At 39.3% G+C, this 128,454-nt stretch overlaps 1 protein-coding gene and 1 pseudogene across 3 annotated transcripts; both read left to right on the top strand.

Moving 5' to 3' along the window:
• Positions 1 to 9,204: 9,204 nt before the first annotated feature.
• Positions 9,205 to 101,072, top strand: EPSTI1 (epithelial stromal interaction 1). Of its 2 annotated transcripts, XM_081129738.1 has the most exons (12): positions 9,205 to 9,566; positions 25,514 to 25,572; positions 27,903 to 27,986; positions 35,665 to 35,738; positions 36,394 to 36,477; positions 46,238 to 46,311; positions 64,535 to 64,628; positions 73,023 to 73,055; positions 75,370 to 75,453; positions 88,571 to 88,644; positions 93,767 to 93,866; positions 100,500 to 101,072. In XM_081129738.1, exons 1-12 carry the CDS (start codon positions 9,391 to 9,393, stop codon positions 100,506 to 100,508), a joined length of 945 nt encoding a protein of 314 aa, XP_080985864.1. In that variant the 5' UTR covers positions 9,205 to 9,390; the 3' UTR covers positions 100,509 to 101,072. The 2 variants fall into 2 exon arrangements, with proteins under 2 accessions (XP_080985864.1, XP_080985865.1); XM_081129739.1 differs by lacking the exon at positions 73,023 to 73,055 and having other exon boundaries at positions 100,500 to 101,071.
• On the top strand, positions 20,088 to 20,340 carry LOC308553668 (COX assembly mitochondrial protein homolog pseudogene; annotated as a pseudogene). Its single transcript has one exon. The product of its transcript is annotated as a COX assembly mitochondrial protein homolog pseudogene (transcript).
• Positions 101,073 to 128,454: the final 27,382 nt, after the last annotated feature.

Here is a 128,454-nt window from a genome sequence, read left to right as displayed (position 1 = left end):
AAAAGACCATGAACTCTATGGAGCGGTCCCCAGCTGCTCCAAGTTCTCACCTGTCCCCATACCCAATTTTCTTGACATTATTGACTATATTCTCCATGCTACAGTCCAAATCTCTGTGGCTATTCTGCAACTACCAATTTGTACTGCTTAATCCCTTCACTTTTTTTAGCCGGTCCCCAACTCCCTCTCCCCTCTGACTGCTATCAGTCTGTTCTCTGTATCTATGAGTCTGTTACTATTTTGTTTATTTTGCTCATTAGATTCCACATATAAGTAAAATCATAGGGTATTTGTTTTTCTCTGACTGGACTGGCTGCTTGTTTGAGAGATTTTAGGAAAGTCCAAAGCATGAGCCAAGCAAGACAGGCCATTTGTATGGAAAAGCTTGGGTGGGCTCGCAATTTGGGTGGGGCAAGTCTCAAGGAATCACCATGGTGGGGCAAACAGTGTGCCATTTGAGCTGCTGTTCCAGCACTGGAGCTGAGAGCAAGTGAGTCCCAGTAATCCATGCATGCGACCTTTAAGAGGAATGCCTGAGTGAGCTGTGCTTCATCTCACTCAGCCACAGTCCCCGCTGGTTTTTACAGCCAGAAGTTATGGCAACTTCTCTTTCTGGCACTGGAACCCCGTGCTGGGGTGCCTGGTGTGGGGCTGGGACCCTTTGTTCCTCAGGGGGAACCTCTGCAGTTGAGATATCTCTCCTGATTTTTAATCGCTGCCTGTGGGTGTGGGACCTGCCCCTTCCAAGTCTCTGCCCCTCCTACCAGTCTTGATATGGCTTCTTCGTATACATTCATTATAGGACTTCTGTTCAGCTACATTTCAGGTAGCTCTGAATGATGGCTGTTCTGTAGTTTAGTGGTGATTTTGATGTGGTTGTGGGAGGATTCGAGTACCACATTTACCTACACTGTCATCTTGACCAGAACTTTCCTCAGTCTATTCTAAAGAGTCATTGGAGGCTACCTTGGAAGCTAGCTAACATAGTATGACTCCTGGTCCTCAAAGATTCTTATCTCTCCCACGTGCAGATATACTAACCTCCTCCCAAGGCTGCACGACTCTCATCCTATTAGAGCATCATTGAGGCTCCTCACATGTAGTTCCCCAATTTATACAACATAAAATGTGAGACATGCATAGGATAACCAGTATAGATATTGTATTCAAAGGGGAAAAATGGGAGGCACATAGGTGTCACTGGGATATAGGAATTCTGAAATCCAGCAAGGTACAGATTGGCACTCCCTTGATTACTACTCAAGACATGGGAATAATGATTTGTGGCATTTGGTTACCTGCTCTGGTCTTTAAGTTCTGCCCTTTGAGTTATCTTTCCTCTTTCATTAAAGGTAGAGTCGTACAGTTTTCCCAGTCTGATTCCTGTCAGTGCAAGACTTCTATTCATTTAGTAATGAACCTGTCTCTTTTATTACAAACTGGTGGTGTTTCTGCAAATAGAATTCTCTTTAAAAAGTCTGAGGCAGTTTGTGTGTGTCTGTGTGTGTTTTATTAACCTCAACTGAGTTTTTCTATTGAACAAAAACACACCTGGACTTTTGCCTACTTTGGGCTTCTGCTGATACTGTTAAAGGATAACACTCCTTTTTTTTAAAAAAATATCTTTATTGTTTTTAGAGAGAGGAAGGGAGAGAAAGAGAGACAGAGATAGAAACATCAATGATGAGAGAGTCATCGATCGGCTGCCTCCTGCACGCCCCCTACTGGGGATCGAGCCCACAACCCGGGCATGTGCCCTGACTGGGAATCAAACCAAGATCTCCTGGCTCGTAGGTCAATGCTCAGCCTCTGAGCCACACCGGCCAGGCAAAGGACAACACTCTTAAGCTTCTGAAAATTTTATTCTTTAACTGAATGATTCCCTGAGGTATTTATTACCTTAGATCATTCTGATGTCTTAACAAAGCACTTTCTAGCTTCTTTAGATCACGCTTTCTTGATGGTGCTCTGACTTGGTCTCTCCCAGGAACCATTTCCTCATTTTAGCATAGTTTACCACTTAGAGAGGTTGGGGACTTCCAAAATGAGCAAGTCCTGGCTCCGTTTTTTAAAAAAATAATCTTTCATTTAGCTTATCCCTCTCCTTTCACGTTTTCTTACAAGCAGCAAGCACAAATTAGGCAGGATCTTCAACATTCTGCCTGGAAATCTCTAGTTAGCTCACTCAGTTCATTAGGTACTTTTTTTTTCTTGTTTCAAGATATACTTTATTTTATTTTTTGTGTGATTTAAAAAAAGTTACTTTAAAAAAAGTTTATTTTTTAATTACAGTTTATATTAAATATTATTTCACATTAGTAGGTACATTTTCTACTTTCTACACTACCAGAGGTAGCGTTGCTAACCTATCTACCACTACATACCACAGATCCCTTATTCTTCAGTTCCTGATAATATTTTCTCTAATCTTTCATGGGCAGCCTCCTCAAAGGCTAACAGGTGTCTACTAACAGTCTCTTAGTATTCTTAAAATTGTGCTAACATTCTCCTCAAAGTCCTTCCACCTTCTGCCCTCTAAGCAGTTCCGAAGCCAAGCCCATGTTTCTATTTTTGTTAGACTGAGCCATACTTCCAGGTACTAAAACTATATTAGTTGTCTACTGCTCCATTAGAGTTTACTCAAAATTTGGGGTAGGAAGCAAGAATCACTAGAGGCCACCTTGAAATCTGACTACTACAGTACTTGACAGTATCTAACACACTACATATTGCACTTACTACTTTGCCCGTTGCCCATCTAGAATGAAAGCTTCATTGTGTTAGAGCTTTTTCATGGGTTTATTCACCACTATACCCCCAGTGCCCAGGACAGTACCTAGTTTATTCTAGGCATTCAATGAATATGCTTTGAATGACTAAGTTAAGATCATATTTCTTAGCCTTCTTTGTAACTAGGTTGGGCTATATAAATTTTGACCAGTGAAATGGGATCAAAAGTGATGAGTGCAATCTTTATGTTGTGCACTTAAAGGAAATGGACTTATCTTGCAGTTTTCTTTACTCCCTCCACACTGGGTAGATTATTTATACATTGGGTGCAAATGAGGGAAACGTCCTAGAGAAGTCAGAATAACAAATGGAAACCTGGGCCTTTGACATCATAGAGTCACTATGCTACCCATGGCCTGCATATGCCAGGACTGGTAGCTAAAAGAAAATTTCCAAGCAGTTTAAACCACAGTCACTTTGAGTCTCTACCATTGTAGATGAACCTATAGTTTAATAATATAAATTACATGAGTGAGGGGGGCTATATAGAAGGACAACACTATTCCGTTGGTTTATGACTTATTTCCATTTTGCAGTTGAAGACCGAGCCCCTGAAATGTTTAGTAATTCACCCAGATTCGCAGTCATAAGTGGTGGAGCTAAGATCTAAATACAGGTCTACATGACAGCCTGGAGTTTGAAAGGCAAACTCTTGGTAGATAACATAGGACTCACTCCCTTTCCTCAGACTGCATATAGCTTCATTATCTTAACCACGGATTGTCTTACTGGCACCTCAAGAAAAGTAGCCAGAGAGTTGGTGAGCTTCTGAGGACTACTCATAAGAGTCTCTAACGCTAACCTGTGTGGTGTCTATGGGGAATTCCAACCCTAACCACATGGTTAGAAGCATTCAAAGGCCATGGAAATTTCTAATATAACTTCTTCCCCAAGTCAAGTCAAATAGAACCCTAGGTTTTGGCCATAGAAATGAAACTCTCGTCAGCTTCCAGAAGATATTAGGGATAAAACAGTGTCACAAAATGTCCATGGAGTGCTCAGTGCCTTCCAGTTATGCCAAAAGAGTCCCAGCTTCACTGGAAACTGTAACTCCTGTGCCAGGTACTTGGTAGGTGAAACTATATATACTGCTTTTTTTCTATTCTGAAGGGGATTTCAAGATAAAACACACTAAGGATATAACTCTGTAGTATTTTAGCAATTGAAAGCCAAGAGCTGCTGGAACTGAAGTTAAAAACTCTTCGAGGACAAATTTAAGTATTATTCAAAAGCATATATAAAGCTCTTCCATTTTTTTTGGCATCAAGGTGCAATTTATGATTCACTTCACATATGTTATCTCATTTGGTGCTCACAGACCCCTAAAGGGAGATTGGACAGGTGGTTTTATTATGATTAATATTTCCATCTTACAAATGAAACCACCAAAGCTCAGAGAGTTTCAGTGGTTGCCTGAGGTCACAAAACTCTTCAATGGCTCTTCCAGGTCTCTATATCAGATCTTCTACCTTTTCCCTGCACCACATATTTTCTTACATGCCCAGTGACATGTAGAAAGGACTGTGAATACTCACAGAAGAGTTGGCTTAGAGTTAAAACATCAGAACAATTAGGAATTCCCTAAGAGAGGGCACTTTTGGAAAAGGCACAGTGGTTGGGTAAAAAATGGGCAGCACTGTGGGCAGTTTCTGTTTGATTCATTTATCACAGGTAAAGAAACCATTCAGGGGAATCTTACAGAGTCCTCAGAAGTTTTTCCAAAGTTCAGGGAAATTTCTTTCATCCCTGCAGCCAGCAGAGGTCTGTGACTGCAACTCCACAGTGTTAGAACCCAGGGATGGAAGCCACTATCTATTTCTCAGATGTGAATTTACAAACAAAAGAAATTCAGTCACCTTCCAGAGGATAGGAAATATCATTAAAAGCACATTTCTACATTCCACATGTCCCCAAGTGACAGCACACATTATCATCAGAAAAATAAACAGAACAAAAATACATCTTAAGTAGAATTCTTTGTGCTACACTATAACTCTCACTATATTAACACTATTAAAGAAAAGAAAATCTAACCAAAATTAGTGTATTTGCTACTTTAGAAACTGACAAGTCTTAAAAAGCACTGTCATTGTATAGAGCATTTGATCATGTAATTATAGAAGTGAATATTAGAGCGTTAAGGCTTTTATTTAATGTTGATTCTGACAAGTTTAGAAACTTCAACATTTTGTTTTGGAAAATAATACACAGCTGTTCATTGGGAAAGTTCATTTCTTGCATGAACTTAAGGTGACTTAGAATTGTAGCATTTCATGATTTTATGATATAAATTTGAAGAATTTTTAAAGAATATAAAACTGCCACTCAGCTGGCTTGAATCAGTCGTTGAAGGTTGACCTATGAACCAGGAGGTCACGGTTCGATTCTCAGTCAGGGCACATGCCCGGGTTGCGGGCTCAATCCCCAGTAGGGGGTGTGCAGGAGGCAGCCGATCAATAATTCTCATCATTGATGTTTCTATCTCTCTTTCTCCCTTCCTCTCTCTGAAATCAATAAAAACATTTAAAAAAATATATAAAATTGTCAAGATACAAATATGCACACACACACACACACACACACACACACACACACACACACACTTAAAATGAGACAATGCCAAGTAATTAGGGGAGTTTTACATTACTCTTTTGTTAGAGGAGAAAAAAAGAGCTTTAAAATAACTGCTATCCTTAATCTATTGGATTTATCTAATTTTCACTGCGGAATAGAATTTAAGGAAGCATGACTTTTAGAGAATTTTCAGACACTGTTTTGATTGAGATACTTTATGACAAGAAAAAAAGCTGAGTCTATGTATCCCTCTCTATACATATTTATTCACACTAATGAAGGAGTAATCTAAGGTAACTGATTTACAATTTAGATATATATTTCCATTTACTTCCTTGGAAGATAAGACACACTTGGATGTGTTAATCTTAGACAAAACTGATAAAGGTTCTTTTTGACTGAATTTTATCTTAGCTCACTGGGCTAGCTAAAATTGGTCATTGAGGTCCTGAATGGCCACTTTCCATCAATGTCTCAATTTGCGTTTTCCTTTGAACATTTTTTTTTTTTTTAATTCTCATCTGAGGATGCTTTTTCCATTGCTTTTCAGAGAGAGAGTGGAAGGGAGAGAAAGAGGGAAAGAGAGAGACAGAGAGAAACACCCATGTGAGAGCATCAGTTGGTTGCCTCCTGCACACGCCCTGACATGGGCCAGAGATCGAGCCTGCAACCGAGGTACATGCCCTTGGCCGGAATTGAACCCTGGACCCTTCAGGCCACAGGCCAACACTCTAACCACTGAGCCAAACCAGCCAGGGCCTTTGCACCTCTTTTAGAATCCTTTTCTGTCAGCTTCCCTCTTCCTTAACCAAAATGACTTTTGCTCAGATTAAACTCCATTACCTAAAGGAATGAAAAAATGATGATTTCCTGGAGGCAGCTATATTTGAAAAGAACAGCATTTCCTAAACAAATCTCTAATTAGCAAAATGTCAGGCAATTTAACAATCTCACTCTATTACAGGTGTTTCCCTTATCCCACATAACATAGGTAATGGTGCCGTGGTTCCTCAAACTTGTGAAGCCATGGGACTCGCTTCAAACACAGTCAGGCAGCAGTCCAGTGGACAGAGGAGATGCGGATGAAGGTGCTCTGGTGGGAGCAGGGATGGGATCCAGAACCTTCCCCATTCACCCGGCATCTCTCCACCAGCCATTGCCTGTGTTCTCACAAATGCACACGCCATGCGAGAGGATGGGTGAGTGATACACACGTAGCTAACTCACAGTCCAGCAGCCTAAAGAGCCTCTAGATGTCTGCTGCAATAATCAATCACGTTCACATTTTTTAACACTTTGAGAATGTAGTGAAATGAGAAGAGAACAGAATAAGCCATTTCGATTTTGCCTATTATTCTGTTTCTTTCTTATGTTTGAAATGTTGGTGCGTTACATGGTTGTGTTGTAAAATAAATATGGCCAACTAAGTACTACTAAGTCAGTCGTACTACTGCTAGCTCCTTTAATGTAAATGGTTTTGCCCTAATTTGGGTTTTCCCTTACTAGTACTTTGAATTTAATCCAACCACCAGAACAATTGCTTTCTCCTCTGAAACAAAACTTCCAGTGGTATTTTTGCAGCAGTGAAGATTTTGAGGAAGGTGGCCTCCAGAAAGACCAACCAGATCCACGCTTACATTCTCACCCTGCAGGCACCTCTAACCTAACAGTTTCCAAATCAAACTATCTTGCCTTTCCCCCAAACCTGTCCCTCCTGGTTAATGGTTCTGCCATCTATCCATTCACAAAGCTAAAACCTTAGAGTTGCCATAAAACAGCACCATTAAATTACTGGGGCTCTAATCTAGGCATAGTATGTGTCGATCAGGACTTTTTGACTTCAGCACTGTTGATATTTGGGGCAGGATGATTCTCTGTTGTGTTGTGGGGGCTGCCCTGTGCGTTGCAGGTGTTTCGCAGCATCCCTGGCCTCTACCCACTATATGCCGGTAGCCTGACCCCAGCCCCTTCTAGGCTTCACAATGGAAAATGCTTCCAGGCATTGCCAAATGTCTGCTGGAGACAAAAAATCAACTCACTTTGATAACTACTGATGTGGATTATGTCTTTATTCCTCACAATATCCAACAAAGGGTTGTAACTTCATTTCACATTGTAAAGATGTGGAAACTGGGCCTCTGAGAAATGAAGAGACTTGGTCTTGGTCAAAGTTCTATATAAATTGTCTCCCTTTCTCTCTGGGCCTCTGGTGCTCAGTTCTTTGCATCTACTTTTTTGTTGTTGTTCTTTTTCTTTTTTTCAAATCTAATTGTGTTAATCTTTCACTTGGAATATCTTGACTTTGCCCCCTGCTTTCTATTTCCCTTAGCTCAGACCTGCATTCCTTACCTAGGTAATAAAAACTGGGCTCTTAATTTATCTCCCAGATTTCAGTTTTATTTTCAGTTTCCCTTTTCCACTGCTAGCAGAGCTAGTCTTCTCAAACAGATATTATGACATAACTGCCCTATTGGCAACCGTCCCTGTGACCCACATTGCCTAGGGCAGTGGTCTGAAAGGTGGTCCTGGTACGAGCAGCATCTCCTGGAATCTTGGAAGAAATGCAGCTCCTCGGGCCTCATCCCAAACCTATTGCATAAAAAACTCCAGGGTTAGGGCCCAGCAGTCTGTTATAATACATCCTCCAGGTGGTTAAAGTTTGAGAATCTCTGGCCTACTTGAAGAGCTCTAGTAATGCTGTAGGTGCCATGGAAACCCTGACTTCCTTTCTCCCTGCTCCTTGCCACACTACCTTCTCCCCTCCTGTCCTACCCTACACATTTGTCCTGCCTGTGCTTCAGCTTCATTCTTTCATCAGCTATCAAACAAGTATCTCTGTTCTAAGCACCATAATATAGCAAGACAATTCTGCTCCTAAATGGATCACTGGCCTGGGGCCCGGGTGCTCAGCTCCCCACCCCACCTGGAGTGAGGTCCACATCTTGCCATTTTAAGCCCCAAGCCTCTGCTATCCAATCTCCTTCCTGGTAAACTCCTATGTCTTCCGTGGCTCATTGTCAAACGTCCCTTTTCCTTGAATCACTCAGGATAACTCCCAGTTTCCCTGAGCACTTACTAGCTTGACCACATCCTCTTGTTATTTCATTTATCCCGCGGTGGCTTTAGCGGCCCTTTACCTGCCCCCTAGAATACAGGTCATGTGAGGGAAGAGCCTCCTCTCATCTTTGTCGAGCCAGCTCTGTGAGCCTGGTGATCAATCCAGCACACATCAGGATCATCTGGGAGCTTTTAGAAAATGCCTCTATGCCTACAGATGCAGAATCCTGCAAATCCGTATTTTAAAAAAATCCACACACTGTAGTCGAATCACTGCACAGTGTCTTGCACAGGGCAGGTATTTCATCAATTTTTCTTCAATGTCTGATCAATTACTCAGCGAGGCCGCCTGCAGCAGCCCCTCTGTCTACCCCCCAGCTTCTCAGTTTTGTGCTTTTTGTACTTTTGATTTCACTTTCCATTTCCTTTAACTTGCACAACCAAAGAGCAGTGAGCAGTGATGAAGGCGAAAGTTTGTTTAGATGCCTTTAAGTACTGACCTGATGATCCCTGGCACCTGAACGCCTGTAGTCTCCAGCACGGAGCAGTAACCTCAAATTAGGGTTACCTGCCAATCAGCCCCTAAAGCGCCTTTCAGGATTCTAGCCACCTCGCAGCTACTCTCTCTCAGATGCTCGGCTGATCACAGAAGAGTCACCTTTGTCACCCTCTACGATTGGTTGTGAGACTTGAAACAGACTCACCTGCGGCGGCCAAGTCAGCTCCTCTCGGCGCCCGGGGCGGGGCGGGCGCGGCCAGAGCCGCGCCCCGCGGGGAGGCCGGGGTGCCCCGCGGCGGCGCGAAGGGGGAAGGGAGTCCCGGGGCGGGCGCGATCCGCAGCCGCTGGTAAGGAATCGAAACTTCAGCTGTTAAACCCGCGGGCGCTGCCCTTCGGAATCGCATCCCGAGACTCGCGGGGTCCCAGCCGCATCGCTCCCTCCGCGGCGCCCGGCCCGCGGGCTCTGAACCATGTACCCCCGCAGTGTGGGCTCCGGGATCAGAACCTCCGCCGCCGCCCCCCGCCAGGCCCGCGACCCCTCCGTGCGGCGTCCGGAGCCTGACCCGCTGCAAGGCCCGGGACCGGCTTTGGAGGCAACTCCCGAGAACCCCTCGCGGGAGAGACCGGAGCAGACGGGCGAGAGCCAGTAAGTTATTTCACAGCAGGTTTTGGGGGCGGGGGCGAGGGCAGGAGCCTGGACCCCAGACATACTCACCGACACCTTCTTGATCATTACAGTTTGACACCACAGGGGCCCAGTAACGGTTATTGAGAGAATGAAGGTTCACTTGCCTAAACACAAAATGAATGCCAGTCTGCGGTTCTTTGCACGCTTACCTGAGCCCCATTCCTTTCAAGGCCACCAGCCTCCTGATTCTGGTGACTGGCTGCAGGATTGGGTGTAGACAAACCGCCTTGGCTTCTTACTAATTTTCCAGGTGTCTTCAGAACTCACACTCTAACAAGTGTGAAAAAAAAAGTCCTTCCTGTATTAAAAATTGGTGCCCTAAATGGTATCTCCACACCAGCTGCATGGTAAGGGTGAGGAGGGCCTGGGGCAGGGTAGGTCCAAATGCCGCCTCCCGGCACAGCTCCCAGGTAAACCAGGCACTTGGGACCCGAGGGGTAGACTGCGAGGGAGGGAGTCACTGCAGTTTCCTGTCCCTTACCTTGAGAAGTGCTCCTCAATGGAACAGACAGGTACTATTTACTCTTGATCTTCAGTTCAGGGAATCCAGTTTGTGTCTGGGATACATTTATTATGCAAAGTGTCAGTGGTTCTGGCTTTCTGCCCAATGGAATGAGCTTCTGTAACTCAACAGTGTGGTTTGTGAAGACATTGTTGCGTTTGAAGTGCTGCCTCTGTGAACTGGAATGGTCCAAATGGTTTCATTTTTAGTTCCCCCTTTCCTTCAACTTCTAGTCACTTGGAAGACAAATGCGGATTGCTAAGGAACAATATATAACCTTGTGACCAATAAACAGATTTTCTTTCATCCGTTAAGTTTTGGGAGAATTCATAAGTACCAGTCTTTTAATATTATTCAGTTTAGGGTTAATCATAGTTGAGGTGGATGATCTTGGTGGTTTCGGTGTGAGATTGCTGCATTTCCCTCCCCCTCTCTAGAAGCACATTAATTTTGAGTAACCTATATCTCCATAAGCAGCAGCATTTAATGTATCAGAGGTCATGGACACTTAGTTTCGGGTTGATGATAAACACCCTCTACCTGCTTTGTTTTCTATAAAAAAGCATCTACTGAGGTATAATCATTTATTTGCAAGCTCATATCATCTCATAAACATTAGTAGTTGCATCTATTTTCTTATTTGATTGTAAATTGCCCTAGAATCTTGCTGGACCAACTTGCTCAGAAAGGGGCAGTTCTTCACTGCATACTATTTTGTGATTTCTAGGGTTTGCCAGTAGACCATTAGAGAATTCATGGGGGAGTTCGGTTATCTTTCACAGAATTCTCCTATTTTTCTACTTTCATGTGAACTAGTTGCAAAAGGTAGAGCATTAAAAGATATATCCCCTTTTAGGTGTTTAACATCAAAATCCTTTTGGACCACTCTAAAGGCCTCTTATGTCTGCATTAATCACTTATATCTGCCATTTTTTCTCACTTATCTCCTTTAATGGAAGTGAGAAATCAAGGAAATGGCTAAATGGAAAAAATAACATCTCAGTAAAATCAACAACAACAACAAAAAGCCATTAAGGTTTGAATTATTCTTTTGGAGAGAAATTGGGAGCATTTTCTGATGGAAAATTAAGAAAAGGGAAGGGTAAAATTAAGTACTTAATAGTCAGGCTTAGTTTGTTCACTCTCAGTATGAGCTTAATTATATGATAAAGGGTTGGGATTTGACTTTGTTTTGTGTGCATCCTTCCACGGGGCTCATTAGGAAAGCCTCTGTGTGGCAGAGGGGCGTCGGCTTTGATGCCAGGCAGACTTGGGTTTAAGTTCTGATTGTGCGGTTGCTTGCTGTCTGAGCTTCAACGAGGTGCTTAGCTACTTTATGCCTCAGTTCGTCGCTACTTAAAATAAGTTGATATCAACGTCTCAGGGTTCCTTTTTTAGTATGTGTGTACATGTTTGTGTTATGCATGGATATTCTGCTGGATATTTGCAATGTTTTACTGTATATTTGCTTTGTACATTTATGCATAAAAAGCAAATAAATATCCAGTAAAATATTGGGTGCTGATGGCTTTATATTCATTGAATATGTTTGTTGACCAAGTGTTATGCTGTTACCCTGGGTTGTTTGTGCCTTGTAAAAACATAAAACACTACTTACATATAAATGTATAAATAAAGAGATTTTATGACAGTCTCTTAAAATGAATCCTGAGGGCCGTTATATAGTAGACTCCAAGGCAAGGCTGAGTTCTTGACTGTATTTGGATTTAAATAATTACAAGTATTTACTAATTCATATTGGCTTTCCCACTTATTTTTAGTTGGTGGTTTTATCTTGTCTTTAAATATCATAAACTGTCTACACAGACTTAAAGAGAAAAAAGCTCCCACAAACTTCTAATCCAAAATAATCTTTTACCCTTCATTTCAATAGTTTGCTTGTTTGTAAACATCTTGCTCACTTACTCATAGCTAGATACTGTAAGACTAAGGCACAGGTTTTTCTGGAAGGGATTGTTACCTTGCTTTATTGAATTCTCGGCAATAGGCCCTTGCCTGTGATGGTAACACAGGCAGGGTTCTCTTCATTCAGATACTTGTCTATAATCATACCTGCAAGTGGTCCTTTTGATGCTGTTTGAAGGATATAAAGACGTTCTGAAAATGAATCCATACTGTGGAATTTTACTAAACAGTTAACTTTAATATAATGTATGTACAAATTCAGTTTACCTTAACATATTTGTGGCCTACTTTATACTGAGAACTGTAGAGACTTAAAGATGTAATTGTAGTAAACACATGTGCTTAGTATGTGGAAGTGCATGACATGTATTAACTCTTTCAGTCCTCACAACAGCCCTCTAGCTCTGTATATTTAATTAAAAATATAGGGACAAATAACTACTCAGCAAAAGACAAGTCCTTATGAAGCTTACAGTCTAACTGATGGGATGGACACTTATCAGATAACTACACAAATAATTCATTTTATGCATTGTTAAGGAAATCCAGGGCTAGTCTTGGGAGCAGAAGGAACCCTAAGAGGTGATGTTTCAGCTGCAAGTCCACAGGATAAATAGGAGTTGTGTGTTTTTTTTTCTTACAAATATGTCATTCCAACACCAAATAACTGCAGTTCAATTCCATTCTGACTCTAAGTGCTCAGAGTTAGCACAGATGCCACAAGTTAAGGGTTTATTCCCCTAAGCTACCAGTGAAGTCCCCAGCTACCTACATTTCTGCTCAGCTGACTACAAATTTGGGGTTTCCATGACTTCTCTCTACCTCCAGGTTCAATAATTCACTAGAATGAATTACAGAAGTCATGGAAACCACTGTATTTATGATTACAGTTTTATTATAAAGTATATAACTCAAGAACAATCAAATGGAAGAGATTCATAGGGCAAAATATAGCTTCCATACCCTCTCTGGGTGGGTAGCCTTCCCAGTACCTTGATGTGTTCACTAATTTGTAAGCTCCCCAAACCTCATTGTTCAAGAGATTTTATTCAGGCTCCACTGCATAGGCATAATTGATTACATCACTGGCTGGTGGTGACTGAACTTAATGTCCCAGAGGTGGGGGGCGGAGTGGACCTGAAAGTTCTAACCCTCTAATCTTGTGGCTGGTTTTTCTGGCAAACAGCTCCCACCCTGAAGTTATCTAGAGGCCCCCCTACCAGGAGTCATCTATTTCATTAGCATATCATCCAGGCTTTTATTACTCACAATTCCAATGATTTTAGGAGCTCTGTGCCAGAAATCAGGGACAAAAACTAAATATCTGTATTTTTTTTATTATACACAGGAGTTTAAGTAGCTCCTGTGGCAGCCAGGGGAGCTTGCTATTCAGGTCTCCTTCAAAAGAACGCCCTGCAAGGGGCACAGCCAGTTGACAGCCTCAGCTGCCACCCTTTTGGATCCACTAGCTCGTTGGCTCTGACAACACAGTTGCTCTGCACTCTTCCCGGCAGCGTCTGAGCGTTCCAGGCTGCTCGTGCCAGCCCATCCCCGCCCATGTGGAGCTCCTCTGTTGGCCAGCTGCTGCCAGAAGACTCCCATTGCCCTAGCCAAGGTTTCCTTAGAACTGGACAGCAGCAGTCTGAGGCTCTCCCCTTTCATAGGTGTTGGACCTGCTCTGGTTCTCAAGGCTGTCCCTGCCTACTCCTGCTCGTTCCCCTTTTCTCCGTCACAGGCATTCCCCCAGGAAACCCCTCCCGGGTCTAATCCCACCCGGATGCATCTTGCTGTGTGCTGCTTGGAGAGCCCAAACCGACACAGCCTTGAAGATGCGCCTGTCCCCCGGCACACAGCTTAGACACGGTGTCTGACCGAGTGCTTTGTGTGTGCTCTGGGGGAACACGCTTCTTTTTCTCATTTCCTCCCTTGGGGCTCCCTTCTTCCCTAGCTTTCTTACTCTAACTTCAGTACTTTTCACAGCCTGTTGTGCTACTGGAAAGAAAATAACCCTGGTAACTAATATTTTTCCTTCCCTTCACCCTCCAACTCTCAAAGGAGAGTGAAGGGAGAGTAAAGGAGGGTTTGGTAAGACCACTTATTGACAGCCAAGCTCTGATGTCTCTCTCTTTTCCCCTTAAAGAGCACTGTGGTACATAAGTATTAAACATTTTGTAAATATAAATTGGGATGGAAGGTGAGATATATGATAACATAGTCATTAAGTTACAGTATCAGTTCAGTTTTTATAAACATCACAGTTTAATAATTGATGTGTATATTCTGAACCCTGCAGTATAATTTCTTATGTCTAAGACAGCTGATCAAAAATTTAAGTCATTCTTGACGGTGAGTCAAGGTGTTGTTTGAGTCCAAAGTAGTCACATAAAATGGTCTTAAACAGAGTGCCAGTTTCTATAAACTTATGAGAGCCGATAAGAACTGCTTTTACTATTTCTTCTTCACTGCAGTGCTCCTGGTTTCTCTTCAGTCTCTTCATGTGACTGTGAGAAAATAAGCTTGGCCTATAGATGCCACACGGCCTGAAAGGATCAGGCTATTACTCCTCCCTGGGAATGGAGAGCTGAATACTGGCCAAAGCTCCCCTAGGGGCTATGAAACAATAATACACAGGGGGAGAGAAATCTGTGACTGATTCTGATGAGTACTCTTCCTTTTTAAAAAAAATCTTCACCTGTGGTTATGATTTCATGGATTTTTAGAGAGAGAGGAAGGGAGAGAGAGAAAGAAACATTGACTGGTTGTCTCCCATACGCACCCCAACTGGGGTTGGGACTGTCACAACCCTTTGGTGTAGGGGATACCACTCCGCCCAGCTGAGCCACCTGGACAGGCTGATGAGTGTTCTTCTGGATGGCTCAGTATAGTTGGCTATTCATTGGGGGACTATTTAACCCAATCTCCAGGCACGACTCATAAGCATTCAGGAAGTTTGTAAGACAACAGGTAGTATTTAACGGATACTATTTAATGAATTTCTAACTTTATGATAGTGATATGGCTCAATGAGCTGGGTAGGTGCCTCAGTGATTACCAGATTCTACTACCAAACTAGCAGAGCTCTGCCTATTTGGTTTATTTTTGAAATGAGAAAATGATGAAGCATTGCAATACTATGGTAGCATAGAGTGAATTAGTTGTGACCTGAAATAATAGTTAAACAGTGCCCTGAAATTAGTTGCAACCTGAAGTAGTTAAACCAAGAGACTAGAACCAAAGTAACAATCAATAACCTGAACTTTTATGTCTGGAACTCTTAACCTGTGCACTAGACCTTGTGCTAAGCATACTTCGTTAAATTTTCTCTTCACAATAAAGACATTGTTACTTTATAGGTAAAGAAACTGAGTCTTGAGAGGTTAAATGATTTTCTTAGGTCTCAGAACCAGCACTCAAACCCAACCGAGTCTATCTGCCACAGTCTGGATCCTGAACATGATGTAGAGCTGGAAGAAGGAATGAAGTGCAACTAGTTAATTTCCTATCAATCGCCATATTTTCACATCAAAAAATAGAACTTCTATGGGCAAATGGTGCTATAGAAACAGTAATGTGACATTTGTTTACAGCTCTAAAATGATTTGGATAAGAGAAGTAGTTTATAAGGGCAAATTTTCTATGGGAATGTGAGAAATTCTTGACATTTTTTTTTCTTATTCATTAAAAATAAATTTTCCTCTTGTGGCTTACCACCTACAGTTTGAAAAGCACAGTTCTATGCATGGCAGAAGAGATTATTGGAGTGAACGAAAAGAAAAGACATTTTGGTTTGATTAGATCAAATTTACCCTCCTGTTTATGCAGGAGAGTAGAAATTATGGTCCTGCTTAGATGAATTTCCAACTCTTTTACACCAGATTCCACTCCTCAGTGTGGTATGAATTTGCAGCCTGCCAAGTCTTGGGGAGTAATCATTTTTGTTCAAATACAATATCATCAAAAATGAGCGGGCATTTCTCAAAAAGCCTTTGACAGCTGAAACAGTGAAACAATAAATCAACAGGATGATGAAAGCTCGAAAACACACAATACCTGTAACAATCAGTAGACGCCTAGCAGAAACAAAGAAACTTAGTTCAATTACACAATAAGGCTACTTACTTCAAAGTCAGTACAGTGCTTTAAGGTTATACATATTGTTAAGGTTAATTGCATCTATTCAGAATGTATTTGAATCTGAACCAAAAGCTTAACAGGAAAAAAAATCAAAGGGAGAAGACTGCATTTGAAGGGTCTGTGCTGTATCAGAGAATCAACTGATGATGGTTCCTTTGTTCTGTAATGTTTATAATTTTGCCCCAAAATATGAACACTTAAAAGGCAATCCATTAAAGTCTTGTAGAAAAACTGAAGACGTTTACCATCGTTGAAACTCAAGGATTAGTATTGCCCAGTGATTGTTTTACTATGGAATGAGAATGAGAGCAGAAATCCTGTGCTACCTAATTTTGTAAGAAAATGTGAGCCCCTAAATCTTTAGTTAAAATATTTTTTCAGTTAAAAATGTTTGGAATATATTTCCTTGATTATAGAAGTGAAGTCATATATGCCTGTTATAAACACACCAACACTGCAAAAATAATATAAAATCCCCTGCAATTCCAATCCTTAGAAATAAACACTTCAAACATTTTGATACAAAGACATTTTTATTTTTAATGTGTAGGTTGTGCCCTTTGACTCTTTATGCCAAGCAGAAAGTCTTAGGGCCATTATACCTTTTGATTTCTACTGACAATAAGAGGTGACAAGTAGAAGATATATTCTCTTTCTAATCTTTATTTTAAAATGTGATTGCTCTAATATTTAGGCAGATAGTGTTTTTTACACATTGGTTTATTATTTATACAAGGAAACAGCTCTAGTTCTAACAATGGAATCTTGGATAACATCCCCTATGTGGTACAATTTCCAAAAATGTTTAACCTAAATATTTAATTGTGAGGGATATCAAAATTTCTCAGATTCAGACTGTGAGGCATTCTACAAATTCTGTAAGACAATTTACCTGGTGCATTAGTCAGTGTTCTTCAGCGAAATGGAACCAACAGTGTATATATTTGTAAGGTGTTGGCTCATGCGATTTTGGAGACTGAGACATCCCACAATGTGCCATCTGCAAGAGGAAGACCCAGGAAGGCGGGTGGTGTAGCTTGAAGGCCTGAAAGCCAGAGTGTAGATTCCTCTCCAAGTCTCAAGGCCGAGCAAGCTGGAGCACTGAGGGCCAGGGAAGATTGCTGTCCCAGCTTTACAGTCAGGCAGAGTGGTTTCAATCTTCCTCTGCCTTTTTAATTTTTTAAAATTTTTATTCATGCAGGCCCTCGGTGGTTTTGGATAATGCCCACACCATTTAAGAGGGGCACCTGCTTTACTCAGTTTATTGATTTAAATGGTAATATCTTCCAGAAATACCCTCACAGACACATCCAGAAATAACATTAACCAGGTATCCTGGCATCTGGTGGCCCAGTTAAGTTGACACATAAAATTAATCATCACACCCGACTCTCCAAAAATGTCACTAATGAAAGGAAGAAAAAAGTCAAGGAAACTGATTAGATTATAGGAGTCTATAGAGGAATGTCAAGCCATAAATCATAAGGCATGATTTTTTAAAAAAAATTTATCTTTATTGTTGAAAGTATTATCTATGTCTCCCCTTCCCCCCACATTGATCCCCTCCACCCCTCATTCACCACACCCCAGGCCTTCCTCATACTATTGTTTTTGTGCATGGATTATGCATTTATGCATATAAATTCTTTGATTAATCTCTCCCCACCCACTCCCCCACCCCTGCCTTCTTTCTGAGATTCCTCAGTCTGTTCCATGCTTCTGTGTCTTTGGATCTATTTTGTTCATCACTTTATTTTTTTAAATATATTTTTATTGATTTCAGAGAGAGGAAAGGAGAGGGAGAGAGAGAGAAACATCAATGATGAGAGTCATTGATCAAGCCCGCAACCCGGGCATGTGCCCTGACCAGGAATCGAACCCCGATCGCCTGGATCCGAGGTCGACACTCAACCGCTGAGCCACGCCCGGCCGGGCCATCACTTTATTTTGTTCATTAGATTCCACATATGAGTGGGATCAAGAGATACTTACCTTTCTCTGACTGGCTTATTTTGCTTAGCATAATACTCTCCAGGTCCATCCATGCTGTCTCAAACGGTAAGAGATCCTTCTTTTTTTTATAGCTGCATAGTATTCCATGGTGTAAATGTACCACAGCTTCTTTTTTTAAAATTTGTCTTTATTGTTAAAAATATTATTATAGATGTCCCCTCTTTATCCCATTCACCCCTTCCACCCCGCATCCGCTCCCCACCCCAGGCCTTCACCACACTGTCGTCTGTGTCCATGGATAATGCATACATGCATATAAGTACCATAGCTTTTTTATCCACTCATCTATTGATGGGCACTTGGGCTGTTTCCAGATCTCAGCTATTGTAAATTGCACTGCTATGAACATAGGGGTTCATAAGTTCTTTCTGATGGGTGTTTCAGGTGGGAAACCACTTATAGATGAAAGTTGGATATAAAACCAGACTTAAGATATGATTGCAACTGTGCCATAACATGCACAGAATATAGATTGGGCTGAAATGTACCCAAATAAAACTGTAATTGCTATCTCTGAGGGGTGGGATTTTGAGTGACTTTTACATGTTTTAAAAATAATTGTATGTATTTTTTCTATGAGTATATATTTCTTTTAAAATCAGAAATAAATGATGAATATCACTTTAAAATGTTCTATGCCAAGATTTAAATATAATTTCCTATGTCTTGCATTTTGGATTTTTTTCCTTTGTTACAGATAACCTTGAGGAATTTTGCTTAAGACATGTGTACATAATTAGATCATAGCTTATTTATAATAATAAAATGTATAGCCCAGGTTTTTATGCAAATGCCAATTTCATTATCATTTAGCCAGTCTTAAAAAGAATGTTAATCCTAAATGTTCTATTGTTGGAAAAGACAGTTTTCCTTGGGCCTCTTTCACTCTTATATGTCTTGCTGGGTGTGCCAGAACTGCATACCTGGCCACTTTTTAATCTGGACAATTTCTCAGAGTTGTTATGTAGCTGGGAACTTTGAAAGATGAGGTACACTCTCCCCCAGGACAAAGACCAGTCTTGTTTACTTCCTGCTATAAATATGGTAGATCCCCCAGCTCTGTTCCTCAGCTGCAGTGCGACCTCAGTGTGCATTGTTGCCCCCATAAGACTTGGGGCCAGAGAGAACAGTTGTAAATATGCTGATGTTCACCCTGTCTGCTGTGCCATGAGCAATAAAGTCCTTTGTTTCTGACCCAGGAGTCTCATGACTTCTGCCAGCATCCATGAAATAGTAACAGGCTAAGGTGAGTTTGTTGGATTAAGGTTAGCTTGTCAGTAATGTCAAATCAAATCCCAAGCCTAACATCTCTATATTCTAAAAATATGAGTATCTTGCATTGATTTTTACTGAGAAGCAAGATTATGCATTTTACAAGTATACCTACTAGTCAGTCCCCATCTCTACTTCCATCATTGGCTTTTGATGTCTTAAAGATGATGAATCTTTATAATATTATATTTCATACATATTCTTTGTATCTTTAGAGTGAATCTTTCTTACTTTCTTTTTTCATAACTTTTATCATTTATGTGTGTGTGTTTTAAGAAATTTGACATTGTTCAGGTCCATCCTGTAAGGTTGTGCAGGTTGGTAACTGCACAAACATGCCTGGCTAAGGTGGTAATTTGGAGCTGAAGTACAGTTGACCCTTGAAAAAAAATGGGGTTTAGGGGCTCCAGCCCCCAAGCAGTCAAAAATCCACATATAACTTTTGACTCTACAGTTGGCCCTGTGAAATTCATGGATTCAACCAATCGTGGATCAAAGCCAGTATTTTCAGTCTTCCTCTCTCACCGAGATGGCACTTGACCCAGAAGGATAAATCCTGAGAAGTGTGCTTGCTGGGCTGTATGAGCAGCACTCAGACATGTCAAAAAGACATTATTTTGATCCCTAAAATAATGAGCGAGAAGGCCCAAGAGAGACGTTCTGAAGAAGTTCAAGAGTTGACCAAATGTTGCAAGGAGTCTGAAATCCTTATGGTAGTAAAATGCTGGAAAGGAATTCTGCATTGAAAGAATGTCTAATGGCTTACTATAATGATCCTGCCTTTTATAAAGAATGCAAAATGGAATTCCTGAAGGAAAGGGAAGAATTCAGAAAAACTGGATTCCTACCAAGGAAAGGCTACAGAAGCTTTCAACAAGCATGTAGGCAAATTTTCAAATGATACTGAGTAACTCTATTCATGGAAATCACAATTACCTAAGATAATGGACTCAAGGAAATGTGTTTGCTTTATCCTAAATTATGGAAATATAATTTTATCTGAAATAAAGATTTTCTAGTTAACCCCCCCCCCCCCCCCCCGTATTTTCAGTTAGAGGTGGGAATCCGTGCTTGGGAATGGGAAAAGACTATTTTTGATCTGCAATTGGTTGAATCCTTGGATATGAAGGGCTGTTTTTATTGAAAAACCCCTAGTATAAGAGGACTGGTGCAGTTCAAACCCGTGTTGTTCAAGTTTCAACTGTAAATACCAAACCCTTTGTCTTAGTGTGGGGTTATATCCATCTGAGAGAAGAGGCACTTTTTCCTAATTTGCCTAAGTTTGCCATGCCTCACTAAGCCATGGCCTGCATGGGAACCCTTGTATGGACGTGTGTGTGCATGTGCACTTCTTTCTAGTTTCCATAAAGGTATCCCGTGAACAAAGGCTCTGACCACCTGATCTCTTGTTTATCTTTTCCCTCTGGGTATCTATTCATCTCTCTAAGAGATGCTGTGAATTATAGAACTAAGCAGCTGCACATCAGCCTCTCGGGTGTGCAGACGATGTTTTGGGCTCTGCACATTCTAAAACCAAAGAGAATTCATGAGCCCGTCCACACTGGAGGTGTGGAGTGCTGGATCAGGGCTGATGTAACGGCTTAGGGATTAAGGATGATTTACTCAGTCTGATCTTGTCATTTTATGTTTCTCTTGGAAATACGGTGTGTTTATAAAAGATCTCTTAAAGCCTGAGTGCCTCAAAAGTTTTGACTCACGTCGACTAGAAACAGTAAGCTTCGGATTCTTGCACTGAAGATCATTTAGCAAAAACCAATATGGAAAGCCTTACCTAGAAAATAAACCTCTATCCAGTGCCTCTGGTTAACCAAAAGTCCTTCTTTTTTACAATTTCACCCAAGGATAAGATTTTCTAGAAAATCTCAAGCTATGAGACTATGAAAACCTCAAACAAATGTTTTCTAGGACGGTAGACTACATTTACTATTCTGCTTGAAATTATGTTTGTAACATAATCTTCTAGCCCTTTCTGAAGATTTGCTTTTGACTGTGTGTTTTCCTTCAGTCAACCAATGTTGTTCTTAATTAGAAATTTAAATTACATCTGCAGTTTGTACACACCAGGGGATATATTTATGTAATACTTTTAGCCAGCCAAGATATTTTTTATAACTTCAACATATCATTTTTTCACAGAGGGCTTATTGATGAGACTTCATAAAAATTGTGCCAGAATGTATGCAAGAGGAGGAGTGGTGTAGCTCAGGAGAGGCCTCACAGGGAAAACATTTCTTGAATGTATTTATTTTTTTTATGGTGCAGGGAAAATTTTTTCTCTTCGTGCTATTCTTTTGTATGTCTTCCCTTCGTGTATCTCACTGATATGTGCTGTTGGAGAGTGAAAACAATATGACGAATTGAGATATTTCATAAAGTTTCAGTGAGGTAATTAAGGAAACTCATTTTCAAAGATATACATTTATTTCAGTAGCTTGAGTGTTGGTTGATCAGGAAATGACCAGAATGCTAAATACTGAAAGGTAGGTTGAGCTTGTGTAGATCAGCAACTTTGAGAGTCAGGCTGTTGAAAGACATGAGGTGGAGGTTAGAACAGCAGGGCCCTTGCCGTGGGTGGAAACTAATTGGCTGACTGAAAGCCTGAATAAGTTATATTTGTTATTCAAGTCGAGGAAAAACTATGAGAACAGGGATGAATATTTGTATCTACCAAGGCATTACGTTCTGCCACATGATATAGAAAATAAAAGGCAGGTCCTTAGACGTAAGCTCTTCTTCCTATAGCAAGTAAGAGGAACAGAAGCTCTGTTCCTTGGCAATGCTTTCCTCTGAGTATTCTGTTTTAGATTTGGCACTCTCAGCCAATAAAATATTGCTCAGAGGGTTGCTAAGAAATTCTCTAACATAAAACATTTATTACTGGACCGTTGTCCTTGAGCCTGGGATTCTGCTTAAACGCTTTCAATTAGAAACCTCTGATTTCAAGACTAGACGATTTGTTTCCTCTTTTCCCAGCCCTGGACCGTGTCTGGGTACCTGTAACCTACACACATTGGCCACAGGTTGACCACAACCTGATTCCTGAGACTAAAGATTCTAGTGTGATATTATCAGACTTGAACTTAATCAGATGAGATATTATAGAATGAAGTCTTCTACAAACATATTAATCCTACGTTTGCAAAATTTTTATAAGAGAGACCTGTGGAACGTGGAAAATTCTCTATGAAGCTGCTCTTAACAAAGTCTGAGCAAACAAACACGTTTTGCCATTTTTAGATCCTATCTTTTAAGCCTCAACTTGCTAGTCTTCTCTGAAGTTTTCTACCCTCTGGGGTCTCTGACTCTCCTCCACCTTGGATCTCTCACTACTTGCATCTCACTTTGACTTTTGTTTGTGTACCCTTATGGTGTGTCCGGTGGTTTCATGAATGGTTCATAACTAAAGCATAAGCTCTGTGAAAGTGGTTGGTGTCTGTTTGTGGTGGTGTCCCTAACACAAGTGTATATAGGTGCTCAGTTAAATTAAGTACATTACTTTGTTTGGAAGTCTATCAAGAGGCTGAAGTTAAGGACAATCATATTTCATGCTTTCTACATTGAGCTGGAGTTAGCTGCAGATACCTGACTGGTCTGAGTCAAAAGTCCTAGGTTTGCATCTTAGCGCTATTGCTTAATTAATCTCATGATCTTTGGCATATGTGTCTTTATCAATTCCCCTTTAGTTCAGATGTTTGAAGTCAGCTTGATTGACCTAGAGCAGTGGTTCTCAAAGTGTGGTCCCCAGATCGTGAGACCAGCATTACCTGGAACTGTTAAAAATGCAAATCTTACAGGTGATTCTGCTGCACACTAAAATTTAACAATGACTGATCTGCAGTATAGTCAAATCCCTGGAAGGTGAGAAGCTCCATACCACAATCTTAGTGAACACTGAGGATTGTGCCCGTCATTTCATGGTTGGCGTGTATATCCATTATCTCATGTATCATCTTTAAGGCTCAGCAGAATGGCTCACTTTTGTACTATATTCAAGCCTGCAAGGTACTATCCACAGAATTGCAGCTCTCAAGCTCCTAGAAAGTGCTGGCAATTGAGAAGTGAAAAATCTTTCTTAGGGTGAACAAAGACTATGCAGTGGACAAGGGATTAATTTCTAGCAGCAGCCTCTTAATTTTGTATTCATAACGTTGCACGTATGCTAGGCTACACATGCAACATCTGCTGATATACATTAGGTAATTGGGCATCCAGCAGCCCTATTTGTATGCAAAGATGGTCGTCCACCTCCCATTTACAAGTCTAAAATTAAAGCCCAGTTTGAAGCTGGCCGAGGGCTCACTGCTAGGAACATAAATAGTTAAGGAAGAAATGGCTTTTGTTAATCAGCACTTTTGGCCTCTGCAGTTCAGTCTTTGCTAATTTGTCCTTTGAAATTGTTCATTCTGTGTTGAAGAGAGAGACTTCTAAGAGTACCTGTTATTTATTTTTTTTGTTTTAAAGGAAACTTACATTTATAAGCTGATCGTGTTTATACATAACATGTCCCCTAGCACTGTAACCACATGCATGCTGCAGTCTGTTGCTGTGCTATATTTTTGCTCTATGAACTATTCATGCTCTTGTGGGACCACATGGATCACCCAGCACAAACTCACACCCAGCACAAACTCACACACTGGGTGTTGGCATCCTTTCATTTTAATTCAGCCCACATTCGTCAAGTAGCTACATTGTACCCGGTGCTGTGCCAGGGGCTTGGCATAAACAGATCAGTCAATCACAGTTTCTGCCCTCAGAGGCTCACAATATTTTAACAGAGTTGAATATTTTTGCATAAACGAAGTCTTCTCTGATAATCCCATGAATTGAAGTGACTGCTTGCTTCTTTGAGCTCCTGATTATGCTCAACCAGTGTCCCAAGGAGAATGAGGGATCCATGCCTGGAAGAGTCAGAACTCAAAAGGACAAGACTGTGGTCAGGTGGCCACTCAGATGGGTCATCAAGAAGAGATGGCTGCACTAACCTGCACCCCTATGTTCAGAGCAGCACAATTTACAATAGCTAAGATCTGGAAACAGCCCAAGTGCCCAACAGTCGATGAGTGGATAAAAAAGCTGTGGCACATTTACACCATGGAATACTACTCAGCTATAAAAAAGATCTCTTAATCTTTGGGACAGCATGGATGGACCTGGAGATTATTATGCTAAGGGAAATAAGGCCAGTCAGAGAAAGACAAGTACCATGTGATTTCACTCATATGTGAAATCTAATGAACAAAATGCACTAACAAACCAACTGGAAACAGGCTCCAGATACAGAGAATAGACTGACAGCTGCCAGAGGGGAGGGTTGAGGGGCTGGGTGAAAGAAGTAAAGAGATTAAGAAAAAAAAATCCCCACAAAAAAACACACCTTATAGGCCCAGACAAAAGTATGGTGATTGCCAGAGGGAAAGGGGGGTGGAGGTAGGTAGAAAGGGTAAAGGGGGGATAAATGGTGATGGAAGGAGACTTGACTTGGGGTGGTGAACACACAATACAATGTACAGATGATGAATGATAGAAATATACACTTGGAACCTATATAATTTTATTAACCAATGTCTCCCCAATAAATTCAGTAAAAAATAATGTAAGATGAGATGGCTACATTGCAAATGGCCCATATTCCCAGTTTGTGGGGACAAAGAATGCATGAGTATTTCTTGTACTCTCAATATGGGGTGCGTGGAAGCGAATGCAGGTCTAAAGCCACCTCAAAGGGACTTGCCCATCACTTAGAGGAACTATCGACCCCTGCAGAGTTTACCAGAGCCAGTAGTGAAGCAGTCACTTGTCAGGCTTCAACTGCTTTATTTTCCATATTTGGCCATGTGCATGTGTTTTACTTTGACAACCAGATTGTGAAGCTTCTGGAGAACAGACGTGGGTCTTAATGAGAAGAGTGCTTTCCATAGTACATATTTGATGGCAATGATGGTAAACAGGGCATATTAGCAGGAAAAATGCTTGGTGGTTTATAGGCATTAGTAGTTTCTCATGATAATAAGCAATTTTTTTGTCTTCCTTCTAGCATAGGTGCATACACCTTGATAGCACCAAATGAAAACCGAAGAAGTCAGCTGCAAAGAAGTATGTACATGGATTTAACATTCAGAAAGCTTCTCATTGTCTTACAGAATACAATTGGTTTGCTTTGGTCTGAAGTATTTTTTTCTTTTCTTTTCATTTCTTTTCTTTTCATTTCTTTTCTTTTCCTTTCTTTTCTTTTCTTTTCACATATCTTTATTGATTTCAGAGAGAGGAAAGGAGAGGGAGAGAGAGAAACATCAATGATGAGAGTCATTGATCGGCTGCCTCCTGCACACCCCTCGACTAGGGATCGAGCCCGCAACCTGGGCATATGCCCTGACCAGGAATCGAACCCCGATCGCCTGGATCCTAGGTTGACGCTCAACCGCTGAGCCACGCCCAGCCGGGCAGTATTTTTATTTTCTGATTCGAATATGCTCACCAGATCTCATCAAGTTCTTTTTCTTTGTTTAATTTTTTAATTCTACCTTTTAAAATTATTATATTGTTAATGCTTCTAAACTTGTTTCTCTAGGTTAATAACAGAACTCATAGCATAGTTGTAAATCTCAGATTTCTCTTGGGCTTAAACACTTTCCCAGTAGACCTGTCTCATTCGTGTAAAGATGGGCTGACTGCAGATATTTTTATAGGACTATGACTACTTTTCAAATAGACAAGTTATATACTTGAAATAATTAAGTACTTAATATAACTTGTCTCTTTCTTGATATGTTTTATCCCTTCTTAATGGAATTATTTTTAAGTTTCTGTGCTCCCGGAATTTTGTAACTATCACGGTCTGCTCTCAGTTATTTTTATTTGTGTACAGTAAGTAAATACACTTCACATTATTGATAGGTTCCGCAACTTCAAATGAAACAATGTAGAATAAAACCAATTTTACCTTAGGCTGCTTGATATAAAGAAGAGCTAATTTTCTATGGCATCTTATTAACATATAACAAAACAACATTATTGGAGGACCTGCTGTACTTCAGTTTTCTTCTGTAGATTAGAGCCTCTTTGAGGACAGGGACCACACTGTACTCATTTTCGTGTTTATGCCTAGTGGGTGTGTAAGATATTTAATCGAAATTGTACAGTAACATAAATGCTGTCATTTAAAGTTATAGCATTATACGTTAGAGTCGGAAGGAGAACTAAAATTAATTTAGTGCACAAAGAAGTTAGGAAGCTTGTTCAAGTCACATTGTGGGGCTAGTGCTGGGATTCTCTGTTCTCCTCTATTAGATCTTGGTAGGAAATGTAATTTTGTTATTGGTGTTGCTCATCCTCACCCAAGGATATTTTTTTCCTTTATATATATATACATATATATATACAAAGAGAGAGAGGCAGACAGACACATCGATATTGATTGGTTGCCTCCCACACACTCCGACTGGGACTGGGGATCGAACCTGCAACCCAAGTGTGTGCCCTTGACTGGGAACTGAACCTGTGACCCTTCGGTGCAGGGGCTGACGCTCTACCACTGAGCCATACAAACCAGGGCCGAAATTTAATTTCATGACTAATGATAGACATAAGGGCACAGCAGGAAAGCAACTATGTAAAGGGGCTCTACCAGACAGGGTCCTCCTGGTGGTAAAGTGGGTCAGTGCCGGGCATGACAAAAACTGCTATGCAGTGACTGTGCACTGCCAACAGTTGGCCAACAGAATCACAAATGTTTTGGCATTTCACAAGCTTTTGACTTAAATATTTAAGCTTCATTGTGGTCTGGAGTTTTGAGGTGTTTCGGAAGTTTTTTCCTCTAATAATTAAAAAATATTATAAATTGACATTTGGAACAATCAGGCCTAATGGGGGAGATTCCGGCATGCCTTAGAACTACAGACTAATATGTCTGGCATCCCCTGCTGTCACCGGGAGTGTATATGTGGGGACTGAGCACTGCTGCTCCAAGTGCCAGAAACCAGAGCAGGGTTGGCTCACTTGCAGTGCAGAGCCCTCACGCCTGTAGTAGCAGTAAGCTTGGGGAACATTTAAAATAAAGAATATGGGCATCAGAATTACCTGGGGATGTATATTTGCCTGTGTGTGAAAAGTTCTTATTGACATGAAATTCTAGTTTTGCATACATTCTCTAGAATGGAAAGAAAAACAAAACTCCTTTATTTTAGTAGGAGTTCAGGTTTTTTTCCAGATTTGAACTTCCAATGCAGAGAGAGTGTCACAGGGGTGGGCCCAGGATGACTCTGAGAGGTTGGGACTGAATGGTGTCTTTCCTTCCTGGATATCTCATCCATGCATGCTCCCATGTATTTAATTACCCTCTGAAGGTTGTTTTTAATGCCTTAAAGGGACCAGTTTCCTTTCAATATCCTGATAATGGATGGTTTTATATTTCTCACTTGGCTTAGTTGCTGAGAAAGAGCTGGAGAACCTGGAGAAGTGGAAGGAGCAACATAGAGCGAAGCCAGTTAACCTCGTACCAAGGCGGCTAGGTAAGAGAGCAAAGTGATCGTCTGAATGGGGCAGGGCAGGGCATGCATGGATCCTGTTAGCACCCCGCCTAGGTGTGTCTTTGAATATATCTTACAGGTTGTTGGGTCACTGTACTTCTTGGAATGGAATGCATTTAAAATTGAAACACTTAAGTATGCAGGTATATTGTTTCTAATTTTTTGCAAGTAGCAAAGGTATGATGCCACAGTTATGTGGGAATAAAGTGATGACTTAATTGCCAGATAATTTAGAGCCTCTTAGATGATCAACTCTGAAGAAATCTTACGTGGGTTGCTGCATACGCCCCGTCAGAGCACTAGTCAGGGTGGGAGTAAAAGCTATCACAAGCATATTAATCATGGCATTTAAATGCAAACAGGAAAAAAATGAATGGAGACTCAATTCCAAAACTATGATGGGAGTGAGCTGGGGACCCAGTGGTGGGTATAAAGAGAAAAGTCACCCCTGTTTTCATTCTACAGATAGAGACCTTTGGGCCTCTGATGCGCATGCTGCCAGTGTGATGAATTGCCTGGGCTGCCTTTGCCGGGTGCTTGAATCTTCCAGTGGGGAGGCCACCTAATGGGAATCGTTCAGTCCTTTCTTCCCTTTTCTTTTCTAGCAGCAGCTAAGAACTTAAAGGGCTGGGTGCACAGTTTCCACAGGTTTCATTAATACAAATGGGTCAAGAGTCAAGGGCTTACTGTTGCAATAGTTTTAGAAAAATATTATTTTTCCAGGATATAAGTAAAAATAAGCTGGAAATCATTTAATGGGTGAAAGTAATAGCAATATCACCATCTCCCCACTGTATTTATGAAATGGGTTAATTTCAGTGTCACCTTTACACTGAATAAACCAGATTTGAGAGGCGTGACCAGGAAACAGCTTTGTCCTTCCTAAGTTGCCCCCTCAAACTGGCTCTGTGGGACTAGTTTTTCCCTTTACTATTTGTATTAAACTAGATATTTTTGGTCTTTCTCAACTAATAAAGTTGTTCAGCCAATTCTAGGCATAAAACAGTGTCATTCCAGTAATTAATCTTCAGTCATAGCTACTGGGCAAAACTGTTAGTAATGAAGATTAAAACTTCCTCCATGCTCCAGCCCAGGTCTATTTGGGGTAGAAAGCTAGCAAAGGAAATGGGGAACAGCTGAATTTTTCTCTTTTCTTTTAAAAATTTATCTTTATTGTTGAAAGTATTACAGATGCCCCCTTTTTACCCCCATTGATCCCCTCCACCGGCATCCAACTCACCTCCAGGCCTTCCCCATAACGAGGTCTGTGTCTGTGTAAGTTCTTTGATTAATCCCTCCCCACCCACTCCCCCCTCTGCACCTTCCCTCTGAGATCCCTCAGTCTGTTCCATGCTTCTATGTCTCTGAATCCACTTTGTTCATCAGTTTATTTTGTTTATTACATTCCACATATAAGTGAGATCATGTGGTACTTGTCTTTCTCTGACTGGCTATTTCACTAAGCATAATACTCTCCAGTTCCCTCCATGCTGTCCCAAAGGGTAAGTGACCCTTTTGTTTCTTTTATAGCTGTATAGTATTCCATGGTGTAAATGTACCACAACTTTTTATCCACTCATCTACTGATGTGCACTTGAGAAGAATGTATATACTGCAGCCTTGGGATAGAATGTTCTGTAAATGTCAGTTAAATCCATCTGATCTAGTGTGTCATTTACAAACACTATTTCCTTGTTGATTTTTTATCTGGAAGACCTATCCAGTGAAATCAGTGGGGTGTTAAAGTTCCCTACTATGATTGTCTTGCTGTCAATCTCTCCTTTAAAGTCTTCTAGAAGTTTTTTGGTTTTGTTTTTTGAAAATGGAAATTTATATTTTTATTTTATTTATTTTTTATCATTTATTTTTTAATTATTATTTTTTGTCTTTTATTTCTTTTTTAAAAAAATTTTTCTTTATTGTTGAAAGTATTACAGGTGTCCCATTTCCCCTCCCCTCCCTGAATTGACCCTCTCCATCTCACTCCCACCCCCTCCCCAGACCTTTGCCCCCTTATTGTCTGTGTCCATGGGTTACACATATATGAATATAACTTCTTTGGTTAATCTCTTCCCACCCTCCACCCCCCTTCCCTCTTCCTTCTGAAATATGATCGTCTGTTGCATGCATCAATGTCTCTGGATCTATATAGTTTGTCAGATTATTTTGTTCATTAGCTGCTTCTTAAAGAAGACCTTTCAACATTTCATGTAGTACTGGTTTGGGAGTTTTCTCTTTTCCCTGAACTCCTTCAGCTTTTTCTTATCTGTGAAGCTCTTTATCTGACCTTCAGTTCTAAATGATAGCATTGCTGGGTAGAGTAATCTTGGTTGTAGGTTCTAGTTTTTCATCATTTTGAATATTTCTTGCCACTCCCTTCTGGCCTGCAAGGTTTCTGTTGAGAAATCAGCTGACAGTCGTATGGGTGCTCCCTTGTAGGTAACTAATTGCTTTTCTCTTGCTGCTTTTAAGATTCTTTCATTTTTTTTTAACCTTTGGCATTTTAATTATGGTGTGTCTTGGTGTCGGCCTCTTTGGGTTCCTCTTGTTTAGGACTCTGCTCCCTGGACTTGTAAGTCTATTTCTTTCCCCAGGTGTGGGGGGAGGACTCGCCAAAGGAGCAATGGCCTCTGCCAGCTCTTGTGTCTGGGAGAAAGCTGCCCCTTCACCTCTCGCCCCAATTTCAGGCAAGTTAGTTCCTCCCCAAATGTCCCATGTTCCTTTCAAGCTGCTGCCTAGCACTGGAGCTGAGAGGGAGCGTGTCTGAGAGAATTCATGCATGGGCCTTTTAAGAGGAGCTGCCTGGGACTCCCAACAGCCTCTGCGTTCCTCAGTGACTGTCCCTGCTAGATTTTACAGCCCAAAGTTGTGCAGACTTCTCTTCCCGGCCCTGGAACCCTGGGCTGGGGGTCTGATGGAAACCTCCATCGCTGAGATAACCCTCCGGGTTTTAAACTGAAGCACCTGGGTATGGGACTATGGCTGAGTCTCTGTGATTTAGCCCCTACCCACCCACGTCTCCGCCCCTCCTGTCGGTCTCAATGCTTCTTCAGTTCCCTGGTTGTAGGACTTCTGTTAAGCTAGATTTCAGGATGTTCTGAGTGTTGGTTGTTCTGTATTTTAGTTGTAATTTTGATGTGGCTGTGGGAGGTGACAGGTACAGTGGTTACCTATGCTGCCATCTTGTTGACTTAGAAGTTTTTTTATAAATTTAGGTGCTCCTTTATTGGGTGTATATGTTTATTAGGGTTATAGCCTCTTCTTGGATTGATCCCTTTAGTATTATGTAGTGACCTTTCTTGTCTCTCATTATGGTCTTCATTTTGAAGTCTGTTTTGTCCGACATGAGTATTGCTACTGCAGCTTTTTTTTTTTTTTCATTTGCATGGAAAGTTTTTTTTCCATCCCTTCACTCTCATCCTGTGTGAGTCTTTTGTTCTGAGATGGGTCTCTTGTAGACAGCATATATTTGGGTCATGTTTTTTATCTGTTCAGCCACCCTAGGTCTTTTTATTGGAGCATTTACTCCATTTACATTTAAGGTTATTATTGATAGATACTTATCTATTGCCATTTTACTTCTTTATGCCTACGTTTCTCTTTATTTCTACTTCTAATTACAGCAGTTCCCTTAACAATTTCTGCAATGCTAGTTTGGTGGTGATAAACTACTTTAGCCTTTTTGTGTCTGGGAAGCTCTTTAGTTCATCATCTATCTTAAATGATAGCCTCATTGGATAGAATAGTCTTGGTTTCAGGTCCTTGTTTTGCATTACCTTGAATACTTCATGCCATTCCCTTCTGGCCTGTAGAGTTTCTGATGAGAAGTCAGTTGACAGCCTTAGGGGAGCACCTTTGTAGGTAACAGATTGCTTTTCTCTTGCTGCCTTTAAGATTCTCTCTTTGTCTTGAATTCTTGGCATTTTAATTATGATGTGTCTGGGTGGGGGCCTCTTTGGATTCTTCTTGCTTGGGACTCTCTGTGCTTCCTGAATTTGTGTGACTTTTTCTTTCACCAGGTTAGGGAAGTTTTCTGCCATTATTTCTTCAAACAGGTCCTCTAACCCTTGCTTACTTTCAAACTCTTCTGGCATTCCTATAATGTGAATATTGTTACGTTTTATGTTGTCCCACAGCTTCCTTAGGTTGTCCTCCTGTTTTTCAATTGTTTTTTCTTTTTGGATCTCTAAGTGATTTTTTTCTACCCTGTCTTCTAATTCACTGATCCAATCTTCCTCTAATCTGCTGTTTATTCCTTCCAATGTATTCTTTATTTCTGCTATATCATTCTTAATTTCCTTCATAGTTTCCATATATTTTCTCATGCTGTTGAGCATCCTTACAATCAGTATTCTGAACTCTATATCTGATAGATTGCTTATTTTCATTTCATTTAACTCTTTTTCTGGAGGCTTCTCTTGTTCTTTCATTTGTGGCTTGTTTTTTTGTCTCTCTATTTTGGCTGTCTGTTTGGGTTTGTTTCTAAGTATTAGGTAGATCTGCTAGGACTCAGTCTTTTTGGAGAGTCTCTGGTGCAGGCCAATGTCAGACGCAGTTTGTGACTGGTGCTGAGTACCCTGTTTGGAGTTATCAACAATCCTCAGCTTAAGGTCCCCTCTGCTGAGGCTGGGTGCAGTTGGAGAGGACCAAGATGTATACCAAAGTCTGCTTTTCCAAGGCCCAGGTCCAGAAGCAAATCAGGCAAAGACTCAAAGCACTCTGAGATCTGCCTCTACCTGAAAGTTGATTAATCTGATTCTCTTAATGAGCCTCAGGCTGTAGAAACTCCTCTGGGTACGGTGAGAGGTTTTCCAGCAGGGTGGGGCAATTGCTTTTCCCCCAGGCAAAAGCAGCCAATTGCCTGCCTAAGAAAGATGTCTTCTGTAGTATGGGGGAATGACTCGGCACAGCTATCCAGAGGGGTGCCTTCTTATCTCAGTCTCCAGAACCCACAACCCTAGATTCTCCTCACACAGCTCCAGTTCACTTTGTTCTCCCTCTGCTGGAGCCCAAGGTGAGTGGCTGCACACAAAACTTTGTGCATTGGCTCTTTACGAGGGTGCCTGCCTTTCCAGCGATTTCTCCCTGGCAGACAGAAGACTGGCTACTTTTTAAAGCCGGATGTTATGTGGGCACCCTTCTCAGTTCTGCTACTCTTGGCTGAGAAGCCCAGCCTGGAGTTTAGACCCCAGATTCCTCAGTGGGAACCCCCTACAGCTGAGATATCCCTCTGGACCTTGAGCTGCTGCCTGTGGGTGCCCAACCAGCCCTCTCGTGCCTCCACACTTCCTACCAGTCTCTATGCAGTCTCCATTTTTCCTTCTTGGTTATGAGGGTGCTCTCCAGCTCGTCTTCAGTTGCAGTTGATTATTCAGGGTAGTTTTTCTATACTTTAGTTATAATTTCAGTTTGGTCCCAGGGGAGAGTCAATGTAGCTTCCACTCAGTCTACCTCCATCTTTAATCTCCGGAATTTTTCTCTCTTGACTGTTCTGCTTTCCTTCCAGGGTCAAAGGGAGAAGGGGAGAGAAGGGAGATAGAGGTCTGTAGTGCACTAATCATGGTTTCTCATTCTTGGTATATGCATCCTCCCCCTTGGGGTTCTCAGAGTTCTTCAGAGTTCTTCCTTTCCTGCCTTCCATCTTTGACCTGGATTCCCCTGATAGAGATGAAATATTTCCCTGCTGACACACGTGGCTTCACCATTGGCTCTTGGTAGGTAGCCTCTCTGTAGGGTTGCATTATTCCTCTAGGCGGCCCACTTGGGCAAGTCCCTTCAGCAGAGCTTTAGATTAACATTCTCCTTCATGACAACCCAGATTGGGAGTACAGGAGGCACTTGTTTATCCTTACAAACTCTGGGAACATAGGCCATTTGCCACGCAGCCACCACTTCTTTATGATCTATCTGAGTAGCCAACTGACAACAGCCTTTAGGCTCTGACTTTTCTAGGCATGGGTCCACTATGTCCCTCAGTCTCTTGGGGATACAGATTGAGATCTCCAAGTAATTTTCATTCAACCTCTCTTGCTCATCTTTATGTGAAGATTCCTCCTTCCCCAAACACACAGAGAAGATGGAATCCACAAAGACATCTTTCCTCTGATTTCTACCTCCCTTTGACCTACCCAACTTCTTTGATAGGCTGAAGGTAGTTGCTAGTCAGGGTTCCCCAAACTGGCTCAGCTACCCCCTTGAAGATGCTGCTTAGGGACTCGAGTACCTGGCTTTGGAATTTGGAATGGTTGGTGCCTATTGTCTTCAAATCTCATTTTTCACATATCAAGATATCTGTGTGGGAAGAGGCTAGGGGGTAGAAAAAAAGTTCTAGAATGTATTAAACTTTTTGATGATTTTTGAACAGAATCTGTAAATGCTTAGACTTCTGACTTTCTTAATTTATTTTTATCCTCAGCTTTCCCCCTATTCCTCTACCCCTTAAAATATTGGAATAGTTTGAAGAGATATTGAAAGTGGCTGTAACATTAGATAAAGCTTCAGTAGACCTCACTTTTTCTTTCCCTGTCCTCCATCTCCCACAACAAAGATGAAAAGGCCAAAAGCAAACAGAACTTTATATTTCTTCTGGGGCTCAGATGAGAAGTCTCTATGGTGTCTTTTTCAGTTCAATTATAAAAACTATGATGAATGCAAATTGTTTTAATGCATCTTCTGTGAGAGTGAATCTTTCAGAGAACTGACACTTTTAGTGACCAAAACACCAGAGAATTATTTCAAAGGGATTTTTAAAATATACACAGCAAGGTTGCATAAACACTGAGAAATCCCTAAACAGCAGTTCTTAGATGATTATCAAGCTGCATTCTGGCCCCAAATTATCTTAAGTTTAAGAAGGAGCAGGCAAGTAATCTAACATTCATATTTTTCTCTTGAATACCTAAAGAAAGAACAATCAATAGTATAGATTGATAATCAATTACTAACTAGAATTTTTCCATTGTATTTTTTTTTTAAATGTGTTTTTATTTTTTAGAGAGAGAAGAGAGAGGGCGAGAGAGAAACATTGATTGGCTGCATCCTGCATGCCCCCACCAGAGAGCAAACCTACACCAGGGTCACCAAATTGGTGCATGGGTCGAGGCTCAGCCACTGAACCACACCAGCTGGGCTCCATTGTATTTTTAAAAACTGGGTTATAAAGACTACATATTCGTTTAATGGCAAGAGCCCTGAGGGTTTCCTGAGTTTTGCTACCTGAATACAGGGCAATAAGGTCAGAAGAAGAAAAGCAATTGAAGCATCATTGATCATAATCTTTATTAGGTTAAGAAATGGTTATATTCAAGCAGGAGGAATGTTCTAGAATTTCCAAGACAGCCACTATTTCTTATTATTTAGTATGGACCTTCAGGTATGATTTCAATCTAAATGAAAACTTGAATACTGACATGACTGAAAACTCTAGTAGAATTGTCCTGTTCCTTCAGGAATATGGTCTTTCTGACTAGCTCTGTTTCTCGTTTAAGCGATTACTATTCTTTAATGTTTTACTATGAAAACTGGTTATATCCTTATTTCTAGAGGTATGAAAATGTTAAAGAAACTCATGGTGTAGTCTTATCATGTATTAATTAGTTTCTGATGGCTGACATTTCAGCTTAGCATTCATGTTTCAACTTCGTGACTTTTTTTTCCTTAGGTGGAAGCCAATCAGAGGCTGAAGTGAGGCAGAAACAACAACTTCAGCTGATGCAATCTAAATACCAGCAAAAGGTCAGAATCCATCTCTCTTAGTTTAATTTTGGCAAGGAATTTGAGCACTAGCAGTTTCTAGTCAGAAGTATAAAACCTTTCAACCAATTGCAAAAGGAAACCCTCAAAAGCAAAGAAATCAGGAACTGAGAAGTGAAGAGATAAATATCTAGAATTTTCATCCAAGCCATTTATTAGTCCATAGGACCTCTGATTAATGTCTTTTTTTGTTTGTTTAAGTTAGCTGTACTATGTTTTGAATACTTTGATTCCAACAACAGGGATTTGTTTACCCAATAACAGTCATGAAAGTAGTAAAAAAGGAAAAGATTTAAGGTGCTTAGTGATTTTTTTTTACAATGAACTCTATGAATTTTATAATCAGGAACAGTTATCTGCCCAGCTTTTTTCCTCCCCAACCCAGAGGGTGGTGAGGTGGGTGGGGGAGAGACAGAGAGACAGAGACCAAGGAAGAAATACAAAGAGAAATTTCATAGGCAGAATTAGCCTGGCTGGTCTCTGTGCTCTAAGTAGCTTGAAGTACCAACTTATAATCATGGCAAGGTACAGCACAAACAATACTGTAATTTACTTTTCATCATAATTTTATGTTCCAGAGGTTTAGACTGAAAAACAGTAACTGTTTTTTGTCTTCTGTAATCTCAACATAATTTAGCTAAAAAGAGAAGAGGCTATAAGAATCAAGAAGGAAGCTGAAGAAGCTGAAATCCAACAAATGAAGGCAATTCAGAGAAAGAAGGTAAGATGGTGGGAAGGATGGTTAGTTAGTATTGACTGAAAGTGTTTCATGTGCCTGGATCTCTTCTAGACACGGTCCATGTACAAACAAACTCATTTAATCCTCGCAATAACCCTACGAACTATATCTTACTCTTATTACCCAAGTTCACAAATGAGGAAACTGCCGCAGAGAGGTAGATAACTTGCCCAGGGCTCACAGCTGGTAAACAGAAGTAGGATTCAAATCCAGGCTGACGGGCCTCGGAGCTAGAGTTCTCTGTCACCACACTACCTTGACCCTCAGGCGAGTGATCAAAGGAGTCACTGTGCATTTGGCTATAAGCAGGGCAGTTAGTAACAATGGAAATCAGTGGTGCACCATGTTCATATCCACATGTTGACTTTTCCAGGCTGAGTGTGAAATAGGTGAACATGCTCTCTTACTGACAGAAGAGAGAGAGTGCATTTGCCCTTCAGTATTAGGGATATGATCTATTCTAAACCTTAAGTGTGTTTAGTTTTGATACTTATTCTGGAGCTTGGGGAAATAAACCTCCTAAAAATGTTCATCTGCTAAAGAAGAAGGAAGACTGTAGTGTGGTTCCCCCTCCCCACTCCTCCTACCGTCCTTCCCCACAGAGTCCTAAGCTGTAGTAGGTTTTAGTGCGGAAGGTTTAGGGGCAAGGGGTTGACTCATAATACTGAGCACCCAGTATGACACATGCTGCAGATATAAGTCATGGAAACAATTCCTATTCCTGCTCTTGCTCTCTTCCCCCCTTCTTTTTCCTTTTAAAGATTGAATGTTGGTCAAGACCTAAGCCTGGTTCCTAAACAATGAATAATTTTACAAGTTAGAGTTAATGAAGCCAAAAGCTGAAGACTTATAGAATGTATGAGAGTATATGAGTCTTTTCTCCCCTTGAGGAGCTCTCTACCTGCTGGGGATCAGATGAAATTCTTCTTGGAAGGCATCCTGTTGTGCTGTGTGACCTTGAGCAGACCATACCCCTCCCTGAACTATTCCTGTAAAATGAGTCTATAAGTCCCACCTCCTCTTCTCCCAAGGCCCAGTAAGATCTGTAGATTTAGATGCTATGTCTATAGAGATGTAGGCTCTGGGGAGGAGATGAGACTGGACTTACACATGTGGAACTGTAGTGAAATGCTGGAGGTATATAAAAAAAAGAGTATAGGAACTTTGTTTACAAAATTTGATTCAGCAGTCCTTTTCCAACTGACCAGCTATCACACACACCCTCACTGAAAACATTTTTATTATAATAACTTTTAACCTATCTTTCTCTCTCTTTCTATTTCTCTATTCTCCACTCTTTTTTCATTCAACTTCTCCTCCCCTCCCTGTTTCCCTTCACATAGAAGGTAGTCTGTGTGCATTGCCGGCAGGATTAAGAATATCATTAAATCATCACCAAGAACTGAATGAAGAGGCACAGATTCTGAGGAATTACTGTGTTGCAACTTCTTAACCTAAAACTCATTTATTAGTTGTCATTTAATACCTGGAACTGGCTGGCTTGTGGGTCATTTATAGCTAATTTCTTCACGGGTCAAGTAATGTATATGATTTAGAAATGTTAGTGGCCTAAATGGTTTTCTGTTTTTTGTTTTTTAAATACATCTTTATTGATTTCAGAGAGAGGAAAGGAGAGGGAGAGAGAGAGATAGAAACATCAATGATTAGAGAGTCATTGATCGGCTGCAGCCCGCAACCCAGACATGTGCCCTGACCGGGAATTGAACACTGATCGCCTGGATCCTAGGTCAACGCTTAACCACTGAGCCACTCCCAGCCGGGCCCTAAATGGTTTTAACGTTGCGTTAAAGCAGCCTTTTCCCCTTCCAAGTTATACCATAACACTAGCTGTCCAGCAATCACTAACTATAGAAATCTTAATTGGGTTGGCTTTTCTAATATGATAAATATAATAATTATTGGTACAAATTTGTCTGAAAGTGAGAGATGGGAAGACAGAATTGATATGTAGATCTTTTCCATTCAAAATGTGGTCCTTGGACCAGCTGCACTGGCATCACTTGTGAGAAATGCAGAATCTTGACCCCACCCCAGACCCTCTGACCCAGAATCTGCATTTTAACAGGCTCTCCAGCTGATCCTTGTGCACATAAACATTTGGGGAGCATTAATCTAAACTACCTAAACGACCTGGTCCTTGCACAGACTTGATTTCTCCGGTAATTGGCCTCCATGGCCACCATGACCTAGCTCTTCCTGTTGTATATAAATCTGTAGCTTTCATACTAAATGTGAGCCTATTCAGCAGCTTGCGTCAGATAAAAGAAAAATGGACATTAGCCATCTAGAAATGGCATATTTCACATTGCCGTGTGAAAATGGCCAAGAGAAGCGATAATGGCTGTGCTTATGGAGCATTTATTCTTTAAAATGCACAGCGAACACGCTCATGGACACCAGCCTGCAAAACACCATCCTCCTTCCCTGGAAGTGGCTGCTGCCCAGGAATCTGAGCCAGGTGGAACCCAAGCAGCCCACTGCCACCCAGAGCCTCTAGTGTGGCCTCTGGTGTTCACCCCACTTCAGCTCTCCCTGAGTATTAGGGATAGGATCTATTCTAAACCTCAAAGTGTTTTTAGTTTTGATACTTAGTATGGGGTCTGGGGGAAATAAACCTCCTAAAAATGTTCATCTGCTAGAGAAGAAAGAGTGTAGTGTGGTTCCCCTCCCCCCTCTTCCTACTGTCCTTCCCCACAGAGTCCTAAGAAGCTGTAGTAGGTTGTTGTTTTTAATATATCTTTATTGATTTCAGAGAGAGGAAGGGAGAGGGGGAGAGAGAGAGGGAAACATCAATGATGAGAGAGTCATCGATCGGCTGCCTCCTGCATGCTCTCTCTTCTAGCAGTAAGAGAGCACGTGGGGCTGCTCTTTGGTCCTCAATAAGCACAGGGGTGTGAATGGCAGCCAGCTCCTTAGCACCCAGTCAGTCGGTGGGGTCCAGGAGGAGTTAATTCTAAGGGTGAAGGGCTGATGTGCAGAGGCACTGGTATGCTTCGGTCAAGTTTGTATTCCCTATACTAGAGTACTTGGGGCTGTGTAGTCTCCCCCAGGCGTGTGCTATTTCAAAAGAATAGATTGTTACATTTCAGGATTTTTTGAACTAGTTGGCTTTATGTTGGGAGCTTGAAACTTACCATGTGGGAGTATATTAACCACAGAAATCAGTAAATAATTTTTCTCAGACTTTTATAATGCCCACAAGTCCACCTCTCCTCCTCCTCCCTGCTAAGTTTATCAGCACACCACTGCTTAGCCCTCAGGAAACAGGGTCTCCCTCCCCCTCCCTACCATCCACGTTCCAAAGCCAAGCCTCAGCTGGCTAAGGAGGGCAAGGATTCTTCGAAGGATCTGCCACACTAGGTGTCTGATACTTATTGATTTAAAAATAGATTTAACCCATGTGGTGGGCCCCCTCCCTGCCCATCCACATTCTCATCCCTGGAATTTAGGACTATGTTATGTTACATGGTAAAAGGGAATTAAGTTTGCAGGTGGAATTAAGATTGCCCATTGACTTACCTTCAAATAGGGAAAGAGTACCTTGCATTATCCAGGTGAGTCCGATGTAATCACAGGGGTCCTTAAATTGGAAAAGGGAGGCGGAAGATTGAGAGCTTGAAGAGATGGTAGCAGGGGAAAGATTTCGCCTGCCATTCATTGCTGGCTTTGAAGATGAAGGCAGGGTCTCTAGGAGGTGGGAAAGGCGAGGAAACAGATGCTCCCCTGGAGCCTCCAGAAGGAACGCAGACCTGCTGACAACTTGATTTTAGCCCAGTGAGACCCATTTTGGACTTCTGACCTCTAGAACTGTATGATTATTAATAAATTTCTGTTATTTTAAGCCAGTGAGTTTGTGGTAAATTCTTACAGCAGCAACAGGAAGTTAATACAACTCGTGTGGTTTTATAATGATGTATTAACGTCTCTTCCTGGAAATCTGTACAGCAGAGAAAATATCTCTAAAATATTTAGAGCATCAGAGTGGAAGCAAGTTATTAAAAATAATAAAATGGCAGCATACCAGATGCAAGTGCTTTCTTTGCACTGGATTTTACAGCACAAGGAGACAAGTTTTCATAAATCCTTACAGCAATGTTGCACTGGAGTTTAGTGCTGTGGGAGCGAAACTCCACCATGCTTTCCCCTCGTGATCACACTGATTTTTTTCAACTTTCATAATGCCTACAAACTTAAAAAATGAAAACCTCCCAGTTCTATATCAAAGACCCTCCCTACCTCCTGGGTTCATCTTATTCTGCCTTTGAGCTACTTGTGCTTGAAATAATATTATACAGTGCTATATAGTTTACAAATACTTTCATTTAATTTTCCCAACCTCTAGGGTATCATAACCTCAGAAAGGGCAGGAAACCAGCGAGAGATCTGAGTGGCATCCAAAGCCTTTCCTTGCTCTTTCCAATAAACCATAAAGTTGTAAAGCTGATAAAGTTATTTGGAGCACTGGAGGTCACGGCGTTTTGTGCAGACACTGGGAAGTGTTATTTTTAATGCTATAAAGTGAAGCAGGAACTCACCTTTAGGAAATAAGGCACACATATTAGATGCAGAGATGCATACATATACATATTTTTAAGGAGTCACATTTGCTACTTATGTCTAGGAAACTGGTAGCAGCAAGGGCTAGAGGTTTAAGAACAATTTTAGGGGTAAAACTCAACATTGGGAAAATTATTTCAATATTGTTTTTATAAACTAGGGAAAATGTCTATTTCTGAAAACTTTCAAGGAACATTGGTATTTCCCAGAAGTATGGTTCCTCCATCAGGCATTCCTTTGTGGTGCACTGGTGAGGGCATTAGACCTCTGGTTGTTGAAATGCTGTGGGACCCCATTAATTAATCTCACAATGTTGGGACATTAATGATACTCTCTGAAATGCAGATGTAACACTAAGAGGGAAAACTGTTAACTTCTCTATGCTTCTCTTTATCTGTAAAATGGGTATACTAAAAATATAATAATGGGACTGGTAGGCTTAAAGGATGCAGTGAGGAGCATGCAGGAAACACTCAACGAGGGTGCCCTAACCTAAATAATTATGCACGTACAGAAGCGCCTTGACACTACCTCAGTTGACCCACCATATCAACCTCTGGTGTTGAAAACAGGCAGAAGGGATTATTCTTATTTTACATGTGAATTAATTGGGTCAGTTATTTCATTTCCACTGAACTCACATGAATAAGGTTGCTGGAGAAAACAAACAAACAAATGGCTCATGGGTTTTTTGGCCACACCAGATGCCTGGGTGGTCTCCCTCTCGGCTGGGTCTTTAACAGACATTTTTCCTTTGCAGTCGAGGCCCATCTCTCATGACCAAGGTTTTCCTTCCTTCACTTTTTAAAAATCCTCTTCTTTCATTTTCGTCTCATCTCTTACCTTCTAGGAAGTAAAGCCATCAGGCCCTAAGTACCTTTCTTTTTCTGTTTCCTTGCCCTTCCTCTGCTGTTTCTCCCCCTGCCCCCGCCTCATCTCGGGAGGAGTAAGACTGCTTTTCCTTGTTGCTCTCATGAGTTCCCCTGCCGGGTGCTTCCCATCGCATCCGCCCCTCCATTTCCTCAGGAACCTTGCTGCTCCCTCAGGTAAGCCCCTTTTTTCCTGTCACTTTCTTGTTTTTTATTTTTTCAATCTTGGAATATAATCATACTCAAGTCTCTCATCTTTAAAACAAAGATTCTCTCTCTATTCTGGTTTACTTTCAACTCCTCCATCCCAAGCAGCAAGGCTCAGCTCCTGAAAGCTTCCCTACCACATGTGGTTTCCACGCCGGCCTGGGGGCTGACTCTGACAATCACCAGAAAGACAGAATCTGTTTTAGAAAGTGTTCCCCAGGTGATGCTGAGCTCAGCTGGCTCAGGAACTTACCCTCTTTGAGTCCTCGCCTTTACTCCTTCCTTGGCGGGCTGAATTTGCCTTCTGTCTCTAGTACTTCACTGGTATTGATCTAGCCAAGATCTCCAGTGGTGCTCTTAATTAAAAACCCAATGGAGAATCTTTAATTTCCTAACTTATTTAAAGGACTCTTAGTAATATTGTAACTATGAAGTACTCTGTCCTTTAAATGCCATCCTTCTGAAATGCTTCTGGATACTTTTCTTCCACTTGTTTTTCTACTGTTGATGTTCCACCAGGTCCCATCCCCTGGTCTTCTCCAATGTCCCTGTGCCTATGGCACCCTAACCTTAAGGGGATGCCCCCACATTTCCACGTTTAAGGATTTAGTTATTGCTTGTGCTGATGATTTCTAAAATCCGCATCTTTAGGCCAGACCATATTTCTGAATCCCAGGACCAGATATTTTACTGGATGCTTGATATTTCTCTCTAGATATTCTACAGATATATCTCAAGTCCAACAGATTCAAAGCTGACCTCATATATTCATTCTGATGCTCTTAAATGACATTATCTTGTACTTCCCTCTTTTTTTACTCATCCTACGTTGATATAGTCATACTTTCTATTATTTTGTTTTTTCACTCCTGTTATTTCTGTCTCCTGTATTTTTCTAGTTTGTGCTTCTCTGTCCCTGCTGCTTTAATCTGGGACTCATAATTTATGGCCTGGATTACTGTGAGAATCACTCCATTGGTTTTTGTATTTGTGGTCCATTCTCTGTGATGCTTTCAGAGTGAGCTGCTTACTTTCCTGCTTAAAATAATATAATGGCTTATCATTGCCTTTAATGAAGTCCAAACAGTTTTTTTTTTAAATCCTCACCTGAGGATATTTTTCCATTGCTTTTCAGAGAGAGTGGAAGGGAGTGAGGGAGGGAGGGAAGAAGGGAGAGAAATAGAGATAGAGAGAGAGAAAGAGAGAGAGAGAGAGACATCAATGTGAGAGAGACACATCGATTGATTGCCTCCTGCACACGCCCCAACAGGTGCCAGGGATCGAACCTGCAAGCGAGGAACATGCCCTTGGCTGGAATCAAACTCGGGACCCTTCAGTCTGAGGCTCTAACTACTGAGCAAAACCAGCTGGGGCGAAGTCCAGGCTTTTGTACTTGGCATACAAATTCCTTTATATTGCCCCTTTTTACTTTCACAACCTTATCTTCCACCCATCTCAGTACAAACACCTTTAAATTTGTCCAGGAGCTTCCAGGGGTTCCCTGAACTGGAATATTCTCTCGTGACTTTATACATTGAAAATACTATAAGCTGTGGGAATGTCCTTTTCCTGTTCAGGGCCACTCCCAGCCCATTATTGCTTTTGTACAAATTAGAAACAATTCTCCATCCAGGCAGTTAGTTCTGCAGGTGCTCAGATTGGTGATAAATGGTACCTTTGTGAGAAATAGAAAAAGACACCTCTGCTGGGAAGCAAGGCGTGGTGAGCTGAAAGCTGCCTCTTTCTCAGCCTTTCCAACCCTCTCCACTTGGCCTCCTTGGGCAGTGAGTAACCCATAGGATGGAGTCCAGTAGCCCTACTCCCACCAGCCCCTCCTCTTCCCGGAAAGCTCTCGATTGTCTAAGATTGGTCTCTATCTGGAGTATCTAACTCTCATTAGACACATGCTTCTCATCCTCTCATGTGATCATCAGTCCCTTGGGGGATCTGAAGAAAGCTATGAGGCCACTCTCTGTAAAAATGAGCATAGTCCCAACCCACAGATGAGCCATGAACTTGAGGTTAGAAAGCACGTTCCAAGTGTTCCTCAGCTGCTTGGCTCCCGCGCCCAGGACGGGGTCTGCCATTTAGCAGGCACCGAAGGAACGTTTGTGGAACTGCCGAGAGCATTTCCCGATGGCCCATTTCTGTGCTTTTTCTGTGTCTTCGTATTACAGTACTTGTAAACCTTTATCTTCTAACATATTTTCCACGTTGCCATCATTGCTTTCTGGTCTATGTCCCCAGCTAGCTTCTGAAAATGTTCAGAGTAGGCACTTCTCTGTTCATATCTGCATCCCCAGCATCTAGCACAGTACAAGAATATAATAGGCGTTTGCTAAGTGTTTGTTGAGATTCAGTGATATTTAGTCACTTAAGGTCACTCCGTCAGTGATGATTAAACTAAAGCTGATCCCATAAATTTTTCTTCTGGATCTCATGTTCTTAGATATTTTACATTCTGCATTTATGTAAATATGTTTAAGTATGTTTGGGTGACTCCTTCACTCACCGTTAAATGGAAAGAAAGAAACAGTCTGATTAGATCCAAGTATCTGGGTACCTGTGCATTGGTAGGTATTGGATACAATTTTTCAAATACTTCAGTATTTTGAAAAATACTTCTCCATAAAATTCTGAGAGATAAACAGACCTTTGTTGTATGGAATTGAGTGACTGTTTTTGTGTGAGATGAATTCAGTGATCTATTATGAAGAGGTTAAAACCATTTTTAAATTTCTGACCTTGCTAAAGGAACCCAGCCTTGGTCTCTAGATGCTTGTGTGGTTTTTCTTAACTGTCCTCAAAGGAGCATTACTAATACTGGTTTAATCAATGCTCACTGCTCGCTTGCTGTCTTTTACCTTTTCCCCCTCAGGGATTTAGGGAGCTCATCACAACGGACCACTTTTGGTTTCACGAGTCAGGAATTTTTTTCTAGATTGGGATCATATTTATTCAGTTTTGTAATTCTCTATTAGTTTACCTCCTAGAGCTGTGTTTTATTAGTAATCCAACTGTTTTGTATTATAAGTGATTTGTTCTGGTTGTGGAGAATTTCCTTTCTTTTTTTCTAAAACTGAAATCATCAAAATGGGACTAGTAAATAGGTCTGTGTGAATGAAGAATTTTATGGAAATGAACAATATGAATATTTCTGCCCCACTTTGAAAAGTGAAGCAAAATTGACATCAGGGTTTGGAAGTGATGGTTTCCATTAGTTGCTTTTCACAGGTCCTCCCCCTGGGCAAACACAGTGCTTTTTATTAAAGCAAAGCCAGCTGCTCATGTCTCCCTTGGATTCATTTAAAACTTCAAGTCTCTCCTATGTTGTAGAACTTGTTTCAACTCCCCACTAACTTCGTTGTGTAGGATTTTACTTGTTCATAGGCAAGTTTAAAAAAAAAAAAAAAGAGACAGTTGTGTCGCAGTGAATCAAAAGCAACTGTTCTGAGTTATTTAAGTTGGATTAAAATATGCCAGAGCCACGGTGACAGTAATATCAAATATGAAGCTCTTTGTCTCTAGACTCTCCAAACAACTAATTTAAAAAAAGAGAACTCTTTTCTATTCAAGTGATGGCTTTTTAATGACATTTTGTTTCCAGTCTCTCAACAGCTTTAAGTGTCTGATTCTAAGTCAGAAGGGAGTTGGGTTGGCTTACTGAAAATCTTTTCCTGAATCCTTTAGTATATGTAAATTTTGTATGAACTATTTAACCATTTATTATAATTTTAATTTAACATACTTGGTGTGGAAATTTCATGTTTCCCTTAGAACATTTGAAAACACTGCTTAAAATATAAATGTTGCTATCATTTGAACTAAGGAATAAAAATGTGAAATACTGATTATGTGATTATACCAATCAAGTTGCAAGAGGAGAGCCAATGCAAGAACTGGGCCCCTGGCTTTCAGTGTAGTGCCCATGGGCTGTGAGAGGGATACCATCTTTGAAGCCCTGGTAGGTACCGTATTGGACTCCTGAGGCCACTTAAGCCTAAAGATTTTGGCGCTTGGGTAACTTTAACATCATGATTCTGTTTAAGTTTCTCTAATAGGTTACATTTTTATATTTGCAATTTCAGAGCGAAAAACTAGAAGAGAAAAAAAGACTTCAAGAAAACCTCAGAAGAGAAGCATTTAGAGAGCATCAGCAATAGTAAGTTTATGTTTCAGAACTTTGTACCTTTATGGGCATATTATTCATTTTGCTTTTTAATTCTAGGTGGTAGTAGCTTTTCAAAACAACTGATATTGGATTATTGGCTGCTATATTAATTATGTAGTTGAACTCCATCTGTACTCACCAAAGTACTTTTAGTAGTCAATTGATTAGAAATAATACTGCTAAACTTGAGGAATTCTTCATTATAAATAACTTGGAGGGCTTGATTCTTTGGTGGCTTAGGGTACTTCTGGTTATATTGACTTCCAAGGCACTGACATAAGGAAGAGGGCGTTTGAAAAGAAGTACCCATGCAGAATCTAAGCTAACTAGGGATTTGTCTAATGGATTGAGGACTCTTACACAGGCACATTTTTGTAGACAAAAATTGAGAAATTATTTAGCAATTATTGGCAAAACTGCCAATTGGTCGTTATACACCAAGGTACTTCTCTGGTGTGATTTGTGAATAACAGCAGCTAATATGTACCGGATAACTACTCTGTGCTTTGTAGTGGAGATAATCTACTCTGTTTTATAGGCTTTAAAGATAAGCTTGTGTGCTAACCTTATGTAGTTAGGTTACCTACATACTGCTTAAAAGAATACATGCAACCAAAGGAACATATTTCTGGCCTTAGGTTAATTCCAAATGTGGTAGAATTAAAGCCAAGCATATCTGAGTTCAAAGACCTAGCTCCGTTTCCCAGATGTGACACCCTCGACAAACTACTAAACTGCTTCGAACTTCATTTAAAAAAAAATTTAAATAGGGATGATAATCTTCCTACATAGGCCATCTGTAAGGATTAAATAAAATATCTTCTGCAAAGGGCATACAAGTGCCTGAATATTATAAGGCCTTGAAATGAAACTTTTCATAGAGGTCCTTGTTGGATGGGACCAGACAACTCTCATTTTGCTGGGACGGCGTAGACATTTCCAGCCCACAAGACCTAGTCATTGACCTACCATTCTTAGATGGATTGTTCTCTGACTCCCTCCTCTTTTCTCTTCCCATCATTGTACCGCCTTTGAAGAATTTAAGGTTATTCTGATGTTGGGGTGAGCATATGTGACACCCTAAATCATTCTCCTGCAGGCACAGCATGTTCGTGTTTTCTCATTCCACTGAAATTAGCCTGCCTCTACCATAGGCAGCTCCTGCCTGCTTTAAGACTCAGAGGTGGGAACTGCACAGAAGTTTCTCAGTGCTTCGCTTCACCCCAAAGCAAGTTAGGACCTTGGTCTCTGCTACCCAGGCTAGAAAATGAGTGGGAGATGAGATGGGGTTGGGTGGAAGTGCTAATCAGTGACACTATGTTCTCTAAGTTAAAATAGGCACTACCCTCATCTGAGTCATAGAATTCGGACCCTGTCTTTCCCTACTCTTCTTCCAAGGCAGGCATGGGGTGGGGGTGGTGGGGAAGCTGGTGGGAATCTAACTTCCAGAAATTCTGTCTTAGAGAATGGCAGGAAGGAGGTGATAAATTAAGACTGTTACTATATTCCTGAGTCCCATCCATGGGTAGAGAATGGGTGAGGGTTCGCTTCTAGGCCAGCCAGAGCAGGTGAAGGAGATAAGGGGGTGCCTTGGGGCAGTTGTAGCCTAGAGATACAACAAGAACAAATGTATTTCTCCCGTGGCATCCTAGTTTTACACTGGAGGAGGGGAAGACCTGCTTACCAATGCGGGGTTTTGGGTAGAGAACTGGGAAGTTGGATGAGTCCATTTTGTGGAGAGTTTTAAACATGGTAAGGCGAAGGCTGGGAGACAGTTTTAAAGGACATGGAGGTTCCGCCACCCAACCTCCTTTCTTTCATAGTCTTCCAGCTTTTTGAATTTGTGTTTTACTAAATGCCAGAGATCAATTCATTCTTTTTCTCTGAGGAAGAAAAAGTTTTACCCACAGCCGCCTCACAACCATCAGTGGAGCTGAATTCAATTACATGCACATTTCACTCTTGGTCTTTCTTCTGCTTATCACGAAAGTCCCAGTTAACCAGGGAGAAGAGAAGTTGGCTAGAAATGAGAAGTATCTCAAATTGATTTTTAAAGCCTATTGAGAAACACAAGAAGTATATATATGAGTTTTTTAAAAGAGTATTTTTAACTACTTTTAAAGTTAAAAGACCAATAGTTCATGAAATGAATGATGATTATGTAGCTAAAATTACGAAAGGGGCTTCTTTTTTCTTCTTTTTTTCTTTTTTTTAAATGTATCTTTATTGATTTCAGAGAGAGGAAGGGAGAGGGAGAGAGAGAGAGAAACATCAATGATGAGTCATTGATCGAGCCTGCAACCTGGGCATGTGCCCTGACCGGGAACCGAACCCTGATCTCCTGGATCCTAGGTCGACGCTCAACCGCTGAGCCACACCCGGCCGGGCGAAAGGGGCTTCTTAGAAAACATGGACTGTGTGTATAACAAGCCTTGGCCATATCTTTTTAGGTTCACTTTATGGGGGGAAAATTGTCTAGGAGAGCTGTTAGACTTTTAATAGCATCAAGATTTCACCAGACCAAACAGGTTGTTCTTCATTCTCCCCACCCCCAAATTAGATTCTCATAAAGCTGTCAGACCAAGAAACACAAAATAGAAACACAAGTAAGGAATTCTTTCAACCTAGTCAATACCTCATGTCCTTGCCATTTCCAGCGTGCTGTGATATGTGGTTCAAGTAGCAGGCCAGGAACGTCTGTTGTTGTTTTTCTCTGTAGAGAAGGGTAACCATGGACTTGAGCAGACTGTAAATCCAAGTTGCTAGAGAGAAAGCTCATGATAGCATCCTGGGGCACCACCACGAGAATCTTAATGTGCTCTTTCTTAACACCTCGTTCCTGGCTTCGTTCATTTGCTTCTGATTATTTTTAGTGTTGTCAATTATTTAGCTAACAGGCAGAAAACTAGGCTTTTATTGACATCCAAAGGGACTCTCCTGAGTGTAATAATGAAGGCAGTTTATTGAATGCCTGTGAGGTTGCTTTCTAATTGTATGCATTAATCTGCCCAGGCAAGCTGGCTGAAAATACCCCAGCAGATTGCACGTGCAGATGGAGCACACAGGATGGTTTTTATGAAAAGACCTCTGGAATGTACTTCTGCAGTACTGTCTTTTCCTTAAAAATCGAATGACTGTGACAATTTCAATTGGCAGCTGAGAGCAGACCAGATTAATGGTGCATTAAGTCTGCTACTTTGGCTGGGGACAGACTCAGATTTCACAATTTAGTGTTCGTTCGAGGATTTTTGAGCATGAAAGTGAAGGGTAGAAATTGACATCTAACCTTGGTGTAGTTTTCGCTATTATTTTTACTCTCTGTAAGTATTTCTACTTATAAAAAGTCAAATGTGGTACTTTTCAGGATGACCTTTTCTATTAATCAATATTACTGGTAGATTTGAGGATTTGAAGTAACAGTTAATAAACCTTGTTGTGTGTTGTTGTTTTTAATATAAAAAAGAGGATATTGTGATTTAGGTTATTTAAAACATTGAGTAAAACTGCAGCATTAAAAATTTTAAATGGTAATTTATTTTGAGAGTTACAGTCATCTTTCTAACCATTTTTTTTTTTTTTTAATGGATGTAGAGGCAGGTTTAAAATTTGAGACTATTTAACCAATGGTGGGGGTCTCAGGTAGGATTTGTAGGGGGTAGTCAGATACATTTTGAGTATGTTAGGAAAAACAATTTTTTTTAGGGATTTGATGAAGAGAGATGAGAATTGGCTATCTTTTAAACATTTAAAATGTTAATTCATATCTAATAACCATTTAATGTAATATGTTATACATTTGTATAGTTTTTTGAAAAGTACAAAGTACTGCTCTGGCCAGGTGCCTCAGTGAGTTGGAGCATCATCCCGTACACCAAAAGGTTGTGGGTTCAATTCCCAGTCAGAGCATATATGTAGGTTGTGGGTTCTATCCCCAGGTGGGGCGTGTGCGAGAGGCAACCAATGTTTCTCTCTCGCATTAATGTTTCTCTCTCTCTCTAAAATCAATAAATATATCCTTGGGTGGGGATTAAAAAATTCAACAATAAAAATAAATAAATAAAAATAAATTAAAAAATACAAAGTGCTTGGTTTACTTAATTTAAATAACCAATGTAATAATAAGCTGCTATTGTATTATTGAGAACCTGTGGAGTGTTGGGTGTGTTATGCGTAATGTATACATTTTTTCACTTGATTTTTAGATTAGCTCTATTAGTGCTATGTCACCCTTATTTGACAGGTAGAGGGTTGGATAACTTAAATTGCCTGAAGTCACAGAGACAGTAAGAGATGTAGCTATATCTTGGTGTAGAGATTTGAAGGGTTAGGAAAGATAGGTAATTTGGAAATGTGGTGTACTTTGAAGGTCAGGAACGAATATCTGTCCAGGGTGGGGGTGACAAGCACTGTAGTGACATGAGGGACCTGTGGAGAAGACTATAGGGTAGGTCAGTACAGGGAGAAAGACTTGGGCAAAGTTGGCTTTTGTTTCTTCCTATCAAGATCTAAATTTGGTCTAGCAAAAGAAAAACCGAGGAAGCATGTCTTCTCTGATTTTCATCATATGTGAATGACCTCCTCTTCCAGGTCCAACACTAGGTTAGTACCATGATTAAACTTACTTCCAGGGTGCGTGGGCTTTTGTGAGCTCCCTGCTGTACTCTGTTCCTAGGAACAGTTTCCAATATTTCAAGGGGAGAAGGGGCTCAGTTCTTAAAATCCCAGTTTGAAAAACTCTTGGAATCAAACTCATTTCAAACGAGGACATTCCTATTTCTAAACTGTCAAGTGCCACCGCGTGCTCAGCCTGTGGATTGTAATGTGGGAAGTTTGCTGCATTTCTGCCATTGGAGTCGTGCATCTCTTTTATTTCCATTTGAATAATAGTGCGGTTAGTTCCTAGGAGGCACATCTTCATCTATTTTAGTTTCTTAGAGCTGAGGATCTAGACAGGTCTGCTGAATATGCATACTTAGGCCTCAAGTTTGCCTTCTAATATGCTCACAAAACTTCTAATGCCTTTCATGGGAGCTTCCAAAAGACACTTCGGGGCTAAATTGATCCCTTATCCATATGGTAGGCTTAAATCCAACCTCACATTTTATAATCCAAGTAAGGTGAATCAAAAGTCATCTTTTCATAACTGTCTATCTTATGCTAATGAAGTGAACTTATAGATACAAAAATCCTCTTATCTCTTTTGCTCAGTATAAGACTAAACATTTTATGAGAAATCTGATCTGAGAGAGTCTTTGCCTACTGAATGTTAAATCATGTTGATGGTATCAATTTTCACCCACTCTCAGTTCTTCTTGCAGATGTCCTACTGCAGGCTAAGTCATTTTCATTCCACTGCCACCACCTTCACTTAGGTATTCATCAGATGCCACCTGCATTGTGGCTTCTGCCTCCTTGTCATCTTCTGGACTACCGGAACCGCTTCCTAACTGTCTTTGCCAAGAGCCTCCTTTTCTATGGGATGTCTTAAACGTTTTGTCAGATTTCATCGTCTAAAGCACAGCTTTGTTCATGTTGCTACCCTACTCTAGAAGCCTCGGTCATTTCCCATTGCTCATAAAATGAATTCTCAACGCCTTAGCCACACGTGGACCGCCTTAGTAAGAAGATGTCATGGCCACTGTAGTAAGAAGGTGTAAGAAATGACTGATAGAAAGAGTTGGCCCTGTGTCAGATGGTTTGGGGGGAAGGTTTGAGGCAGCAGGGCTTTGCTCCAGCAGTAGGGGTACTTCTGTTTCAGTATCTTAATCAATTTTACCTAAAAGGAGGGGGAAGACAAGAGTGAGGTTATTCTATAATTAGCATAATTTGAGGGTGTTTGGTCACTATTGTGATTAAGAAAGGTTCATGTATTTTTCTTTGTTCAGACATGTGATGGAGTAGTCTTATTTTTGTCATGATCCGTCACAGGCATAGAGTACCCTCTTCAGGTGTTGATGTTGTGTAAAATTACTTTCAACAGGAGAACACCAGGGCTTAGCTCGGAGTGCCTGGTTGTCAGGGACAGCTTCTGTCTTTCTCAGTGTGTAGTGAATAAATGGTAAAAGAGAAAAGTTGACTAATGCCTTATTTTTAAAATAGTCTTATTTAATTATCTCAGCACTAGAACCTGGTGTCATCATTTCTATCCTCTTGGGAGGGCAGGTCTGGGATTAGCCTGCCTGTCTGGGTTCAAACTTTAACCTCTCTCCTTACTAGTTGAAGAACATTATGTAACTTCTGTGAGCCTCTGTTTCCTCATGTTTAGCATGGGGTGAGGCTAGAAATTGTTGCTAGTTCAAAAGAAGATTGATCAATATAACCCATGTTAGAAATCTAGTATAGTGCTTGGAGGGTGAAGGGAAACAAAGTGTGAAGGAACTCCAAGCAGGCTAGCAGAGGAAGAAGTGAGAGAGAGATCAGCTGACTCGGGCCCTTGGGCCCTTGCTTCCAAGGATAGAGCCCAAGAACTTCTGACACATGACCATTCATTAAGAAGGCCCTGGGGCCCAAAGAGTGCTCCTGGTAAGCATACTATACCTGGGGGAATATGTGCCCCGCACGAACACAAGCTACATTTATCTCTTCTGTGTGAGCTCTAAGATCTTTACTGAAAAAAAGTAGCACAAAAGGAACTCTGGTCAAACAAATAATGAATCCAAGAAAGAGGAGGAGATAACATACCAGAACAATTATGAACAAAAATGACAGTGACAATTATGGTCAAATATATGATTGTTTTATTTTTTCTTTTTAAAAAAAATTAACAATCAACATTAAGGTCAAATTATATATGTATATAGGATATCTAAAATAAAATCCTTAGGAGAAAAAAATACACAAATGGAAATTTGGTCATTACAACAAAGGTGGAAAAGGGGTGGATGCTTTATAAGCAACAGTCAGCAATCACATAAAAGGTATATAGGCCAGATTTCCTTGTTAAAAGAAAGCTCTTAGAGTGCATAAAAAAATAAAAATAAAATCTAGCTATGTGTATAGAAAATAAAAATCTGTATATATGCTGTTACAGGAGATATCTGTAAGACAAAATAGTTGAAAATAAAGGTATGGAAAATATATCCATAAGTACTAACAAAAGGAGGCAGGTGTAGCAATATGAATAAGACAAAATCAAGATGAAAGCATTCAACAGGATAAAGAATATTTTATGCAGATAAAATATATAATCCAAAAGGTAATGTGAATTTTAAATGTTTATCAATATGGATTTGAAATATATAAAACAAAACTGCTAAGTCTGTAAGATAGATTATAGATTGGCTAGATTTTTCTTTTATTTAACTAATTTTCCATAAAAATTAACAGATCGAGTGAATCAAAAAACTACATAAGGACTATATTATTTGAATAATAATGACTCGGCATGATTATGTAGGCGTAGTGATAAAGTGTGGTTATCAGTATGTGAAAATACGTATTCTTTACAAATATTGACTTAACTACCATTGGCCATGACTAAGTCTTCAGACTCTCACTAAATTCCAGAAATAACCCCAAATCCTAGAAAGTCACCATTCCTAAGAAAAATGTAATAAAATTAGATATTAAGCAATAAGAAATTTTAAAGTCTATCCACTTAAAATATTTTTTGAATTATCTTCTAAAATGAGCATTAGGGTAAAAAAGTTGAAACCAAAAATTAAATTACAAATTTAAATTACAAAAATTAAATTACTTTGATATAAGAGAATATAAAATTAAAAATATCTCATGTTAAAATGATAGAATGTGGCTATAAAATGATTTAGAAAATGTAGATATTTAAAAACATTTAGTATAAATGGAAATAAAAGAACTAAACATTTCACTAAGATAGAATTATAACTATAAAATAAATACAAATAAAGAGAAGGAAGGAATAAATAGAGAAAAAATTTTAAGATGATGAAATAGAAAAGAAAACTTTTCTATAAATTAAACCAGGGTTTTTTGTTCGTTTGTTTTGAAAATTCTGATAAAATAGACAAATTTTGATTTGTCTGAGGAAGGAATAAAGAAAAATTCCAAGGGCAAAAAGGAAGTATAACCAAGATTATGGAAGAAAAAAAATACTATGTTCATTTCTAACGCTTTAATTAGGAAATATGAGTGAAAAAATTTTTTTCCTGGGAAAATACATGCAACTAGACTTGAAATCTGATTAGAATAAAAACTATAAAGAGAAAGTGTAGTTTGATCTTATCTAAGAAAGTTAGTAGGCCCAGTTGATTTTATCAGTGAGTTCTACCAAACCTTCAAGGAAGGTAATAGATTTTGTTTGAAATGATAGATAAGGCAGCTTTCCCAGTGAAGTCTGGAACAGGATGACATGAGTGCTCACTCTTACTGACCCTGAGTTTTAGATAATTAGAGACAGTTTCTATTTCTAACAAAGAAGTGAAGAACTGCATATTAGAAAAGAAGAAATAAGTGCCTCTGGTTGTCTATCTAAAACCATCCCAAGGGGATCAACTAAAAAAATATTAAACCTAATACAAATAATTCAACTAACATGAATGACTCTCAAATTGTATTAACACATTTCTGTCTTTCCTATACACCATCAAAAGTCCATTATGAAATATAATGGAAAGAAAAATTTTATTTGCAATAATCATCCACACTGTAAGACTGATACATAGATGTACATAAAAAGTAAAATACCTAAAAGATGAAAATAAATGTAGACCATCTATTTACTATAAAGGGGGGGAAAATCAAATCAAGGATGATATCTCCCCTCTTGTTAATATACATGGTGTCCCAAAAACATGTATACACACTCTAACAGCAGATAGCTCAATTGATGTTTCTTTCTTTTCAACCAGACTAAGCTTAGAATATAGGAAATTCATCCTAAAATGCTACTGGAAGTTTGAAAACACAGTTGAAGTACAAACACTGCCTTTATAATTATTCAAAGTTTGTATATGTTTTTTGGGGACACCCTATATAAATTAAACAGGACTTCTTGTGGAATTTGATAAACCAATTTTACAGAGAAAATATTCAAAAATAGACAAACTTGAAAATGAAATATTGAAGATACATGAGAGAGGCTTGTTTGGCTAGGTATTACGTACAATATAAAGATATGATAAAGTGTTGTTGGCATTGTAATAAATAAATAGATCTATTGAATGGGAGAGAGTCTACAAATAGACCTGTGAATATACGGGAATTTAGTATTTAGGACTTTAGCTATTGATAAAAGTATTTTTTTCAGATCAGCTTCAAAAGGACTGGCAATTTGACAAATTCTATTGAGTCAACACAATTAAATGTAATGAAGAAGGCATAGAAACTTCTTTCTAAGCCTTATATATAACTCAGAAACCATAAGGAAAAATACAGATTTGACTACAGAAAAAAATGTATGTTAGATGTTACAGTGAACAAGGTTACAAGTAAGTGATAGGTTAGGAGAAAATATTCACCTCAAAAGTAATGGACAAAGGCTCAATTTCAGAGAACTGTTACAAATTAATAGGAAAAAAACAACTCTAGAAAAATTGGCAAAGGGCTTAAACAAGCAGTTAAGAGAGAGGAAATATAAATCAATAAAAATAGCCTAATTATCAGAGAAACACAAATTTTTAATTTTTTTACCCTGTCAAAATACAAATGTATTGATAATATTTAGCATTAGGAAATGCGCTTTCATTTATTCAACAATGAGCAGCTGGCATGTGGTTAGCACTGCATTAGCTTAGTGGGTTCTAGGCATGTGTTGTAAATAGAGAAAATATGGCTCCATGATCAAATGTGGAAATTCCGATAATAAACAAGCTGACAAAGAAATATATGGCATAACAGACTGTAATAATCCCTATGACAAAGCATGTGGTAGAGACAGTGATCTCCACCCGTGATCAAGAATAACGGGCCTGGGAGGGAGGATCTCCTTAGCGTGGCAGGGCAGTCAACTCCGACAGTGGCATTTGAACTGAAGATGGAGGAAGGGAAGGAACCAGCCCTGCTGAGAGCCGGGGCAGAGAGCGCCAGGCGGAGGGACTGGCACACAGTGTGTTTCATAAGCTCAAAGAAAGCTGGTGTATGTGGGTTGAAGTGAAAAGAGAAACCATGAAGGTGACAAGATAGGCAGGAGTCAGACATTATTCAGGCCGTGGCACGGGGTGAACCTGGGTTTTATTCAAGCCACCAGCATGAGCCTTCAGAAGCTTTTCATTCTTTTTAAAGAAGTGACTGCCCTGTCTTGCTGTGCTGAGAATAGGTTTGAGGAGACGGACATGTACAGGCACAATTTGTTTTACTGTGCTTCGCTGTATTGCACTTCACATATATTGCATTTTCATCAACATCCAGGCAGATCCTCCACCAGCAAAAAGATTACAACTTGCTGAAGGATCAGATGATGGTCAGCATTTTTTAGGAATAAAGTTTTTTTAAAATTAAAAAAAAAAGTCTTTATTCATTTCAGACAGAGAAAGGGAGAGGGAGAGAGACAGAAACATCAATGATGAGAGTCACTGATCGGCTGCCTCCTGCACACCCCCTGCTGGGGATGGTGCCTGCAACCCGGGCGTGTGTCCTGACCGGGAATCCAACTGCGATCTCCTGGATCATAGGTCGATGCTCAACCGCTGAGCTACATCAGCTGGGCAGGGATAAAATATTTTTTAATCCAGGTATGCACAGTTTTAATTTTTTTAATCCTCACTCTAAGATATGTTTTATGGATTTTTAGAGAGAGAGGAAGGGGGAGAGAGGGAGAGAAAGACAAACAAACATCGATGTGCGAGAGAAACATCATCGATTGGCCCCCATACTCGCCCCTGCCTGGGATCTAACCCACAACCTAGGTATGTGCCCTGACCAGGAATCAAAGCCACAGCCTTTGGTGCATGGGACGATGCTCCAACCAACTGAGCCCTGGGCCAGGGCTGCACATTTTTTAGACACAATGTTATTGCACACTTAATATACTGCTGTATAGCGTAAACATAACTTTTATAAGCACTGATAAACCAAAAACGTTTGTGTCACTCACTTGATTGCGGTGGTCTGGAACCAAACCCATACTATCTCTGAGGTACGCCTGGGGACCGTTACTGCAGAAGTCAGGTGGGGGCCGGGTAGTGCAGGTTAGAGTAATGTCAATGCAGAGAGGAGAAATCCAGCAGTCTCTCCTTATCTGAGCTCTTGCTTTCTGCAGTTTCAGTTACCGGTGGTGAACCAAAATTCCAGAAACAAACAATTCGCACGTTTTAAATTGCTCACCGACCTGAGTAGCGTGATGAAATCTGGCACTGTCCTGCTCAGCTCTGCCTCGGGCGTGACTCATCCCCTTGTCCAATCGTGCTCAGGCTGATTGTGCCGCCTGCCTGTTAGTCACTCACAGATGCCTAGGCTATCAGAGAGAGACCACATTCACATAACTGGTATTACAGTATATGTTGTAATCGTTCTATTTTATTATTAGTTATTGTTAATCTTTTACTTTGCCCAATTTCTGAGTTAAACTCTATCGTAGGTATGTATGTGTAGGAAAAAACATGGTGTGTGTGAAGTTGATACCATCCATGCTTTCAGGCTTCCACTGGGGATCTTGGAATATCCCCTGTGGACAAGGGGGGCTACTGTGTATGTTGTATGGAAAGTCACAAAGACATTTTGGGGGCTGAGGAAGAAGGGAGAATCATGGATGCTCCCAAGGTTCTGAGCTTCGGACTTGATGTATAATGGTGCCATGTGCTGAGATGAGGACTCTTAGAAGAGGTTCAAGGTTTAGGAAGAAAAATATCAAAAGTTTGCCCTGGCTGGTGTGGCTCAGTTGGTTGGGTGTCATCCTGTGCACCAGAAGGTTGCTGGTTCGATTCCTGGTCATGGGGATGTAAAGTACAGCATAGGGAATATAGTCAATAATATTGTCAATACTATGTATGGTGCCAGATGGGTGCTACATCACTGTATTGTATACATGAAACTAATATAATATTGTATATCAGCTATAATTGAAAAATTTTTAAAAATATTTTAAAAAGAAAAGAGTTGTGGATTTGAGAGGCCCACCAAGTGCATAGGAGCTTTTTCAGTTAGAGTTTAGATAGGCATGAGCAACTGAGGGGTGGGGTAAGGGTGTGGTGTCCTGGAAATCAAGACAAATGTGTTTCCAAAAGGAGAGAGAGTCAGTGGCTGCTGAAAGGTCAAGTGAGAGGAAGACCAGTGGATATGGCTCTCAGGATGTCATTTGTGATCCTGACAGGAATAACTTGGGTATGATGGTGGGGATGGAGCCTGATTAGAACAGACTCAGGAGTATATGGAGATATGGAGATAGAGATGGCATTTATCAACATCTCCTAAGTAACCTGAAGAGGTGAGCAATGAAATGAGGCAATGACTGGGTGGGGCTGTGGGATCAAGGGAGAGTTTTCTTTTCCTTTTCTTTTTTATTGACTCGATTGGGGTGAAACTGGTTAATAAAATTACATAGATCTCAGGTTTATAATTCTATAATACATTATCTGTATATTGTATTGTGTGTCCACCACCCAAAGTCAAGAAGGGAGAGTTTTCTTAAACTGGGCATGCCTGATGCTGATAGAAATAATTCAGTAAAGGAGGTGGCTGAACAGAATGGGAATGACAGAAAAAATAAAGTCCTTGAAAATATATATAGGGTGTCCCCCCCAGATGTGTACATACACTTTGAATAATTATAAAGGCAGTGTTCACTAAATTATATTTCATTTTCAAAATCGAGCTATCAGTTGTTAAAGTGTGTATACTTTTTTTGGGACCCCCTGTATGTGGATAGGTTACTGAGTATATACAATCAATGGATTAGCTAATGATTAAAAAGAGTTTACTTCCTCTGTTATAAGTGAGGAAGTACTACTTTTTATTTGTGTTTTTAAAAGAGAATGGATGCAGGTATAGGGAGACTTGAAGACTTGGTTTGGGGGAAGATAAAAGACTTACGCTTTCTCTGTTCTCACTGAAGTATGAGGAGATTGTCAGCTGAGAGTAAGCTGTCATATGGAACAGATAAGATATTGAGTAGAATTCATAAGTGAAATGGAATAGAATTACCGGGTGAAGCTGGAGTTCATGAATTTTATGTGATAACAATCTACCCCAGTACTCCTCCACCCGCCTTCATACCTACCATGCCAAACATCTGTTATGTTATTTCCCCTAAGTCTGATTTATTTGCTCTGGTGCAGACCCAGAGAAGGCAGATGGCTGACTTTTTCTGGTTTGGGTTTTTCCAGGCAAATATGATTGAGGGAGAGAATTGAAGGCATTGGTAAAAGAAAGATGGTGAGAATGGACCACAGTATCTAAGCTGTACAATGAGTCAAAAAAGGTGGGAGCTAATGGCAAAAAAGAGGAGGAAATAATGGTTTGGAAAATTGTGGTAGTGAGGTGTTTGTGCAAAGAACATGGAATGATAGAAAGTTCTGTCCAAGAGAAGGATTTGTCATTTTATAGTTTGCAGGGAGGACGTTTGTAAAAACTATGTTATGACCCTAGGCGTGTGGCCCAGGCAAAGTGAAGAGCTTTGGAGGTGAGGAAATAGCCTGGGGCTGGAAGGCGGGAGGAGACAGAGCACATCCCCCTTGAGGGCTGTGGTCAAGATGGGGAGGAGGGTCTTAAACCAATGAAAGGGGGCTGTCATCTTCCAGAAGGCTGGGAGATGACAGTGACAGAGAGGGGAAGAGGGTGGTGCATGCTGATTTTAGAGAGAGAGGAAGGGAGAGGGAGAGAGAGGGAGAAACATCGATGTGAGAGAGAAACATCGAATAGTTGCCTCCTCTATGCACCCCAACCAGGAATTGAACCCACAACCTGGTTATGTGCCCTGACCAGGGATCACACCAGCGACCTTTCAGTACATGGGATGATGCTCAACCAACTGAGCCACACTGGCCAGGGCCTGGCCTTGACATTTAATTTACTAGCTGTATTGTATGATTTTGAGCATAATAATAGTACCCTCACAAGGTTGTCATGAAGTTAATATATATAATGTGATTACAACAGGGCTTGACACATAATAAGCACTATGTAAGTCCTAAGCTATTATTGTTGTTGTTTTTGTTATTAGTAGTAATTGGGCTTCTTCCTCTGTGAAGTGTGTTTCTACCTTTTGCCCACTTTTCTGCTGGATTGTCTTTTTCTAATTGATTTATTAGAACTTAATATATTTTTCACATTAATCATTTTATTTTTCTTTGGTTATAAATATATTTTTGGGTTATCTTTTCATCTTATAGTGTCTCACCATTTTTTTGTGTATTAACACACACACACATATATATGTGTATATATATACACACACACAGTTATAAACTATAAATGAAATGATATTCTTTAGTGTTTGAAATAAATATGAAATATGATATACCTTCTATCTCTTACTATTAGCTGATATACATCAACCAGTATAGCAGCTGTTTCTGAGGCCCCTCTTCAATACTAGAAACCAACCTTGCTTCTCTTTTCCTTTTTTAAAATGACTATAAAGAATATGCAATTAAGAAATACACAAGCCTGGAAAGGCAGAAATAAAATCATCTGGTCACAAACAGGTGGCCTTTGGGGCCACATTTGACCTACAGAGGTTTGTTGTTGTTGTTGTTGTTGTTGTTGTTGTTTGCCAGCACAGTGTTGGCCCACAGTGTTTCAAAAATTTTTGAATTAGTTGGCAACCTATTTCACACTAAAGGTTGTTAGCATTTTTATTATACCTACACAAACTAGGACATCTGTCAATGCTGGCCTGTGTCCCCATGGGGCAGTGACGGCCTGGAGCTGAGTAGCAGATGACCCCTTTGTAGGGAAGATCAGATGTTTGTTTGTCAGAATCCTCTCTACTCTGTCTGATCTCTTCAACACTAACCTGAGTGGCAGTTGTCATTTATCCTTGAGTCTGAGCTCCTGTGCCCTCAGTCCAGGCCCACTTCACTCATTCATATTACCTGGCTGCACCCTGCAGACATCTGAGTCATTTGAGACCAGAGAAGGTAAAACTACCCCATGTACTCCCAGCAAGACAAAAAGTACCAGGGTTTGTAACTGGTATTTTTTCCTAATTATGACTGTTTAACTTTAAAATATGTAGCTTAACATTTTTATTAGAATGTTTTTATGTGCCCAGTCATGATGCAAAGTTGGTAGATAAACAGACTAGGTAGAGAAGCGTGTTTAGCCCTAAGTGTGATGAGTGGCAGGTGCCTGACTCATAAGCTCCTAAAGGTCTAAGTTAATGTTTTGGTTCTTTCTTGAATACTAAAACCTTAGTGTTCTTTTCTAACTATAAAAAGATAGCCTTATAGGAAATGTCTTTTGTAATTCTGTGCTATTCAAATGAGCCAACAAGCACACATTTCACTCTCTGTGTCCTTTTCTGTATTTTTTGCCTTTTCAAAGAGGTCAGTTTTTGATTTTTATTGACAAATCTTCATTAAGAGATTTTAAATATGCCATCATGTCGATTATAACAAGCCACGTTCCTTTTCTTCCTTGACTTTCTCACAATGCAGCTTTTCTTCCCAAACCCCCACTGTTCTCAAATTAGACAAGATTAATATTATTATTAATTGAGAGTAATACAGTTAGTGGTTTTGGGATACATTTTATGCTTTGAACCTAGTCCTAGATCTGACAAGAGGACAGTGCAAGGATGACTAGGCTCTTTCCTACTTCCCCCCCTCCCCACTGAGGTTCTGAAACAGCAAAGATGCCCAGATAAATTCTTGAGAATTTTTTTTTCTATTTGTCCTCAACAAATCTTAGCCTCTTCTTATATACTTTTGTAATCACCTAAATTAAGAAATGATTCTCTTGTGTAGATTATTTTATGTTGAATTATTCAAGTAGGGTAGTAGCTGTAATAAACAGACCTCAAAATATAGAATAGCTTGGGTACTATACTTTTTTTTTTGCTCATTTAAGACATGGGTGAACAGGTTTGAGAGGAGGCCCCACTGCTCAGATATTCAGGCAGCAAAACCAATATAGGCTCTCCCATCTTCAATATATGACTTTAAAGTTTGTGCTGGGGATTGTCCCTTTTCCAGGCAGCCAGAAGGAGAAAAATGTATGGAGCTGCATGAATGGGAAGTTTATAATTAGCTGATCCTGGAAGTGGTGGCATACATCACTTCCTTTACATTCCATTGGTCAAGACTCCACCACCTGACAACATTGTACTAATAGTAGAAAAATATCAGTTCGCTTGGTAACTTGGAACTTGTCTTGTTTGTATAGTTAATAACTTGGGAGTAATCCACATTCTCCATAGGCTGCCACTTGCATTGCTGTGACAGTCCTGTGGCCCTGTCATTACAATTTAATCTTGTGGCCCAAGTGGAGCAGTGACATTGGCACAGGGGCCATGCTGGCGGTTAGCTACTCAGCCAGCTGGAATTGGCAGGTAAGAAGGAACCATCAGAACACAGTGCAGGACTGCCAGTCAACTTGACTTGATGTTTCACCCTTGCTTGTCATGGTATTTCTTTTCCGCTGCTTTGTCCTATGGTTTGCACTCAGCTAAGGATATTCAGGAAGCTCACCCAAACTTCTGGCAACTCTCTTCTCTTTATACTTTTGACTGATGACTTCATAAAGCCCGAGACACTGGGGCAGCCTCCAGACTCTGAGACTTCATTAGTCTCCTTGTCTATTCTTGGCAAGATAAGCAATCCTAGACAAATGGAAAGGCTGCTTGTCTCAACTGCTGAAGCCTTATGTTTCTCTGGGTTATGTACATCATTGAACTTTTAGCTCTTCCTTTCCCAGCTCAAGCTTCTGACCTTGTTCAAATGCCATGTTCTCCTTAAGTAATTATTTGAAGTGATGTTGGCATCTCTGTTTAATTTCTAATTCCTTGTTTTGATTTTCACCCCACTGGATATCATTTATTTTTACCAGGCCACTTGTGTTTCCTTTGATGCCCATGCCCTAAGTGCTTGATGAATTGGATCTTAGCGTTAGACCTAAAATATTAGGGGAAGGCAGAGGGATGCCAGGAGGAAGGAAGCCGATGGGGAGCAGGCTGCAAGGGCCCAGTGCAATATAAATCAAGCCTCAAGGAGGCATTTGGTTGTTAATGTGGAACAGAAGGGTAACCAATCCCACAGAAAACGTGGGGAAAGGACAAAGGAATATAAGTAAATCGATGGTAGGCAGAATGGGGCAGTTATAGAAGTAAGGGCCAGGAAACAATTCCAGTGTTCTAGGCTTGACACACGAGAGGCGAAATCAGAGTGATCTTTCTTTTTTCCATCACCATTTATCCTCTCTATGCCCTCTTCCACCTCCACCCAGCCCCCGCCACCCCTGTAATCACCACACTGTTGTCCATGTCTATGAGTTTTCTTTTCTTTTTTGCTCAATCTGCACCACCCCCCCCCCCCCAAGTTGTCTCCCTGCTCTCTATCTCTGAGTCTGTCTCTATTTTCTTGGTAGTTAAGTTTGTTTATTAAGTTCCACATATGGTACTTGTCTTTCTCTGACTGGCTTCATTCACTTCCTGTAGTGTGCTCCAGGTCCATCCATGCTGTCAAAGGACCTCTTACTAACTCTGAGGACATGTCTAGGCCAGTCTTTCATGTCAGAAATGAAGATCTGAACCACAGTACTTCTTACAATCAAATGCAAGTGTGTGTATGTGTGCCTGTGTCTGGAAGCAGAGCATCATTTCTGCTTTCAGAATCCCAAAGAGGTCCATGATCCATAAATGGCCAAGAGTTACTGGATTAGAGGGTCAGTGTATCCTGAAAGTAGTCAAAACCATGAAGGAAATGAGATGACCAGGAGAAAGAAGGTGAAGGGCCTAATGCAAAACCAGTGTGGAATGAGATGTTGTGGGGGACTACTGTTTCATTCTATAGTGAAGTCTGAGTGTCAAGCTTAAAATGTTCAAACATGAAATTAGGGCCCCATATTGTAGAAGCTGAGAGAGCACTTATTTCCATGTCAAAGTACATGAAGTAGAAAAATAAAATCATAGGTTCACATTCCACAAACCTAGACATACTTTTCAAACTGATATTCTTCAGGAATGCAGTTTTGTAACAGCATTTTGTTTTGATTTTCTACTCCACTCAAACTAACCTTTTGTTCTACCTGTGACACTTTTAGGCATCACCCAATACAAGCCTGGGCTAGTTTCCACAGGCACAATAAATAATGACATTTCTGTTTTTATGAAGGCACTAACACCAATTTGTGTTCCTGCTAGCAAAACTGCCGAGTTCTTGAGCAGACTGGAGACAAATCTGCCACATAGAAGTACCCGTCAAATTGCTTGCCATGACCCACAGTCTTCAACTTGGGTAAGTAAGTGGAATACCAGGCAGAGTGCTGTGTGGCATTTTAAAAAGAGGTGCTTATTGAGTGAAGATTAAAGACATAGAGTGATCTGCACAACATAGAAAATCAGAACCAAAGGCAGATGGCCTAACCTGAAACTTCAGTTGTTGCCTTAGCTGTGAAACAATACTTGCGCTTATTACTTATATTATGGACATCTGGACTAAATACACATCAGCCTCAGAAAAGCCTTTGATCTCAGCCAGTCATCCAACCATCTGCCCATCCCTCAATTTATTTTTTATTTACAGAAGGTCTACTGAGGGCATACGGTTTCTGCCTAGAAGGACCTTAGTCAAGTAAAGGACGAAACCGTAGTTATAAGGCAAAGTAGTTAGTGCAGAATATATAGCAATTGGAAAGCTGCAGTTTAAAAGATGAGTCAATACAGTGAAGGGAGTCACTTTAGGTGTCAAATGAAATGAATCAAAACACAGAAGCAAGAATTAAGGTATAGTGTCAAGAAAAAGCAAGGCTATGCTAGGGAAGAAGTGTTGTGTGTGGCTGCATTCTCCAAGAGTGCACGTCCCCAAGAGTGCAGTCTAGGAAGCTGGAGAGGTAGGCAGGAGCCCTGAGGAGAGTTTCTCAGCAGGGTCAACCTGGGTGGGATAGGTCATTGCGTGGGCTGTCTTGGATACTGCAGGATGTTCAGCATTCCTGATACCAAGGAACAACATGCTAGTAGCATCCCCCAGACATTGAGACACCCAGAAATGCTCCACACAGGAAGCTGGTGGCATTCCTGGTGGAACACCACTGCAGAAATCTGTATGTCACATTGGAGAACTTGGACCTCATTTTGTGAGGACTGAAGGTCATGAAAAGCTTTAAACAGGGAAGGTTCAAGGTCGGGTTTGTACTTTAGCTGGATCCCACTGAACCATGTGAAGGTGGATCTGAGGGAATAGCGAGGCAGATAGGCCTCTGAGGCCCTTCTCTGTTAGTCCAGGTGAGGGGTGATGAGGACTCGAAATCGGGTGGTGGGTGAGAGGACAGGTCAGACAATTGCTTAGCAGGTGAAATTGGCAGGGCTTGCTTATTGACTGGCTAACTGGGGACAATAAAGTAAGTGTAATTAAGGATGAGCCTGGGAAGGGGTTGTAGTTCAAAGAAAAGATGGGTTTGAGTTTTAAAAAGTCAGTGTTCCAAGATTTGGGCAGGTAAACAATAAATTGGTAGAGAAACCTGATCTTCATCTTCTTCCCCCACCCCCTTCTCCTTAGTGACCACATGTTAAAAATGTCAGGAAGATATTATGACACTCCTTGGGAAAAGGTCCTTTTACTCTTACTTACAAGCCTTTAGGTGTTTGTTTATTTTTTTCCTGCTGCTAATGTGATGTTCCAAAGTCCAAATCTGCTCGTGTGGGTTCCTCAAGTGATGTCAAATCTGTCGTCTTTCTCCCTTCATTGCAGGGCTCTGGAGGAAAGGGTTAAGAAGCTGTAGGTAGTAGAGTTAAATCAGGTGTTGGGACAGTCTTTGATATCTGTCCAGACATGCTGTGGCAGTGAGGGAGGGGAGGGAAAACAGGAGTTGGATAGCCTTACCAACTGGGTGTTTGGCTGCCAGGATGGTCTTGATTTCAGAGCTTCCTGACGCCTATGGTTTGAAACACCTGGCAGAACTGCGCGCTTGTTCTGTTGATTTTGGCTCGATTCTTCAATTTAACAAGATCATCCTGAATTTTAATACTGTCGTCGAAAGCAGTAGTAATGTCTCCCAGAGCTGCATGTTTTGTGGGTTGATGAGTGCATTAGTCACACAGTCCTGTTATTAACAGAAAGTATGGAGCAGATTGGACCCAGGATGGTTCCTTATGAACTGCATTTAATAGCTACTCTGATTTTGACACCAAACTATTAACAATTTGTGGCTGTTCAATATATTTAACTGACTTTTTGCCCATATTATATTCTTCTCATTCTGTCTAATCCATGTGCATAGAATCCCCCTGAGAATGCTTTAGGAAAGTCAAGACGTACCTTGCACTTCTGTGCAGTTATGATGCCTGTGGTTTGCCCTAACTATGGGCAGTGTACAGGATATGAATACTGTGTGATATGGGGTGTGATGAGCTGCAGGGTTTTGAGTTTTTTTAACAAACAATTTTAATTTTACTACATAATGCAACTTTCCTGAGAAAATTGTTTTTCTTATGCTATTTATATGTGGATCTGGCACGGGCAGATAGGAATTTAATAAATATTATATAATTATGTCAGTGAAAAAGACTACAAGAAAATTCCTTTAGAAATTACACAAGAGAACTTCAGACAAAAGATTGCACACTAAATGGTTTCCAGTCTCTGGTTTACTACCCCTGCTTCCTTCTCGTCTAAAGAGAATACTAAGTATTAAAACTCTCATCCTGTTGTTCTACTGCCCAGTGGGCCCTATAGGATAAAGTCAAAATGCCTTAGCTTAAGCAAAAAGCCCTGTCTGCTTTCTGCTCCCTCCCCTCAACTCCCCTCTCTGTGTAATCCTATAGTCTAGGTCATTGCCATTCCTGGTATGGTCCATGGACCAAAGGCATGGCCACACCTGGAGCTTAGAGAAACGCAGACAAATCTCAAGCCCCACTACAGACCTAAATCAGAACCTACGTTTTAACACTGTCTATGGGGGAGCTGTGTGCACATTAATGTTTGAGGAGCACTTCTCAATCACTTACGCCTTTATGGCCATATCCTTTCAAACTTCCACTACTCTAAACACTGGTGTTTAAAATTTAAATTTAAAATTGAAGCTTGGTTACTTCAGTTTTTATCTATGTGTCACATGTTCTTTAAAAAGTCGACACTTAGGCCATATGTCCCTTCAATCCCACTTTCACCCCAACACTTTAAACTCCTTGCATTAATTTCCAATTGCTTATAAAATAAGTCATGGGGATTTAATGTACAGCATGGTGACTATAGTTAATTCTGTATTATATATTTGAAAGTTGCTAAAGAATAGATATTAAAAGTTCACATCACAAATAGAGGCTTTATAACAATGTAAGGTGATGGATGGATGTTAATTACTGTGGTGATCATTTCAGAATATATACAAATATTGAATTATGTTGTAGACCTGAAACTGATATGATGACATATGTCAATTATACCTCAATAAAAAATTTTCCCATTGCTGCTGTAACAAATTACTGTAAACTCAGTGGCTAAAAATAACACAAATGTGTTCTCGTGACAATTCTGGAATCAGAAGTCAGAAATGAGTATGAAGGGGCTAAAATTCGGTGTCAGCAGGGTGGGTTCCTTCAGGAGGCTGCAGCGGGGAATCTGTCCCGTGCCTCTTGGCCACCATCATCCTTGGCTCTCTGGCATGTGGCTACATCACTCTGATTCCTGCTTGATTCTCAGATCACCTCTCTGCACTCGGACTCTGCCTTCCTCCTAAAGGACCCTTGTGATTATATTGGGCCCACATGGGTCATCCGGCTCATCTCTTCATCTCGAGATTCTTAATTTCTGCAAATTCCCTTTTGCCATATAGGGTAGCATTCACAGCTTCCAGGGATTGGGACGTGGACATCTTTAGGGGGCTTATTTATCCCACCAGACCCCCCTAGCTGTTTCTTTTGTTATTTGACTCCACATATCTGTTAACATTTATATTGTTTATCTTGTGATTAATCAATTTTAGCTCTTAATAATTTCTTTCCCCTGTTCTCCTATTATAACTATTAGTATTTCATGCTTTTCTTTATTATGACAATGTAAATATTTTCTTCCAAACCAGTTACATTTTCTTTTGTTCACTACTTTTTTAAAATGTCATTTTATTTTTGCCTTTTTTTAGTTTTCTTTGAACATTTGACTGCTTTTTTTCAGCTTTTGTGACCATTTACGAAGACTCTTCATGTAAATTCCCATACGGTTTTCTATTCTGTGCCTGTTAGCTTGTCAGTGCCAGGTTTCTTTCCCTCTTGGAAATGCCCCTTCTGCATCCCTCTCACCTCCCACCTTAACTTGGGCTGGTTGTTCTTTAGGCCTCCTACACAGTTCTTGTCCTGAAACTTTTCTTTCACAGACTGCTCTCAGCCTTGTCTGCACATTGGAATCACCTGGGGGGCTTTAAAATCCACTGATGGGTGGGTCAGACCCTCCTAGACTCTGCTGTTTTGTGGCCTGGGCTTCAGGGCTTTTAGAGCTCCCCAGGTGATTCTAATGTGCAGGCAATGACAAGCACCGCTGCTTTAGTCATCTGGGGAATTGCTGCTATTGCTTTCCTATGTTGGGTCCCTTGATTTCTGGGTCTCATCTAGATTCTTGCTTTATTTTTTTGTTTTGGTGGAGCATGTTATTTAATAACTTCTCAAGAGAAGACGCATGTTCAGGTCCTTGCATGTCTTAAATGATCTCTATTCATCCCTCATTCTTAGCTTGTAATTTTCTGCTAAGTATTCCAGATTGGAAATAATTTTCCTTCAGAATTTTGAAGGCATTGCTCTTCTAAACTTGAGAATTAGTTCCTGGGAAATTTAAGACCATCTGAATATCAGTCCTTACGTGAGGGCTTTCCTCTGCTTTTCCTGGAAATACTTTAATAACTTCTTTTTTTTCTTTCTGGTATTCTGCAATTTTAGAGTGCTATGCTTTAGTGTGGGATCATTTTTATTCCTTTTCCAGAGTAAAGGAAACTCATCTCTAGTTCTAGATGATTTTCTTGTATTATTTCTTTGATTTATTTATCTTCATTTTCTCTTAATGGAATTCTTGTTACTCAAATCCTAGGCCTCTTGGATTTATCTTCTAACTTTTTTGTAAAAATTATCTTTCTCCCTAATTTATCTTTGACTACTCCCCACCCCCTTTCCTGACATATTGAGTTAGAAAAGAAACCCAGTGCTTTCCCTCCCGAGCCTCTCATTTACTCTCACACAACCACCACACTCTCGACACTTCTGACACCAGATGTGTGTGTTTTTTCTCACCCCAAGAAATTCTGAGACCCCAGCTAGGTGCCCTACAATTAAACTCAACTGTGTCACTACCTACCTGGAGATAGTGTCAGTTCCCACAGGTGAAGGGCTCAGTCCCACAAGACTGCCTCCACTTCAAGTGCCAGTTGTAAAACTAGTAGGCCCACAGGTTACTCACAACCTTGGTCCAACGTGACTACAAAGTGGAGGTTCCTTGGGCTTAATTAATTTGCTACTACAGTGTGCAGAACACAGGGTAACACGTTTACCGGTTTATTAAGGATGTAATAAAAGATGAAGATAAACATCCAGATGAAGAGATACATAGGGAAGGTCTGGGAGGGTCCTAAGCACAGGAGCTCTGTCCCCATGGAATAGGGGTGTGGCCACCCTCCTGGAATATGGATGTGTTCACCTACCTAGAAGTTCTCTGAATCCCTGTGCTTTTGAGATTTTTCTCGAGGCTTCCCCACATAGGCATGCCCAATTAGTAATTCCATCTCCAGCTCCTCTGCCCTCTCTGGAAGACAGGGTGGAGTGGAACAGAAAATCCCAAGTTTCTAATGATGGTTTGGTCTTTCTGGTGACCAGCCTCCATCCAGGAGCCCACCCAGAGTTGCCTCATTAGAACAAAAGATGCTCCTAGTACTCATATCACTTAGAAAATTATAATGATTTTAGGAGCTCTGTTCAAGAAACTGGGAGCAGATACATAATGTCAAGAAAATATATGTATGATAGGAAAGACACTTATATGTATTATCTTCTAAATATTTTACTCGTTTGTCTTTTGTGGAGGGAGAAGTGATATTTTTAATTGCCTAGAGCTTCCTTTTACTTGGTTGCTATTTAAAAATAACAATATTTTCTTTTTTAAAAATAACTTTTTAAAAATATGTTTTGATTGATTTTAGAGAGAGGAAGGGAGAGGGAGAGAAAGAGAGAAAAACATTAAAGTGAGAGAGAAACATCTATGTGGCAGAAAAATGGATCAGTTGCTGCCCCCTGCATGCCCCCTACTGGGGATTGTGCCCACAACCCAGGCACATGCCCTGACTGGCAATGGAATCAGCAGCCTTTTGGTGCATGAGGTGATGCTCAACCAACTGAGCCACACTGGCCAGAGCGTAACAATCTTTTCTTGTTTCATGGATAAAATATCACCTTCTGCCTCTCAGAGGAAAGTGCAGAGAGCATAAGAAAACTTTAAGGAAGGGGGCCCAGAGGTTCACTGCTCAATATGCAGGATTTTACAGAATCCTTTCATTCTCAACAGGATATCTAACCACTGCTGTCTCTGTACCAGGCATGCCTTATTTAGTTTATGCAGAGAACACACTTTAAATATATATATATGTGTGTGTGTGTGTGTGTGTGTGTATGTATATGTACATATAATACATATGTGTGTGTATATATATGACTATATACACACATATATATGGATATATATATGGATATATATACACACACACACATATACATATTTATATGCACCCCTATGTTCATTGCAGCATTTTAAAAAATATGTTTTTACTGATTTCAGAGAGAGGAAGGGAGAGGGAGAGAGAGATAGAAGCGTCAATGATGAGAGTCATTGATCGGCTACCTCCTGCGCACCCCCACTGAGGCTCACTCTCGCAACCCAGGCATGTGCCCTGACCAAATATCAAACTGTGACCTCCCGCTTGATAGGCCAACATTCAACCACTGAGTCACACTGGCCGGGCTGGAGAATACACTTTTGATTTCCTGTCAGGATTGGGAGAATTAGCAGCTGAATTTTCAGGGTGGGAGCAGGCATAGGCCTCTGCCCGTCATCTATCAGCCTTCCCTACTAACGGGTACAAATTTTGGGCCCTCACATTGATCTGGAGAAGATTGGCTTCTTATGGGTGTCCTCCATCCCCTTGCCAGCAAGTCTTCAGGTTTGCTCTTCCTCTCTTAGTTGCTTGTCATTCTTCATCTACTCAGTATTTATAGATTTTTGTCTGGGAAAACAGCTATCTCTTGGTTTTTGAAGACAGAGTTTGTTTCATTTCCTCTTCTGTTTAGGATAATTTTTGAGAGAAGAATGGAACAGGAACATTTTTATTTCACCATCTTGCAATAGGAACTTAATGCTTGTCATGGTTGAATTATGTCCCCTCCACCCCCCAAGTTTATATGTTGGAGTCCTAACCTCCGGTACCTCAGAATGTGACCTCATTTGGATATTGGACCTTACAGCAGTAATCATGTAAAAGTGAGGTCATGAGGGTGGGTTCTAATTCAATAGGAGAGGTGTCCTTATAGAAGGGGGAAATTTGGACACAGAGACAGACACTTACAGAGGGAAGGTGATGTGAAGAGACACAGGGAGAAGATGTCCATCTACAAGCCAAGGGGAGATCCTTACCTCATGGTCCTCAGAAGGAACCAACCTTGCAGATGCCTTGATTTTGGACTTCCAGCTTCCAAAGCTGTGAGACAGCAAATTTCTGTGGTTTAAGCCACCCATACTGTGATACTTTGTTGTGGCAGCCCTAGAAAACCAACACAATGCTATTTTTCATTTGTTCAAATGCACTTCCCCCTACGTGGTCTGATTCATACTCACTCTTTAAAACACAGCTTAGTGTCACCCGCTTTGAGAAGGTGTCCTTGATCCAGTTTAGTTAAATGCCCTTCTTTGTGACTTCCTCTTTCCTAATACCTGTCATGATGTACTGTAATGATTAATCTTATCTGACTTCCACATTAGGCTGCCAATGGTTACCTCCAAGGTGCCACTGCATTCCAGATCCTTTAAAAAAAAAAGCAAAATAGATAATTCAACTGGTTGGAGACCATTATCTTCCCTATAATTCTTATTTTCCAACTTTTTTTCTTACCATATTGGTGATTGGTATGTCCTGTCATGTCTTCCAGGATATCTCTCAAATCTATTTCTTCAATTATACAATTAACTTGAATTCCCATTTTGATTTTAAAAATTGATTTAAAGAGAGAGGAAGGGGGAGAGAGAGAGAAACATTGATGTGAGAAACATTTATCTGCATGCTCCCCGACTGAGGATCAAACCCACAGACTGGGTATGTGCCTTGACTGGGAATTGAACATAGATCGTTTTGGTGTAGGGATGATGGTCCTACCAACTGAGCCATACCGGCCAGGGCACTTGAGGTCTGGGATCAAGTCTTACCACAGTGCTTGCACATAGGAGGGTTAAGTATTATTTATTGAATACTTATGTTATAAGCATAGCTTTGGGAGAGGATGAGTAATACTCTGTATTTTAGTTGAATAGCAAAAATTTAAGTTTTAATATTATGTTAAATTCATATTTAATGATAGAAAAATATGTGAATACAATGATATAGAAATTTCTGGGGTTTAAAACCAAGAAAAATAGTGATCAAAAGTTTTTTTCTCCCTTATTTTTGAACAGAAACTTCCTGCTCTGCCTATGGATCACAGCTGGGTAAGCATGCGTTAGGATTGCAAGTAGCTGTGAAGTCTTCATAGTTAAGGTGCCATGTGACTTCCCAATTTCTGTGGCCTTTTAAATGACACTTTATGTGTCTAGTTTTGGGTCCTAGTTTTTGATTCAGGAGTGTCTAATCATTTTCTTTTTCCTGACTTAAAAGCCAGCACCCATATTGTGACAAATGAACAAGTGGTTAAGTTTAAAAGGAAGGTATACAAACAGAATTTAGGTTCCCCACTCAAATCATCATATCTGATTTAACTAAATATTTTACTCCTTTTAATTTCTTGAATAGAAGATGTGCTCCCTTATCCCTTTTCCCCCTTTTAGGTTTTATATGGAATATTTGAGATGAAGACTAGCTTCCTCTAAAAATAAGGGGTCATTGGAGAACTGTTCCCACCTTCTGTCTTATCACAGTCCCCTGTGTTTAGGATATAGACAAGAGAAAGTCATAGGATGTTTGCTTAATGTAGCGGGGTTTGGATATACAAGGGCTTTCTGAACACACTCAGAGCTCTTCTATTCTAATTATTAATGTTATAGATGATACAACCCCTTTCTGGGAAGTGCTTTTTATTATTTGATGGAATATGGGTTTTATAGTGACAGAAATGGGGGAATGAATTAAGAAGTGCTTGAGAAAAATTATAGTAAGAGAAAAAGGGGGACTAGCCTACATAAGCTTTGTGGATTGTTAGTCCAAAGAACTAGGCCTGAAATATGCAGCCTACTGGCATGCTGCTGCTGGTAGTTTTATGAGAAAAATGGAATTTCCGGCACGTTAGCTTACCAGGCTGGCCTCTTCCTTACAGAGGCTGGGCTACAAATCAGTGAGTGAGAGAGAATGTATATGACAAATGAACAGACAGAATATTTGATATCTCATAAATTCCAGAATATATGGTCACTATGCCAGGGTATGAAACCCTGAGGTAGTGGGTCAGTGGGACTAAAGCCGTCCTATTGTGTGTGCTGGCTCTCCTAAGGCTCCCCCTGGGGTCATAATTCAGCCAGAATGATGATTCCTGTGCTCCTTAACAGGCCTTGTTTTTCTGCCCAGAAATAGAAATAAGCTTCAGGTACAGACTGGGGATGCAGAGACTTAGAAAGAAATGCATATCTGGAATCATGTGGTATCAATCACCAGTTGACAAGCTGTTTAATAGGATCCATTAATGAGCAGTAGACATGTCAGTGCTTCTAAAGTCAGTGTCACTATTGCTTGTCTCTGATATTGACTAATATCAGCTGGTTGGAATATTCTTGAAAAATATTTAACTTTTCCCTATGTCAGAGCCTTCCCATTAGAAAGAATACACTATGTTGACTATCTCTGAGGGGATTTATTTATTTATTATTTGTTTGTTTTGCATGGGATAATTTTGAGAAATAGCAGTTTAGTTTGAGCTGAGGAAAGTTACAGGGAATAAAAGAGGATAATTTGGAACCATCTAATCGTAACATGAATGTCAGGTCAAAGAAGTTAGACACTGTTGAGTTATGAGTCTCTTAAAGGAACAGTATTTACTTTTGGCCATGACTATGAGTTCAACAAGAAGGCTATGCCCTTAACCTCTGTTGTTCAAAAAGAAAAATGGTCCCTTATGTTTGCATCTAGTTTTATGGAGGACAATTTCTCTCTCTTTTATTCCCTTATTAGTAGCATTGTTCAGGAAAAGTGGCTCAACACAGTTCTTGGCAGGCAGTTCTAAAGAAGCAATACAGGGTTCTTGTTTCTGCAACAGCTTCTCCCCCAGCTTCCTACCAGGAAAGTGTTAGCATCCTTCACTGTCACAAAAGTGTTCTCAATGACTCCTTGGCTGAGTTTCCCAGCTGTTCATTTTGAAACTTCAGTTAAATAAATTACTTTTTTCACATTCTTTTTCTATCTCCCTTTCACCCTTGCAACTTTCTTTTTTCTTTTTCTTTTTTTTTATTAAACTTATTGGGGTGACACTGTTTAAAAAGGTTATGTAGGTTTCAAGTGTACATTTCTATGATACATGATCTGTATATTGCATTGTGTGCCCACCACCCAAAGTCAGATTTGAGCGGATATTTTTAAAGCTTAATTAAACAAGTATTTAGATCATCTTTTAAAATATGCTTATACTAGACTTCTTTCTCATATATACCAAGGGACATCTTCAGACACACGCATAAATCATTCAATAGGCAAGTATGTATGGAGAGCTTGCTGTATGCTTAGTACAGAGGTTGAGTTGTTAAAACCAGATCCATGGTAAACAGCCTAGTATATTGTGGTGATGCTTTTTTCTATGATTTCCCCCCTATATCTTGACAGGCCAGAAGCCAGGCTTATAAGGATTCTCTAAAGGAGGAAGAAAATCGAAAGTTACAGAAGATAAAGGAAGAACAACGACAGAAGGTACTCACGAGACCCTGTTAGTCACTGCTAATTATTATTTACTTCTGACAATAGATCATTTCAAAGGGCTTCTGAACAGAAACATTTATATACATACAAATCCTAAAAAAAAACCCACAAGCGTTAACACTAAAAGGTGAGATGTGGATATGTTTTAACGCATGGTGGTGAGGTGGCTAATTCTAGTCAAAACTATTATGGTACTTTATCTCAGAGGGCCACAGTGTGTCTGCTGAAATAGGCACCCGCAGCTCATAAAGATTGAGGATATGGAATTTTTCCTGTTTTGTGCATGGTAGGTAGTATTCAAGTCATTGAAAAGATAAGAATAATGTAACTTGTAAATATAGTTATTAAGCTACTATATAAGCTATGAAGAAACCATTAAACATTCTCACACACACACACACACTCATATTTTTCTTTTCACAAAGGCCATATTGAAAGCCACAATTAAATAAACATTATAGTAATATTCCAGTAGTTAGCAAGTAGAAGCTAACTATTAGTTTTAATGTCTGTCAAATGATATGACAGTGTTAATCTGTTTCTGTGATCTTTTAACTTAGCACCAAGTCCTGAGGTGGGTACAGAGGAGAGTTTTATGAAGTCAGTGTACTTGTGATTTATTTTAAAGTAACTTCTAGTGAATTTTAAATAGTGTTTTATAAAGTTTGGTGTATATTTTTGGAACATGAAAACCATGAAAAGTAGAAGATTTTACAAAGAGAATGCTTGACAGATTAGAAAATTAGATCTGGGATTTAATTTTCGGGTTGAACAGTTATTTTAAACAGTGAAAATTAAGCTTTTTATTTCTTAATCTTGTTTTTCTTCTGGAGTTAGAGAAATATTGATACATACATATTTTCTGGTTATTGACTGAACGTATTTTTCTTTTACATGAACTGCTTCCCTTTACTTGCTGTAGCTTTCTGTGAAATGACTAAGCACACAGATAAGTCCATCATTAGGGATTTCAATAGTGGTGGAATACATAAGAGTATTTATCATATTTTTGTTTAATCTGTTGTTAGAAAATGTCCACTGAAGGTATTCTCTGATTGGTAAAATCAGTCATTCCTTATCACATCAATGATTTAGACTTAAGTAAATAAGAAAGATAATGTCTATGGTAAGAAGATACAGAAAACTACACATTTATATCACTGCATCTATTCATGTGCCTGTTCATTCCATTCATTTAACAAGTATTTCCTGAGTTCCTGCTCTGGAGTAACTTATAAGTAGATCATCTAGGGCAGGTTGAGGTGACAGCACATTTATTTGTTTCTCTATGCCTCTGACTTTCACATTCTTCCATTACTCTGGCCTCTGGGGACAGTAGGTTCTTCCTTAAGTTTACATGGGATTAAGTTCCCTCTTCTAGAAATTTATTTATAATTCCCTTTTCCCCTCTATACCTTCAATATATTTTCCACCATTGATGGATACTTGTATTTTGTCAACTAATATGCTCACTCTTGCCATTCTAAAATGAACACACTGACTAACCCCTTCCTTGATTGTGCTATCCTCAGATATATCACCTTTTCTGCTTCCACCAAATTAATAAAAAGAAGGACAAATATAACTTACTGTAATCACATTTTCATTACCTACTTCATCCATAATTCTTTATGTTCTGGTTTATATTCACAAATGCTCTTACTGAAACAACTCTTTAAAGGTAAAATCCCCTCCCCTTTAAAAAAAAAATCTATCTTTATTGATTTCAGAGAGAGGAAGGGAGAGGGAGAGAGAGAGAGACAGAAACATCAATGATGAGAGAGTCATTGATCGGCTGCCTCCTGCACGCCCCTGACTGGGGATCGAGCCAGCAACACAGGCATGTGCCCTGACCTGGAATCGAACTGTGACCTCCTGGATCTTAGATTGGTGCTCAACCACTGAGCCATGCCCAACCAGGGAAGGTAAAATCCCTTCTGAACATTCAATTCAGTGGGCTTTTTGGAATTCCTATCTCCCTGTAACTCTTTAACAGTATTTAACACCACTTTAAAGTTTTCCTTTTCTGGCCTTTTTACTGCATTATTTCGGTTGAATTGTCTCAGAATAATCTATTACTGTATTCATTCACCTCTCCATTCATTCATTCTACCAACAAATATGTATTGAGCTCCTATTACGTGTTCAGCCTTGAGCAAGATGCTAGAGCTTCAATTAAGAGCAGGATAGTCCCCATATACAAAAATTAACTCAAAATGGATCAAAGACCTAAATGGAAGACATGAAACAATAAATTACATAAAGGAAATGATAGTTACTAAACTAATAAACTTTGGTCTTAGAGAAGATTTTATGAATTTGACCCCAAAGGCAAGGGAAATAAAGGCAAAAATAAGTGAATGGGAATATATCAAACTAAAAAGCTTCTGCAGAGCAAAAGAAATAAACAACAAAAAAAAAGGCAACCAACTGAATGGGAGGAGATATTTGCAAACAACAGCTCTGACAAGGGGTTAATATTCAAAATATAGAGTGGGGCAAAAGTAGATTTATAACTGTTTGTATGAAAATTAATACAATAACAAATAATACAAGAATAAACTCTGTTTCAAGAACTCAAAATTGTAAACCTACTTTTATAAAGTTTAGTGTATATTTTTGGAACGTGAAAACCATGGAAAGTTCTTCTTTTCCAGAAGAACTCAAAATTGTAAACCTATACCCTGTATATAAAGAATTTATACAACTCAACACCAAACAAACAAACAGATGGGCAGAGGACCTGAACAGACACTCCTCTCAAGACATACAAATGGCCAACAGGCACATGAAAACATGCTCAATTTCACTAGCTATTAGGGAAATGCAAATCAAAACTACAGTGAGATACCACCTCACACCGGTTAGAATGGCTGTTATCAACAAGACAAGTAATAACAAGTGTTAGAGAAGTTGTGGAGAAAAGGGAACCCTCATTCACTGCTGGTGGGAATGTAAACTGGTACAGCTACAGTGGAAAACAGTATGGAGGTTCCTTAAAAATTTAAGATACCTTAGCAACCCCTTTTCTGGGCATCTACCCGAAAAATTTGAAAACATTTGTAGCAAAGATATATGCACCACTATGTTCTTTGCAGCATTAGTCATGGTGGCCAACACATGGAAACAACCAAAGTGCCCTTCACTAGATGATTGGATAAAGAAGATGTGGTACATCCACACAATGAAATACTACTCAGCCATAAGAAAAGATGAGCTACTGCCATTTGTGACAACAGGGATGGATCTTGAGAATACCATGCTAAGCGAAAGAAGTCAGACAGAAAAAGTTAAAAACGATAGATTTCACTCATGTGGGATATAAAACTGAAAGCAACAAATGAACAAACAAGGAAAACAAAACTCATAGACACAGATAACAGCATGGTGGTTACCAGAGGGATGTGGGGGGTATTAAAGAGTAAAGGGGGTTAAATATATGGTGAAGATGATTTGACTTTGGGTGGCCGGCACACAATGCAATATACAGATCCTGTATCATAGAAATGTACACTTGAAACCCATATGATCTTATTAACCAATGTCACCCCAATGAATTTAATTATAAAAAATAAAAAACAGCATAGAAAGGTTCCTGCCCTCCTGAAGTTTACTTTTTAATGGAAGAGACAGACGATTAAAAGGAGATGAAATAAAACATTGCATTTTTTATTTTATAACAGTGAATCACTTTGTAGTAATCTGCAAAAGAAACAAATCGTGTGTTGTGATAGCTTCAGAATAGTGTATAAAATATTGTTGGTTCCCTACCTCTCTCCTAAAACCCTCATTTTTTCTTCAGATATCTATTCTACTTAGCATGGCTTGTGTTTCAGAGAAGATAGAAACCACCCAAGTCTCAGGGATCCAATCCCAAGTGGTTTAACCTTCCATGGGAATTCCCATCCTTGACTGTGATTGGGTTAGCCATGATATGAGAAGTAGTTCCAACCAATGAGAGTCATGGGAAGCCTGCCCTTTCAGTACAAATTTTCATCAACATGAACTAGGCTACTCTTCCCATTTAAAAATTTTGAGCTGGATTTTTTTTTATCTTTCTCCTTTGTCTGATTCCAGGTTTTTCTCTACCAACTTTTTTGTTAGAATGTATGTGATAATTTCTTTTTCTATCACTTAATTTTAGCCTCTCTGTGTCACTTGGTTTAAATTAGATTTCTGGTGCCAAAAAGGACTGATTTTTTTTTAACCTCATATTACAATTTCTTTTAATAGGTAAATTTAATGTAGTCTCATTTATTGTGATTATCAATGAATTTGCACATATCCTTGCTACATAATTTACTTTTTAATTATATATTTTGTTTTTTATTTTCTCGACTCCTTGAATTTCCTCTGTTCCATTTAGTTTCTTTTGCTATTTTCTCTCTCCTCTCCTCCCCATGATAAGAAATTTCAGTGTTTTTGTTTTTAATCTTGTATGACCTTTACTTGGCCCATTTAATCTTAAAATATATGTTTCTAGCTCCAGAAAATTTCTATTTTATTTTTACATTCCTTCCTCTGTATTGTCTCTGATCTCCATTTCTGGGATAGGTATCAAATAGATTTTGGAAATTATAGATCTGTTCTCTGTATCTCTTAATTGTTTTTTTTATACTTTTTGTCTCCTTGGCCTTTTTTCATTGCATTCTGGGAGAAACCTGCAGCTAGATCATCCTGCTTACTGAGTTATTTCATAAGTTTTCATTCCTCTTATCTGGCACATGTATTGAATTTGTTTATTTACCACGATTGCTGATTTACGTTTTCATAGCAATGTTCTGCTTTATAAGTGCAATATTCTTCCTGATTTCTTTATTCATGGTAATTATACAGACATTAAATTTTCCATTTACTATTTTAACAGTATCTTTTACCCTTTCCATTGTAAGTTTTATCTCCCATTGTTTTCTTTCTCAAATGTTTGATGATTCTTGGCTATTGTGTCATATTTCTTTGGGCATTCTGCTGAGGCGTGCAAGAGCTTGTCTTCTGTATGTGGTAGCCTCTCATTTTCCCATAGTCACTAGGTTCCTGGGACATTGTCCTGTTTTTCTGAGCCCAGACACCCCTTCTCCATTCACTGTTCACCCTGTGGGGCCATGCCATGCTATCCAGTGTGCAGTGTGGGGGGAAGAGAGTCCGCTGCCAAACTGCTTTCAGTGCAGTTCTCCAGCTATCGATCATCTTAAAGACCATGTTAGTATTGCCTCCTGGAGCTCATTGGGAAGCACTCCTAACACAGCACCAGCTTAGCCCACATATTTGTTTGTCTGTATAACTTATCCTGTCTCCTTTGTACCTTTCAGGAATTAAAAAACAACAACTTCTGATAGGCTGATTGCACTTACTGATTTTTGCATGGTTATTGATTTTATATAGTCATTTGGAAAGTAAAAACAAACAAAAATTTTTTTAAAAATCCTTAAATTATTGGGTGAGAGAAAATTATTATAGAATACTTAAAATTTATTGTGAGAGCACTTTATGAAGAATGCATTCAAAGCTGTATTCTGAGACGCTGTGCTCAGAAAGATCATAATTTTAAATCCAATCAGTACTAAAAAAAGAAATGAATTAAATATCCAGTCCAAGAATTTAGAACAGAAATAATAAAGAGTTACTGAAGGAAGTAATTAAGATAAGGACAGAAATTAATAACAAAACTTCAAGATACAGCTGTTATAAAAATCCAACAGCTTGTTTTTTGATAAGGTCAACAAAATGAACAAGTCACTGGCAATTCTAATTAATAAGAGATTAGTAAAAATGCAAATGCACAATATTATAAATGGACTGAAACTAAAGATTTAGAAAAGATTTAAGTTTATATTACTATAGATAATACTGTGCTAATAAATTGAATATGTAGATTAACTGAATGATTTTAGAGGAAAATATAAATCTCTAAAATAATTCAAATAATAAAAAAATATAAATACATAACGCAAGTGATTTCTAAAATTTTCTGAGAATTATTTTTCCCTCATAAGCTAAACTTGGGTCATTTTACAGTCAAGTTCATTGGAATTTAAGAAGAACAGATTTTTTTCCCTATGCTTTACAAATTGTTTTATGGTGAGGAAAAGATGTAATAATTTTGAATTAATACTATTTAACTATCATCCCAATGATGTTGCAACCTGATAAAAGGAGCACACACATGCACACAGAAACATATAGAGATTAACATCTAATAGAAAATTCTAATTAATGGTTATTTTTCTCTTAAATAATTTACTATGGCAAAGTAAGGTTTATTCTAGTAATGCAAAGATTGCTAACTATAATTTTTTATGTCTTATCACTGCAATAAGATAGGTCATGAGAGAAAAAAGCTGTAAAAAAAAAGGTTTTGATAAATTTTAACCTCTACTATCAATTAGAAAAACTAGTGAATTAGAAATAAAAAACTTTTCTTAGTATACATATAGTCTTCGAAACCAACAACCAACATTGTACTCAGTGGTGAAATACTAGCCCAGTGGACAATACGAGGCAATCTGCAAACCCTACCCACCAGCAAGTACTGTTCTGGAAATTCTAACCTAGTGCCTCTCAAACTTATTGGATGAAAACCTCTTTTCAGTTAAAAAAAAAAAATCTCTTAATATAAAATGGAACAAGGTTTGGGAATTGTTTTAACCAGCTTGATAAGAGAAAAATTAAAAAGGAGCTTTTCTAGTTACTGGAAATAAGTAAAGTTATCTATGGATGAGAGCAATTTGCCTGTACAATCCAAGAGGATCAACTGAAAAATGATTAGTACAAATGGAGTTAAGTAAGCAAGAGCTGGTTATAAAACATATATACAAGAATCAACAACTTTCTCTCATATCAGCAAAAATTAATTAGAAAATATAATGGGATAAAAAGATCTCATGAAAAAGCAACTATGTAAAAATTTCTCAGTTCCTAAAAAAACAAACAAAAAACCTCTGAAGCCTCCTGTGATCCATGACTGTCAATTTGAATAAGAGCAGAGATGGATGATGCACCTGAGTGGTAAAATTCAATATTGTAATAACTATAGTTCTATCCAAATTAATTTGTGAGTTGAATGCAAATCCAATAAAAATTTCAATGAAATTTGAGGCAGTTTGAAAAACTCTTCCTACATTTCAGCTGGGAGAAGAATCATGAGATTAAACAAGAGGCTTTTGAAAAATATGGATAATAATTTGTGTGCTTGCTGGGGCGAGGAGACCTTACACGATTAGCTATTAAAACGTACTTTAAACTCCTGGTGCTGCTGCTGGCGAGAGGTAAACCAAAGGGCATTTCGACAACATCAAATTCTGAAGAGTTTCCTAACAGTGTTAATATCTTAAAGATGTATGTTTATTCTGAGAAATAATCAGGGATGCACACAAGATGTATGTACAAGGTGGTTTATTTTTAAAATGATATGAAATGGAAAGTTTGAAGCCATTTGGTCAGCAATAGAGGAATTGAAGATTTCGATGTTTGGAATATTGTGCAGCAATTACTGCCATGTTTTAACAACATGGGAACATGCTCACCTCTATGAAAATGAAAAAGTAAAGATTATAAAATAGTCTGGGGGAGTCTGGAAATCTACCTCTTCTTGCTATACTTTGTGCAAATTACTTCATCTTTCCAAGCCTCATCTTGTTATGTATGATAGTGATGTTATTTACCTCATGACCTCACTCCTAGGATTATGTGAGAAAGCACGTGTGGAGTTTCTCCCAACACCTGGCAAGTGGTAGGTCTGTAAATGTGACCCGACGTGATGATGTTATAATCTATGTGTATAAATTAAGAAATGAAGGAATTATACGGACATGTTCAAGAGCTTATATCTAGGTAGAGAGTTTTTAATGAATGATTATTATGTTTTCTTTTATAGTTCCTGTACTTTATTACATTTTCCACGATATTTTAAGTGTGCCCATGAAGGAATACAATGAATAATTTTTATGAGAAAAAAATGTTTAAGAGAAGAAAGTTGATAGGAAATATTTTGGAGTGGTATTTATAGGGATGTGTGATTCAATGATAATTGTAGCTGGAACTCCACTTCCCTTTATATTATAATGACAGAACTAACAATAATAAGAGGGAAATACATATTATTAATGCTATTTTTGACTTACTTTCCCCATTAGTATATACTTCTTTTGATTTGGTTGATCTTCTCAATTTTGGGGGTAGTTTCTAATTTTTCTCATAGCCAAGGCCATTTTTGTCCTTCTGGCCGAAGGCATTGCTGTGGGGAGCAGCAGGACCTGGATTCCTCTAAACTGCCTCCTCTCCCCTCAAGGCTCTCCTGTATTAAAAAATAACATTCAAGGAAGGGGTTCTTTAACTCCCTGCCTCACTGCCCTTTTCCCCTTGTTGAGTTGAGAGGCCATCCTCTCCTGGGAGAAGTTTGTCCTTCCCAGAGATGGCCCTTTAGTGCTCCATAGAGAGCCAAGCTGAGCCACGTCGGAACAGGCCTCGCTGGGATTCAGACACGACTGTGAAAGGCCCGATCCCAGCCTTCAGTTACTGCACCACAGCCTTGCTCTGGGGCATGCCTTTCACTCCAGCCTCACCGGGCTTCTCAAGTGGCCAGCCTTGCATACACCTGTCTGTTGTACATTTAATTTGGGCCAATGGTAACACAGAAGCGATTTCCACAACTTCCAGCAGGAAATGTTGACCTGCTAGAGTAAGCGGGAAAGAGTGACCTCCTGCGGCCAGCTGCATCCCAGCCTCCCCTGCGGCTCCCAGCACAGCAGCCTTCCCTCTGGCAGGAGCAGCCCCAGCAGTGCCGTCCTCATTTACCACAAACCACTGGCCACGATGACGGGAAGGTCTGCTTTTGGCATCTTCAAGATGTTATTCTGTTTATCATATTAAGGGCTCCCTTTGAGTGGAACTCTGTCTGAATGTAGGGAGCTGTGTAGAGCAGTGAGAAGACACTCTCTCTTTCTCCGGGGAGCCTTCATGGGCACACTTAAAATATCAAGCAACACCCAGAAACATCTGCTCCTTGTGTCTCTTGTTTGCCGTCCTTCCTTCATATTCCCGTGTCATGTGGCTTGAAATTGTGTTGAGCAGTGCATTTCTTTCTGCCTTGTATCGTGGTGGTTCCTGGGTCTGTCTCCCTCACTAAATTGTGACTTCCTTCAGCATGGAGCTGCATCGGTTCGCATCCGTCCCTTTAGCGTGAATCCAGGTGTCTGGAAAAGGACTTAACAAATGTGTGTTGAGTGGAAAAGGACTTGACAGCGTCTCAGATGCTCTGCGTCATGTCCCTCCTGCTTCAAGCGTTTTGATTTTCCTAATGTCCAAAGCTCAGTCCTTGGAACAGAAACAACTTGTTTTGTATCTGTCCAACCAGGGAGTGCACTTCCATGTGAGAACCCAGTAAATGAACCAGAAATATGCTCATAAGGCATGTGAATGAATGAACACATTAATTAGTTGAAATTATCCTTCATGGTACCAAACGAAAGCCAGCCTTTCCCTAGTAAATATGCTTTGCTACTTGTAGACAAATAACCCTGAGTTCAGGAACCCCGAGCTTCTCCTGCTTCTGGAGCAACGTTCGTGCGTGATGGGGACTCATCAGCGCCCCATGCCCATTTCTCTGCTCCTCTGGGTTTCTCTTCCCCACTGCCCTTTGCCTGGGTCATGGGAGGCTGCTTGTTTCTCTCTCCCGTCCTCTTATTTTCCTGCCTGACTGTTCTTGGCATCATAATGTGTTTTGCTCTTTTACATCTTCAAGTATTAAACACAGTTCTTATTGGGATTTTTAAACAAAGGAAAGCATGAAGAAACAGAAATGGTGTCCCACACAGATAAACCTCTGTTGATGGCGTGAGAAAGGACTGCATTCGCATGGTTGCAGAAGTTAAAAAGCTAAAGCGAAGGTGTTTAAACTTCCTGCCCTGCCCATCCATCCTCCATGGTTCTCTCCCCGGTGGTAATTCCAGTTAGCATTTTAGTGTGTTTTTCCATAAAAATGTTTTAAATACTATGTACACCAACATATAAAAATTGAAATGGGTTTACGTATATCTTTTCTATTTACATGGTGCAGTTCCAAGAAAGCTGCTCTGACCTGTTATCATTTAATGTATATTAAAATATGTCTCCATTGCTGCCTCCCCTCCCCCACCTACCTTGTTCTTTGTAACTGTTGCACGTTATCCCATTGTGCAGATGGTCTAAGTTATTGTGCCAGTTCCTTATTAATGGGCGTTATGACTTTCTCTTGGATTTTCACTGTTTCAGTAATACAACTGCAATGGTCCTTGAATGGACATCTTCGAATACTTCTTCAAGGCATGTGCACATTTTACATGTTGATGGTATTCCTATATTGTCCTCCGAAAACTAAATTAGTTTTCACTGACTTAGACACTCCCCCGAAGTCCTTGAATGTACTTTTCGACTTTTGTCAACATGATAGGAGGAAAAAATTATCTCATTATTTCAGTTTATATTTCTTTGTGTGTAAAGATGGTGACCAATTTAAATTTATAGGCAATCTGTAGTTTATCTGTGAACTATTTCTTTTTAAAAAAATTGATTTTAGAGAGGGAGGAAGTGGGGTAGGGGAAGAGAGAGAGAGAAAGATTGACATGAGGAGATACATCAATTGGTTGCCTCCCCCACATCCCCCAACTGGAGATCAAACCCATAACCTAGGTATGTACCCTGACCAGGAATCAAACCCACAACCTTCTGGTGCCCAGGTCCACACTCCAACCAACTGAGCCACACCAGCCAGGGCTGTGAACTGCTTCTTCCTACCCTTTGGCCCTTTTTCTGTCTGGTGGTGGCTTTTCCCTTATTGGTTTATATGGGGTCTTTAGCCACCTCCTCAGACCTTCCTTGAGCCTCTATCTAAAATAGTAACTGAGCATGGCCGGGTGTGGCTCAGCAGTTGAGCATCGACCTAGGATCCAGGAGATCGCCGTTTGATTCCCGGTCAGGCCACATGCGCAGGTTTCGGGCTCGATTCCCAGCAGGGGGTGTGCAGGAGGCAGCCGATCAATGACTCTCTCATCATTGATGTTTCTCTCTCTCTCCCTCTCCCTTCCTCTCTCTGAAATCAATGAAGATATATTAAAAAAAAAAAAAAGTAACTGAGCCACTGAGCCTCACATGGCTCAGCTGGTTGGAGTGAGTGTCTTCCCATACAGCGAAAGGTCATGGGTTCAATTCCTGGTCAGGGCACATACCTAAGTGGTGGGTTTGATACCTGCTGGGGTGTGTACAGGAGGCAAATGATCCATGTTTTTCTCTCTCTCCCCCTCTTTCTCCCCTCTTCCCCATCTCTCAAATCAATAAACATCCTCCAGTGAGGATAAAAGAAAAAGCATAAGCCAGAAAGAACAAACAGTCCAGGAGACTGACAGTCTAGGAGACTGACATAAAGAAAAGATATCAGCAAATTTTGGAAGCTGGAAAGAAGAGAAAGAAAAGCCAGGACTCATTTGCAAGAATCCCTGAGGCAAGTCAGGAATTAGAGGCACCTGGTACCTCTGAAGGCTAGCAATGAAAAGGGGAGGGTGAATTGAAAATTTACAAGAGGAGCCCCTCCGCTACCACAATGAAAGTTAAAAAAAAAGAGTTGTAAAGATGAGGAATGGGGATGGTGGTGTACTGGGAGGGACAGTGGGGTTAGGGTGGAGGTAGTAATAGAGTCATAAGTCTTCCTCCATAGTAGGAAGTAGAAACACAATACAACTTTTTTAAAAAAATTAAGAAATAGAAGAATATGCATGCTATTAAGGAGATGATTGAAGATGAAACCACACACAGTATTGGAAGTGATTGTGGGGGTCACAGGGAGGCCTGGGGCTTCTTTGATTTTAGTGTAAGCCTTGGTAGTACTAATAAGTAGTACTGTAACTTGGTAGACTTTTTAAACTATGTACATATATTATAGTGACAAAAATTTAAATGAAAAAAGTTCTTAGTGAGTATAGCATAAGACTCGGTATTTGGTGTTTAATAAATGCATGTGGAATGGTTGAATGAATATCACTCAATTATTTACAAAACTCTGGTTTTCCCCTTGTTGTTGGTGCTATATAGGAATTAGAATTAAATAATGTACTTTAAGGATTGATGAGTAATGTATTTGGAACATCACCATATACGAGACCAGCCTTTAATTTTGGGAACTATAGAATGTTGGAAGACCTCTGAATAAAGTTAAAAAACAAAATGTCAATTTGAACTTTGAATTTATTTCATGCTTTTTATCAAGGAATTTGGGGGGTTAAAAACATGTGTTTATTAAGACGTGACAGTATTTCCTGTACCAGACAGTCTCTCTGACTCGGGCCCTCATTTAGAACAGGAGCTTGATAACTCTTCCCATTGCCCTTTTCTGTGTTTGAAATGAGGTTAAAACTCAGTCGGCCCCAAGGGAGGGAGCTGAGTATTAGAGAAATCCTGGCACCTCGTTCTCTGGCTTAACACTGTAAACATAGTAACTGAGGCTGGAAGTTGTTACCTCTTCCAAGAGGATAATCAATGTCAGAAGCTAGAGATGTAGTTGTGGTAACGTGATTTCCTATTTGAAGCAAAGTATCCCTTTCAGAAAGTTCAAAGTTCTCCTAATATTAGAAGTCACTAGTCAATAATAGGTCGAGCGATCATTTTCCAGAATGGAGAATGTTTTACTGATGGACTTGCACTACAGAATCGAGTCCAATATTTATTTGTAAGTGGCTATGAATCTGTTGGGAAAGAAATGCTAGCTAAGTGACCCAGAAATACTGCTGTGTGAGGTCACTTACGGAACAAATTTGATTTCTTTTACTTTGTGAGACACAGTTAAGTTCGACTCACCTCGCCCTTCCCTCTGTGTGTGTTATACCAATTGGCCTAATATCTTGAACACTCACATTGGGTTTTTAATCTCACAATTTTATACTCACAGAGCTATTATTTAACTAAAGCATAATTATTTTTTGCTACCCACTTATAGAAGAAAATAATTTGGAAATGGTACTTAAGGAAAAGCTTCAAAAATGAAATATTGCACCTGCTAAGGTTAAATATGTAATTGATTTGGGTGTCTTCTGTATAACCAAGTGAATTGAAAACCATATTTTAAAACTTTTATTGTTACTAGAGTGAATTACTGGAATTTAAGCGACAGCAGGAGGAGGAAGAAAGAGCCAGAACCCACCACGATGAGCACAGGAGGTATGAATGGCTAATGAAACCGTGCCCTTGGTTAAAATGACTGCCTATAAATTGCTTGCAATGCTTTAGGAAAACACTATAGTAACATTGAATACAGTTTTAAAATCCAGATTATCTTTTTAATCTTTATATTATTGGGGTGTGGTATGTGTGTGAGGATGACAATTGCTACACACACGTGTACATAGACATACAATACCTATTTTTTCTGGATAGGCGACATACATTTCCACTGGAAAGCTGAATTGTGCTCTAAGCTGTATGTTTGTTTAGATTATATTTCCTTTGATTGCCATGGGAGAAAGCGCCTTCATATTTGGAGATGATGCATGGCCATTTGAGACAACTTTCGAATAATTGGACTAGTGTAGGCGGTGAGATACCCATCCTTGAATTCAAAAGTTCGTACAAAAAATACCGTAAAGTTGTTTTATATTGACTAACATATTAGGAAAAAAATCTTAAAACAGAACCAGTAAGGACTTTTTAATAGTGTAAATACTCTGTATCTTATTCCGAATAGCAGACATTCAGTGCCCAGTGAAATATGTTGGGATAGCGCTAACGGCCACCATATCTGTCATTATTATGTTAGGATTTTCCTGAGAGACACCTGGGTTATTTGAGTTTATTGAGGTGAGCTTGAGTGTCTAAGGAGAATAATTTAATGCAAAGGTGCTCATGATTTAAAGGAACAAATTCTTCTTTTGAAACTTTCTGGCTTCTTTTATATGTTTAAATTCCCACTGTCACTAACGCGTATTTTTAAATTGTGGCAGTTTCATCTTGTAAATGTGACTTTAGACGTTGTTAATGGAAGCTCTCAATACCCTTGCAGCCACTAACTGTGGGTGGCGCTCATACTCTTTTGACTAGATTATTCCGCTACCATGGTACAGTCAAAATAATTTAAAAATGTCGAATGTGAATTTATGTGTTCTCCTGTGATTATAAGAAAACATCAAAATTCTGACACAATGGTTAGGCTATTTTGCTGGGTAAGGGGACACCATTACTGCTACCTATTTTTATAAAATAGGCCACAAATTAGTTTAGTCTTTTATAGGCTTAGCTCATTTCTCTTTAAATATCTTTCTATTAAAAACCCCTGATATTCTATAAAACAAGTTATTAGTACTGGCCAGTTATTTCTCTGGATTTTTGAGGACTAATTGGATTGTAAAGCTTTAAGCATCTTAAAGATAGCGATACATCACATCAATGAGCACTGTTGCCAAGAAATTAATCTTCAATGGGCATCCAATAAAAATTAAAGTTATTTGATAGAGGTGGAAAGGATTACTGTTTTGTTGTTGTTAGGAACCTTGACCCCCATTCTTTAGGTTTATTTCAATACTGCTGAAGACTTAAATATTGGTGGGGTATTTATTTTCTATACCTTATTTTCTCTTTCTATTGATTCTAGTTAAATGTAGATCCAAATTTAATCCATGAGGAAATCTCTCTGGATAATAAACTTAATAATCAGTTTTGAAATAACTGATCAAGTCTTTAAACATGTATTTTATATTCTGAGTCAGTTTTTGAAAAGGGTTTATATTTATTTTGTCTTTTAGGGTTTACAGTGAGCTTTTCCATGCTATAGGGAAATACTCATTTAGCAACCACTTAGTGAATAAAATAGCTGTGCTCATTCCTGCTGAGGGCAACGACACAAGCTCTATATGTAGGGGACATAATTTAGCTTTTCTCTAGGGACCTTAATTCTATTACAGTAAAAAAGACAATGTGCTTTCTGCTGTTTAGAAGTTCACACAGCTGAAAACTCAATGCTGAGCTTTATAATAGAAAGCTTGTGAGATTCCTCACAGGGCTTTCAATGAGTCCTGTCATGACTGAACTTGAGTGCACCTGCACCTGACTCGGTGTAACTTTTGGAGTAAGAGAGGAAAGTTTAGACTCAAGAGAGAAAAGACAGACCATGGAGGTCAAGGACTTGAAAGGAACTGGACCGTGAGCTGAAAGCTGGTATGAACTGAGTTGATTTACTGAAACTTGAACCACCCTTGAATAACAGTTTTTTATCAAAATTAACCCTGAGAAGAAAATCCAGAGCCTGAATTTGACAGCAATAAAATGTATGTACTTTCTAACACTAGTAAACAAAAATATAAACTGGTACTTTTTTTTCCTATTTGAATTTTCAATAGGAATTGAGAAAAAAATCTCTTTACCACCCATGATCTCTGGTTGACCCACTCTGCTGTCCTCCTAGTAGCTGATGCTCAAAAGTGAATTGCATCACTCTTGCATGTGTGACAAGTCATCAGTCTGCACAGTGTTTGAATGAACTGAGAGCAGTGAGCAGTTTTGGAGCCTGCCGTCACCACCATTGGTGGTTTCACGATGCAGCTGCAGTCACAGGAGCAGGCATAGGTGGGGACCATGCCTGCTTGGTCCCCACCTGTTGTTGAGCAGATTGCAACCCAATAAGCCAGAGATCCAATTGGATAATTCATTCATTTGCCTTTTACATATCAGGGCATGTGAAGTCTTTGTTCTCAGCACTGGGAATAGACTAAGCAAGGTGGAGAAGTCCCTGACTGCATGGAAATTACAATGGGGGGGGGGGGGGAGAAATAGAAGCCAACAATTTAACAGCAAGATTGTTTTAGACAATTAGAAATGCCATGGGGATCACACCACACTGTAATGTTGACAGAGAGGCTGGAGGTGATAATTCCTCAAAAGAGAAGTGACATCACAGGACCAAGAGCTAGTCACATGGAGATTGGGGGACAAAACATATAGATGTCCCCTATTCAGGTATAGGAACAAATGCAAGGGCCCTAAAGGTGAAATGAGCTTGGATTTCTTGAGTCCCAAGTGACTGGATTATTGATGGTAAGGAAGGGAATAATATGAAATAGGGTAGAAAATGTAGGTGGGAGCTAGAAAATACAAGATTTTGTAAGCCAGTGATTTTATTCTAAGACTAATGGAAAGGCATGGGAGGGTTTTTAAGCAAAAGGAAGACATGATCCCTTTTATGGTTTGGTAAGCTGCTTATGTGGAGAATGGATCACAGAGGGCAGGAGTGGAAGCAGAAGCAAGGTGAGAGAGGGTAGCTCTTTGGACTAGAATGGTGGCCATGGAAAGACATAGGTGAATTCGGGATGCATTTAGTGGGAAGAGCCAACAGGACTTCTAGTGGTTTGGATATGAGGTGGGATGGGGGTGTTGAGGGAAAGCCCATCTTTGTTAGTGACAAACACACTGGATAAAAACAGCCCTAGGTGTATGAGCAGTTCCAGAATATCATCGGTTATGTTGCTTAAAGGGGAGCAGGGTCAGCTTTCATTTCCTTAATACGCGAGTCTCCAGCTCAGTAAGCTACTGCTCAGTCTGCGTGCTGAGAGGTTCTGAAAAGGTGACTTAAACATTGAGCTCTGCAGTCAGCCAGGCTGCCCCAAATATGGCACTTGGGTAGATGTTTTGGTGAGAGGAAAAAAGCTTTCTAATAACTAAGATGTAACCAGTGCTTGATGGGACTTGAAGTTGTTGAGAAAAGAGCAACCCAATAAGCCAGAGATCCAACTGGGTCAACATGCAGCTGGCATTTTAGCTAGCCCTGAGCAAGCACAGACAGGCAAAACAAACAAAAACAAACTCAGTGTCTGACTTTACCACCCAGCACTCGTTATCCTCTAAGTTCCCAAACCTCCCATAGTCATAGACTTTTCTTTTTTAAATTTAATATAATTTAATTTAATTTTTTCCATCACCATTCATCTCCTCTATGCCCTTTTCAACCTCCACCCCTGCAATCACCACACTGTTGTTCACATCCATGGGTTCTCTCTTTTATTTCTTTTTTGCTCAATTCCTCCCCCCAACCCCTCCCTCACCTCTATTTCCCCAGCTGTCTCCCTGCCCTCTATCTATGAGTCTGTCTCTATTTTGCTTGGTAGTTCAGTTTGTTCATTAAATTCCACATGTGAATGAAATCATATGGTACTTGTCTTTCTCTGACTGGCTTATCATGGACTTATAGCCACCCACCGTGTCCACACTTGCCCAATCTTCAAGACTGAAAGGAGGCTGATGTAACTGGGGCCAATCTACCCTTCCTCCCATGAACGTGTATTGAGTTGCTGCTGTGCACCAGGCACTGTTTCCCACAGAAGCTTATAGTCTTAATGACACTATTCCTCAGTCATTTGTTAACATCATAGGGTACCTACCACAATTTATTTCTTCAGACTTCACCTCCCTGTCTCAGCTCATTTATACCAAGGCAACTCAGAGCATGCTGTTGCCTTTAATTTACTTTTTTAAACTTAAAAATTTTAATTTAAAAATTTGATTTTTTTAGTAGGACAGGCATATCCAAATCCATGAAACAGATATTTAGAATGATTAATTATAAAGTGAACAAGTAGGTAGCCAGCTCCAGAAATAGAATATAACTATCACCCGAGAGGTAACCCACATTCTGACCTTTATGATAAAATCACTTTCTTGCCTTTCTTCGTGGTTTTACCTCTTATGTGTTAAATTTAACTTCTGAAATTGGTTGATGCAGGTATGAACGAACATCAGTGAAAGATGTACCCGTTCCCTTTTTTGAAAGTTCAGGCTTCCCTGTTGATTGTCCCCTTTCCCCACACACTTGTCCCATTTTCCTTCTGTTTTTCACTTGTGGGATTTACTTTAGCAAGACTGACAGTGGGGTCCAGGGCAGATGGGAGGGACATCTACCAACAGCAGTGCCACAGAGCTATTTCTGGTTTCCCTTCATGTTTTAGTTCTTATGAAGTTCTGTCTTTCCTCAGCCTCTGGGGTTCATGCCTGCTGTAGCCATTAGGGATATGGTTGCTTGGGTGAAGAAAATTCTTGCTGAACTGGTAGAAGATGGGCCAGTGAAGCTGAAGTTAAGAACTGTGTCCCTCTGGCCTGAGTCACAACTGGCACCAGCTCCAGCAAAGGGCTGTTAACAGCATGTCATGTGGTTAATGTGAAAAGAAGTTTCTGTAGATTTCTTCTAAGCTGAAGGGAGGAAGCAATCCCCATAGGCAGTCATACAGTACATTAGGCTCTCAGAAATCTCTCAGCCCTGCAGCAAGCTTTTCACTTACAAACATTTTTCATTGTTTTAAAGGGTAAATAATGTTTTTCTGGACCGACTCCAAGGCAAAAGTCAACCAGGTGGCCTGGAGCACTCTGGCGGCTATTGGAATATGAATAGTGGTAACAGCTGGGTGAGTTTTTCGTTTTCTCTTAAAAAATATCTTTCAAATTTGAAGAATAAAAACAATGAGAATTTAAAAAATATGCTGTGGCCTTCTCCCCAGATATTTTTTGGTGTGCTGTTCAGCTGTGTGATGGGCAGTCAGCCAGGGAGATTACTGTAAATTCCTCAATAGCTTCTGAGAGGGAGAAAGTCCTGCTTTCAGCTCTGGCCGATCACAATAAAAAATGACACCTGCCTTTGTTCTGAATGTGATTGCCTGGACTGTGAGGCTTTTTATCACCCCTGGCCCAGGCCCACAGCTAAAACAAATGAACTTTTTTTTCTTCTTCAGGGAGATTTTAAGTGAAATATGATTATAAAAATAGTAAGCATTCTCTAGTAATACTTTTTTTGTGTGAAACTAGCATATCAAAGTAACCAGTATGTAATTTTTCACTGCAAAATTATTTTTGTAAAAAACCCTACAGCAAAAAGCACTTTTTGAAAATGAAATGTCTTTACAGATTTCTGTGAAGAAAACCTTGCAACTTGTAATATGTGTTTAATGTGTTTTGCATGCACCATGTATTATTGAACCAGCACCAGGATTTTGGAATGCATATGATTGTGGGGTTTGCAATGTGTATAGTAGGCTATACACAAACTAACTGCAGTAGGCTTTACAATTTAATTGAAGCCCAGGTATATATGTATCTACTTAAAAAAAGGAACACATAGAAATCTTTAAACTACAACAAAATAATCAAGTGCTTGCTGACCTGGGAAGTCTAGAGAAGATCACTCTCTAATAAATACATGATGGACAAAAGATCATTTTTGAGAAGATAAGCTGTTAGGAATCTTACATGCATGTTTTCTTAAAAGGCATCAAGTAGTTAAAATTGATAGATTTCACAAATGTTAAGTGTAAAAGTGAAGAGAATTGAAATTAAGCAAGTTTGCAGAGAATGCATAGTGCATGTATCTGTTTATCTATTGTGTATGCTCCTGTGTATCACTGTGGCATTCAGAAGAGACAACATGGAAGAGAAAAGAATCTAAGCACACTGTTTTTGCATCATATGTTACAAGTTACAAATTACTGACTTATTCATGCAAATATGTGAGTAGGAGTCATGTGGAAAATGGGGCACTGTGAGTTTAAGACATTATCCGAGTTATGAAACATGATTGAAACTCAGATTTTGGACAGGGCTTGGAAACTTGCTTCACATTTTCTCTTCTACTCAACCACTCTTCAAATTTAGAAAGAACCTAGAAAAATACCTGGGATTGAGGAGAAGATGATGAGAGAGTAAATGAATACTGAATGGGCGGCTGCTAAGAGACTAAGGATTGGGCTCACCTTATGTAAAGGAGCTATAAACCTTTGCTTAGGTTCCTCACCGATTAAAAAAGAGGAACATTGTTTTCTCATGTTGTGTTGTGAGTGGGGGGTGATTGAAGTTTTCTTAGTGGGGCAGGCATATCGAAGTCCAAAGTGGTTATTAACTCTTCCCTTACTTGAAAGAAATGTGACAGAAAGGTGAGAACTTCCTCAGGCTCCGGCTTCGCCTCCACATCTACTTACCTACAGACATCTCTACCTGCACGCCTGCCCTTCCTTGTGGACCAGTTTCTGCCTCCTCCACTGACTGGGGACCCTTGTTCTACTAATACTTCTCCCTTCTCCTGAATCATCAGATGTCCCTTCTCAACTAGAAAATTCCCATCAGCATAAAATATTAATAACTATAAATTATATTGTTACCACCTTTCCTTTTGCTGTTTCTTTTTCCCTTTAGAGCAAAACCAAGAAGTGTCTATTCTTGCTGTCTCTAACTTCCTTCCTCCCATTTCCCTTAAAGTCACTCTAATCAGGTTTTAGACTTTACCAGTGTAACAAAAACACTCTTGTCATGGTCACTAACAACATCCACATTGCAAAATCCAATGGTTATTTCTCAGTCTTCAGTTTTGACCTATCAGCATCATTCATCATGGGGAATCACTTCCTCCTCTTTGAAACTTTCTTTCCTTGGATTCTTGGACACTGTACTCTCCTGGGCTTCTACCCATTTCATTGGCCAAGCCTTTCATTTTCCTTTGCTGAATTCCCTGCATCTTTTTGTCCTCTTGACATTGGAGTGCCCCAGGGACCCACCTTAGACCACCTTCTGAATTTTATGTTCACTTGGTATCTTGGTGGCCTCATTTATTCTCATAAAATTAAAAAGCACATGCTTATTACTCCCAAATTTTAATTTCCAGCCTAGATTTCTTCCTCTATACCCTAGGCTTCCATATCCATTTGTCTACTCATCTCTACTTGCATACCTAAAATACATTTCAACCTTAACATATCTAAAGTGTATCCTTTAATCCATTTACCTTAATGCTCTACCTGCACTTTTTTCCTGTTTGCGTAATGGTGCAACCCATCTCTCACATCCCTCCGCAGATGAAACTCCACAAAATATTCTTGACTCTTCCTTCAAAATCTGTCCAGCCCAACAGCTTCTCACCACCTTCCCCACTATCATCCTGCTTCCAGCCTCTATCAGTGCTCATCTAGATTCTTGAAATAGCCTCTCAGGTGGTTTCATTGCCTCCACACTTCCCCACCTAGAGTCTGTTCTCTGATGAGAACGATCCCTTTGAAACAGATCAGATCCCATCGCTCTTCTGTTCAAAACCCTCCAGTGCCTCCCATGACTCTCCAAGTCACTTGGAGTAAAAACCAAAGTCCTTACAGTAACCTACCAGGTGCCCCATGGCCTGGGCTCCACTGTACCCCTCTGGTACCCCCCCATGCCACCCTTCCTCAGTCCTCCTAGCCACTCTTGCTTCTTGCTGTTCTTTGAAAACTTGAGGAATTAACTGCTCTCACCTTATGGCCTTTGCACTGGCTCCTACCTCTCCACTGTTCTCTAAAATATCCATATTATCTGTTCTCCTTCAAGATTTTTCTTGAATTCCACCTCAATGAGGGCTTCTTGACCATTTATTTACTGCTGCCACCTGTGTCTTTACCCCTGGCTCTTGCCATCCTCTTTCCAGGCTCCACTTTTTTCCCCTGTAGCACTGCAACTTCTAACATAATTTCCCAACATTATTAATTTACATGTTTTGTTGACTATTTACTCTTGGTCTCTCCCTGTGGTAATTTATGTTCCATATGCCATCAGAGCTGGGCCCTTTGGTTGTATTCCAAGCATAAAACAGTGACTAGAACTCACCACATGCACAAGGAAACAGGTGGCTGTGATTGAGGGTCAACAAAACAACAAAGATTTAGAATGAAATTATGTGATATACTAAAATGACTAGATATTGAATTTTAAAAAGCTATGCATAAAACATTTGATGAAATAAATATTGTATTTAAAACAATGAGCAAAAACGAGAGACAATGCCAACCAAGAAGATTTGGAAAAAACACACACAAAACAGCACAGCTTTTAGGAATAAAAAACATAATCTTTGAAATTAAAGCACTTAATGAACTTATCATAATAAAGGGAATGCAAATTAAGAACTAAACCAAAATACTATTTCTCATCTATTATTTGGCAACTCCCTCCTCCCCAAAATGAAAGATTGACAAAATACTCTGTTGGCAACACTATGGAGGAACAGGTTCTTGCACACATTGTTGGTGCAAATTCAAAATGATGCCAACAGTATGTAGGTTAATTGTTACTGTCTTCCCATAAAATAAAAACTAGACATGGTCCAGAAAAGTTATACTAAGTGTTCTCGGAACAGATGATTCTAAATGCCTGGAAAGATATTTTCAGATAAATGAAAAGGAGGAACTATTCCCAAAGAGGATTAAGCAGGTAAATGTAACTTTCAATCAAAATTTCACAAAGACTATACAGAAAAAAAATGATAGACCAGTCTCATTTATAAACATGGATTCAGAAATTTTCACAAAATTTTGATGGACTCAATAATGAATTCTTAAAAAGGCATATTATGTTCTTATCAAATTGAATTTATTCCAAAATGCAGGCTTAGCTTATCATAAATGAATATATAAACAAATTTTAAAAAACTACAAAATGAAACAAACAACAAAAATTTACCTCATAAATTATAGGACAAACACCATATGATCATTTCAATATTACAGAGAAAGCATTTGATAGATTTCAGTACTCATTTGTGGTAGAAACTTCTAGCAAACTAAGAATAGAAAGGAATTTTTTTAACCAAAAAGTCATCAAAAATCTATAATAAAAATATATCAAAAACATTTTTTACATCAGATACAAGGATTGAAAAAAAGTTTATAAATCACAGATGATACAGAATATTGACACTGATAATATGTATGGATCTTATTTAGATTTTCTCAGTTTTACTTCACTGTGTTTGTCTGTGTGTGTACTGAGTTCTATACAGTTTTATCACATACATAGGTTCATGTATCCACCAGAGAAGATTCTAAACAATTCCATCAATACAACAATCTAATGTTACCATTTTATAACCACACTTATCCCCTTTTTAGAATGAGTCCCCATACATAACTACTGGGAACTAACTACAAGACTGTCTCCATTTCTAAAACTTATAATTTTAAAAGTATTAATATAAATGGCATCATATAATATGCAAATTTGGGGAATGGCTTTTTAAAAATAATGTCTTGGAAACCTATCAAAGTTTTCGCATATGTTAAGAGTTTATTACTTTTGCCCAGCCTGTGTAGCTCAGTGGTAGAGTGTCAACCCATGAACCAGGAGGTCACGATTCAGTTCCTGGTCAGGGCACATGCCTGGGTTTGGGGTTTGATCCCCAGTAGGGGGTGTGCTGGAGGTGGCTGATCAATGATTCTCTCATTATTGATGTTTCTCTCTACCTCTCCCATCCTCTCTCTGAAATCAATTAAAAAATATATATGTAAATAAATATATAAAAGAGTTTATTACTTTTTATTGTTGTGTAGTATTTCATAATATGGATATACTACAGTTTGTTTAACAATTCACCCATTTGAGGTTTTTTCAGTTGTATTTCTTTTGTTTTTGTTTTTTTTTACTTTTTTGTTTGTTTGTTTAATATATCTTTATTGATTTCAGAGAGAGAAGAAAGGAGAGGGAGACAGAGAGATAGGAACATCAATGATGAGAGAGTCATTGATCGAGCCCACAACCCGAGCATGTGCCCTGACCAGGAATTGAACCCCGATCGCCTGGATTCCAGGTCGATGCTCAACCGCTGAGCCACGCCCGGCCGGGCTCAGTTGTTGACTATTGCAAATAAAGCTGCTGTGAACAATCATGGAAACTAAAATAAATAAATAAACAAACTGCAGATGATAAAGTTATCTACCTAAAGTACAAAAGAACTCATATTCAAATTTTTAGAATAAATAAGGGCCCAGCAATGAATATGTTTTATAAATAAAAAGTTGACAAAAGGTTAGTATATAGAATATATAAAAATGGGACATTTACTTAGAAGTTTATAGCTGATGACTGAGCTCCCCTGAGGAATGAGAGAAGGAAATGATGGAAGTAATAAAAAGCCAAAGACAAAAGGAAAGGAAGAAGACAGAAAATATGATAAAACTATGAAAAAGTAGGAAAAAGGAAAGAAAAAGTAGTTTCTGGAAACATCATATAGATACTTAAGCAGTAGGCCTCTGATAAATGTATGCTGGTAGACAAATTAGATTGATCTTTATTTTTAAACCTTTTAAAATTTAAATCACAGTTTTCTCATATTACTTAATATTACTTAATATATAGGATGTCCCCCCAAAAATGTATACACACTTTGGCTGCCATTATTAATTCCAGTGGGTTAAATCTGAAAAGAAAGAAACATCAATTGAGCTATCAGCTGTTAAAATATATATACATTTTTTGGGGGGACACCCTGTATTCATTATTTGATAATTAAAAATTCCTTTTGTATTTAAAAAGTGAATTTTGGTTTTCTGAAATCCTCTATTAGTTTTCATGATGCACCTAGAGTATGACATTTAAAGAATCACTTCAAATGATCTTTTCTCTGATACCAGTCGGTGAGAACCTTTGGGATACTATGGCAACTGTAAACCCTTTGTCTTCAAGGGCAGTTAAGTATTTGCCATGACCTGTGAGACAACCTGAGCTTTTAGTTTCCTGGAGTGTTAGAACAGCACTAGTCTGAATCCAGCTTTCTGGGTGTCTTGACTTTTGCACATAGTTGGTGGGGAGGGGACTCATTTAATCAATCTCCCTTTCTCAAAGTCTCCTTAGAAGTTACCTTCCTACTGCCTAATACAATGCAACTGTACTCCATATATTTCCATTTAAACTGCTCTGCTCCACGCTGTGTTAGTCCTGTCCTTGCTGTAATTATGGAGGTGGGTGGCAATATTTATGAATATTACTGTTTGTGACCTAGGTTAGCCTATCTCTAAGAACACAGCTGATGAGCCATCACTCAACATGCCATTGCATTGCTGACAGAGATTATTTTGTGAATCAAATACAATGGGACTCAAAAATTAAATCATTTCATTGGGACTTTAAATCATTAACAAATAGTCACTTAAGCCTGATGTAGTAAGAGTGTTCTTTGTAGGAACTTTGTTGTGGTTCACAAAGGCTTTGGATTTTGTTTTGCTGCTTGTAATAATTTTGTTTTCTTTTTTTCCCAGGATATATGAGAAATATTTACTTACATCTGGCCTTCATCAACTGACCTTGAAAACCCCAATGAGATGCTTTTTGAAAATGCGATTTTGTTTACCTTCAGCGCTTTTACCTTGACTTCAACTGCCCACCCACACAGCTGAGCAGCCGAGATGAAGGGGTTCCCCCTGTCATTGTTTATGCGTGTTTGCAGGAGCCAGTTACTGAACTCATATTTAATCTCTACTGCCAGTGAAATGTTATAGTATTTTTCTAATTGGTTTTGCCTCTTATTGGAAGTATAATTACAGAAATGTTAATAAGAGAGAAATGAGAGAATCATTTGATGCTTTCAGGTTAGTGGGAGTTATGGGTGCTGCATGCTTGTCTCTTTAAGCAGCTAATTCTCAGACCAGGTTTAGGGAAGCTTTGGCATCTTTTTTAGATTTTAGTCCCTACTTTCTCAGTTCAGCATATAAACATGAGCAAAAGAAAAAATAAAATTTTAATCTCTTTTAAGCAAATTTATAAATAAATTTTGAATTACCTTTGCATAGATTGTTTGCTTTTATTTTTAATAAAAAGATCTTGAACTTTTCTCTCTTTTGAGGGCTTTTATTTTTATATTCTCCTTTACAATCCATATAGATCAAATGTAGTACTATAACCACCAGGGGATCTGCTTTGGTCTTGATTTACTTGCTAATACTGTTCCTCCAGTTTTTCAGAGTGAGACAATTAATTTCCTGAAAGGCCAGTGTTTCCCTAAAAATCAGCTAGACACAACTGTAGACACCATATATGGTTTGGAGGTGATTTGGAAATACGTTTTTGCTGTATGCAACCTATTTCCTATTGCTGATTCAGTCAGCTTTTCCATTCTAGTTTTACAACCTTGAACCAGTTTTTAGATCCTAGAGTGCAAGAATATTGGTTTTCCATGCTGTATGCTCCAGGCCCCTGACATATTATATAGAGGAAACATTGCATTCAGGCTTAGAATGAAGGTTGGAGGAATGAATAATTTTTGCAGCTGGACAACTAATAATACTTTGCAGCATTAAGAGATCTTTTGTGTTTCCAATTGTTCTGTTAAAATTAACTTTCCAAATCTCTGTATTCAGGGAAACGTTGGACTTCAGGTTCTTGGGCCAAGACTAAGGGGTGGGGGACTCACAGGAACAGGGCGAGGGTGTAGTATAGAAAGGATTGAATTTGGTGGGAGTGGTGGTGGCTGAGGACAGATGGTTCACAGATAGTTTCTCTGGAGTAAATAATGCAGATACCCTTGGTTTCCCTCTCTTCTGCCAGCTGAAACTGCATTAGTGCTGTGGACACTAATAGGAAATGTTTGGTCCATTTGAAAGCCTTGCCATTGCCTCCGCCTGGGTTGGAAGCACCGCCTAACTGATTGTAAATATGTGACTGCTGAGGGCATTTTACTGCTGTGGCATGCGGCCACTCCAGCCCTCCACCTGCCAGCCTGGCTACCTCACAGTCCACAGCAGTGTTCAGGTTTCTGTGTTTGGCCTCAGAGTCCCTCACTTGCTGTTGTTTTCCAGTGTGTCCCTGGGAACTGATGTAAGGGAAAGGGATGCTTTCTTACTTTGGTGGCTCTCTGGAAAGTTGGAGTCAATTTCTCTTCCACTACCTGCTGTGTCCTGCATTCTCAAACAAAGATATTTGTTCAGGTATCTGTTTTCAAGTTTAAAAAAAAAAAATCATTGTGCTGCTATGGAGAATTATGACTTCATGGCCAAAATTTTCTAGAATATGAATGGGGTTGTAAACATCTTGCTTGAACAATTCTCTGTGTAGGTGGAAGTAACCAGAGAAGAACTGAGAGTTTTGTTAAGGGAGAGGACCATTTTGTTTTTCCACATTTAATCTGCCCTGTTGAATCAGTTAAAATAAAATTTTACTTGTAGGCAACTAGATAGGAATCCTAAATTCCAATCACCATCTATCTCTATGCTTTCAAAGTTCATTCTTTTTCTGAAAAAGAAAATGTAAGCAAGGCATATTGTCACAAAAGTAATAGGTGTTTTGTTATAGAAACTTTAGACATAATGATGACTAATTAAAAGGAAAAAACTAGTGATTTTTCAAGTTCTGTCGATAATCATAGTTAATATTTTGGTGTGTATCTTTCCAGATATTTTTCTATCTGTGTGTCAAAATCCCTGCAATAAAAATCCTTATAGACACTGCCTACTAATTGGGTGAGGACAGTGACCTAGAATTAGAGTGGGTGGCTCTAATTGAAAACCTATTTATAGGGGTTTTGATATATGTAGTCAGATTACTTCCCAAAAGGTGGGCACCAATATTTATTACCACCAGAAGTATACCCTAGACTCTCCCCAATACTATTAGTGGCTTTTAAGTCTTTGCTTATATGCTGAGTGAAAAATGTCATTTGGAGAAAGTAGAAAATACATAACCATAGAGATAGTGACTATGAGTTTAATTTTAATTTCCATGATATAAAGCAGATAGGTCATGATTAGCTGGACCTTTTCCTGTGAAAGTGTGTTTGGAAGTGTGGCTGCTGGAGGAGGTAGCAGGGACTGTGTTAGAACTGTTAATAGGAATAAGAAAATACTAGGGCTGTGAGGGTTTTTTGTTTGTTTTTAACTCTATGAACTAGTACACACAGTAGCTAGCTCTTTGCCAATGTGCATGAATAAGATTGGAGTAATCTGTAGTACGTTTAAATGATGAAAAAATACACGTTTCAAGTTACTGTAAGGATTACAGAGAGGAAAAGTATGTTAGGCATTTCTTTCAGGAAGAGGCTCTGTGTTAAAACTCCTTCCTTTTTAAATATTTCATTTTTTAACAATGGAGTTTAAAAAGGATCATAGAGGATTTTTTTTCTCTCTCACAGAATTATATGCCCCCAAATGAGGGTTTTTATAGGCATATCAAGGCAAATGGAGGAAAATTTTATCACATTTATTGCCATACCATTGTGCCACCTGCTGGGGCAGAGGACACACGGAGATCTGTGCTGTGACACTCACATCCCCTAGGAAGCTGATTATTGCAACCCTTTTGCTGCTCAGAGCTGTATGCAAGTGCCTACCGCCCCCCTCCTCTCTCCTTCCCTGAAGAGCACTCACTGCCTGCCGCTGTGCTGTAGGATTTGTTCAGTCATCAGAGGGCAGACATTTCATTCTACACGAAATGTTACATGAGTGATCATCACTGGATTATGAACTGATTAGAATTTTTAATTTGTATATTGTAGAAACCATAATAGTGCCAAAATGGAGCAGAAATTGTGCTTTAGTAATGAGATAGAACAGATAAGAGAGGAATATTTGAAATTGGACATTATGAATTAGAAAAAAAATCAAAAAAATTTAAACAATTTTTGTATTCTGGTCTGTTTTGAATATGCACTATGGAGACTCAAAGATAAGTGGCGCAGTTTCTGTCCTCAGGAAACAGAGCACCAAGTTCTGTGGCCACAACAGGCAATCCCCACATCTCAGTGGATGGTGATGTTTGTATCTTTCTGATGCTACATGTCAGCACAGGTCAGCAGGACTTCCTCAAGGGCCCGGGCCAATGGAGGCTCTCTTGCTTCTTTATTTCCCCTATAGCGAGGGGAGAAGATGGTGGCAGTATCTTGCACTGGGTAATTAAATACTTTCACTCAGGAAGTGCCGCATGCTATTTCTGTTTATATTTTATTGACCAGAACAAGTCACATAGCTATTCCTAACTTTAAAGAAAATGGGAAATAGAATTATACAATGTTCCCAGAAGAGAACTGGAATATTTGTAAATAGCCCTAAAGACTGCCCTCAAGAATGTACTAACAGGTTGAAGAATCAAGACACAGGCACATGCCCAGCCGACCGTGGCTCAGTGGTTGAGCATCCACCTGGGATCCAGGAGATCCCAGTTCGATTCCCGGTCAGGGAACATGCCTGGGTTATGGGCTCAAACCCCAGCCGTGGGTGTGCAGGAGGCAGCCGATCAATGACCACTCTCTCATCATTGATGTTTCTATCTTTCTCCCTCTCCCTTCCCCTCTCTGGGGTCAATAAAGATATATTAAAAAAAAAGACACAGCCACATAAAAGCTTATGATTAAAGATACACATATAAATGCAAACAATAGTAGAAGGCTAGTTCAGTTCAAAAGTTATTAAGGGGACTGTGCTGTGCATGGAGACTACAAAAATGCAAAAACCAGCCATGAAAGAACTCTACATTGAGTTAGGGACATACACGGAGATGACCTAGGAAAAATATGAGATAGGAATTATACAAAGCAGCAATAAGGCAAAAGATGTAAGATAGAGGGCTTACATGTAGAGGGTTTGGGGACATTATCAGGTAGCTTGGGCTTTTGGAGGGTTATGAGCAGGGAATGGAACTGATTAGGGTTTTATTTTAAATAAATAATGAGTGATTCATGGAAGATGAATCTGTGGAAGCAGGACCAGAGGAAGAACTAGTTAGAGGTCATTCATCAGTCCTAGTGACCTGGGATGAGAGTTCTAAGCTAGAGTGTTGAGTAGAGATGGAGAGAACCATGAGCGTGTGCAGTTCTAAGGATATAACGAAGCAGGACTTTTATAAGCGATGGAATGGAGATGGAGAATGACAAGTGAGATATGAGTTTCGTATTTCTAGCCTGGCTGAGAGTATTGATGGTGATGTGACCATGAAGACGAAGTTTGTGGTATTTCAAAGAAAGGGGAGCCCTGGTGTGGTCAATAAAGAGCTTCAAAGACTATTGATATAAATTCAGTGAGTTCAGGGACTTCATCTTGTTCAATGTTGTATTCCCAGTGCCTTGAATGGAGCCTAACAGTGATGCCATAAATATTTGATAAATGAATGGATTTTATGGAGTAAAATTTTCATAGATAAAGAGATATAACTATGGTTCTGGTGGGTGGGGGATTGGGAGCAGGAACATTTAGGGCATTGGGCCCAAGTGGCTGCACCTTTACACCCACACCTCACCCAGTCACCAGGTATTTGGTCATGATATTTGGTAGGGCCACTCTCTGTAGCTGAGACAGACCCTGAAGAAGCTGACAAAGGCTGTCTTGCCCACGGCTGGGCAGCAAGTCCTTCTTTGAGGAGGTATCTGGGCATCAGCTTGTCTATGACGTGTCTTAGATAAGATCGGAAAAAGTGAGATAGGTTACCCCTGGGCATCCTCTGATCTAACCAGAGTGAGAATGCAGTATTCGTGTCTCATATCTACTGGACAAGTCCAGTGTAGAAAGTGGCGAGTGTCAGAGGCCATAGCCTGCTGAGATGAAGATTAGTTTGCAGGAGCTTGTTAGGAAGTACTCTTGGGATCACCAGTACTGGAAGGAGAAAGAGGAGGATTGTGCAGGAGAAGCTGGCCTGTGAGGCAGCCTCAACATAGGCCAACTCCACAGGGAAATCTCATGCTGGGCAAGGGGGCCAGACCTTTGTACCTCCACATAAACCCGTCACTGGACATGGGTACCTTGGGAAGAGGGTATGGCCATGGCTGAGATGACACTTCATCTGAAGCAATTCTGATGAGGGCTGGTAGCTGGGGCTTCCTGCCAGAAGCCCTTCTGGCAGCTGGGAGAAAAGTTTTTCAGTCCTGATGGGGGCTCTGAGTTTTTCAGTCCACAGCACAGCATCACATTTCTACTTCCTGCAGAAGTCTACTGAGTCCATCCTGACTAACTTTAATGCCAATAACAATAATAGTAATTAAAAATTCTGAACAAATACTAAAAGAATTAAGAGCTGAGACAATAGGTATAAACTAAGACTGTGTCTAAACAAATAAGAAAAAAGTCACACTCTCTATAGTGGCATTCAAGGCAAGATTTCTAGGAAAAAAGAACTTAACATTTGATGGCCTTGAAGGTAAGACACTGATTCACTAATCTTTTAAGCTGACTTCCTTGAATTTTCACTTGTGCTTCACTCAAATGCCAAAGGATTTAAGTAGATTTTTTAACCCATTTTTTTCCCTAGAGCATAGTATGGCAGTGCTGTTTCATTTTGCAAGGTCTTTTTTCATTTTCAGCAGCCTCCATTTAACCATGGCACCTGCTGCCCTGTCCTGATCCCTCAGTAGACCCCACTGCCATCCAGGGCTCTCTGGTTGCAGGTTCTGGCATGCTCCATGCCTGAGTATTTGGTCCCCACTCTGCACACAACGGTGCTCTCCCTTGAGCTGTGAGCAGAGGATTTTTCACAACAATTGTAAAACAGAGACTCACCTGCACCGATCCTTACAAAGAGCCCAGGGAGCCCAAGCTCTTCCAAATAAGGTGCTTCTGCCCAAAAAGCACTGCGAAAGCTACTGTAGCTACGAGAGGGCGGCCAGTGCCTTGTTTCATTGGGAACTCCAACCAGGGTTGAGAGGAAGTTAAAATACCTTTATTTGGCTTTCAATCATTGTCAGGGCTGGCTCACAGTGCTTTGGAATTGGGAAGCAGGAGGTCATAGCAGAAGGCACTTGGCACCAGGCAACTGCCCCTTTCAGCCCCCGTCACCGATTCTCCATGGAGCAGGGCTCACTTGTCTTACCACCCCCCTGCCCAGGAGAGTGTCTGGTTCATAGTGGGTGCTCAGAAGTGTGTGCTTTTGTTTTAGGGATATTTCCCCCTGCTGGTTATGCGGCAGGATAGTAAGAAGCTAGGAAAATTCCTGGGCAAGTGGGATGGGGAGACTGAGACAAGAACATTAAACAAGGCCGAACAGTTTGGGCAGCTTGCAGCCTGCTTATGAATCACAAGACCTTATCTTCCCCAACCAAGGACACTTGAGAGCATAGTTTATAACTCCACCCCTCCTCCCTAACTAGAGAATACACAGCGTAAATGACCCTGGCCTGGGAAAACAGAGAACAAAACTCAGTGCCATTTGTGCCAGCTGACCCCAAAGGCAGATCAAGTCTGGAGGACAAATAACAAAAACCCCAAAAGCATTTGGATGGTATCACTTGAGGGAGGGAATGTTAGGCAGGAAAGATAGCTGCTAGGGAAGGAGGAGGGGAAAGGGGTAAAAAGGGGGAGTTTATCTCACCCACTGAACAAAGAAGTCAGCAGTCTTGGGATGTGCCAAGACAAAACCACCAGATGTTCTCATAAATTCTGGGAAAAGCCACAACAGTGTAAAAGGGGGACCTTGAAATCTAGTCTATCTGGCAGGGGAACTTTGAAACCTATAGAGGGGAAAAGTACAAAATCCTTGGCCACCCCCCCCACCAGGCGGGACACACAGACTAGCTGTGTTGCCCACTTGTGCTTTATGCCAACTGTATTCTTAATAAATATGCTTACTTTGCTTCAACACTGCTTTCTGTCACTCATCTGAATTCTTTCTCATGAGTGTGACAAGAGCTGAGGAGGGGAGAGCCCCCTTCAACTCGTGTAGCTTTCTGGTAACAGCTGCAGCTTCTATAGTAAAAGAATAGAATAGGTGTGAAAAAAGGCTAAGGAGTTACAAATGTTTTTCATCCCACATCGCACATTCCTCTATTCCCATCATCCAAAACAAAACACCCTTTTTCTAACATTGTATCTTGCAACCCAGTGGCAAGATCTTATGTCTCCCAACATCATATATCTACCCTAGGGGAATATTCTGTCTAAACTTGTTTGGACAAGTGCTCATACTTGGACCAAATTTTATGTCCAAAAGAATAGAGTCCTGTGGTAAGACAGACCTAATTATTGCCTTTTCACCACCCTCTACTTATAATCCTATTAATGTATGTCAAATCTATTCTTCTATTTTTCATTCCTCATGCATAATTTATATATCTTTGTAGTTGATTGTGCCACATTTTGTGTAATTTTCTCAAATATATTTGAAGTTTACTATTTTTCTCTCGAGCTGGTCTCATCTGCTATAACCTACTCATTGAGTTTTTAAAAATGTTAATGAATAATTGTTTGAAATAGTTTACTAAAATATAAACTTTTCCCTAATACTTTAAATTTTGTTAAAAAAAATAACATGAAACATTGGCAAATGTTTAAGTGTACGGTATTAACTGCAGGCACAGTGTTGTACAGCGGATCTCTAGAACTTTTTCATCTTGCATAACTGAAAATCTATTCCCTGTGAACAGTAACTCCTCATTTCTCCCTCTCCACAGAGAAGCAACCACCATTCTACTTTCCGCTTCTCTGAGTTTGACAGCTTTATATATCTCATGTAAGTGGAATCATGAAGTATTTTTCCTTCTGTGATGGCTTATTTCACTTAGCATTATGACCTCAAGGTTCATCCATCTTGTAGTATATGGAAAGATTTCTTTCCCTTTAAATATCATTGTAGATATATACCACATTTTTCTACCCATTCATCTGTTGTCAGGACACTTAGGGTGTTTCTACCTCTTGGTCATTGTGAATAATACTGCTATGAACATGAGAGTGCAAATATCTTGAGATCCTGATTTCTTTTCTTTTTAAAATAAATACCCTGAAGTGGTATTTCTGGATACCTGGTTCATATGGTAGTTTTATTTTTAATGTTTTGGTGAGACCCTATACTGCTTTCCATAATAACTGCACCAATTTACATTCCTTCCAATAGCGCACAGGTTTCAATTTCTCCACATCCTAGTCAATGCTTCTTATTTTCTGTTGTTTTGTTTTTTTTGAGAATGTCCATTCTTACAGGTGTGAGGTGACACCTCGTTGTGGCTTTGATTTGCATTTTTTTTCAGTGATTAATGATATTGAGTATCTCTCCATATGCCTGTTGGCATTTATATGTTATCTTTGAAGAAATGTCTATTTAAGTCCTGTGCCCTTAAATCAAATTATTTGGTTTTTTTGCTATTGAGTTGTGTTTCTTAATATTTTGGATATTAAATCCTCTTCAGATACATGGTTTACAAATAGTTTCTCCCATTCTGTGGGTTGCCTTTTTACTCTGTTGATTGTTTCCTTTGCTGTGCATATTTTTAGTTTCATGTAATCCCATGTCTATTTTTCCTTTTGTTGCCAAATCCAAGAAATCATTGCCAACACAAATGTTATGAAGATTTTCTTTATGTTTACTTCTAGGAGTTTTATCATTTCAAGTCTGTAATCCATTTTGAGTTGGGTTTTTTTGTGTGTGGTGTAAGATAAGAACCCAATTTAATTCTTTTGCATGCAGATATCCTATTTTTCAAGCACCATTTGTTGGAGACTTTCCTTTCCCTATTGTAATCTTGAAACCTTTGTCAAAGATCATATGGCCATATATGCATGCGTTTATTTCTGAGATTTCTATTCTGTTTCTTCGGTCTATATATGTGTCTTTATATCAGTGCCATACTGTTTTGATTACTGGAGCTTTGTAATATGTTTGGTTTGTTTTTTTGGTAATATGTTTTAAAGTAAGAGAGTATGAAGCCTCCTGTTTTGTTCTTTCTCAAGACTGTTTTGAAATAATTAACTTTTAAATGTTTTGTTTTTGTTTTCAATTTTTCTTCTCTTTTTTTTCTAAGTGCACAGCTCTTTTAGTTTCTATTCTTATTTTATATCTCTTTCAGATTTTTCTATTAACTACTCTAGAACTTGTGGTGTTGAACCTATTGATGATTGTTTCTACAGATTCTCCTTCAAATGGTTTCATTTTTTGTGTGGTTTGTAATTTTTTACTGTAAGCTCCTGTTTAACTGGGTTTGGTTTTTCTATGTAAGCCATGCATTCCTTTGTAGCTCAGTGTTGTATGTATTTGTTTGGGCTTCAGAGATTCACTAGTACTAAAGTATTTTTTGTAATCTCTTAATTTGCATTCATTATACTCACTGGGCATTGTAACTTATGATACCATATCTGTGTGTGGTTTCAATTTCATGAAAAATTTTGCTGTTTTCCGCATGGATTCCCAGCAATCTGCAAACATTCTATTTATTCCATCCTCTGAGTTGTGGGTGGAGTTTTTTTTGTCCTCTATTCAGACAGGGCAGTCCTTTCAGGAACTTGGCTTTTTGCAGGATTCATATTTTCAGCTTTCTGCCTCACACTGCCCCAGGGCCTTATCTCCTTTTCCTACTTACAAGTTAAAGCCCCTGCCCTTAGCATTCAGGGTTGATATCCAAACTCATGACCCTTTGGGCTCTTCTCTTATCAGTTTTCAAAATTACCACTCTCTGAGTTCTTTCCTTTATCTGGGTTTCTTATGGCTTTTCTCCCTTCTTTGTTCTCTGCTTCTTTCCCTCCCTCCCTCCCTCCCTCCCTCCCTCCCTCCCTCCCTCCCTCCCTCCCTCCCTCCCTCCCTCCCTCCCTCCCTCCCTTCCTCCCCTCTTTCCTCCTTCCTAGTTGACTATGTAGTCTGTATTATTGCTGTATGCTTCTGCTCAGTATTCATGTGTGTTTTCAATAGGTGGTGATGGTGGCAGAAGGATTCTAATGAATTCAGTTCATATTGCCCAATGATCTTGAGTGATCTTTTAAAAATGAAATAGACCTTGTCACTCTTCAAGTTAAAGTCTGCCAATGATTTGCTAATGCACTTAGATAAATAAACTCCAAGCTACTTGTTTTGGTTTAAAATAGTCTCTATGAGTTGACTCCTATCTCCCTTTGTAACCAGAGCTCATGGTACATTCCCTTTCATTCAAACCAGTCTTTTTCTTGCCTTACAGTTATTGTCCTAACTCTTTCTTCTGCCTGGAATGGCTGGTCCCTAGAACTCTGCATAGACATCTCCGTCCAGATGGCAGAATTATCACCTTCCTTAAAAAACGGGTTTCCTGACTGCTCCTTCCCTCTCCTATCACCTTGTTTCATAGTCTTCATGATAATTATCAGTATGTTAATTACTATTTTTAATTTACATTTTTATTTCTTTATTGTTTATTTTGAAAGCCAGTCTAACAGAGATTGCCCATGGAGAAGGAGAGAAATAATTAAGGATGAATTCTAGATCTGGGGCTTTAGCAAGTGAGTAGATGCCTGTGAGAGAAATAGGTGTGGGAAGAAAATCAAGAGTTCTGTGTTGAAAATGCTTATGTTTGAGATTCCTAGTCTTCATTCTAATCGCTAAATCAAGCAAGAAGTTGGTATAAAAGTCTGGAACTCAAGCACAAGTTAGGGATGGAGATATAAGTTTGAGCATCATTAGCGTATAGGTAATATTTAAAGCCATATGAGTGGCTACTAGTACCCAGGGGAATAGTGAGTGTTGCTAGAAAAGAGAAGGTAATACATATTTTGAAGCAATTGCCAGTGTGGTGTTGTCAGAGCTACTAGGTAATGCCATTGAATAAGTACATACAAAATGAGGGAGGGCCTCTTCATTGAGGAAATTAAGCATCGTGATCAATACTTTACTTAATTGGCTTAACTCTTGCCCCTGTCAGGCAAAGGTTTGCTGCTTGGAATCCCCAGGGATGAATTTTCAGAGGAGGAGAAATAAACTTTCCTGACTTTTCAACAAGACTTGATCTCCCCCAGCAAATGTACACACGGATTTCATGAATATTGATTCTTTCCTCCTTTTCCATAGGGAGGGGTGTAGGGATTCTGACAGAGATGACACGTGGGTATTTTCCAATACAAACAGTTATGTTGGAAATCTCCGGGAAGCTTTATCTCGGCAGTCTCCCTGAAGGCTACTGGGGAGGTCCAGGAGAGGATTTTCTTCCCTCTTTAGTTTGGGGAGACGAAGTTATAAAATTGAGCAACTTATTTTTACTTTGGAGGAGCAGGACAATATTGTTGAATTTCTTCAGATGATTTAGTTCAAGGAGGGAATTATGCTCAGATGTTTTGAGCATAATTGAGAGATGCGATGAGGTTGAGAAATAATCAGCTGTGGTTCTGGTGATAGAATGAACAGGCTCTCTGTCTTCTGCAGCTTCCTTGAGCTACAGGTCACCATCTCACTTTTAAATCTAACTTGTGCACTGTTCTTATTGTCTTCTACACTTATTTAAGCTATAAAAGTTTTGCCTAGGATATGAATTGTTTGTGCAGATGGCGTGACCGCGACTGTACAATATAGCCATGCCTTTGCTTTGTGAGTTCAGTCTAAACGAAATTAAAGGTTCATAATCACCCTTGTTCAGGAAGCAATGATGAATATTTTAAATTTCACATTTTAATTGATCTTTTGTCAAGAATAGGACTGAAGTTCCAAATGAGATGCATTTCCTATAATGCATGTAGTGCCCATCCTGAAATAGCTATTGTCTTTGTCGTTATGATTTTCTGGGAAGGTTGTTGGAAATTAAACAATAAAAAATAAGTTTTTGTACATGACATTTCATTTTTGGATAAGCAGTAACCCAAATTCCCAGGCATTGAGATTAGTATATTCGTCTCCATGGGTATCCAGAAATGAAATGAAATGTCACCTAAAGCAGTGGACACACTTCATTGCTATTACACCCCAAACTTTCCTCTAGTAAAATATTTTATTAAAATTAAATGAAAAACCAAAACCGGCACAATGGTTGTTCAAGCAGCTTTAATGGACTTTAGTATAGAGCACACCTCTGACAATTCTTCCGTGGATATTTTATTATGCACAGGACAGTTGTTCAAGGAATATTATACTATTTTTCCTCATCTTTTTGGCTGTGTGTTGAATCAATTAAATTGCAACTTACAAATTTCTGCTTAAAATAGCTGAGAAAATAACTTTTGTTCCTATTTATAGTGCAGTCTATATGTCCTGAAAATATTTTCCCTCTCCCTGAATCATCCTCTCCTTTCTTATCTAGCTGTTCATTCAGCAGATATTTATGTGCTGTGTCTCTGTGTCCATCCTTAGACTGACTACTATGAACAAGATACTCTAGGCCCTTACGGAGTTTATAATTTAGCCATATCGACAGATAACAACAAAAACAATAGCAACAATAATAGCTTCTCATACTTATTATTAAATGTTTACTATTTGCCAGGTGAGGTCATGTATTAAATCACTTAATCATTACAATAAGATGTGAGGTTTATGAAATAGGCTCCGTTATTGTTCCCATTGTATGGAAAAGGAAACTGAGGCACAGGGAAGTTTGAAGTAGCTTGCCCAGCATTACACAGCCAGGTAGTGGTACAGCAATACCAGGCGGTGAGTGTTATGATGCGGGATATTGTGAAAACAAGAGGCAGGGGCTCCTGATCTGCTGTCCGAGTCAGCTGGGGCTGCTACGACAAAATGCTAGAGATAGAGTGGCCCAAATAATAGACTTATCACTGTGTTCTCCTGTGGGGAGAGAGAAAGACCCCTGGTGTCTCTTTGAACGAGGGCACTAATCTCATCACAAGGGCCCCTCCTCATGACCGCATTTAAACCAAGTTACTTCCCAAAGGCCCCATCTCCAAATGACATCACATTGGAGGTTTTGGCTTCAACATATGAATTTGAGGGCGTGGGTATAATTCAGTCTATAGCATCTGGTTTTAGAAGTTTCTAGGTGACGGATCACAGACCCCTGCTAGATCAGAAATAATATCTAATCGCTATGAATGAGACTTAAAAAATATATATATTTCTGCTATATCCCAACAGATTTTTATGTGCCCGTGAGCTTTTTAAGGCCTTTAATTTTTTTTTTTTTCTCATCAATAAGTTGGGAGGAGAGTTGTGTTGCTGTTATATTTACATATATACAGCATTGCTAGATGAGAATGGTGTATATTTCTCTCAATGAATGCATATGTGAACGGTGAGGTGTGCACATGTGTGTTTGGGGGATGGATCAGCAATCGTTTTTGACATTATATATGCAGCGCTTTTGAACATAAAGTACTTTTAAAAGCACTTTGTAGAATAGATGTATATTATCTTACCTGATCATCAGAAATGAGGTGCTATTTTTATTCTCACTTTTACATGTGCAGAAACTGAGGCCAAGAGGTCAAGTTTCTTCTCCAGGGTCAGGCAATTGGTATGTGGCCAGGCGAAGGTAAGGCTTCCTGGGTTAGCGCTTTTCAACTGCCTGATGCTAATAATGCACATTCAGCCTGACACTTGGTCTCTGAAAAAGATACTCTCTCCCTGTTGCATGCTCTGCTGACATTTCATTTTGTTTCCTTGCCACCCGTGAGTACAGCACAGTGGTGTTTCAGTGCACATCTGAAGCATTCTTCTCCAGCCAGCCTCCTTCCAAATGCAACCACACACCCATTTCTTTCTTTTTTTAATTTATCTTTATTGTTGAAAGTATTACAGATGTCCCACCTTTTCCCCCATTGATCCCCTCCACCCCGTATCCACCCCACCCTCAGGCCTTCCCCTTCCCAATGTCTATGACCACAGGTTATGCTTATAAACATATAAGTTCTTTGGTTAATCTCTCCCCACTCTCTCCCCCTCCCCATCTCCACTCTGAGATCCCTCAGTCTGTTCCATGCTTCTATGTCTCTGGATCTATTTTGTTCAACAGTTTATTTTGTTTATTATATTTCACATATGAGTGAAATCACGTGGTACTTGTCTTTCTCTGACTGGCTTATTTCTATTTGCCTCACTTCAGCTTACCCCACGATGCTCCTGTTCGTTCTGGCTCAGCTAATGTAGGATTTGCATTGTTTTACTGCAGCTACCAAGGCTACTGCTAGGAAAACAGCTGGGTTTCAGAAATGTGAGCAGATTTTGCTTTTGTTTTTTAGTTAAAAACAATCTGCTTTATACATGTAGAAATATATGTATTTATATTATTTCGTGTAAATCCACACATTGGGTCATATCATAATGTCTTTTTTAAGTAAAATATTTTTTCTTTATTTAATTATCCACTCTTTCTCCAACCATATCACTCTCCTCTCCAAGCTAGTCCATGTTTATAGCCTAGGATGTGCCCTTCCAAGTAATCCTCGGTGCACATAAAGTCATATGTAAACATACATATATGTGTATCTGTGCTATATATGTATATATTATATGTGTATAGGTGTGTGTGTGTGTGTGTGTGTGTGTGTGTGTGTGTGTGTATTTTACAAAAACAGATCATTGTTTTACAGACCTGGATTCATGTGTTCATGTTATTATTATTATTCAGCATATACTTTACTTCATCTTGCTTTTTTCACTCAACAAGAAATAACGGAATTGCTCTAGGTCAACTGGCAGAACTCTAATTTTTTATTATTTTCAAATTAAAAGTGGAAAATTTAAAACATACACAAAGATGAAGAAAATAATACGATGAATCCCTATTACCCATCACATGGCTTTAACAACTATTGACATTCTGTCAATCTTCTTTCATCTATTACACCTGATTTTAAAAAATTTTCATCTATTTTTTGCTAGAGTATTTTTTTAATTTTTTTTTTTTCAATCCTCACTGGAGGATATTTTTTCCATTGCTTTTCAGAGAGAGTGGGAGAGAGAGAGACAGAGAGAGGAACATTGATGTGGGAGAGACACATTGATTGGTTTCCTCCTGCCTGAGCCCCAGCCGGGGCTGGGGATCAAGCCTGCAACCGAGGTACATGCCCTTGGCTGGAATCGAACCCAGGACCCTTCAGTCTGCAGGCGGATGCTCTAACCACTGAGCAAAACCAGCTAGGGCTGGAGTATTTTTTTTAAAAAGAAGTTTATTTAAACAACAGAACACTTGACTTGAAGAAAAAACTACCTAGAATTCATTTCTTTTAGAGTAACTTATCTCTACTTAAAGACAGATTGCCCTGCATGCAACAGCTATGTTCAAAAAAATTATAAAATTGTCCTTGGTTTTACAATGATAGATGAAAAACATTAAAATTCTCCATCGGAAGGTGAGAACCTGGTACTTCCCTTGTGAAGCCACAGCCGAGGAGACTCCGGTGCTCACCGTGGCCTTCGAAAAGTCAAAGGAAAGAATCAAGACTGAGAACCGCAATCATATCAATTCGAAGGTGGGCGCAGGATGGTTTCATGGTGCAGTTTGAGGTTAAGAGGCGCACACCGCTTAGGAAACTGATGAAAGCCTTTTGTGAGCGGCAGGGTTTGTCGATGAGGCAGATCAGATTCTGGTTTGACGGGCAGCCAACCAGTGAAACTGACACCCCTGCACAGTTGGAATGGAGGGTGAAGATACAGCGATGGCATGGCCGGTGTGGCTCAGTGGTTGAGCATGACCCAGGATGTCACCTTTAGATGCCTGGTCAGGGCACATGCCTGGGTTTCAGGCTTGATCCCCAGTAGGGGGCCTGCAAGAAGCAGTTGATCGATATTTCTCATCATTGATGTTTCTATCTCTCTCTCCCTCTCCCTTCCTGAACTCTCTGAAATCAATAAAAACATTTTTAAAAAAGAGATACAGTTGATGAGTTCCAGCAGCAAACAGGAGGGGACTACTAAAAGGGAACCTGCTACTTTACTCCAGAACTCGGTTCCTCCAGACCAAGACGACATTCTCAGTTAGAAAACTGCCATTAGGTTCCGTCACATCCTGACAGTATAGTTTTCTCTATTCTTTCATTTCCTCCTTCCCCTTTCCTTTATTGAACTTTAAGTAATGTATGTGCACAAGCATTTGAATTTTTTAAACTAAATGGCCGGTGGTATGTTTTGATGGACATCGAATGGAGATGAGATGGGGAAAAACACTGGTTCTGTGAAAATACCTGCTTTCTCCATTGGAGGCACGTTCATTCAGCTCTTACCTTTATTTTCCAGTAAGTTATTTTGCTGGAATATTTTAAAGCAAATCCCAGACTTCATGTTATTTTTATCCAGTAAACACTTCAGTATGTATGTAACAGAGATTTTTAAAAACATAACCACAATACCATTATCAGTTCAAACAAAATTTATAATAGTTCTTTAAAATCATGTAATATCTTGTTCATATTCACATCCTGTTGATTGCCTCAAAATGTCTTTTTTTATGGTTGGTTTGTTTTATGAGGATTCAAATGCCAAACATTGCATTTTCCTGATAAGTCTTAAAAGTCCCTTTTAAATTTACAGACTTTAATGCCTTTTTAATGCCTCTATTTATTGAAGAAACCAGGTTATTTTCCTTGCAGAATTTCCCACCTTCTAGATTTGGTTCATTGTATCCTTACAGTGTCATTTAACACATTTTCTACTCTGTGTTTCCTTTACATACTTAGTTGAATATAGAAGATTGACTAGATTCAGGTTCAATTCTTTTAGCAAGAATACTTACTAGCTGCTGCTGTGTATTTCATTTTGCATCATGTTGGGGAAAAGAGGATGCTGGCTTGCCCCGTTTTAGTGACGCTCAGATTGATCATTGGGTTCAGGTGTGGTCGCCTTCACTTCCCCTATATAAACTTCCCCATCAACCCTCACCTAATGGTTTTAGCATTCAGTATTCAACATGATCTATATCGATTATTTCACTCAGAGTTGAAAAATGATAAATTTATCAATCTATTAATCGTTCTGCATTTATTAGCTGGAATTCTTCTGTGGAGAACTCTCGCTTGCCCATCATTGGCAACCCTGAAAAGCAGTTTGTATAAGAAAGGCAGAATAAAGGCTCAATTCTTTTCTTTTATTTGTCAACTTTCTGAATAATGAATTGGTGCTATAACAGCACCCAGAGCTGATCAATTACATTTTTGGACTCATAGATTTTTATTATCTGTTTTTAGTTTATTGAAGTTATAATTTGATTTGATGCCCAAATTATCCCATCCTTGGCCAGTGGAAGCCTCTTAGACTTTTGTCTTCTTTTGACAAAACCGCAATAGTTCATGCTGTTTTACCTGCTTTCTGGCACAATAAGATATTCTAGACTTATCCAGTACATTTTTTACACCAGACCTAGGCTGAATCATTTCTCCAAGGAGGGATGGTCCCTTTTATTGGGAACTGATATTTGGAGAGCATAATCTTGATTCTGGAAGTTAATTTATTATCTTTTTATGACTGTATGGTACTCTATGAAATTCCATGATATATTTAGCTATTCTCCATTGCTGGCATTCACTTTGCTCCCAATTTTGGCAGACTCTGCCTTTCACTTGCAAAGCCATAATAGAAGATATGAGAAAATTGTTCACTAAGTTGCCCTTGTGTCATTAGTAGAAACTGTAAGATTAAAAACCAGGATAGTTGGTATTCTTAAAATAAATTTTGATAACCCAACACTTCTTGGGCATTATGTGAGGACGAAAGGAGACTACTACTCCTTCAGATGGAGAGACAATTTCTCCTCTGCTCCCTGGAGATGATTTCTAACAAATAAAAAGCTGATATTCTTCCTTCCTTTCATCTCTTGGTTGGAGAACAATTTTTCTTCTCTCCCTTGGGGATCATAGTGGAAACATATTTTCTGTTTGCTTTTTCTAATGGTGCTTCTGGCAAATGGATGCACACAAGCTCTCCAAGTCGTGCAGCAGCTTGGACCTCTCATCAGCTCCATACAACTCTGGATGTAGGTGCAGCTGCTGCTGTGTGCCACATTGGCAGGACATTTTATTCTCACAGAGGGCATTCTAGCTTTCTTGATTCTATATTTTATTTCTTTGCCAATCATCAGATGGTGTGCAATAGAGGAAACAAAATTTATGGAGAGCTTTCAGCTCTGTGACTAGCAATAACCATTTCTGACTGGTTACAAAGTTCCCCAGATGCACCATGCTATATATAACCTGGACTTTCTAGTTCATTGTAAATTCAAAACACTATATGAACTCTATCAATTTCTCAGTATCTGCATAAAAAAGAAAGCTCCTAGTAATACTCTAAAAGTTTAAAACGATTATCAACTTTACAAAAAACTTGTATTGTAGTATAATATATGTTACAGAAAAGTATGCATAAGTGTACAGCTTGATGAATTTCTACAAGCTAAACATACTCATATAACCAGCATTTGGATCAATAAATAATGTACTATAAACACTCAAAATCACCTTTTTAATTTATTAATATTTGAGAGAGGGAGAGGGAGAGAGAGAGATTTGTTGTTTCACTCATTTGTGCATTTACTGGTTGCTTCCTGTATGTGTCCTGACTGGTGATCAAACCTGCAACCTTGATGTATTGGGACGATGCTCTAACCAACTGAGCTACCTGGCCAGGGCCCCAGAAGCCTCTTTATGCTCCTTTCAGTATCTCCTCTTCTATCTCCAAATACAACTAGTATCTCTCTTTTGCATCTGGCTTAGTTCCCTCAATATTTGTGGCATTCCACTATATGAATATGTGTAATTGTATGTGGTTCATTCTGTCATATAGGATTCTACTGTATGTCTCTACCACAACTTATTTATTCATTCTCTGTTGATAAGAATTTGGGGCTATTACAAATAATATTGCTATCAACATTCTAGTACATGCCTTTGCTGAACAAACATGTGCATTTCTGTTAGTTATACGCCTAGAAAGGGATTTATGGTCATAGTGTTTGCAGTATGCTATGCTTTATTAGAAATGCCAAATAGTTTTCCAAAGTGGTTGTACCAGTTCAAATACCACCAGCAGTGTGTGAGGCCTCACCACAAACTTGATATTTTCATTTATATGCATGTACTTTTGAGTTGAAAGAAGATTTCCAGAGTAGACTTTCTCATACCAGCCTCTAGGTTCTGTCTAAAGTAAAATGATATATATAGGGTGTCCCAAGAAACGTATACACACACTTTGAATAATTATAAAGGCAGTACTTATTAAAATACATTTCATTTTCAAAACTGAACTATCAGCTGTTAAAGTATGTATACTTTTGGGAGGATACCCTGTATATTTTAGATTAGACTGGGCCTCTGACAACATCCTAATTTACTTCATTGATGATAGAGAATGGGTCAGATAGATAACACACAGATTAGCATATTCCCACGGAGAAGAAGTCTATGAGTTCAGTGACTTTAGAGCAGTCAACTGTTTCCTCCTGATGTTTCTTATCAGATACATTTTATAACAAAAATACAGTAAAGGAAAATTATCATTCACAATTCCATAACTGTGGGTCATGTATAACACTAATATGGTTTGAGTTCCCTGGTTAACAAACCTATCTAAACTTTATATAGTTGCAATCATAATCTATACAAAATTTCATGTTGTGCTTTTTAAAAAACCTGAATGTCATATCTGTAACTCTGTCTCATGTTGTTTCAGTATCTCCTTATTATGTATTTAGGTTGCTCCCAAAGTTCTACAGTTCTAGAGAGGTCTGTAGAAAATATCTCCACCAGCTTACCTTCCTTTTATTTAAAAAAAATAATCCCTTAGCCAAGTCTCTTTCTGCCACCATTTATCCCCTTCCCTCTTCTATCTCCCCCACCCCCTTCCCTCTAGCAATCACCATGCTGTCGTCTGTGTCTGTGAGGATTTTTTTTTAACTTAATTTCTTTCCCTTTTTTCACCCAGCCTCCCAATCCCCATCCCCTGACAGCTGTCAGTCTGTTCTGTGCATCTATGAGTCAGTTTCTGTTTTGTTTGTCAGTTTATTTTGTTCACGAGATTCTACATATAAGTGAAATCATATGACATTTGTCATTCTCTGACTGGCTTATTTCGCTTGTCATAATACTCTGCAGGACCAGCCATGCATCTACTGATGGGCCTTTAGGCGGCTTCCAAATCTCGGCTATTGTAAATAATGCTACAATGAACATAGGGGCACATATATTCTTTTGAATTAGTGTTTTGGGTTTCTTTGGATATATTCCCAGAAGAGGAATCGCTGGGTCATAAGACAGTTCCATTTTTAATTTTTGGGGGAAACTTCACACTGTTTTCCACAGTGACTTCACCATTCTTTGGGTGGTGAGCACACGATATGCAGATGATGTGTTATAGAGTTGTACACTTGAAACCTGTACAGTTTTATTAACCAATGTCATCCAAATAAATTCAATTTAAAAAAAGCAAAAAAAGAAAATAAGATACACCTTCACCAGTAGAAAAATACATATGAACAAGGTACATCACTGTTTGTAACTTTTAAAAGTTGGGGAAAAACACACAAAGGAGATTGATCGCATAAACTATGATATATTCACACAATGGCATACTATGCAGCTATAAATAAAAACTAAAGAATATGTGAATAAAATAAAAAAAAGAATCCTTTAGGTTAAATTTCTAAGAGTGGAATTACTGAGTAGAAAATTATCAAAAGTAGAATTTATCTTTCTTCCCAAAAGGTTTTCCACCATTTATACCAGTGGAATCCAAACTTCTTGGAAACCACAAGAGCTTAGATTTACCTACAACAAATACTTTGTTTGTTCATGAACAAGTAAAATATGTAGCATATAATAAAATTAAATTCCTTGCACTTGGAAGATTTCAAAGTTCTTTCTTAGCTTTATTTGTAATAACCAAATCTGGAAACAACTCAAGTTTCTACCAATAGGTCCATAGATAAACAAATTGTGCTACATCCATACAATGGAATACTATTTAGCAATTAAAAGGAAGGAATCATTGACACATGTGACAACATAGATGAATTGCAAAATAATTATGCTGAGTGAAAGAAGCCAGTCAAAAAAGATTGCATACTGTCTGATTATACATATAAAACTCTATAAAATGCAAACTAATCATAAAAACAAGAAGCTAATCAGTGGTTGCTTGGGGACATGAGATGTGGCAGAGAGGGGCAAGAAGGAAGGATTACAAAAGAGCAGATGGAAATTTTGGGGGTGATGGATATGTTTACTATCTTGATTGTGGTGATAATTTCATGGGTATATACATATGTCAAAACTTATAAAAATTTACACTATAAATATGTTCAGTTTATTATATATAATTACACCTTCCAATTAAGCTGATTCAAAAAGTAAAATGTCTTGCGCAATATTTTCAACTTCTTGAAGACCAATGAGGAGCATGAGTTGCTATTAATTCATTATTATTATGTAGTATTGTCAGTTTAAAGGACACAATTAAACCCATTATACTATATAATAGTAGTAAATCAATAGCAACTCATGCCTCTCATTTTTTATCCCCTCAAAAGATATGTTCAAGTCCTAGCCCCCAGTGACTATGAATGTGATCATATTTGGAAGCATGGACTTTGCAAATGTAATCAAGTTAAGATGAGGTCAAACTATAATAGGGTGGGCCCCAAATCTAATGACTGGGGTTTTCATAAGAGGAAAGGTTGCACAGACACATAGAGAGAACTCCATGTGCAGATGGAGGCAGAGTTTGCAGTGATGTCGCTACAAGCCAAAGCACACCAAGGACTGTTGGGAGCCACCGGAAGCTAGGAAGAGGCAAGGAATTTTCTTTCCTAGAGCTTTCAGAGGGTGGGTGGCCCTGCTAACACCTAGATTTCAGACTTCTAGCCTCTAGAATTGTGAGAGAATAAATTTGTTTTTTTGAAATTACCAGAAATGATCATTTGTTACATCAGCCTTTGGAAACAAATGCTCTTTTAGCAATTAGTATGCTGTGATTTTTTAAAAAGTTGATGATAATACCAAGGGAAAAATATAAGGTATCTATTCTATAGAACCAGATGTCTGATTATTAGGCCCTGCTATGAAACTTTGTATTTAAAAAAATGGATTGCCCTTTGTTCTCTCCTTGTTTCCGTCTGCTGTCCTGAAGCCAAATGTGTTACCATCATAATTTTATATTAATATAGGAACACGGTGGTTATCAAAGTATTGTCTGTGGATGCTTGGTGATCCCTGAGACACCTCCGGTGGGTCTGTGAGGTCAAAACTATCCTAAGGTTTGCTTTTTTCACTGTGTTGACATTTGGAGTGAGAGTACAAAAGCAATGGTAGGTAAATCTGCCGACATCTTAGCAAGAATCAAGGCAGTGCCACCAACTGCACTAGTAGACCTTTTATTCTTGAGTACACGTCTTTTTAACATTCTGTGTTATAAGATGGAAAGTACAAATACAGCCCTTCTGTTACATACAAAAGTGCAAAAACCCCCACAACACTTGTGTGGTTGACTTATGACTTGAACCAGCAGCTTTTCCCATAAACATTATTTTTATTTGATAGACAGACTGGTTATTCGGATTATTCAGACTTGGATATTTGGCACACATGCCTTTTCTTTTTTAAAAATCTTTATTATTGAAAGTTTTACAGATGTCCCCCTTTTTCTCCCCATTGATCCCCTCCACTCTTTTCATGCCCAGAGATCCTCCTTCAGAGACAACAGTCTTAGAGATTCCGTTTTCTTTACTGAGAATGGCATTTACTACAAAAGCTTAAACACCCGTAAGGCTCAGGAAGTCACAGGGATTTGCTTAAGGCTTGATCTTAGGAACCAGGCTCCCTTACTTGGGTCCCACTACCCCTCCCATTTCATTAAACGAGACAGGTGGCTTCCCCTATTTCATGCATCCTCTCTTTGAGACAGTTAGAGAAAATGCTGCAAGAGAAAGAAATGCCAGGTGGAAAAACAGTCAAGTCAGATATTACACAGCCACTTAATTTTTATTTTGTAATTTTCACAATCTGAGCAGCCGAGTAGAATAAAGATGACACTAAAACGTGGCATAATAAAATTCATTTGATCAGGAAGATGGGCATCCATGTTTTTGTCTCCAGTTCAGCTTTTTTTTCTTTCAGTCAACTGTCTCTGGGTCCAGCACTCACTTTGGCAAAACCTACATTTAGTTGCAAATTGAAACATGGTGCATAGCTGCTATGATTAAGGAATTCAGAATCTTATCTAATATAGGGCCTTGAGGGCAAAAAGAAATGCTGAGAGAAAAGCATTTCAACATTGCAATGTACAGATGAATGCCTGAAATAAATATTAACTGTTATTTCTTCAAACTTTCCCACTGTTCCATATACTTCATTTCCCCCCATTTGTGAGTCTGCAACATATTCCGGCAACATTATGTGTTTTTGCTCATGATGAGTCTTCTCTGCGGGGGCTGGGTCAGTGTTTGCAGCTCAGCTGGCTGGTGCCAGAGTAGAGAGCTCCTCTGATTTGATTCCACCCCAGGCAATGAAGGATTTTCAAGATTTTCCTCTTAATATTTGGCTTTACTTGATAATCCTAGAGCATGCTGGGAAATCTCAGCAAGAGAAAAAATTTAGTAACCACAGGGAGGCCTGCTTGGAGAGTTGTGGGTAAGTATGAAAGCTTATGAGTATAACTACTAATGGCTCTTGAATGTTCTACTTTTCACAAGGTTGTCCTTTAAAGAAAAAAAAGTGTGTAGGCTTTTGAGGACAGAGGGTTTTTAGAAAATGTAGCCATCCCAGAAAGACAAATGCATGATTGAGGCATTTCCCAAGAGAGAAGCCTCTAGTCAGTAGGGTATGTGGAACCATATGGTCTAGCCTGCAATTTAGAATTTCAACAGCAGGAATTCTCAAAGGGTTGCATGGGGTTTCAGCCTCAATTTTATCATTGTTTTTCTTTCATATTTGTTGAGCATTGACAGTGCCCTTGGCAGATGCAGGACAGAAGACAAGCTATCTGCCTCTGATCAACATTGGAGAAAGTGCTCAGTTCAGAAATAAGCTTTGCAGCCCAGAAAGTGACTAAATCCCAAAAGCTTGAAGGTTTTTATTGTGCACACTGATTTCTCATGTGTTTTCTTTTTTATTATTTCTCCTTTTTGTTGTTGTTTATTGTTGTTTATGCATGGTCATGAAGACTGTCTTGAAAATGTTAGCAAAAGGCAAGATTCGTATTTGGTCTGGGCTCCAAATGGGAGCTGGCATCGATGAGGCGGTGGTGGGGATGAAGCCTTTGCACTGTGCACTGAGGGCGAGATTTCACTGACTGGGTGATAAGACTTTGAGGGAGTCTGGACTTAGAAGCAGCCTTTCTGAACATGCATGTGAGGCATCTGACAGTAGCTGCTCTGGACATAGTGGGAATCCAGTCAGAGGCGATCTGTGTATAATATGTCCCATAGAAGTGCAAGGAGGCTTCCTCAGGACTGTACACATAGGGCTAGCAGATGTGACAGCTAGAATGACGCTGTGGTCCTCTATATGCTGGAAATAACTTCGCCTTAATTTAATTGAATTCAGTTTACTTTATTAGGTTCCCATTAAGAAAACTGCATGAGGCTTGAACGTAATTAATTCTTGTGATTTAGACAATATTGTCCTCATTTTAAATTGTAGGAAACTGAGGATTATGAGAGTAAGTGGTTTATCCCAGTTCATACAATTGATTTTTCTTGCCACATTGTCTTCATTTCGATAACAGAGATGACTTTCCTTCTGCAACAACAACAAAAAATCAATCTCAAGCCCTGATCAGTGAATCTATAGCTTCCTTTTTTAAGCCTTTATTTTTCTAGAGCACTTTTAGGTTCACAGCAAAATTGAGAAGGTACAGAGATTTCCCATATAGATCCTGCCTCTCACACATGCATAATTTCCCCCAGTGTTAACACTCCCCTCCAGAGTGGTACACCTGTTACAATCGATGAACCTACCCTAAAATATCACTATCGCTAGAAGTCCATAGTTTACACTAGGGTTCGGTCTTGGTGTTGTACTTTCTATGGGTTTGGACAAACGTATAATGATACAGACCCATCATTATGGTTTCATATAGAGCACTTGTGCTGCTCGAAAAATCTTCTGTGCTCTTGCTGTTCATCTATCCCCATTCTTCCCCATCCCACACCTGGCAACCGCTGATCTGTTTATTGTCTCCTTAGTTTTGCCTTTTCCAGAATGTCATGTAGTTGGAATCATTAAGTATGTAGCCTTTTCAGATTACTTTCACTTAGTAATATGCATTTAAGGCTCATCCATATCTTTCCATGGCTTCATAGCTCATTTCTTTTTGGCACTAAATAATATTCCATTGTCCGGGTGTACCACAGTTTATTTTTCCATTCACCTACTGAAACACATCTTGGTTGCTTCCAAGTTTTAACAACCTTGAACAAAGTTGCTATAAACATCCATGCGCAGGTTTTTGGTGGGCTTAAATTGTCAACTCCACTGGGAGAAATTGCTTGACCTTATGGTAAGAGTATGTTTGATTTTGTAAGACGCCGCCAAACTGTGTTCCAAAATAGCTGTACCACTTTGCATTCCCACCAGCAATGAATGAGAGTTCCTGTTCCTTCACATTCTCGCCAACATTTGGCGTTGTCACTTTAGGATTTTTGGCCATTCTATTATGTGTATAGTAATTTCATTGTTGTTTTAATTTGCATTTCTCTGATGACATAGATGTGAAGCATCTTTTCATATGCTTATATGTCATCTGTATATGTTCTTTGGTGAAGTGTCTATTATGATCTTTGTCCATTTTTTAATTGGGTTGTTTGTTTTCTTATTGTTGAGTTTTAAGAGTTTTTAAAAAATGAATTTTGGGTAACAGTTCTTTATCAGATGTGTTTTTTACAAATATCATCTCCCAGTCTGTGGCCTGTTTTCTCATTCTATTGACATTGTCTTTCATGGAGCAGAAGTTTTATTTTTTATTTTTTAGAAGTTTTATATTTTAATTTTATCTCTTTGTGTTTTAGGAGATTGTTTTTCTAATTTCTTATATTGGACTTAGCTTATTTACATTCAGACTTTATTTTTCTCTAATAAAATTATTTATGACTACAAATGTTACTTCAAGTACCTGTTTAACTGTATCTCTCAAATTTTGATAGATGGTATTTTTGTAATTGTTTAAAATTTTTAGTATGGTGTCTCCATTGATTAATGAATTATTTAGAAGTATATTTTTAACTTTCTAAATACATGGGCTTTAAAAAACCTTTCTACCATTGATTTCTAATTTAATATTATTAAAATCAGAGAATGCAGATTTTGATAGGATCCTTTGCAATTTACCCAGACTTTCCTTATGTAGTCAGTTTTCATAGCTAGTTTGTGTATACTTGAATAGAATATTTGTTCTCTAGCTATGTTCTATAAATATATTAATATATTAATATGTACATTAGTATAGGAATTATTAATTGTATTCTTCAAGCATTCTATATACTTACTGATTCTTTGCTTGATTAATCTCTAAATTACTCAGAGAGGTATCTTAAAATCTACTATGGTTGTTAATTTCTCCCTTTCATTCTATAACTTTTTGTTGTCTATATTTGAAGATATTTTATTGTGTGTGTAGAGGTTTAGAATTTTTACAGATTTCTGGAGAATTAACTTTTATTAATATGTATAAGCCCTCTCCATTAATTTAATGATTTTTTCTCTTAAAGCTTATTTTTGGTTTGATATTATTTTAATGACACCATTTTTGTTTAGCACATGCTTAATGTGTAATTTTTCTATACTTTTAATTCTTCTGTGGATTTTTGTCTTAGATGTTACTTTTGTAAATTTTGTTTTAAATGTGACTATTTTAAAATATTATATTTTAACATTATTTGTCTTTTAGTTGGGCAATTGTTTGACCAAACTCATACTGCACAGTAATAAGTTTGAGCTTTCCCCTTAAGGTAACTGGGAACTGTCACAGTGTTTATTGAACACAGTGTAATACACATTCACAGGTGCACACACCCCATAGGCAGTAGGTTATTTTTCCTTTCATTTTAGATCTGAAGAAACTGAGCCAAACTGGTTAATCATCTGGCTTTAGGTCACAGAGCTATTGTGTGGCAAATATTAGATTTGAATCAAGATCTTATGGAATTGGACTCCAAGTCCACTATCCTTTCCCGCTTCCATATTGTCTACAGGATAGAGAGTTTCTATCATTTATGGTGGAACTGGAGACAATAGGAAAGGTCAAAGGAGAAAGGAGACTCCCAGGAGGAGCAAGGAAGGTGCACTGAGCTCAGAATTTTTATTGCCTTTCAAAGGGGCTTGAATCAAATTTTGAAAGTGAATAACTTTTTGCATTTTTTAAAAAATTTTATTTTTGTTTAAAATATTACAGATGTCCCTTTTTCTCCCCAATGACCCATTCCACCCTGTCCCACCCCCTTCCCCAGTCCCTCTCCCCACCATTGTCCATGTCCTTGGGTTTTGCATGTTGCATTTTTGTTTGTTTGGTTTTTACGTGATTTCCTCCTCAGAAAGTGATGGTTACTACAATTTAAGTGGCATTGAAACACAATCATTTTTAGTCATGGTATTTCACCCATGATGAATTGAAAGTTTCATAAAAACATAATTTGGAACAGAAGTTAAT

The sequence above is a fragment of the Miniopterus schreibersii genome (genome assembly GCF_964146895.1).
Source record: "Miniopterus schreibersii genome assembly, chromosome: 2".
Classification (NCBI taxonomy): domain Eukaryota; kingdom Metazoa; phylum Chordata; class Mammalia; order Chiroptera; family Miniopteridae; genus Miniopterus; species Miniopterus schreibersii.
This window is presented reverse-complemented; position numbering and strand designations above follow the sequence as displayed.

Excerpts from the sequence above, each read along its gene's own strand:
- EPSTI1 (XM_081129738.1), top strand. The coding sequence starts at position 9,391 with ATGTACCCCCGCAGTGTGGGCTCCGGGATCAGAACCTCCGCCGCCGCC. Across the intron at positions 25,573-27,902 it reads AAGAAGTCAGCTGCAAAGAA|TTGCTGAGAAAGAGCTGGAG; the intron begins GTATGTACATGG and ends CACTTGGCTTAG. Across the intron at positions 27,987-35,664 it reads CCTCGTACCAAGGCGGCTAG|GTGGAAGCCAATCAGAGGCT; the intron begins GTAAGAGAGCAA and ends TTTTTTCCTTAG.